The 117,502-nt window shown below is 39.7% G+C and overlaps 2 protein-coding genes and 1 pseudogene across 5 annotated transcripts; 1 reads left to right on the top strand and 2 right to left on the bottom strand.

The window, feature by feature from the left end:
* Window positions 1-4,975: 4,975 nt before the first annotated feature.
* Window positions 4,976-5,990, top strand: LOC124084267 (adrenodoxin-like; annotated as a pseudogene).
* A 4,007-nt stretch (window positions 5,991-9,997) lies between these two features.
* Window positions 9,998-82,915, bottom strand: Prkar2a (protein kinase cAMP-dependent type II regulatory subunit alpha). The gene is made up of 11 exons (XM_046431315.2): window positions 82,380-82,915; window positions 60,593-60,628; window positions 48,377-48,429; window positions 45,401-45,484; window positions 39,372-39,478; window positions 34,702-34,855; window positions 30,876-30,977; window positions 30,655-30,729; window positions 17,298-17,363; window positions 14,104-14,245; window positions 9,998-13,546 (listed from the first exon to the last, which is right to left on the bottom strand). Exons 1-11 carry the CDS (start codon window positions 82,624-82,626, stop codon window positions 13,413-13,415), a joined length of 1,200 nt encoding a protein of 399 aa, XP_046287271.1. The 5' UTR covers window positions 82,627-82,915; the 3' UTR covers window positions 9,998-13,412.
* Window positions 82,916-89,787: 6,872 nt separating this feature from the next.
* Slc25a20 (solute carrier family 25 member 20) lies at window positions 89,788-116,388 on the bottom strand. 4 transcript variants are annotated; one of them, XM_058574879.1, is made up of 10 exons: window positions 116,172-116,322; window positions 110,510-110,728; window positions 107,959-108,051; window positions 103,655-103,782; window positions 99,964-100,054; window positions 93,267-93,384; window positions 92,364-92,436; window positions 91,880-91,989; window positions 91,043-91,167; window positions 89,788-90,622 (listed from the first exon to the last, which is right to left on the bottom strand). In XM_058574879.1, the coding sequence occupies exons 3-10, from the start codon at window positions 108,004-108,006 to the stop codon at window positions 90,560-90,562; spliced, it is 756 nt and encodes a 251-aa protein (XP_058430862.1). In that variant the 5' UTR covers window positions 108,007-108,051; window positions 110,510-110,728; window positions 116,172-116,322; the 3' UTR covers window positions 89,788-90,559. The 4 variants fall into 4 exon arrangements, with proteins under 4 accessions (XP_058430862.1, XP_046287875.1, XP_046287874.1 ...); XM_046431919.2 differs by having other exon boundaries at window positions 110,607-110,728; XM_046431918.2 differs by lacking the exon at window positions 110,510-110,728 and having other exon boundaries at window positions 116,172-116,388.
* Between the last annotated feature and the right edge of the window lie 1,114 nt (window positions 116,389-117,502).

Below are 117,502 nucleotides of genomic sequence, written 5' to 3'. Positions count from 1 at the left end.
TTGGCTCATCCACCAAACCTGCTCTATCCTATTATCCCACCCCCACAGATCAGGTGATGGCAGCTTAGATCTTTTTTTTTTTTTTTTTTTTGGTGCTTGGGATTGAACCCAGGAGTGCTGTATCCACTGAGCCACATCCCCTTTTTATTTGTTATTTTTGTTCCTGAGACAGGGCCTCACTGAGGCTTTGAACATCAAATCCTTCTGCTTCAACCTCCTGAGTCACTGGAATTACAGGTGTGTACCACTTTCACTGAGCAAGATTAGTCCTAATTGCTCAGGACAAACACTTCTCAGTAACCTTGACTAATTTCTTTCATACCTATATGCATTGGGCCAGGAAATTCTGCCGCCTCCATTAGCATCATACCCAGAATAAGATCACTTCTTGCTATTACCATGGCTTCCACCAAGTCCAGATTTCCACAATCTCTCTCCAGAGTTATATCACAGCTCTCTCCCAATCTCCTGCTACTGCCCCTATTATCTTCAATCCATTCTCCACACGTCAGCCTGTGAGTAAGTCATAACCTTTTACACCTGCAGTAGCCCCTCCTTAAGGAAAAGAGAGAATTGGCAAGATCCTCATAATTCCTGTTACCTACCCAACTGCAGACTGCTGGTCTCTATTCCCACTGCTCAAAGTTCCTCACAAATTACATCCTGTGCACCCTCCAGCTCTGCATTTCAGACTTTAATTACTCCTCTCTGCCTCCAGCATGTGGGATCACTTTTATCTCCTTGTCCTGCTCTATTGTTTCCTATAGCAATTACCACCTTCTCACTATTTTTTGGGGCCGGGGGTGGGGTACTGGGGATTGAACTCAGGGGCACTCAACCACTGAGCCACATCCCCAGCCCTATTTTTAAAATTTTATTTTTAGTTGTCAATGGACCTTTATTATTTATTTGTATGTGGTACTGAGAATTAAACCCAGTGCCTCACACATGTAAGGCAAGCGTTCTACCACTGAGCCACAACCCCAGCCCCCTCAAGCCCTATTTCGTGTTTTATTTAGAATCAGGGACTCACTGAGTTGTTTAGTATCTCGTCCTTGCTGAGGCTGGCTTTGAACTCGTGATGCTCCTGCCTCCAGAGCTGGGATTATAGGCATGCACTACAGCGCCCAGCTTCTCACATACTTTTAAAAATATTTTTTAGTTGTAGATGGACACAATACCTTTATTTCATTTATTTATTTTTATGTAGTGGTGAGGATAAAACCCAGTGCCTCACAAGTGCTAGGCAAGTACTCTACCACTGAGCTACAACCCCAAGCCTTCTTGCATACTTTTAAAAGTAAATGTTTATTAGGCTGGGGATACAGCTCAGCTGGTAGAGTGTTTGCCTCACATGCACAAGACCTGGGTTCAATCCTAGGCACACACACACACACAAAAAAAGTAGATATTTATTATCCTTATATGGCATTGTGCAGCTTCCCCCACTAGAACCAAAGCTCTGGGATGTGGAATCTCTGTTTTGTTCAAAGGATGTATCATGAATATCTCATACACCAGAAATAGTTGTAGACTGATTGCATAAAAAGAAGTCATGTGGTATTAAGTGGTAAATATTGTAGAGGGAAAGAAAATAGGTCAGTGAGAGGTTGAGGCAGGGTGGGAACACCCCTAGTCAAGGCTAGTAGCTTCTCTACACCAGGCAGGATTGCTGGAAAGCCTAGCCCAGTTCCTGCTCTTATGACTTCAAGACCTGTGACTACTGAAAAAAAAGCCTCAAAAGGCACCAGATGTTCAGACCCTCACAGGTCACTCTTTCACCTTCTTCTGCCCACCCAATCTTCCATTCCAGAGGCCCTTCTATACATGGGGTGGGAGGCTGGACAGTGCAGCCCTATGTAGAACTTTTCTGTTCTTTCCATAGTGTTTACCAAGGGCTGACCTGGATTAGACACTGTGGATATGTCAAGAATGGACATGGTGGGGCTGGGGTTGTAGCTCAGTGGTAGAGTGCTAGGCTAGCATGTGTGAGGCATTGGGTTCGATTCTCAGCACCATATATAAATACGTAAAATAAAGGTCCATCAACAACTAAAAAACATTTTTAAAAAATTGACATGGCAAGAATTAGGGGTGAGGAGGGACAAGGGCAAAAGAAAGACAGTGGAATGAATCCGACATAACTTTCCTATGTACATATATGAATATATCACAGTTAATCTCAAAAAAAGGAAAAAACAGAGGCAATAGAACAATGGGGAAGGAGACAGAGGAGATGGTGGAATGCTAAAGAAGCACCCAGAGTTCCTGCCTGATCTCTTGTGCTTTCCCCCTATAACAAGATGAGGGCCAGGCACAGTGGCACAAGCCTAGCAACTCAGAGGCTAAGACAGGATTTGGAATTCAAACCCAGCCTCAGCAACAGTGGCAAGGCTGCTAAGCAACCCAGTGAGACCCTGTCTCTAAATAAAACATGAATTAGGGCTGTGGATGTGGCTCAGTGGTCGAGTGCTCCTGAGTAAAATCCCTGGTACCCCCCCCAAAACCAAAAACAGAGGATGAGTTCATTGCTAGGGTCATGGCAGGGCTGCAGGGGATCAAACAAGTCTTAGGGCAAGACAGCAAGCACTGCAAGGGCCCTGGAGATGAAGGATGTTGGGAGGTGATGAATAGACCTGGCCTGAGTCTAGTGAGCAGGACGAGGGGCCCTTTTGGTGCCAGGGTGTGTATGTGTGTGTTTGGTTGCTGCTCCCTTGCCAGGGAGTGAGGAAGCACTCTCTTTATCAGGATCTGGGTATGGGAGGCAAAGAGAGTTGTTTTGGGATCAAACCTTTTACCCAGCTCCCTTTCCTTCATGCTTCTTAAACTGGTCACTGTTCTCTAATCACCGTTACCCCATCTGGCCTAAATCTTCCCAAGGGCCTCAGGGTAAGCCATGCAGCTCCAAGCTGGGAACATGATGTTCCCATCTGGGTAAGGGGATGGAACTCAGATCTCCTATGATCCCATCAGCATCCACAGCCCTAAGACATGGGCCATGCAGGGAGGGGGGCTGGCTGCAAATCATTCCAAAAATATTCTCTCAGAACAAAAGGCAGGAAAATTACCAAGAAAAAGATCCAGGGTGGAGGGGTTCTCAGCTTGTCCTGGACATGTACACCCTGTCTCTAGTACATCCAGATAGCACAGAACCTGGAGAGGGTCAGCTGAGAAATTCCCATTGTGCTGGAAGGCTATCCAATCTCAGTGGGCCCCACCCCCGCCCCTACTCTTAAATGTACCTTTGAGAACTAGTTCTCTCATGCAAGGTTAGCCACCGTCCCCTCACCCGCAGTTTTCAGTTATGAGTCCAGCTCTGCGTCGGAGAATGGAGACTGTTTTTGCTAGGAGCAAGAAATTTGAGGTTTTTTCTTTTTTCTTTATTTTGGTACTGGGGATTGAACTCAGGGGAGGTTAGCCACTGAGCTACATCTCCCACCCTTTTTAATATTTTGTATAGAGACAGGGTCTCACTGAGTTTCTTAGTAGTACCTCACTAAGTTGCTGAGGCTGGCTTTGAATTCATGATACTCCTGCCCCAGCCTCCTGAGCACCTGGGATTACAGGCCAGCACCACTATGCTCAGTTAGAAATTTGAGTTTCTAAGTGAGTACAAGGGTAAAGATCATGTAGCATCAGACCCTACCCCCTTACTATAGTTGGGCCTTGGCCCAGACCAGGTAGGTGAGAGCCTGCAGGCAAAGCCAGGGGATCCGGGGTGGATGACCTGCCATAGGCTATTGCCTTTTTATAGAGGAGACATTTGAGGCTCAGGACAAGTGCCAATCCTCCTCTGGCCAGCCTCAGCTAGGAATTTCCAGCCAGATGGAACCCCCTAAGCTCTAGGGTCTGAGGGGAATGTGTTCTCCCACTCAGCTATCTATGCCCTTGTCAGAAAAGAGCTCTGTACCCCAGTGCTGCCAAGACTACTTCTTGTTGGGATTTGCTCTAAGACTTGGGGGTTGATGGGGAGTTTGAGCTTGGATGAAGCCTCATTTCTCACACCAGACTTGGGGTGCTATACAACCTGGGACTGGAGGCCACGAACCTAAAGAAGCATAGGGACAGCCTGGCCCCTGCTGGTCAAAGTGGTAAAATGCAGCATGGTTCAGCTGTACACCTGAACTGATGTACATCTGTCCTAAAAACTCATTCCTGCTTGTCCACAGGCTGAGAATTAACTTCAGGTACCCTGCCTCTCCAGTTGCCCATGTGGTGGACTTTTGGAAGGAATGGTAGACTGTACTGGAGGTGTCCCCTTAAAGCCCGTGCCCGGAGGGGGGGTGGTTCAGAATGAAAATGTCCAGTATGACTATGATTGGATGTTATGCTGTGATACCTAGTTTGCTTTATCTACTGGGTCTTGATTTCAGTTATTCTTCCTTTTTATATTTTTAATAGGCAAAAAAACAACTGAACATTTCTGTCCCATCATCATGGGGTCTGGAGGATCCTGTATGACAGGACATTGCTAGATTCTGACTTCAAGCAGAATACACAAAGTGACTTTTGCCCCTTGGCCATGTGCAGTTCTGCAGGAGGAAGGAGTAGGCCTATGGCCAAGAATTTGGGCATTTGACTGGTATCTTCCATTTCAACTGCTATCCCTAGGAGCTGACTAGTCAATGTCCATTCTTTTGCCTATCAGGAGTGACTGGTGCAGAGTCAGGCTCCAGTATCTAAGAGAGCTCTCTCTCTGCTCTCACACTGCAGCCAGGCCATTATGCCCTGTGGCATACCAATGATCTGGGCACTGTCTATATTTTTATACAAAGACAAATTAGATAACTGGTTTTATAGAATAAAAAAAGTACCCTTAGGATCAAGGATTCTGGCTGGGGGAAAATAAAAGATGAAGGGATAATATTTCACAGAGGCCGCGGCCCTCGGGCATCCTTCCGCCCAGCTCGCCGAGCCTTCACCTCCGCGCGGCTGGGGAGGCCTGCGTCCACCCAGCAGCTAGCGACCGTGGGCCATGGCCGCGGCGGGGAATTCCAGGCTCCTGCGTATCGCCTCCGCGGCCCTGGTGGCTCGGCCCGCCGCCCACTGCTCCTCGCCGGACCCCATGCGGGGGGACCCGGGGACGGGCCTGGGCGGCGGCGCGCGCGGGCAGCTCAGAAGATAACAGTCCACTTTATAAACAATGATGGTGTAACATTAACAACCAAAGGAAAAGTTGGTGACTCTCTTCTAGATGTTGTGGTTGAAAATAATCTAGATATTGATGGTTTTGGTGCTTGTGAGGGAACCTTGGCTTGCTCTACTTGTCACCTCATCTTTGAAGATCACATATATGAGAAGTTAGAAACAATCACTGATGAGGAGAATGACATGCTCGGTCTGGCTTATGGGCTCACAGACAGATCACGGTTGGGCTGCCAAATCTGTTTGACCAAATCTATGGACAATATGACTGTTCGAGTACCTGAGGCCATAGCTGATGCCAGACAATCTATTGATGTGGGCAAGAATTCCTAAACTACCATAAGAAGAAATATTTTTGTGAAACTTTACCTATTTTTATAATTTTTAACATAATTAAATGAGAACATGGCTGAATGGGTTTATTCTTATGACTAGCTTTACCATTTTACTTCACCTTGTATAACTACTGAATTTTGTAGTATTAAACATGCGATTTTTACATTGGTTATAAAAATATTAGTGAAATATTAGAAAATAGCTGAGGATGATGAAAATCTTATATAGTTTACCTTATTTGTGATTAGTGACTTAAGCAAAATGTTACCACATAATCTTATGTCTGCTTATTTAGAAGGCAGGTTAAGAAAAGCTATGATTACCCTTGCTTGATGTGGGTGAAGGCAGAGATCTAAAATGGCTTGTCCAGGATGATATGACTAACTAGGAAATTTGTACTGGAACCTGCATCTTATTATTTTAAGTTAGTTTTATGTTCAGATTGATACTGGAGAAATTATGAACATCTTACTTTTAGCACTAATTAAATGTAAATGTGTGTGAAAGAATATTCAGTGAATTGCTTCATTTCCAAGATAGCTATTAAACTTTATAAATATTTCAAAATTTTATTCATTATGACATTATGACGCTGTCAAGTTGATGTCTGTTCTGACTAAACCATCTTTTCTATTTCAAGCAAAACAAACTGTCTTAGCAATCTTTCGAAAATAATGTTAATTTATAGGTTGATTCTTAGAATGGAAATCTTGTGAATTAGCCCCTGAGCCAGAGGACATGAGCAGGCTGCTGCATCCCACTGCCCAGGAGGCACCATTCTTCTCACTTCAATGTCTGCAGCCTGGGTAGCATAGCATATGCTACAGCCCCAGAAATGAAGGAATATCTTACCAATTATATATGGAAGATATTTGTATCCTTATCTTTGCTATAAATAAATTCATTAAAGGTAATAAATGGGTAAAGTGTGCTCTTTGGATATATAATAAAAACATCAACTAATGTGGACTAATGAGGAAGAGCAGAACAAATTACTAAGAAAAACAGTGAGTTTTAAGACTGCCAAGTGAGTTTCAAGTACTTAAATGCAGTTTGTTAATTTGTGTAAATATTGGTCAACTATAATACTTGACATACAACATTATTATGTTTGTTAGGGATGCAGAGATGAACAAGACAAGAATGCCTTCAGGGAACTCTATTAGCAAAGATAAAATGTGTATATATACAAATAATTTGCTTGAACCAAACTGATCAATTTGCCAAATGGTATTTTTTTTTTTTTTGAGAGAGAATTTTTAATATTTATTTTTTAGTTTTCAGCGGACACAACATCTTTGTTTGTATGTGGTGCTGAGGATCGAACCCGGGCCGCACACATGCCAGGCAAGCGTGCTACCACTTGAGCCACATCCCCCGCCCCCAAATGGTATTTTAAACTAATTAATATAGAAAAGTGATTGGGAAGAACTTGAGGCATCTTATGTTCATTTAGTGTTTAATGACTGTTGAGTACTTTCTGTATAGAATGCTATACTTTTAAGTACTTCAAAGCAAATTTTTTTAATCTTAATTAGCTTCATTTTTTTTTTTAAAGAGAGAGTGGAGAGACAGAATTTTTTTAATATTTATTTTTTAGTTTTTCGGCGGACACAACATCTTTGTTTGTATGTGGTGCTGAGGATCGAACACGTGCCGCACGCATGCCAGGCGAGCGCGCTACCGCTTGAGCCACATCCTCAGCCCCTTAATTAGCTTCATTATTCTTGTATTCTTATATAGATCACCTGAACTCTCCAGGTAATCTATTTTAAAGATATAGTTTAATGATGATATTCAGCCAAAATGTTCTAAAAATTCTAAATTTGAATTATCAGATTTCAAAATAGAAAAGTTCAAATTTAGTTTAATTGTATTACATAAATAAGACTAAATTTATTAAATGGAGAATATACTCTATGAAAAAAAATATTTCACAGAAAAATTCAATTCTTGGCAGCTGTTATCACAGAAAGTAAACCTATCCCAGAAAGCCACCTATAACTAATGTTTCTCATGATGTTTCAAATGACTAACATGAAGATGACAATTTATTTTTTTAAAAATTTTTTTAGATGTTGATGGACCTTTATTTTAATCATTTATTTATATGTGGTGCTGAGAATCGAACCCAGGGCCTCCACACATGCTAGGCAAGTGCTCTACCACTGAGCCACAACTCCAGCACGAAGATGACAATTTCTGAGTTCTTACTTGGGAAGGGGAAGTCCTTCAGATAATAAATCTAGTCTTTCTCCTTTCACAGCTACTCCAGATACTTTTTAAAATAATTTTTTAATATCTTTATTTATTTATGTGATGTTGAGGATTGAACTTAGCACCTTGCGTGTGCTAGGCGAGTGCTCTACAACTGAGCCACAACCCCAACCCTCCTCCAGATACTTTTATAACTAGAATCAAATGATGCAAGGTAGAACTGCATGCTTTTGTGTCTATACCACTCATTTTATGAACAGGCAAAGGCAGCCTACAGAAAGAAGAGCTGCATGACAAAAAGCAACAGTCACTGGGAGCTTAATCATCCTTAAAATGGGAGACCACAGCTGCTATCTGCAGCAGTCTAGAAACTTAAGAGGATAAACTCAATCAGCGAAGGGAAGGTCCAAGAATTCCCTAGTAGACATCAGTACCATTAACTAGTTAATTCCTTGAGTGTGAAGTGTCAGGAATGTCCATAGCTGGTCATCAGGGTTTGGTCAATGAACAAATTAGCCAGGTCAGATCTAATTTCTGATATTCCAATTTAGAACTTGTTAATACTCATCTTAATTCACAACTGTTATTATGTTCCTGGTTAACACTCTGCATGTCCCCAGTCAAGTAACAGTATGTATCACTGGCCATCATCTGTGATGGGGCATTTTTCTTCAGAGAATGTGGGTACAGGATGACGCCTTGTGAAATTACCCGTTTCTTTCCACATTACAAGTGATACTATTTTAATTTTTTTATTATAAAATTAAGTGACTAAGATCATTGAGAACATGTTTGTGTAACTCTGAAGGGACAAATTTCTAGCTTCCTGTTATACTAACACAGAAAGTAAAGTCCTCATGTAATGTTCCTTCTTTAAGACAGAGACTGTAGATATGATTGTGACATTGCTGTGGAACTTTTTTTTGTGTGTGTGAACCAGGGGTGCTTAGCCATTGAGGTACATCCCCAGGCTTTTATTTACTTTTTAAATACATATTTTTTATTTTTTTGGTACTGGGGATTGAACTCAGGGGCATTTAACCACTGAGTCACATCCCCAACCTTTTTTTTTTTTGTATTTTATTTAGAGAAAGGGACTCCCTGAGTTGCTTAGGGCCTCAATAAGTTGCTGAGGCTGGCTTTGAACTCTCAATCCTTCTGCCTCAGCCTCCTGAGCTTCTGGGATTACAGGCATGTGCCAACCCCATCTTTACTGGTGCATTATTGAGACAGCCCTTTTATTGAGGCAGGATCTTACTAAAGTTGCTCAGGCTGATCTTTAATTTGCAATCCATCTGCCTTAGCCTCTGGAATAGCTGGAGTGACAAGCTGATACAGTACCCAGCAAAGATCAACATTTAACTTGGTGGACCTCCCTAATGTAGGTGGGTGGGTCTCATAAAATCATTTGAATGCCTAAACAGAACAAAAAAGCTGACTTTTGCTGGGTGAGATGGTGCATACCTGTAATCCCAGCAGTTTGGGATGCTGAAGCAGGAGGATTTCAAGTTCAAAGTCAGCCTCAGCAATTCAGGAGACTTTGAGCAACTCAGCAAGACCCTGTCTCTAAATAAAATACAAAAAAAGGGCTACAGATGTGGCTAAGTAGTTGAGTGCCCCAGGGTTCCATCCCTAGTACCAAAAAAAAAAAAAAATTTTTTTTTTCTCTCTGCCTTTGAACTGGCACATTGATTTCTGTCCTGCCCTCAGACTCAAACTAAAACATTAGCAGTTCCCGGGGCTTGAGCCTGCTGACCTTCAGACAAGAGATACATCATTGCCTGGTTCTTGGGCCTCTGGATTCAGATTAGAACTAAACCATATGCTGTCCTGGGTCTCCACACTGCTGACTCATCCTGCAGATCTTGGGATTTTCCTGCCTCTACAATTATGTGAGCCAATTCCTTATAATAAATCTCTCTACAAACACCACACACACACCCTATTGATTGTTTCTCTGGAGAACTCTGAATAGTACATATACCCAGGTTTCCTCCCTAATTTTCAAGGGCTCATACACCAGTTTCAACAGTGTATCTTCCTGATGAACTCTGTGATCCATGGAGCCCAAAAAAAGAGAGTACAGGGGCTGGGGATGTGGCTCAAGCGGTAGCGCGCTCACCTGGCATGCGTGCAGCCTGGGTTCGATCCTCAGCACCACATACAAACAAAGATGTTGTGTCTGCTGAAAACTAAGAAATAAATATTAAAAAATTCTAAAAAAAAAAAAAAAAAAAAAAAAAAGAGAGAGAGAGAGAGTACAAACACATGACACAAGACTGCACCAGAAAACCAGACATGATTTGTCAGCCTTTATTAACCAAGAGTGAAATTCTGAGCACTAGTTTTTTCTTTTAAAAAACCCAACCTTGTTTATGGCAAACAATGATTAAATTCTGAATGAATTTTTAGTTATATGTTCAATATCACAGAGCAAGGATTGACTGCTTTCTAATCACTTATCCTTCAGAGATTAAAATACAAGTGTAAAACAGGCTAAAATGAGATTCACCCCAATGATTTAAAAAGTAATTCTAATTTAAAGACACTTCAAACACCATGTATAGAACTCAGGACCAATGACCTTAAAACATTTTTACCTTTGAGGTAGCACTATAATGCTGAATTAGATTTCTTTTATTACAGTGAGTTAAAAAACAATGAGGAATTTAACCTTTGTTCAAGGTGGGCTGAGTGGTTTTCTGCAAATCCCCCATGAGGTTAGTGACAGTTTCACCATTTTTTTTTTTTTAAGTATAAAGATAGCCCTACAGTGTGTAAAAGGAAACCCATAGGAAGGAAGGCCACTTCCCATAAAATAGACAATAAAATCACTGAGGAACGTCAGCAGTCAAGACAGGAGCAACAAGAGGTAATTGTAGTGAAAAATCAAAACAACTCATACCTTGGCAAGACTGGTTTACAAGTGCTTGTCAATAACAAATTTTCCATCATCAGCCAAATGAAAACAAAGGATAAAAGATGACATTCATGGGTCCTTTTCCTTTTTCTCTGTGCCAAATTCTTTTACTTTTTCTAAACGAGAGAAGACTATACACTGTGACACGACATGAAATGCTGTGTGCCCAGGGTGCTGCTGGGTGCCAGTGGCATTTCTTAACTGACCACTTTACCATTGTGAGCAGGGAATTTGGGCAAAAAGAGGATGAAAATAATCTCTTGTGACTGGAGAACTATTTTTTTGCCACTTTGCTGCTGAATTTACTCATTAAACTGCTCAAAAAAAATTCTACCCTGATTTCTGAGAATCTATAGCAATTATATGTAACACAATTATATATGAAGACTATGGACTAAGAGGAAAAAAGCACATGAACCCTTCCTTCAGAGAATTAAACCAAGAGAAGACAGTGAGTGAGATAAGCTGGTGGTAAAAAGGAAGGACAATTCTGCCAGCTGGACCTCAAGGCTCTCAGGAACCTTCTTACCATTCAAAAGCAACAGAGCAAAGCCAGAAAAGAGGATGTGAAGCTCTCTAATCCTTGGAAGCTCTAACAAGATTCTCCCCATGAGAATGTAGGTCTTGCTTAGCACAATGGAGATACCTCAGTCCTGAGTCAAACTTGGTCTGCTACATTTGATTCTCCAAGCTGCAGAGATTTGGAATACTGTCCCTGGCACTGTGGTAATGGCTATGTCCTTTTTCGCTCATGTTAGCCTCTGTCTCTTCCTCAGCAACACCCTCATCCCTTGCCACAGGGGCCTTATATGCAGTGAGGGTCTGGACTGATGATCCATACGTCAGACAGTAGATGGAGCAGAAGGAGTTAGACCTGATGAATTCTGTAACTCTGTAAAACAGCAACCATCAGTGAATCAGGGGTGTCAAAGAGGGCTTGTGAAAGGAAAGACTAGACTGGAATGTGTGAGAACCTTCAGGAGTTAACTCTGGCACAGGAACCACAGCCAGCCCTATTTAAGGCTGGCACAGAGGGTGGGGAGGGAGCATTAGCTCAGTGTTCAAATAGTCTTCACAAGTTCTGGGGCTGGACTAGTAAGTCACTACTGAAGCCAAAGTACCTATTACTTTCGCAAGAAACAGGTGTAGTTCTTGTCTATTAAGAGCATAAGACCTACTTCCTGAATTGTTTGATAAAGCAATACTACAGAAAACAACCTTAGGAAAATGCGGGATCACCGCACAGGCAATCCCAGTGCTAGCTACCTGGAGTATAAATTACAGCCTTTCACAAATCTGAGAGTTGCAATGTACGTTGTCTAAGGCAATCTGAAGAGTTTTTCTGCTTTCACTTCATGAAACATAAGAAAAAAGGAGGGATTACGAAGGTTTTGGTAGGTTACTCATTCTGGAAATCTCTTGGCCACAGTGTCTATGGAAAAAGCAGTCTAGTTTATGTGGACAATGAAAGGTGACTGGGTGATTCCATCATTACCCACAACATGAACGATTCAAATGCCAACAAATAATCTCTTAGGGATTTACTGAGTTATACACATTTAAAAAAGGCCTTATACATATATTGGAAATGGCCTCTTGATTAAAAAGTTTTAAATACAAGCTAAACATCTCTAAGGGGAATTTCATAAATAGAGAAACAATCTTCTTTAATTAAAAAATTAGCTGCTGCTTCTATAAAGTTTAAAAATTGATGTTTCAATAGTCAAGCTATGCAACAACTCTGGAGTAGAACAAAAGAGCTCTCTGGGTAACAAACTCTTGCCAGGATATTGTCATGAGCCAGTAGTAGTCATGGAAACAAGAAATGGCAGGAGTTGCTCAGGAAAGTTTTTAGGTCATAAAAAGCAATGGCACCTCCAGATCCTGGCTTCTTATATCAGCACCATGCTCTAACCATTTGAGCTAACTTGGCTACCCCTGGGCTCCTTTTAAATGGATAGCAATTCACTCATGCAAACTGCACAGAGATTAAACAAAACAAAAACAAAAACCAACTATAAAATAAAAAACCAGAACCCTTAACCTAAAAAAAAACCTTTCCTGGCTCTCTACTACTGGTAAAAAGTGATGAATCCAAAGTTTCTGTTCTAACATGGGTCTCACTGATTTCAGTCTGTTCTAGAGTACTCACCTTCTGGGCCCTAGACAGGGTCTTTCCCTAAGCATCACTGTGGGCTTGGAGACAGCTGTAATGTGTGCAGCTGTCAGAAGACAATACAATGCCACTGGACCACAGACTTCTATTACATCCGCTGCCATTTTCTACCGTAAAACTAAAGGCAGCAACTGTGAACACACTATGGACTTTCTCAAAAGACAAACAAGGAAATTGAGGCTGTAATCTTCCTTGAGAAAGATTGAAGGAGGATGTCTACAGTTATACAACAGGTTTCTGCAGACCTTATGGGTAATTCCAAAAGCAACAGTAGCAGCAAGAAAGGAAAGGAGGATGTTTACACTTTGGACTTTGTATCAGGCACTTAAATTGTTGGAGAGACATGCCATTCTGAACCAAAGATGTGAAAACTGGGTTGAAGTAATCATTACAAGTCGTCTAATAATGGGCTTTCAGAAGCAAAGTGGAGGTGTGGGTCAAACCTCTCCCCATCCTTTAGTGCTGACTTTCAAGTTTTCTATATGCCCATAACCACAGCAATGGCAGCAGCAGTGGCAACAGCAGGAACAGTTTTGTCGTGTCTGTCTTCTGTGTATGTTCTGTGGCTGACCGAAAGTTTTTGGTGTCACACTGAGAAGGCTCTGGGATGTGGCACATCTACTGCCCAGGGTCAATCAGATCCATGCTAGAGCCAAACATCTTCACCAGCTGTTCCTCGTAGTGTGAGATGTTTCTCTTCATGATATCCATGCAGGGCCCCAGAAGCCTCTCAAATGCTTGAACATCCATAACTGCATTGTTAAAAAGAGGTGAAGGAGAGAATGAATTCTCTTCACTAATAATTTAAGTCATTTTCTTTAAGAAGAACATTAGACTTTGGGATACTGGGTATGTGGATAAAGTGATGTTTCTATATGAATACAGCAGGACTGTCATTTAAGTTTAAAACTTGCAGAGTCCAGTGGCATCTGCCTATTCTATTCCCCAACAGCCCTGGACATGTGCCTCTTTTCACATGTTTGGAGGGCCTGAATGCCTTTCTTACTCACAGTGCCCAGTGCTCAGAAATATTTTCTAAGGTGCTGGGGTGTAGCTCAGTGATGAAGCATGTGCTCAGTATGTGCATGTGCAAGGCATTGGGTTTAATGCCCAGCACTCCCCCTCCCCCACAAAAAAAGCATGCTGAAAGAATACATTTGTCCATCTCTGGTTGGTCATACAAACTACAAATTGTCCAGGCCTAGATGTGAGTGAGAGCTGGCAGAATAAGTCAAGGATTGCTGATGGGAAAATAGTAATATACTGACATTAGAAAAAAAAGTATTAATGCATAAAGAATTTTTCTTACCTAAGCATTTGACATCTCCAACTGCATAAGCCGAAGCAGCTCTGGGTTTGTTGGTAACCAGTGCAAGCTCTCCAAAGTACTGTCCCTTATGGCAGCGGGCAATCTCAACCTCTTGGTTCCCACCATCCTTGTTTGTTTTAGTCTACAGACAGGTAGAGAACATCACCTGGTCTGACTCTAGGATCACAGCTGGAGAGGTCCAATTGCACATGCTCACATTCTCTTCTCAGCACACTCAACACTAAGGAAATTACTTTGCAGAAATTCTAACTGTACCATATAAACTCCATAGATTATTTTCAGTGCTCTGGCTTAATCAAGAGTTGGCATTTTGAGCCAGGCGCGGTGGCATACACCTGTAATCCCAGTGGCTGGGGAGGCTGAAACAGGAGGATCACAAGTTCAAAGCCAGCCTCAGCAATGGAGAAGCACTAAGCAACTCAGTGGGACCCTGTCTCTAAATAAAATACAAAAAAGGGCTGGGGATGTGGCTCAGTGGTTGAGTACCCTTGAGTTCAATCCCTGGTACCCTGCCCTCAAAAAAAAAAGAGTTGGCTTTTTGGATTTGGCTGGGTATGGTGGCACACATGTGTAATCCCAGTGGTTCAGGAGGCTGAGGCAAGAGGATCATGAGTTCAAACCCAGCCTTAGCAACTCAGTGAGGCCCTGTCTCTAAGGATGTAGCTTAGTGGTTAAGCGCCCCTGGGTTCAACCCTTGGTACCAAAAAAAAAAAAAAAAAGTTGGCTTTTGGGCTGGGACTGTAGCTCAGTGGCACAGCACTTGCCTAGCACATTTGAGGCACTGGGTTTGATCCTTAGCACCACATAAAAAAAATAAACAAATAAAATAAAGGCATATTGTTGGGGCTGGGGTTGTGGCTATAGCAGAGTGCTTGCCTACCATGTATGAGGCACTGGGTTCTATCCTCAGCACCACATAAAAATAAATAAATAAAGGTATTGTATCCATCTACAACTAAAAAAGAAAAGGCATGTTATCCAACTACCTAAAAAAAAAAAAAAAAAAGAGTTAGCTTTTACCTGGGGGTTTTAATTTCTGGGTTTTTTTTTTCTTATAGTTTTTGGTTTTCTGATATATTTGTATACTTCTCAAATGTTCATTAGAACTTTCTGTTAAGTATATTGTGAGTGAGACCTAACAAATTTCAGGTAATAGCTAAATATCAACAGTAAGGTATACACTATTGGAAAATTATATTTTCTATGGAAGATCTCTCTCTCTCTCTCTATTTATATATAAAATGTAAAATCTTACCTTAGATAAGAAGTCCAATCCTGAAATACTTTTCTTTGATTCTGTGCCTGTATTGAACTATTCTTTTCTTTCTTTCTTTTGGAACCAGGGGTTGAACTCAGGGGTGCTTATCCACTTAGCCATATCCTCAGCCCTTCTTATATTTTATTTTGAGACAGTCTCACTAAGTTACTTGGGGCCTCTCTAAATTGCTGAAGATAGCTTTGAAACTCATGATCCTCCTGCCTCAGCCTCTGAGTCACTCAGATTATAGGAATGCACCACCTCACCCAGCTCAAGACTGCATTTTTCTTTTTTTTTGCGCAGGGGCTACTGGGGATCAAGCTCAGGGGCATTTAACCACTGAGCCACATCCCCAGCCCTATTCTGTATTTATTTAGAGACAGGGTCTCACTGAGTTGCTTAGTACTTTGCTTTTGCTGAGGCTGGCTCTGAACTCGAGATCCTCCTGCCTTAGTCTCCTGAGCCACTGGGATTACAGCTATGCGCTACCGTGCCCAGCTAAGACTAAATTTTTGACAAGCCTTCCAACTCCCCTTGCCATGCTGCTGTTGGTCTCACTCACAATATGCTTAACAGAAAGTTCTAATGAACATTTGAGAAGTACACAAATATATCAGAAGTCCAAAAACTATAAGATAAAAAACCCCAGAAGTTTCAAACTACTGTTTGATGTGAAATTACAGATCTATTTTAAATTAGGAATCACACTATCTTATAGATGTGATTATCTTATATATCTTATCTTATAATAATCATAGTTTTCTTTCTCCATACTTATTAGACTTTACTAAATGTTTTGCAACAGGTTTCATAATAGGTTGATTTAGTATTAGAGATAACTCACTACTTTAAAAAATTCTATGCTTCCCAAGAAAATAAAAAAGAGGGCTGGGGCTGTAGCTCAGTAGCAGAGCACTTACACATGTGAGGCACTGGGTTCAATCCTTAGCACTACATAAAAATAAACAAATAAAATAATAAAAGGATTCTGTCCATTTACAACTATTTAAAAGAGGAAGAAGAAGAAGGTGGCAATCTGGAAATGATAGATTGATCAGTAAGGCTCACTCCTTCCACTTACAGATCATCAGTTTTCTAGTTCTCCTATATATCCTGGAGATGTCCCCCTAACAGTAGGAAGTTTTCTTCATATTCACCCCCTATATGTACATTTGGGGTGGGTTTTGGGGACTGAACCCAGGGGTACTTAACCACTGAGCCAGACCTTTTTTTATATTTTATTTAGAGAAAGGGTCTCACTGAGTTGATTAGGGCCTTGTTAAGTTGCAGAGAATGGCTTTGAAATAGTGATTCTCCTGTCTTAAGCCTCTTGAGCCTCTGGGATTATAGGCATGTACCACTGCACACAGCTCCATATATACTTTTGTTTTTTAATTCACTTCATTTATTTTAAGCTGTGATGAACTTTTTTTTTTTGGAGGCGGGGTACTGGGGAATGAACTCAGGGGCACTCAACCACTGAGCCACATCACAGCCCTATTTTGTATTTTAAAGTACTAAGTTGCTTAGCGCCTCGCCATTGCTGAGGCTGGCTTTGAACTCGCAATCCTCCTGTCTCAACTTCCTGAGCCACTGGAATTACAGGGATGCGCCACCATGCCCAGTTCATATGTATTTTTTTTTTAATGTAATTTCCCTATTTTCTTTAAGGGTTTTTATCTTTTTCTTATTTATTTGGAGGGTAATATTCCTCATAACATTTACTACATGACAAATGTAAAGGCAGTAGAGTAAGAGGAAATATACCAAATCCATATCAATAGATGGGCTTTAACCATATGTCTCTGGCAGTAACAATGATGGCTTGATCACATTTCACATTATTTAAAGCAAACAGTTACTTCTGTGTATACACCAGGCACCTGGCTCTTTGTAGCATCTCACAGAAACTCACCTTGCTTCTAATCAAGATGCTCACTTCACCAGATTCTATGATGTAAAAGCTATCAGCCTTTTCACCCTGAAAGAGAGGAGGTCAGGTCAGAGCCATAGAGAGCACTGAAGAAAAACAGAAATAGACTGTTTTCTCATTGCCTGATCTCTTATCTATACTTATTTCCAACTCTACAAATAAATCAATGGCTAACAAATTTAGAACAAAATAAGAAGATGCTGGGGAGCAGGAACATTAACCCAACTATGACTGACACCTCTCAAATACTCACATTTATCTCCATGAATATGCCCAGTGCACACAGCATTGTTGCTGATCGCTCATGTTGGTCTGCTACTGAAACCTAAGATGGGGCCAATGACTAAGAATGCTGCAAATTAATGTCAAATTAGTGTCCTGGCTACACCTGAGTAGGGGGTCCAGGGACAATCCTGATCATCAAACAAAAAGCATGGATCTGAAAGGCACTGCCTTGGTGAAGAAGATACTTTGATGCCACTTCATAAGCCTCAGGCTTTTATCTTGCTTGCTTTGATTTTAAACCACCTGGTCGTTCAGACAACTCAACAAATAATTTAATAAATTACTATGTACCAGGCACTTTTCTCAGCATGTAAGATATCAGTGGATACAACAAATATCCCTACACTTGTGGAATGTACAATCTGGTAGGATAAACAAATTATAAACAACCAACATCACAGTCCTGTTGTGTTAGAAGGTGGTAAGTATTATAGGAAAAGAGGACAGGGACTGTGTGTGGAGGAGGGGCTGGCTACTGTACACCAGTTTTATTGAGAAGGTGAGATCTGAGCAACAGCTAGAAGGAGGTGAGACTTAAGCAAGCAGACATGGAAGAAGAGGCTTTCAGGCACAATTCAGTTTTTGACCCTTTTACTAACCAAATGGGCACCACATGTAGCTGATATTGATGTTCCAGAGTTAATCTAATCCCAGGACACATTCATATCACTGTCCCATGTAAGCAAAAAACACAGCTTCTTAAAGGGCTTTCTGTGATGCTATATTAGGTAGCCAAATCACCAGGAATTCTAACATTACACAAAGAACTACAGGATGGGAGCTGACAAAATATGGGGAGCCACAAGGAAAATCAAGGAGCCAGAGGCAGGGTCACCAAGAGGGAAGGATACGTCTAGGTTTAAGAATATTTTCATAAAGCAAGAGCTTCTAATTGTAAGAAGAGAGTTTCATCAGTACTGTTTCCCATCAGTACTGTTGGGAAATCAAGAGTAAGAAAGATTCAAATGTGTAGAAACATACTGGTAACTAAGAGGAAGGTAGTGAGTGGTAGGAAGATATGCAAAAGTGACAGATGGTGAAGGATGGTGCCCTTCTTATGTATATCATCCATAATTTAAAGTGCTCAAATTTCAAAGCTATACCTTTATGAAATTTTATATGTATGTAAACCCGTGTAACCACTCTAGATCAAAACAGAAAATACTTCCATTCTCCAAAAGGCTTCTGAAGTTCTTAGTCAAAATCACTACCAACTGCCCATGAAGTAACATCTAATTTCTGTCCTTATAATTTAGTTATAGCTGTTCCTTAACATCATAGTCAAAATTATGTAATTTTTTTTTTCTGGCTTCTTCTAATCCACATTATTAGAAAACATCCTCAAAATGCCTGGCTGTAAAAGGAATTATATAGGCTAGTAGCTGTAGGAGAAACAAAGTGAGAAGAAGAGTGTGTATGTGCTCAGGAGAGATTCAGTCATACATACAGGACAGGAGGAGGTATCGGGGACCCCATATAGAAAAGAATCTGTTAAGGTTGCTGTGTATTCCCAGCAGGCACTCTGGTGAGTATTTTACATGTATTTTAACATTCCACAGCCAAAGAAGTCTGATAAAGTGAATACAATTACCACCTCATTTTTGTTTAGTTTTTTTATGTGGTGCTGGGGATCAAACCCAGTGCCTCACATATGCTAGGCAAGCATTCTATCACAACCTCAGCCTCACCACCCCTTTTTTGTGGCCTAGTTTCTTCAGAAGTTCTTAAGCCTAGGAGGTAGGGAGAATAGCCAGTGGATTTAGGTTTGAGAGGCATGGGAAAGAATGTTACCTAGAACATGTGGGGAACAAACTGGCCTCAGTAGAAAATAGTGGACCTTTCTGTACACCACAGGAAGGGCAGACTCCGATCCCTTTAACTTTATTGATTTGCTAATACCTCATTAAAAAGGATTAGGATAGCTCACAAACAATGCAAGAAAATAAAATTTAAAATAAAACCACGTATGATCACACAATTGGACAAAAATAATCTATCTTTGTGGCATCCAGGAAATGCACTGTTTTATATTTCCAGCCTTGTGAAACTGCCTTGTTAGGATAGGAGAGAGAGAGGCCAGTACACACATTTCCTGCCTGCCTTGCTACAGTGTGATAGACATTCCACATGAGCTGGCTGTTTATAGACTTTGTAGGACTCTGCAGGGTAGACAGAGCAAAATAGGATGACTCTCTAGTAGAAAAAAACAAGAACTCATTGTAAGAATATACTGCTTTTCAAATTTTTGATTATATTAATAGGCTCTGAATACAAATCTCATAAGAAGAACATTCAATGCTACCTTTCTACATTCAGAAGTTTAAAAAATGAGGCTGAGGATGTGGCTCAAGTGGTAGAGCGCTCAGCATGCATGAGGCATTGGGTTTGATTCTCAGCACCACATAAAAACAAAATAAAGATATTGTGGCCACCAAAACTAAAAAACAAATATAAAAAAAAGAAGTTAAAAAAAAATCAAGGTACACTGTATTTTACTTCTTTGTGACCATGCTCCAGGTACTTCCAAAAACAGTTTCTGAATGTCTACTATATGCCAGGGACTGACCAGGTTATTACATACATTCTGAAATTCACTAGGATTTATTAAATAAATACCCTTTTACAAGTGATGAGACCTATATCCTACCATAAGAATGATTAAAACCTGTCGCACGAGGCACTGGTTCAATCCTCAGCACCACATAAAAATAAATAAATAAATAAAGATTTGTGTCTATTTTTTTGTTTTGTTTTGTTTTTTTAAAGAATGATTAAAACCTAATGTTCAGAATACAATCTTTTGGTTTAAGGGAAAAAAAATTTTTTTTTTTTTTTGTACTGGGGATTTAACCCAGGAACTTTTTACCACTGAGCTACATCCCCAGCCCTTTTTGATTGTTGAGACACTAAGATGCTTAGGCCCCTGCTATTTGCTGAGGCTGGCCTAGAACTTAGGATTCTCCTGTCTTAGCCACTTGAGCCACTGATATTACAGGCATGCACCACTGTGCCTGGCAGAAAATGGAACTTTTAACATTGATAACGTGAAACATGCTTTTTGTTCAATATAAATGAGATTCTATCCACATTATTCTGAGAATAAGCAAAATATTTCATCAATTAATTAAACTGTGCAAATTGGGCAACCATTATAAGGAACAGATGCTGATGAAGTTGGAAAAGACTTAACGAGACAAACTCTCAAGGGGATACCTGGCCAGGGACTTACCTGGCAGTATAAATATGGTCTGGAGAACATCCAGAGACAGGATGAATTACACATTAGGATCCCACCTTCCCTTGCAACTGGCAGTAGGTTTTGTTTTTCCTGCTATATCCAGGCCCTAGCTGGACATTTGTGCTAAGCAAGGCACCCACTATCATTACAACTCATAAATACAAAACAGTTGGGGTTCAAAAAGAAGTTATTGGCAGATTGGTACTGCAGTCACAGTAGTAAGAGCACAGATGTTCAAAGGAACTTAAGAAAAATTTCCAAATGCTGAAGATCAATGTGGTTTTTGTTTGTTTTGTTCTGTTTTTTTTTTTTTTTTTGTACCAGGGATTGAACGTAGGAGCACTTAACTACTGAGCTATATCCCTAGCCCTTTTTATTTTTAATTTTCAGACAGTCTCACTAAGTTGCTTAGGGCCTCACTAAGTTGCTGAGGCTGGCTTTGAACTTTCTATTCTCCTGCCTTAGCCTCCCAAGTCAGTGGGATTACAGGTGTGCACCACCGTGCCCAGCCTGAAGATCAACATTTATAGATAAGATTGAAAATATTACATTCCAAAACTTGAGGGATATAGCAAAAATTCTATCTTTAAAATGCCCATAAAGGAAAATAAGATGGCTGAAAAGAGCTAAGCAGTCAACTCAAGAGAACAGAAAAAATGTAACAAAAAGAAAATACAAGGAAAGAAACAATAATTTTTAGTTATAGGTGGACATAATATCTTTATTTCATTTTTTAATGTGGTGCTGAGGTTTGAACCCAGTGCCTCAAGTGTGCCAGGTGAGCATTCTACCACCGAGCCACAATCCCAGTCCCAAGAAACAACAATTTAATGAAATAAAAAAAAAACATCCAAGCCAAATAGGGTGGTGCACCCTTATAATCCCAGCTACTTAAGAGGCTGGAACAGAAGGATCACTTGAGTCCAGGAGTTTGAGACAAGCCTAGGTAGTATAGTGAGACTCTGTCTCAAAAACAAAAACAAAACAAACAGACCAAAAAACATAAGGTTGGTTCTTCAAAAAGACTGAAAGAGAGGAAGGCTGCATTTCCAGTTACTCCATGGCTCAGAATTCAAGCAGTTAAGAGTACTGCTTCTCAGCAAAGTAGGTAAAAGAGGGAACTCATTGAAATTCAATACTGGATTGTCAGAGACTCTTAGAGACTCAGAAATTTGGGTACCTTGAACAAAGGACAAGAAAGAATACACTGTAGCTAAGTTGGTGGTGGTAGTGGCAGCAGCACTAGTTCACTAGAGTGGAGGGATAACAGAGAAACACAAAATTGGCAAGGAAAAAAACCAGTAGAACAGAAAAAGTTGTCTTAGATGAACCAGAGGCTGCACACTAAGCAGGTATTTGAAAGTTCTGTTTCTCAACTGGTGAGGCAGGAGCCATCTTGAGGAGCCATGCTGCAGTTTGTTGTTGCTTGAGCCCGGGAGATCATAGCAAATATTTCCATATTTTCCTGGCAACTGCCAACAGGGTAGTCAAGGATGTACCTAGCAGAACATGTTTTAAAAAGGCACAGACATGGGCTGGGGTTGTGGCTCAGTGGTAGAGCACTCACCTAGCACATGCGAGGCCCTGGGTTCCATCCTCAGCACCACATAAAAATAAACAAACAAAATAAAGGTATGGCACAGGAAAAAAAAAAAAAAGGTACAGACATGATGAACCCAGGAGGAATCAAGTCAGAGATATAGAGTGGCATACAGCTCACCTTCCCTTTGAGACTGGTGATTTGTTCACGTGACAGCTGAAGAGAGGTGGAAAACTGAACAAGTGGGTGTGACTACACTCAAGGATTCTCATTCAGGGACTGAGTCTAGGAAAGCCTCATTTGTGGGCACAGGAATGTGCAAGACCTATAGAGAGTTAGCTCCCCCATACTACTGAAATCCAGAGGTCCAGTAGAGATTGGCATTTAACCCGCCCTAGGGATAAGTTAATCTAATATCTTCAAGACAGATACCAAGGAAGGCCTGATTAGAGCTAAACCCCAGGAGCCAGAACCTCCCATTTAGACTCAGTAGCAGCCCCAACCTGGAAGTACATCAATCTAGTCTGTCAAGGCAAAACTCAATTGACACTACTTCCCTTTCTATCCTTCCCTATAGTGGTGAGAAGGGAAGCTGAGAGATACTTCAACCAGCTACAGTTCCAGGCCAGGTCACTTGACAGCTCAGTGAGCAATACAGAAAGAGGAAGGTTCAACAACTTTCTACCCTTGCTCTAAAGGGTACACAGCCCAAGGAGAAATGGAGGGGCTGGGGATGTGGCTCAAGCGGTAGCGCGCTCGCCTGGCATGTGTGCGGCCTGGGTTCGATCCTCAGCACCACATACAAAGATGTTGTGTCCGCCGAAAACTAGAAAATAAATATTAAAATTCTCTAAAAAAAAAAAAAGAAGAAGAAGAAATAGAAAGCGGATATCTGGCATAGGGAGTAAACATCCATCTTTTTTTTTTTTAAATATTTGTTTAGTTGTCAATGGACTTTATTTTATTTATATGTGGTGCTGAGAATCAAACCCAGTGCCTCACACATGCTAAGCAAGTGTTCTATCACTGAGCCACAACCCCAGCCCTGAACATCCATCTTTATCAATAGTTTTGCCCACCCTAACAGAGATAATTCTTTTTCTTCTTCTTTTTGGTACCAGGGATTGAATCCAGGGCGCTTAACCACTGAACCACATCCCCAGCCCTGTTTTACATTTTATTTGAGATAGGGTCTTGCTGAGTTGCTTAGGGCCTTGCTAAGTTGCTGAGGCTGGGTTTGACTTGAGATCCTCCTACCTCAGCCTCAGGAGTTGTTGGGATTACAGGCATGTGATACAGTGCTAGCCAAGATAATTCTTTAAGAGTATTTTTAGGAACTGGGGCTGTAGCTCAGAGGCAGAGCACCTGCCAGGTATGTGTAAGGCATTGGGTTTGATCCTTAGCACCACATAAAATAAACAAATAAAATAAAGACATGCTGTCCCATCTACAACTACCAAAATATATATATATATATATATTTTTTTTTAATTAAAAAAAATAATTTCTTTTTTAGTTGTAGATGGGCACAAAACCTTTATTTTGTTTATTTATTTTTTTATGTGATGCTGAGGATTGAACCCAGTGCCTCACACATGCTAGGTGAGTGCTCTACCACTGAGCCACAACCTGAGCCCCATTTTTAATTTTTTATTAAGAATTTTTTCCCTCCCTCTGCCAGAGTTCTTGCTGTAATGATTGGTTTGTAGATATACATACTTTTAAAAAATTTTTTATCATTTTTTTAAATGTTTGTTATTTTTCTTTGTTTTATCTTTTGAGGGTTAGGGTTTGTTTGTTTGGTTTTTTTGTTTGTTTGTTTGTTTCTTTTCCTTCTAAGAGACAATTTCTCTTGTTCTATTTCTCTTTGTTTTATTTTTTTTCTCCTCCTCTTTTATAGCCAGCATTTGCTGCATCTCTTCTGATTTCTCTCTGCTCACAATTTGACTATTCTAAACTTTCTTTTACCCATTTTTTAAAATTCTTAATTGTTAGGCATAACTTGACATAGGCAACACCATTTTGAAATATACCCTCCAGGACTGGGGTTGTAGCTCAGCAGTAGAGCACTCACCTAGCATGTGTGAGGCCCTGGGTTCGATCCTCAGCACCACATAAAAATGAATAAGTAAAATAAAGGTATTGTGTCCAACTACAACTAACAAATAAATAAAATATTTATATATACCCTCCATCAAAGAACAACAGTCACCTCATGGTCCCTCTGACCTAGCCTCCCCTTAACCCCAAAAAATACTCCATCATTATTCAAAGAAACCACAAGCAATACTCCATCATCATGCAAAGAAAGAAAATTGTTATCTGGGACTGAAATCCTCAAAAACACCTAGAAGGTGACATCACAAGAACCCTGCCCTGACAACCCACTAGCAATAGGCTAACCACCTCATCGCAAAAATTACCCTCTCCATCACTCCCTTATATTTACCATGGCTTGTAAATGGATGGGTTTAAGTTTATTCTGAATAAACCTCTTATTATTGAACCACCTCACTTCTCTCTTTATTTCCTCATTCAGTTCCTTCCTTACATTAATGAAGTGTACTTGACATTTTTTAGAACTATTGGTCTATATATTTCCTGCCCCCACCATTCATGTTGTTGTGGTCATTAGTACTATGGATGGCACAGCTGACATTTGATATTTACTTTAATGACAAATGTAGTTCAGCCATATTGCTGTTGGCAACTGCTGAACTGCCACTCCTCTTTCTGTAGTAATTAATATTGTAGATGTCATAGTAGGCACCTGGTATTTATTTTAATTATGTATGTCATTTGGTGTTATTGCTGTTGTTGTTTGCTTCCCTCTTTTCTGTGAAGTGCTAGGAAATCTAATGGGACACTATGAGCTCACAGGATAGGGACCCTGCTACTGAGCTACAGTCAAAACAAGCCAAGACAGTGTGCCTTGATTCACAAACAAACTAACCGAGCTCAAACTTCAAGTCCCTGGGATTATAGGTAAATAGTTTAAACCCTCCAATTAAAAGACATAGGTGAGAGAATGGATTAAAAAGCAAAACCCAACTATCCTCTGTTTGCAAGATACTCACTTTATAGGCAAACATAGCCACAGACTAAAAGTAAAAGTATGAAGATTGATATACCATGAAAATGGAACCCCCAAAGAAGCAGGAGTACCTACTCTCATATCTGAAACAGGCTTTGAAACAAAATTAATCTGAAAACAAAGAAGGTCACTTCATATTGGTAAAGGGGAACAATCCAATGAGAAGATAAAATAAGAGTAAATATTTATATCCCAAATGTCAGTGCACCTGAAATTACTTGACATAAAGACTCAAAGAGACTCCGGTATAATACTGGGTGATTTCAACATACCTGTCCCACTAACAGAGACACAAACTAATTAGACTATCAGTAGAAACTATTTAGACTTTAAAAATCTTATAAATCAAATGGGCTTAAGAGATATCTATAGCCAGTCATGGTGAGAATGCCTGGAATCCCAGCGATTCAGGAAGCTGAGGAAGGAGGATCACAAGTTCAAAGCCAGCCTCAGCAACTTAGCAAGCTTAAAGCAACTCAGCAGACCCTATCTCCAAAAAAAAAAAAAAAAAAAAAAAGGAAAGAAAAGGAAAAAAGGCATCTATCTATAGAATATTTCGTCCAACAAAAGCTGAATTCACTTTCTTCTCAGCTTTCATGGAACCTTCTCTATTTAAAACAGATCATATTTTAGGACCCAAAGCAAGTCTCAGCAAATACAAGTTAATTCCTTGTATCTCTTCTGATCATAATGGAATAAGATTAGAAATCAGAACCAAAAAATAAAAAACAAAAGACTATAGAAACTATATAAACACATGGAGATTGAACAATACACTGTTAAATGATGAATGGATAACAGAAGAAATCAGAGGAGAAAACTGTAAGTTCTTAGAATCAAATGAGAATACCAATACAACACACCAGTACTTCTGGGATGCTATGAAGATAAGTTCTAAGAGGAAGGATTATAATAGCTATAAGAGCCTATGTAAGAAAATCAGAAAGATCCCAAATGTACAACTTAATGATGCATCTCAAGAGCCCTAGAAAAACAAGAACAAACCAATTCCAAAACCAGTAGAATCAGAGCTGAGAACAATGAAATAGAGAATAAAAAAAATACAAAGAATCAACTAAACAAAGAGTTGGTTCTTTGAAAAGATAAATTAGGTAAACCCTTAGCCAAACTAACCAAAAAAAAAAAAAAAAAAAAAAAGAGAGAAAACCAAATTAATAAAATTAGAAATAAAAAAGGAGAAACACAGAATCAGACATCACAGAAATTCAGAGATCAGCTGGGCATGGTAGTGCATAACTGCAATCCCAGCAACTTTGGAGGCTGAGATAGGATCCCAAGTTCACAGCCAGCCTTAGCAACTTAACAAGGCCCTAAGCATGACCAGGTTGATTTCATTCCAGGGATGCAAGAATGGTTTAACATATACAAATCAATAAATGTAATTCATCATATAATGACAGAATTAAGGAGAAATATATAGTCATTTTAATCAGTGCAGAAAAAGCCTTTGACAAATTCAGCACCCACTCATGATAAAAACACTGAAGAGATGAGAGACAGAAGGGACTTAAATACATCAGTAAGGTGATATGTGACAAACCCAAAGCTAACATCATAGTTAATGATTAATGGGGAAAAACTGAAAACATTTCCTTTAAAATCTGGAACAAGACAAAAATGTCTGCTCTCATGACTTCTATTCAATATAGCTCTAGGAATTCTAGCCAGAAGAATTAGACAAGAGAAGTAAATAAAAGGGATAAAAATATTTAAGGAGGAAGTCAAATTATTACATTCTGCAAATTATATCATCTCAAACTTAGGAAATCCAAAAAGCTCTACCAGACGACTACTGGAGCTAATAAACAAATTTAAAGTAATAGGTTTCAAAATCAACACGAAAATCAATAACTTCCTGTACACCAATAATGAACCTGCTGAGAAAGAAATCAGGAAAACAATCCATTTTACAATAGCTTTAAAAAAGAAAATACCTAGGAATAAATCTAACCAAGGAAATGAAAGACTTCTACAATGAAAACCATAAAACACTGAGTAGGGGCTGGGGATGTGGCTCAAGCGGTAGCGTGCTCGCCTGGCATGCGTGCAGCCCGGGTTCGATCCTCAGCACCACATACAAAGATGTTGTGACCACCGATAACTGAAAAATAAATATTAAAAAAATAAAAAATAAAAAAAAATAAAACACTGAGTAAAGAAACTGATGAACATACAAGAACATGCAAAGACTTCCATGTTCATGAATAGGCAGAATTAATATTTTTAGAATGGCCTTACTGAGGCTGGAATTGTGGCTCAGCGGTTGAGCACTGTCTCCCATGTGCAAGGCCTTGGGGGTGGGGGAGGGAAAGAGGGAAGGAGGGAAGGAGGGAGGGAGGGAGGGAAGAGGGAGGGAGGGAGGGAGGGAGGGAGGGAGGGAGGGAAGGAAGGAAGGAAGGAAGAGGGTGTTATGAAAAGTGAGCCCAACGTGTAAAAAAAAAAAATGGCCTTACTACCAAAACAATACACAACTTCAATACAATTCCCTTCAAAATACCAATGATATTCTTCACAGAACTAGAAAAAACTGTTCTTAAATCATTCTAGGCCAAAAACAAGCAATGCTGGAGGCTTCATTTAAGTCTCTTCAAATTATACTACAGAGCTACACTAACAAAAACTGCATGTGCTAGAATAAGACACATAGACCAAGACAACAGAGGACACAGAGAAAATCACCCAGATATAGTCATCTGATCCTTGACAAAAGAATCAGAAACATATGTTGGAGAAAAGACAGCCTTTTTAACAAATGGTGCTGGGAAAACTGGTTATCCACACGTAGAAAAGAGCCTGCACAAAATTCAACTCAAAATGGAGGCTGAGGCAGGAAGATCATAGTTCAAGGCCAGCCTCAGCAACTTAGTGAGGCCCTAAGCAACTCAGTGAGACCCTGTCTCAAAAATAAAAAGGGCTGAAAAAGAGCTGAGATGTACCTCAGTGGTAAAGCACCCCTGAGTTCAATCACTAGTACCACAAAAATAAGGGGGGGAGGGGGTTGAGAGGTTGAGAGAGAGAGAGAGAGAGAGAGAGAGAGAGAGAGAGAAGACTATTAATACACAGATACAGAGCAACTGGTATTTTCAGAAGTTGCTGGGTTGGGAGACATGCCTATCCTTGACAAGGAGGAGGGTCGATTCAGATTGGTTGGTCCATGCCTCGGTCCTGTAGGTAGAGCTGACCTCCCCATAACTGCAAGGACTAGTCAGACTTATCATAAAAGGGGAGAAGGAAGCACCCACTGGAAGGGATAAAGGACTAAAAAAAGTATTTAAGTGTCATCTCTAAATGTCTTTGTTTTCTAGGTACTCTTATTGTTGTTTTAATTCTTTTAATTAGAAATTGGTTTGATTCTATATACATTTATTAAGATAAACTTGTAGTACTAGATATGAAAAGCATATATAGGAGAGTGTGAACATAAAAATGGAATCAATTAATATTATTTCATGGAGGAATGCCATTTGAGCCAGGTTTAAAGAGTAGGTACAATTTCAGAGTCTGGGAAAGATCTTTCAGGGCAAGAGAATGATATAGGCAAAGACCAGTGGTATCGGTGGTCTGAACTGGATTTCAGTGTAGATATCCAGTTTTAAGAATAGAGAGCTTAGTAGCAGAAATGGGAGATGTTGGCTGGCCACATTTACCACTGCTGCTGGTTTTTTTTTTTTTTTTTTTTTTGTACTTAGCATTTAACTCAGGGTCACTTTACCACTGAACCACTGAGCTATATTCTCAGTCCTTGTTATTTTAAACAACTTGCTAAGTTGCTTAAGGTCTCATTAAGTTGCTGAGGTTGACCTCGAACTTGCAATCCTCCTGTCTCAGCCTCCCCAGTCACTGGGATTACAGGCATATGCCACCATGCCTCATTCCACTTTTGCTTTTGAACCTGAAATACTTGAAGTAGTTTTCAAAGGACCTTCACACTTCATCCTGAAGGTCCCAGGCCTGTGTCCTTCACATTAGGTTTTCAGAAGGTATGTCAGGAGATGTGAGAAGCCACAGTACTTTCTAGGGTATCTGCATTCTTTTTTTTTTTTTTGAAGCAGGGATTTAACTCAGGGGCACTCAACCACTGAGCCACATCCCCAGCCCTATATTTTATTTAGAGACAGGGTCTCGCTGAGTTGCTTAGTGCCTTGCTTTTGCTGAGGCTGGCTTTGAAATCCAATCCTCTTGTCTCAACCTCTGAAGCTGCTTAGATTATAGGCTAGTACTAGATTGTAGTACTAGATATGAAAAGCATTTTCAGAACCACAGAGAAGCCAATCCTATTTAAGAGAAGCTAATCCTATTTACATATAATTGAAAATGCAAACACAGTAGGCAAAGATAATTATTACAAAATACTTTTTAATTACAATGGTTCAGTCCACTGTGTGGTGAATTTTACAATATACAAGAAATAACACGAGGGAGGAAAAAAGGCATAAAGGAAAGATTAAAGACATCTTACAGATCTGGTTAACCACTGAAGACCAAGGACTCTGGTTTGTGTTTCATTAGCCAAGAGTATGCCTTGTATCAAATGTAGAGAAGGCAGAGGGAACAATCTTCCAATCTTTTCTAGGTTTGAATAGCAATGAATGAAGCTTACTCAGGGTCATAATAAAAAAGGCATTCATGAGCTGGGGTTGTGGCTCAGTGGTAGAGCATACTTGCCTCGCATGTGTAAGGCACTGGGTTGGATCCTTAGCACCATATAAAAAAATAAATAAACAAATAAAGTTTAAAAAAAAAGGCATTCAAAAGAATAAACCCCAGAAGACCAGCAAATTTGAATGGAGCTAGATGCAGTGGTATATGCCTTTAATCCCACCTACTCCAGAGGGTGAGGCAGGAGGATTGTGAATTCATGGCCAGCCTCAGTAACTTAGTGAGATCCCGTCTCAAAAAATAAAAAATAAAAAGGGCTGGGAATGTAGCTCAGTGGCAGAACACTCCTGGGCTCAATCCCTAGGTACAGCAAAACAAAAACAAAAGTGAATAGAAGCAAGAGATCTGCATTTGGTGAGATAGACATAAATGAGCTTCAGAGGACTCTGCAAAAGGCACGACCTTGCAACATGAGCTCTCAACAGTGGAGGACATGGAAATCTTACACTAGTCCTTCAGATGATGACTTCCTGGAAAGGAGCTGTGCAAGGCTGCAACTCACCTGAGTGATTATGCGCTCTCCATCCTTATAGATCTTTTCTCCTATCACATCCACAATTTTCATTCGTTCTGACACCTGAAACAATGGACACACTCACAAATTATAAGGAAAAGACCTTAACTGAAAGTCATAGTACCTATACAACATAGAACTGGGTTAGGATAGTATGATTTGAAAAACCTAATAACAATAGTTTTAACAGTTTTTCATTCAGACTTTACCTCTAGTGATTTAAGGAGCGGCACAGACTCAATAAATGATTCAAACATCTTCCTCTTTTTTGCATTGTTTTTCACTATGATTCTTCTAAAAGTCACCCGATCCTACAAAAAAGAACATAAAAATTCTAGTATATGCTTGTTTCAGACCACAGGTTGTTACCTATGGTTTAGTTAACTAGACCACAGAAAATATTAGAGGACTATAGAAGTTTATGTCAACTGAGTGTTAAATGACACTTCAAACTCAGAGTCATCACTGGAAGAAAAAGACCTGTAACCTAAGTCCCTAAGTGCTGCTTACTGTCTAGTGCACAATGGGTGCCAACCATGGGTTCATTCATAGAACATAAAACAAAAAACTTCCATCAAACATTTGTGAGTTCACAGTCATAATTCAATGTCAAAAGTCATCCTTCCAAAAAAGGAAAAAACAAAACAATGAGATGGTTCCTGACCTCAAGGAGTTTACAATCTTAGTGAAGAGACAATACAAAATATAAAGAAATTTTAGAAGTGTACAGTTTAAGACAGCATATGACATGTGCTAGGTGAAACCAGAGAAGACAAGTGCCAAAAAAATTTCCAGGTGAAAGAGATCACAGCAGCAGGAATAATCAAAGATAATTTTATACCAAAAAAAAAAATATATATATATATATATATATTTTGGAATCTGAAGGAGGGGTAAGATTTAAATTAATGAAAAGGGAGAAAATACTTGGATCTGTTGAGTTTGCTGTCTTTTCTCATTGAAGCTGAGAATTTCCTTGTTCTTGGTATGACAAGTGATTTTCAAGTATACTTTAGATATTTTGGATATGATATTATATAATTTCTTTTGTAGCCATTCACCCTGTTTAGGTATACCATACATGTACAGGTGGGGGTACATGTTTAGCTCCCAAGTGGGACCTGTTGACACTACCCTGGCAGAGAAAGCAAAGTACCAACTAGTAATAATATGCACCCCTTCATTTTGCCTCTTTGCAATTGGGTATGACTAGTAGTCCAACTTCCTCCTTGGCTCAGTGTATCATGGGGAGACATATCAGTTTTTTGGTTTTTTTTTTTTTTTTTTTTTTTTTTTTTGGTATTTGAAGGAGTAAGGGTGCTATTATCAAAAAGAGTTTTCTGTTCTGCTGGCCACCCTCTTCCTGATTCTTTGGCTAGAGAGTGCCAGGTTTTCATGGGGCTATTTCTGTTGCACCTGTTGACAGATCTGGATTGTAGGCTTTCTTAGCAGCCTACCTTAGTTATATGGAAATATACAGAAATCTAGGGAACTCACTGTTACATCCTTCCTCAAGTTCTAAGATCCCTAGTGAGAATGCCTTCTTCTTTCTACCTTTCAGGGCCTTCCTATGTCCAGAGGTTTGTTTGGGTTTTTTTTGTTGTTGTTGTTGGTTGGTTGGTTGGTTGGTTGATTGGTTTTTTTTTGTTTGTTTGTTTGTTTTCATTTTAAGAAGGAAGGAATGGAATGGAACAATTATTCCCTCTTAGTCTGAGCCAGTAGATGCATTTAAAAACTGAGTTCATTCTCCGCCCCCTACTATTTATTATTCTTCCATATTTGAGTGTTTTTAAATCACTGGGTCCCCAAGTATGTGATCTATTCTTTTTTTCCTTTTCTTCTTTTTTGTTACTGGGGATTAAATCCAGAGGCACTTTACCACTGACCTACATACACCAGTCCTTTTTATTTTTAGTTTTGAGACAGGGTCTTGTTAAGTAGCTGAGGGTCTCACTAAGTTGCTGAGGCCGGCCTCCTGCCTCGGCTTCCCAACCCACTGGGATTATAGTCATGCACCACCACCAGGCCCATCTTGGCAATATTCTTTTTTTTGGTGGTGGGGTACTGGGGATTGAATTCAGGGGCACTCGACCACTGAGCCACATCCCCAGCCCTATTTTGTATTTTATTTAGAGACAGTGTCTCACTGAGTTGTACTTAGTGCCTTGCTATTGCTGAGGCTGGCTTTGAACTAGTGATCCTCCTGTCTCAGCCTCCCAAGTTGCTGGGATTATAAAAGTGTGCCAGCATGACCCTTCAGCAACACTCTTAATTTAACATCAGAATATCACAATAAAATGCTCTTTCATTTCTTTAAAATGTGATCTCAGGGCTGGGTTTGTGGCTCAGTGGTAGAGTGCTCTCCTAGCATGCATGAGGCACCAGGTTTGATCCTTAGCACCACATAAAAAATGATGTTGTATGGGCTGGGGTTGTAGCTCAGTGGTAGCATGCTTGCCTAGAATGCATGGGGCACTGGGTTCGATCCTCAACACCACATAAATGTAAAATAAAGATATTGTGTCCACCTAAAACTAAAAAATAAATATTAAAAAAAAAAGATATTGTGTGTCCACCTACAAATAAAAAATAAGGGGCTGGGGTTGTGGCTTAGTGGTAGAGTGCTGCCGGGCATGTGTGAGGCACTGGGTTCGATTCTCAGCACCACATATAAATAAATAAAAATAAAGTTCCATTGACAATTAAAAGAAATATGTTAAAAAAAGTATTTAAGGGCTGGGGATGTGGCTCAAGCGGTAGCGCGCTCGCCTGGCATGCGTGCGGCCCGGGTTCGATCCTCAGCACCACATACAAACAAAGATGTTGTGTCCGCCGAGACCTAAAAAATAAATATTAAAAAATTCAAAAAAAAAAAAAAAAAAAAAAAAAGTATTTAAAAAGGGTCATGTACAATGGAAGACAGGTATCACAATAGTGTTAAGAGTAAAACATTCTGGAAAAGCTCTCTTTTCTAGAACATGGCCATCAGCCTTTCTAGTGATCCAAGTCTATGGATATTGTCATGGACCAAGGAACAAGTGAATGGCTAAACATAAAGAAAAGTTGGTCCTGGGACATGTGGAGATAGAAAATGCTACTGACAAAGCCTTTTATGGCATTTGTTTTTCTAAGCTACTACTGCTGCTGCTGCTTCTTTTTTTTATTTTGGTCCTGGGATAGAACTCAGGGGCACTCAACCAATGAGTCACATCCCCATTCCTGTTTTGTATTTTATTTAGAGAGAGGGTCTCACGGAGTTGCTTAGTACCTTGCTTTTGCTGAGGCTGGCTTTGAACTTGCAATCCTCCTGCCTCATTATCCCAAGCTGCTGGGATTATAGGTATGCATGCACCACCGTACCTGGCATTTTTTTTTTCCTGGGGGGAGGTGATACTGGGGCACTTAACCACTGAGCAACATCCTCAGCCCTTTCATTCATATATATATATATATATATATATATATATATATATATATATATATATATATATATGAACGAAATATATATATATATTTTTTTCTTAGTTGTTGATAAACCTTTATTTTATTTATTTATATGCGGTGCTGAGAATCAAATCCAGTACCTCACACATGCCAGGCAAGTGTGTTACCAATGAGTCCCAGCCCCAGCCCCCTTTTCTTATACTTTATTAACAAACAGGGTTCTCACTGAGTTGCTTAATGCCTAAGTTGCTGAGGCTGGCTTTGAACTCATGATCCTTCTGCCTCAGCCTCCCAAGCTGCTGGGATTACAGACGTGAGCCACCATGCTTGGCTGCTTCTTGTATGGAGAATTATCTTCTCTCTCTACTTGTCTGATTAAAAACAAACAAAATATAACAAGAGCAATATACTACTATGGGGTCATAAGATGTAGTCGTGTCTCTGTGACTTGGAGTAACTGGTTTGTTGATAAATCACCTTAGAAAAACACACTTTCATGAAACCTTTCATTATGTCTTTCAGATAGCTGGCAATAAAAGAAGCTCAAAAGAAATACTATGCCATGCAATGGGAACCATTTCACTCACGCACCAATCCCCAAAGGGAGCCTTCTGAGGTGGCAACAATGGTAGCAGCTCTCGGGGTGTTGTACATCAGAGCTAGTTCTCCAAAACTGCCACGGTTATCATACTGACCAACAGAACGTGTTTGATTATCTTTTGTCACTAAAATGTCGTAAGTTCCCCTGGAAGAATGACAAAAAACAATTTAATTAATTACTTCTGATTATGAATTTACATATAATATAAAACATCAATAGGGGATTTCCAACATAATTTTGTTGGTGTATAAATTGCAACAGATCTTTCATTTTGACTGTATCCTGTAATCCTGCTAAACACTAGTACCTATTTTAGGTGGTACTCTTAGGATTTCTCATGATAGATCATGCTACTTGCATGTTGTTATGGTTTGGATTTGAGGTGTCCTCCAAAAGCTCAAGTGTAAGACAATGCAAGAAGGTTCAGAGGAGAAATGATTGGTTTGCAATCCCCCTGGTGTGGTGACAAACAACTGTAATCCCAGTGGCTCAGGAGGCTGAGGCAGGAGGATCGAAAGTTCAAAGCTAGACTCAGCAAAAGCAAGGTGCCAAGCAATTCAGTGAGACCTAGTTTCTAAATAAAATACAAAAAAAAATAGGACTGGGGATGTGACTCAGTGGTCAAGTGCCCCTGAGTTCAATCCCTGGTAACCCCACCCCCACCCCAAAGAGTCTTAGCCCTAACCCAATCAGTGAATTAATCCCCTGATTGGGATTAACTGATTGATAACTAAAATGGTAGGGTATGGCTGGAGGAGGCATGGCTTTGGGGTATATTTTTGTACCTGGCAAGTGGAGAATTCTCTCTGCTTCCTGATCACCATGTGAGCTGCTTCCCTCTGCCACACTCTTCTGCCATAATGTCCTACCTCACCTTGAGCCCAGAGGAATGGAGCCAGCCACTTATGGACTGAGACCTCTGAAACCACAAGCCTCAAAATAAACCCTTCCTCCTCTACAGTTGTTCTGTTGGGTCTTTCAGTTGCAGCAGTGGAAAAAGCTGAGTGAAACACATTTTACTTCATTCTTTCCATCTATATGTCTTTCCTTTCTTCCTTTATTGTGGGAGGCTTTCACGTCATGTGACCAGCGTTTTCCCCTCCTGATCGGTTGAGGCACTGTTGGTCATCCTCCCATGATCTGGCTACTCTTAAGTTGCTGAAGACGGTAGCCCCGATCTTGAGGTAGAAATAATGCAACCAAATGTGTCTTCGTGCGTAAGCGTGCCTTCCTGCAGCCCCATGGTATTACCCCTTGCCCTGTTTGGGATAGAATGCTCCAAGGAAACGCCCTTTATATATCCCCTTCTCTTACTCTGCCCTTGGGTGTGGCCTTCAACCTGTTGACAGCAGATATCATGAAACTAGACTCAGCCCCTTGAAACTTAACCCCTTGCCTCTTTTGAATGGCTTCTCCTCAATAAAAGGGGTCAGCACATGCTCTCTCTCTTTCTGAGGACCCTTAAGGTCAGAGGAGCTGTCACAGTACCCACAAAGATAAAGGTATTTCTGTCTCTTGTGTGGTTATTTCGTGCAGCCCAGTTCCCCTGGAGTGACCCTGAGTGTTTTCGTCATAAGCAACGCGACACTTTACTTTGCTTTTTGCACCGGTTAGGACCTCTGGTGCAACACTGACTGGAAGCGGTGAGTGTAGACATCCTTCTTATCCTTATTCTTCAGGATAGGATAATAATACATTCCATAAAATGCTTAAAATAGACTTTAAAGATTAGATTACATAATGTATGACCTAATGTAAAAATGTGTTAATGTAATAGAGACTCCATTTTTTGTTTGTTTGTTTTTGGGTACTGGGGATTGAATTCAAGGACACTCAACCACTGAATCACATCTCCAGCCCTATTTTGTATTTATTTAGAGACAGGGTCTCACTGAGTTGCTTAGTACCTTGCCATTGCTGAGGCTGGCTTTGAACTCACAATCCTCCCTGTTTCAGCATCCTGAGTTACTGGGATTACAGGCGTGTACCACTGCACCCGGCTAAAGACTCCAATTTTGATACTTAGTTTTTGATAGTTTCAAACTCTATCATTCACCCTTTTCTCTTCCGTCCCACATCTGGGCAAGGTGATAAAAGTACCTGTGTGCTCCCTCCACTGGTACTGATGGGGAGCTCAAACAATATGCCATCTTATGTGAAAAAGTACCCTAACCCTATCCCTACTTTGTAACAACCATAAAATCCCAAGGAAGTCACCTCTCCCTATAGAACCTGACCTATAGTAGGCCTGGTATACAAGGCATTTTGGGTCCTGCTTAGGAACCTACCCTGCTCTCCTCAAAAAGCCTTGTTATATGAATAATAAGACTTTTATACTCTTTTAGTGGATATGTAGCATCAACAGTCTTTACTGTCTGAACCCAGTTTTGGTTCAGGCATCTGATCTCTACAGTAAAGCATGGAATAAACAATGGAAGGATACATTCTAACAATGAGATTATTGCTAAATTACTTCTAGACTATTTTCATTTCATTTATTTTAAAAAACTGTAATGGTGTACACCTATAATTCCAGAAGCTCAGGAGGCTGAGGCAGAAGGATCACAAGTTTGAGGACAGCTTCTGCAATTCAGTGGGGCTCTAAGAAACTTAGTGAGACCCTGCCTTAAAATAAAAAATAAAAAGGACTGGGGATATAGGTGAGTGATAAAGTACTTCTGGGTTCAACCTGCCTTAAAATAAAAAATGAAAAGGACTGGGGATATAGGTGAGTGATAAAGTACTTCTGGGTTCAACACCTAGTACCATAAAACAAAACAAAAAATTGTCTATAAAAAGATATCACTTTTTAAAAATAAATATCACTTATTAAATGCAAAGCAGAGAATAAAACCAAGCCACTCAATCAATTATATGGTACCAAATGTACTCAACAGAGAACCTGACATATAGTAGGCTTGGTATACAAGGCAAGTTATAAGGTCATAAATGAGAAACATGAAATTAAGAATAACTTCAATGAAGTGTTTTTAGTCTCTCTTCTAAAAGACACTAGAAACTTAACTTCAGGGAAGACAAACCAATTCAGACAGAAGCACTGTAGAGGGCATCTCCTGATATCTCCAAATACTTCTCTAAATAATGGGACACATTTTATCACCATTTTACCACCATATTACATAATAATCATCTATTTAAGGGTCTGTCTCCCTAACTAGAATAAGCTTTTTGAGATCAGAACTGTATCTTTTTACTTGAATGATAATCTTCCACTTTCACTACATATAAAGGATTCCTACAGGTGTTGACATTAACAGAATCATCAAATCCCATTTAAATGTATAATGAATCATTTCCTTTGTCAATAGGCATTTCAGACTTTAAGCTGTGGATGCCTGCAGATGGGTACTTATTTTTCAGATTGTAAAAGCCTGCTGGGAAATCTATTTTGGTGGGAAATACACAGAAGGTGTAAGGTGACTTCTGGACACGGAGATAACTAAAAATTATTCTTTCATTACTATCAGCATTTCTATATAGGAAGGATTAAGCATAACAGGTAAAAGGTCTTTTCTTTGAAAAGATATATTATCTTTACTGTTTAAGTAAAAACATTTCCTTTTAACTATAATAATCACAGGAATCAAGAGCCAATAGGAAGTGAGAGCATTTTCTGTTCAAAAACCTGAACAAGCAAAGGTTTGAGAAGAATGTACCACAGGTACTTGATGGAAATCAAAAAAGCCAAAAAAAAAAAAAATGAACAAACAAGAAAATGGACTCAATAATCAGGGAAATAATTGGAAATTTAGAATAAAATCTGTACATTAAACAATTCGATGCAGTAGTATACAATTATGAGTGTTTTAACTATTCTGTGCATAAGAAAATGTCATTTTAAGGAAATGCAAATTGAAGTACTTGGAGATAAAGAGCATTCGTGATATCTGCACCTTACTCTCAACAATCTGATAAAGCAAATATGGTAGAACATTAACTTGGGGGACCCGTATTTATAAGAATTTTCTATACTATTTGTACAAGCTTTCTGTAACTCTGAAATTACTTCAAACATTTTTTTTCCAAAAGATTAACAGATGATATTGGGTGAAAGAGCATCTTATTAACTTAGACTCTGGTGAAGGTGCTCCTTTCAGGACTGAGAGGAAGTCAGAAGGAACCCTACCGCACTACAAGAGAATACTGTCAACTCAAGAGGCTAATAAGACACAATAAGGTGGGTGGATCAAATTCAGATATTTAATTTTTCACAGTATAGCTTACCTCTATTCCTTTAGAACAAAGCCAAAATGGGCTAGAGGAATGGAGGTCAAGGTAGTGTATTCATGTGTAAAATCAGGTTGAAATTCAGAGATCCAAATGATAATATAGCATCCTGGCTATTCTTTAAGGAAATCAATTTATCTTAACACTGACTAATGATATATACATAATAAAGCACATCAGGCATTCTTTGTCAAACTCCGTACTATAAATGGTTGTTCCCCACATATAGGTTGCTCTGAGGACTCAAGACAGCAATGGAGAGGGGCAGGCTGTGACCCTTCATAAGGCTTTGGGAAGCTTGCTCACCCGCTGCTAAGCCTCTCTGCATGGACACAGCACAGAGTAAAGTATGTTCCCCGAGTCATAAACCCACCTAAGTCTGGCAATACAATTGCAAAGCTCTATCTCCTACCTTTCTATGACATAAAAGTTGTCTCCATCATCTCCTTGGTCAATGACATGTTCATCAACTTTGACTATCCTTTCAAACATGGCATCGAGTACTTCAGAAAGCTGTTCCTACAGGGTACATACAAAGAGAAAAAGTGGCTTTTACATTTGCTAAAAAATATAATGGCCACAGCTATCTCAATTTATCTTCTATATAACAGAAGTTCCCAAAGAGTCTATTCCCCAAAGTTATGCAGAACTCTAAGAACTTTTGCAAACAACTATTATTCTAGGATTATTCAGCTTTGTAACTCCAGGTACCTCAGTAGGTAGCACAATTACCAACTTTTCTGAGGAGTACTGTTTTGAAAAAGCTTTCTACAACTTATACAAAAATAGATTATGTAGATCATGGTCCCCGTTATCCCAGTTGTAGCTACATGACTCACCTGCCTTCATGGCTCCAGTATATCATGTATAAAGCCACGTACTGCCACCTTCTTACAGGTATTGACATTAACAGAATCATCAAATCTAAAGAGCTGTGATAGCCTTGGAGGTTATTTTGTGGAGTAGTACACTGCCTCTGAGTAGTCCAGCACACCATTAGTCTCTCTGAACTTCAGGTTCTTCATTCATAAAATTTCAAAATAATAAAGTTGCTAGATCATCAATTTTTACAATTAAAGGAGAAAAATCTGGGGGAAGTATTTACCATACAACAAGTACTTAATAAATGGGATTATTGCTTCATTTATCCATAATATGTAATTACTTACCAATATTACCTGCCACAAGAAGATAACTATACTAATAAGTGTAATAAAAAATACTATTACATCATAGCAAGAGAGCTTTTGCTATGATTTAATTCAGTGGTAGCATGCCTGAGGTCCTGGATTTGACCCCCAGCCCTACAAAAAAAAGGAAAGAAAGAAAGAAAGAAAGGGAGGGAGGGAGCGAGGGAGGGAAGAAAGGAAGAAAGAAAGGAAAGGAAGGAAGGAAGGAAGGAAGAAAGGAAAGGAAGGAAGGAAGAGGGTCTGGGGTTGTGGCTCAGCAGTAGAACACTCGCCTAACACGTGCGAGATGCTGGGTTCAATCCTCAGCACCACATAGAAATAAATAAATTAAATAAAGGTATTGTGTCCAACTACAACTAAAAAAATGTTAAAAAAAAAAAAAAAAAAGAGTGCTGGGGTCATGGCTCAGTGGTAGAACACTTGCCTAGCATGTGTGAGGCACTGGGTTCAATTCTCAGCACCACATATAAATAAATAAAAGTCCATCAACAACTAAAAAAAAAAATATTAAAAGAAGAATGGAAGGAAGGAGGGAGGGAGAGAAGGAGGGAGGGAAGGAAGAAAGACCGACCTAACAAAATAGTAGTCTCAATTTTGGGCCAGCATTCCTCTGTCAGACAGGGAGACCAGTGATTGTTAGGGGACACTAAATACTAGCTTCAACTCAAAGAGACTTTATTTATGGGGCAATGTAGATTGAGGACCTGGCAAAGAAATAATTTTTATTGCTGAATAATTCCATGTTATTTAATCTTCTGTCAGAGTGACTGTGCTACCTAAAATAATATGACCAAAAGGCATCTTTAGGAAGAAAGGAAGGAAGGAAGGAAGGAAGGAAGGAAGGAAGGGGAAAGGAAAGGAAAGGAAAGGAAAGGAAAGGAAAGGAAGGAAGGAAGAGGGGGCTGGGGTTGTGGCTCAGCAGTAGAACACTCGCCTAGCACGTTTCATGTGCTGAATACCATAAAAAGCTGAAAATACTAAAAAGATGGCTTAATACTCATACATTCATGTGGAATGTGGGTCTAGTGTTGCTTGAAATCTCCTATTTAAATACTGGCAAGTTTAAAAAAAAAGCAGAAAAAATACTGTCATAAATATAAATTTTCATGTATAATACAGATTAAACATACATCTATACCTGGCTTATGGGTTATCTCTTAGAAGCTGCTTCTAACTTTTCTTCTTCTAGTCTAGACTCTTCAAAAAAATCAGTGTCATAAGATATGGGAATACAGGGGGGCAGGGGAGCATTCTAGGTTAGAGGGAGTAAAATGATACTACAACAACCAATTGCAATATGTGATTCAAGACTGAAAAACAAAACAAGCCAGGCATGGTGGTGTACCTACAACCCCAGTTACTTGGAAGGCCAAGACAAAAGGATTGCAAGTTCAATGGTAGCCTGCCTGGACAACTCAGTGAGACATTGTCTCAAAATAAAAAGTTTTTATTTTATTTAAAAAAACTTTTTATTTGTCCTTTTTAGTTATTCATGATAGTAGACTATATTTCAACATATTACCCATATATGAAACATAACTTCCCATTCTTGTAAATGATGCGGAGTTACAAAATAAAAAATTTTTAAAAAGGGCTAGGGATAGGGGCTATGGTTGTGGCTCAGTGGTAGAGCGCTTGCCTAGCATGTGCAAGGCACTGGGTTCGAGCCTTAGTACCACATAAAAATGAATAAATAAAATAAAGGTATAAAAAAGTGTTGTATCTGTTTTATGTTTTTTTTAAAGGCTGGGGATAGTTGGTATGATGGCGCATGTCTGTAATTCTAGTGACTTAAAAGGCTGAAGCAGGAGGATCACAAGTTTGACGAAGGCTAACTTGGCAACTTAGTGAGGGCCTAAGCAGCAACACAGCAAGGCCCTGTCTCAAAATAAAAAAAGATTAACAAAAAAAAAATGGCTGTGGATGTTGCTCAGTGGTAGAGCACCCTGATACAAAAAAAAAAAGGAAGGAATGAAAACTGTCCCAGATTGGAGGAAACTAAGAAGAAATAACAACCAAATGCAATGTGGTATTCTGGATTAGACCTTTAGAAGAAATGCATTAGTCAGGCTGAGCATAGTGGTGCACAACTGTAATTCCAGCTACATAGGAGGCTACGGAGGATCACAAGTTTGAGGCCAGCCCGACAACTTAGTAATACTCTGTCTTAAAATAAAAAGGGCTGAGATATGGCTCAGCAGAGCACTTACCTAGCATGGGTGAGGCCCTGGTTCAATCTCCAGAACCACACACACACACACACACAAAAGAGAAGGAGCACAATTAGTGAGAAAACCAATTTGAACAAGGTGATTTTTTAACTTATACTACTGTAATGATGTCAATTCCTTGGTTTTTTTGCACATGCTAGGCAAGTGCTCTATTACTATGCCACAACCCCAGCTCCAATTTCTTGATTTTGATAACTATACTATGACTATGTAAGACGGTAATGTTGTTGAGATACTGGATAAGCGATGACTTATTCCCTTATAGAGATATATACTATTTTTCAAACTTTTTTTGTAAGTCTAAAACTTGTTCAAAATAAAAAGTAAAAATTAAAAAAGGAGGAGGAGCTGGTTACAGTGGTGCCCACCTGGAGATTGAGGTAGTAGAATACCGAGTTTAAAGCCAGCCCCAGTAATTGAGCGAGGTCCTAAGCAACTCAGCAAGACTGTCTCTAAATTAAATATACATAAAATATATATAAATACACACACACACACACATACATACACACAGAGCTGGGGATGTTGCTCAGTGGTTAGGCACCCCTGAGTTCAATTAAAAAAAAAAAAACAAGAGGAAGAATGAGAGAGCGACCAAAAGGGAGAGAGAGAAGGAGAACAAGAGAGAGGAGGAAGAGAACTAGAGGAAGAGGAGGAAGAGGCCGAAGAAATGAATTACTGATATATACAAGAATATGAATAAACCACAGAAATATTATGCAACTTCATACAGAGTTGGGGATGTAGCTTAGTGTTAAGAGCATTTGCTTAGCATACAAAAAGATCTGGGTTTTATCCCCAGTACTGAATGAAAAAGAAATTTCATGAAAAAGAGTACATACTGCACCCCCCTACCCCAGGCTTTTAAAATTCAATACTGGGGTTAAACCCAGAGTGTTCTACCATCAAGTTACATCCCCTTCCTTTTTTACTTTTTATTTTGAAACAGGGGCTCACCTTGAACTTGTGGTTCTCCCAGCTTAAATTGCTGGGATTATAGGCATGCACCACCATGCCCAAATATATAATCCCATTTATATAAAATTCTAGAACAGGCAATCTAGTTTATTAGGCAATAAATCAAAACAGTAGTTGCCTCTGGAGGAGGGAGATAAGAAATAATCATTAAGAGGCATGGGATGGGGTCAATGGCTAAAGCGGTAACGTGCTTGCCTGGCATGCGCAGGGCGCTGGGTTCAATCCTCAGCACCACATACAAATAAAATAAAGATGTTGTATCCACCGAAAACTAAAAAATAAATATGAAAAAATTCCCTCTCTCTCTCTTAAAAAAAAAAAAGAAGAGGCATGGGATGGGGGCTGGGATTGTAGCTCAGTGGTAGAGCACTTGCCTGATATGTATGAGGCACTGGGTTCGATTCTCAGCACCATGAATAAGTAAATGAGTAAAATAAAGGTCTATCAACAACTAAAAAAATATTTTTTAAAAAAGGCATGGGATGGTGGTAATGTTCTATATCTTAATACCTGCATATGCATTTGTCAAATTTCAAAGCACACTTAAGACAAGTGTATTCAATACTGAAGAAAATGGGGGGGGGTAAGGAGCACTTTTACATTGTTGGAGGGATTATAAATTAGTTTAACCACTATGGAAATCAGTTTGTACATTCTCAAAAGACTAGAAATGGAACTACCACATGACCTAACTATACCACTTCTCATATTTATCACAAATAATTAAAGTCATCATACTATAGCAATGCATTCATACCCATGTTTACAGCAGCACAATTCACAGTAGCTGAATAATGGAACCAGCCTAGTTGCCAGTCAATGGATGAATGAAATATGGGATATATACATAATGGGGTTTCACTTAAGCATAAGAAGAATGAAAGAAAATCTGGCACATACACATAAAGGAGTTTCATTCAAGCAAGAAGAAGAATATAGCTTTAGCATATGGCTTTCAGAGTAGGGAAATAGAAACTCTGAAGATTCCCTATAGCTATAGGCAAAAGATATATGTTCTTCTCAAATTCATGTTAAAACCTAATTCCCGGGCCGGGGATGTGGCTCAAGCGGTAGCGCGCTCGCCTGGCATGCGTGCGGCCCGGGTTCGATCCTCAGCACCACATACAAACAAAGATGTTGTGTCCACCAGAAACTAAAAAAAAAAATATTAAAATTCTCTCTCTCTCTCTCTCTCTTTAAAAACAAACAAACAAACAAACAAACCTAATTCCCAACAAAATAGTATTAAGGAGGTAGGGTCTCCTAGTGAATGAGATTAATTCTCTTATAAAAAAGACCCTTGCAAGTTCCCTCCTTTTTTCTACCATGTGAGGATACAGAGAGAAGGTGACCATCCACAAACCTTGAAGTAGGTCTTTCAGAGACAGAATCTGCTGATATTTTTATTTTACACATCCCAGTCTCCAGAACTGTAAGAAATAAATTTCTGTTGTTTACAGGCCACCTGCACTCGGATGCCTATCCTTAGGAGGCAGTCCTTGTTCTCTATCTCTACCACCAAGAGAAGAACAGGCTACACCACAGATTCTAAGACATACATGATTTGCAAGAAGTGCTCTTTGTCTAAGATCTTCACCAAGAAGCAGGAGCCCAATATCTGAGGTATGAAAAATAATCACATAATTCTAGTGGGTTAACATGTTACCTTGTGAAGAAAATTACAAAAGAGCATCTTTGGACAAATGAATCCATTTGCAGCATAAATTCAGACCCTCCAAACCAAGCCAGGCCAGAATCATGCAGACTAGAGCATTTTCTGGCAACACTAAATCACATGGTCCTCATATTACCAGCATTATCTTTGAGGAAGTGTTGAAGCAGATCAGAAAAAATATTAAAAGTCATGTAAAAAATCATGTTCACATTATAGTGGTCAACACAATAAAATATTTGTAAAGTAAAATGAATCCAAGATTTCATGTTTCATACAACTATGACTAAAATGCTACAAACTTTAAATGATTAATAGGAAAAAAACTAAAAAGTAATTATAATAAAAATATTTTTAAAATCATTATTACCTGATCAAGATTTTTGAAAAGAAGAATATCTTTACAAGCTTCCTGAAGTCTGGATCTCTGTTCATCAGTTTTAGGATGAATCACCTGTCAAACCAAATAAAGCCAGGGAAAATGGTTTATTCCATTTAAAACTTACCTGCTTAAAAAGTGATATATCTCTTTCTCTTAAAAAGTAGGAAAAATTTGGGATTGGAGTTGTAGCTCAGTGGTAGAGTGCTTGCCTAGCATATGTGATACACTGGGTTCAATCCTCAGCACAACATAAAAATAAAGGCATTGTGTCCATAAACATATATATGTATGTATGTATTTTTTAAAGTAGGAAAAACTAAAAGCATGCTTTCTATAATTTTAATTCTACACAAATACCAAGCAATATCCTGAATGTGAAGGAGCAATGTTATACAAGGGTGACGAGCATGACTCTGGAGCTATCTGATGGCTGTGTGACTGGCAGCAAGTCAACTATCCCTAAGAAGCCTCAAGGTATTCATGTATAAAGCAAAGGGTTATAAATCTGTTCATTCAAAAAATACTGAGTACAGGGCTGGGGATGTGGCTCAAGCGGTAGCACGCTCGCCTGGCATGCGTGCAGCCCGGGTTCGATCCTCAGCACCACATACAAAGAAAGATGTTGTGTCTGCCGAAAACTAAAAAATAAATATTAAAATTAAAAAAAAATACTGAGTCCAGACTCAGTGCCAAGTACCATCCTAACTCTTGTCACACAGCAGTGAACTCATAGACAAAAATATCTACCTTTACTTTCAATGAGTATATAAATATGTTAGAGAGTATTAAGGCAAGGGAGATAAGAAGTGTGAAGGGGATGGGGATGGGGGAAGCCACAGGTTAGACCTCATTCAGGTGACAATGTGTACATATCTCAAGGAAATGAGTACAACCTGAGGGAGTAAGTCATGCTCTGTAGGAAGAGCAAGTAAAACCAAGGTTTTACAATAGGAGACTGAATATCAAATTCGAAAAATAACTAGGAGATAGATGTGATTGATACAGAGTAAGAGGGAAAAATCAAGAGACTGGGCTGGGGGGTTGGGGAGAGAAAGATGCTCAAATCAGAGGTCATGGTAAATCATAGAGAAACTGGAATTTTCTCTAGCACCATGGGAGTGATTTGAGGATAATGACTGAGGAGGAAATCTGACTGTTTTTAAAGATACATACTAGCTGCTAAATGAAGAAAAGTCTGAAAAAAGATTAGAATGGAAGCCAGGAAGCCAGAGTGTCTATCTTAGTGCCAGATGGTGGTGGTTTGAACCAAGGTGGTAGCCATGGAGGTGCTGAGAAGTACACAATATGCTTTGAAGACATGGGATTTACTGAAAAATTGGATGTGGGGGAAAAAATGAAGTAAACTGAAGGGGACTCTCAAGTTTTCAGCCAAAGCAAATGAACACTGGAGCTGGTATAAATGAAAACAGGGAAAGGCTGGGGGAGGAAAAGAATATTTAAAGGGAAATCAGGAGTTCTTGTTAAATTGTCTATTGACATCTAAGTAAAGATGGTAAGTAAACAATGGCTGTATAAGCTAAAGTATTAACAATTTATTATTAGCAGGAGTAGTGGTATCTGCAAATTAAAGTTGTCATAAGGATTAAATAACAATTAAGGATTTAACTGTCATAAGGATTAAACAAACGATAATTTGCATTCATAATAGGTGGTCAAAACACTATTATTTTCATTATTATTATAGATAATGAATGCTTCCTGAACTAAAAAAAAATAATTACTACCTTACACTGGTATTATAATTGAGATACCTATCAAGTTCCCTCAAAGCAATATCTTCACTCTAAAAAAGTATATCATTTAATCTGACAGAAATGCCATTATTTTAAATATGTAATATTAAAGTTGAAAAAATGTGTCTTAATTTTTAAAAACATTAAGAATTTTATAGTATCCAGGATATTAAAATTTATCAATTTATTCTAAATTTGTAATTACATGATGGTAGCATTTTATCATTAGAATACTTCAAAAATCTTTCACAGGTTACCCATTTTAAAGTATATATGATAAAACTTTAAAGTGTCTTTAATTATCTGTATATACATAAAAACAAATACATAAACAGATAAATATATTTAAATTTTTATGTTATAAAATATTCTAAAATGTACCTCATACAAACATATATTCTATGCCATTATCCTACCCTATATAATCATTTTCAATGGCTGCAGATTCTGTTGACTTGAATTTAACATAGTTTAATCCCTGGTATTCCTTTATTTAAGGTCATATAGCTTGTTTCCATTTTTCATTATTACAACACTGTAATGGTCTCCATTTGTATATTCTTAGGAAAGATCTAACTGTTTATTAGGGCTAAATTCCCCTTTGGGTTAACAGTTGAATCAGTTGGTTTCATCATGTTTAAGATTTCTGATTTAGCTACAGCTAGGTACTCCTCATCACACCCTTAAACAGTGCTGCTTTCAATCTGCTAGATAAAAAATGGTGCCAGGCATGTGGCACCATTACCTGTAATCCCACAAACTCAGGAGGCTGAGGTAGAAGGATCAAAAGTTCAGGGCCAGCCTTGGCAAGTAGTGAGGCCCCATTTCAAAATAAAAAGAAGTGAGAATGTAGCTGAGTGTTTAAAGTATCCCTGGGTTCAATCCCCAGCACCAAAAAAGATAAAACTTAAATTAAAAAAATAAAAAATGACATCTTATTATAGAGCTTTTTAATTTATATTTATTTTAATCATCAGTATGATTAATTTTTTTTAAAAAAATATCTTTTTAGTTGTAGGTGGACACCATACCTTTATTTTATTTATTTTATGTGGTGCTGAGGATCAAACCCAGTGCCTCACATATACTAGGGCAAGAGCTCCACCACTGAGCCAACCCCAGCCCCAGTATGATTAAATTTTGGTATGTAAAAGAAAGGAGATAGTTGAGAAATACAATAATTCTACATAACTTTTGCTTTAGTCCTTACCCTTGGATCATTATCTTCCTCTTCCTCATCAGGGTTATAGGTCTCTGCACAGACTAAAATTGGAGAGAAGAAACAGAGATGCATGACTTTAGGAAAAATAGGAAATGTACACAATTTCTTTTTATTCACTGTTTTCTAAAGTTCTAATGATTCTTTTAAATTCCCTCTTTCAATTAATATATATATTAAGTACCTTCTACTGTTAGGTATTCCCTTGGGTATTAAAAACCCAACTCTCTAGAGAATGATGATAGAAAATAGGAGAGAGACTGTCAGGAGCTGCCACATAGGAACCGAGCGCCCCTTAGCCTTGAGTGATGAGAATGTGGAGATGTGGCAAAAGCCAGCCATGGGCTGTGTGTGAACTATGGGCACTGAGCCCACGTTGCCCCTCTGTTTGGGCAGGCTTCGCTCTGGTCTTTTCGCTTGTTCTGCCATGATCCCCACACAGCTCATGAGATGGGCAAGGCTTCCCTAGATATCAGTCTGCTGACAGCAGACATCAACAAGCTAAATTCAACCCCCTGAAACTTGACCCCTTGCCTCATTTGAACGGTTTCTCCCCAATAAAAGGGCTCAGCACGTGTGCCGAGCACTCGCTCGCTCGCTCGCTCTCTCTCTCTCTCTCTCTCTACCCCTAAGGTCAGAGGAGCCTTCACAGGACCCAAAGAAAAAAGGATTTCTGTGTCTCTGTGTGATTATTTCGTGTAGCCCAGATCACCTGGAGTGACCCTGAGTGTTTTGTCCTGGGACACAACAAGAGATGATAAATATATCACCTGCTAAATCTTATGGTAGTGCAAGTACAAATAAGAAGGTGCTACCTATGCTAAGTTATGAAACAGAAACTTAAAAAAAACATAAAGTATAATATATATGTACTATAAACACAAGAGAAACAAAGGTAATTACTCAAAAAATGAATTAAAATACTTCAGAGTAATTATGTGCAGGTATAACTTTTAAAACTCCTGAATTCAAGCAATCCTCCAGCTTTGGCCTTCTGAGTAAGCTGGGAGTACAGATCTATGACATCATGTCTCACAAAAAATTTTTTTTGTCAGTACTGGGGATTGAACCATCCACCTTCAGAAGAATATATTCCAACCTTAAAAAAGAACTGTGATTAGTAATGGAATAATAATTCTAAAACTCTACTAACACACTGATGTTTTATATTGGAGAGGAGTACAAATATGGAATAAAAAGAAAGATTAAGACTAGAGATGCCTATATAAATCATTATTTTAGAATCTTACCTGTGGTATTACTGCTGGCAAATATACAATGAATTATTAGTGAATTTTTTTAAAAGGGGCTGGGCATGATGGCACATGCCTATAATCCCGGGAGGCTGAGACAGGAGGATCAAGACTTCAAAGCCAGCTTCAGCAAAAGCAAGGTGCTGAGCAACTCAATGAAACCCTGTCTCTAAATAAAATACATAATAGGGCTGGGGATGTGGCTGAATGTCGAGTACCCCTGAGTTCAATCCCTGGTACACCCCCAAAATAAAGGGGGGCACAGGGCGTGGTGATACAAGGCTCTAATTCCAACAGCTTGGGAGACTGAAGCAGGAGGATCTCGAGTTCAAAGCCAGCCTCAGCAATTTATCGAGGCCCCTAGGCAACTCAGCAAGACCTTATTTCTATATAAAATATAAAAAAGGAGCTAGGGATATGGCTCAGTGGTTAAGCGCCCCTGGGTTCAGTCTCAGTACAAAAAAAAAAAAAAAAAGCGTTTGTACTAACAAAACTGTCTTGTCAAAATGATCTAGATGTGATTGTCGAGAGCTGCCACATAGGAATCAGCATGAACCCTTAGCTCTGAGCGACAGAGGTGTGAGACTGGGCACCTCCGCTTTGGGAGTGGGTGTCACACCAATGAAACTGGCTACACCCCCCTGAAACCCAATCCCTTGCCTCATTTGGATGGAACTTTCTCAAGTGTCTTCCCCTCAATAAATAGGTTCTCAGGGATGCTCTTGCTCTCTCTTTCCAATGGATCCCTAAGGTCACAAAATGTTCCTGATTCCTGCAAGCAAAAGGTATTTTTGTGTATTACAAGCTGCTTTCACTATTTTCTTAAGCTATTGGTACAGCCAACTCTTGTGAACCTAGCTAGCAGGTGATATGTGATCAATGTGATCACTGATGTCACTCAGAATTCAACAAACCAAACCTTTTCCCTCTTTACAGTATAGATCATTACATGCTGGGTAAAGTTTTCTTCTTCTTCTTCTTTTTTTTTTTTTTTTTGGTACCAGGGACTGAACCCAGGGTTGCTTAACCACTGAACCACATCCCCAGTCCTTTTTAATAATTATTAATAATTTTTAATAGAATTTTTAATAATTCTAAAATCTCTAATATTTAGAGATGGGTCTCACTGAGTTGCTTAGGGCCTTGCTAAGATGCTGAGCCTTGCTTTGAACTCCTGATCCTCCTGCCTTGGCCTCCTGGGCTGGTGCAGCGGTTACAGGCTTGTGCTATCATACCTGGCTGGGAAAGTTTTCTTCTAATAAAGCTTCATTAACTATAATAGCTGTGTGACCAGAGGTGATTTACTGCAAATCTCCACCCTTTCTTCTGCATAAAGGAGTTCAAATAAGCAATTTTCCTCTGAATACTGTCCTAATGATTTAAGTATTCAAGTGCCTGGCATACAGTCAGGATGCAGTAAACCCTAATTCTTTAAGCTATTACTGTTATTACTTTTATTTCATTTGTTCTGGTTTTCAGGAATACTAGTTATTGTTAGCTTAGTCCTGTTCTTTATCTTAGCTCTTTTGACAACTGTTCTTCCTTCAATGCTGCCTTCCATCACAGATTTTTGCCCTTAACAACTTTGCTCTTTTTGACATCTTTAAGTATTGAATTGAGTTTCCTATTTATTCAGAATTCATAAAGGTAATGTTTTCTTGAACTGTACTGAGTCTTTTGTAGTGAATCTTTCTGGCCTTCATTCCTCTCATATCCTTAATTTGTTCACTTCATTCACAGGCCCTTATTGGTTTGTTGGGATTTCTCATCTGTTACCAGGCAAGGAAAAAAAAAAAAAAAGTTCTTGACCCTAATCTCAATTCATTTGTATGATAGCTAAAAGACTCCATATATCAGGGTTGTGGCTCAGTGGTACAGTGCTTGCCTAGCATGCATGAGGCACTGGGTTCAATCTCCAGCACCACATTAAAAAAAAAAAAAAAAAAAAAAAAACCTAAATAAACAAAGAGCTCTGAGAAGTCCTGTGTTATTAAAAAAAATCCATATATCTATAACTAGAGGATAAGCTAATATACACTCCCAATTTAAATCCCAGTTTCTTAAAGACACTTACTAATTGCATTCCTGGTCCAAATATATCCTAGTTTTCCATTCCTCAATGGTTCTCTGAACACATTAAACATTTCAGAGATGGTAGCTTCCAGCATGTCCTGTACACAGGACTCTCCCTTTTCTGCCTTAATACTTTACTTGTGTGGGTCATGACCTCTGTTCTATAATGCTATCAATACCCTGCCTTCTCAATGTGGACCTGGTTTCCTAAAACAGATACAGAAAGTTAGAGGAAATAGTGTAAGAAAAGACACCATTCCTGTCCCAGAAACAGCATCAAATAATGTCCTGCAGGGCAGATGCCCAGGTCCTGGCTGGTGTGGGTCTTGGTCACTGAGCCAAAGAAATAATAATGGAATAGAGTTAATGACTCACCACCTTTCTCCAAGCATTTCTTCATCCTGGAGATGAAGTCAGGGTGCTTATCTCAGTTCTGCCCCAAAGATTAAGGTAGACACTTATCTTAGTTCCTGGACTATTTTTGCTACTACTTTTTGCATCTTCATAGGTTATTCTGGTAGAATATTGGGAAAGCTGCATCAAGGACATCTGAACAGACACAATGTTCTTTTTGTGTGTGTGTGTGGTTCTAGGGATTGAACCCAGGGCCTTGTGTGTGCAAGGCAAACACTCTACCAACTGAGCTATATCCCCAGCCCCAGACATCATGTTATTCAGCTACTCCATGTTTAAGACTTAAAAATGTCTACTTATAATAATCCACTTTTTAAAATATTTATTACTTAATTGTAACTAGACATAATACCTTTATTTTATTTATTTATTTTTATGTGGTGCTGAGTATTGAACCCAGGGCCTCACACATGCTAGGCAAGTGCTCTACCACTGAGTCACAACCCCAGCTCAATAATCTACTTTTTAAAAAAACCTTCACTACGGGAAAAAGATGGATGCATGAGTATTACATTTTCTCAATTTTTATTTATGTATGAAAGTTTTTATTTAAATGTTTTAAAAAATTAAACCTTCAATGATAAAACTGACACAATTTTATTGATAGTGACACTTCATCTTGGGCAAGTTTATTTCTAGGCTTGTTTTTCGTTGGAGGACAGTATTTTGTCAACTAGCTCATTTTTATATTTTTATATATTAATATAACTGAGGCAACAAATGTTAATTATAGTCTTCAATCCTTTAGATATACTACTATAATTTAAACAAAAGTAGCTGGGGCTGAAAACATAGCTCAATAAATAGTACTTCCTCAGCATGCACAAGGCTCTGGGTTCAACATCTAGACCACAAAACAAACAAAAAACCCAAAAGTAAAAAAGGGAATGCTTTTGTTAAAATTATTTATGTTCTATTTGTGGAAAGACATTAATGCATCGATTTTCCAAAACTAATTTTGAATTTACTTCCCTCTCCATTTCTTTATTTATTATGATACAAACACTTAATATGAGCTATCCCCTCATAAGAAATTTGCAAGTCCACAACACAGTATTGTTTATCCTGCATAACTAAAACCTTATACCCACTGAATAGCTATTCCACACTTCCCCCTACTATCAGTCTCTAGCAACCAACATTCTATTCTGTTTCTGTGAGTTCAATTTTTGAGGGGTACTTGGGATTGAACCCAGGGGTACTTTATCACATAGCTATATCTTTTTATTGTGAGACAGGGTACTGCTAAGTTGCTTAGGGCCTCACTAAATTGTTGAGGCGAGTCTCAAACCTGTGATCCTCCTTTCTCAGTCTCCCAAATCACTGGGATTACTGAGCCCAGTGAATTTTTTTTGGAGGGTGGCGGGCCACTGGACATCAAATCCAGGATCTTGTACATGTACATGCTACGCATGCATTCAACCACTGAGCTACACCCCTGGCTCCTTGATGCTTTTAGATACCTTATTTAAAATAAGCGTATGTCCTTTGTATTTGTTCTTCTAACACTATTTAATATAATGTTCTCCCCCCACACCCTGCTTTGAACTCTGTTCTCATCTCCCTCTCCCCTCTTTCTCTGTTGCTACCCAACCTCTCTACTTCCTCTTGTTCCCTAATTATTTCCCTTGTTTTCTTTGTAAAAATTCTTTTTTTTTCTTTTGATTGGAACCTCAAACATGTTTTACCACTGAGCAACACTGCCAGCCCCAAATCCATTTTTAAGTGTCAATATGATTTGTTGCCCTGCTAGTTCTGCATATCAAGGAGCTTGTGCTAGTGCATGAGTTACTTGGAAAAGGTCCAGAGTCTGTGCCATCCTATACATAGCCTTGGGAACCACACTATGTATGATAAGATGCTCAAGATCTATTGAAAATGAAGATGAAAACAGCACAGACCCTTGCTTAAGGAAATTTTACTGTGGTTCTCCAGCAGATGTCACTAGTTAGTAATGTGATACTGTACAAACTGAAAACACATTATCCAGCACAATTTCTTCCAAATTTTAATTGGAAGAAATATGAATCATTAAAATTTATTTGTGAGGGAAAAAAAACCCTCTAATTTCTACAAAGAAATGAGTACAGATCCTGATCACAAACTCAAGGCCCTGTGCTGCCTATCTGCCCCCACAAACACTTGAAATAGCCTGGGTATATTAGTCAGCTAAGGCTGCCAAAACAAAATACCACAGATTGGGTGGCTTAAATAACAGAAATTTATTTTTTCATGGTTCTGGAGACTGGAAGTTCAAGGTCAAGGTATTGACAGGTTTTGTTTCTCCTGAGGGCCCCTTCCTTGACTAGCAGACAGCTGACTTCTCATTATGTCCTCACATAGTCCTTTCTCTGTGTGTCCACTCTTGGTGTTTGTTCCTGTTCTTATAAGGACACCTGTCCTTCTAGATTAAGGTCCCATCCTGATGACCTTGCTTAGTGTTAATTACCTCTTTAAAGGCCCTATCTCCAAAAACAATCACACTGGTATTTATTTATTTATGACAATGCTAAGGACTGAAACTAGGGTTAAATATTGTTAAATATTTGGATCATTGTAAGATTGTTTTGCCCTTTTCGTTGTTGAGCATTTGATCAGTTGAATTGTGGTATTTTTAAAATTCTTAAGCCGTTCAGGATCTAATATAGACTACATTGTGGTGATATTTATCTTTAGTGATACTGTGTATGTGATGATGATGAAAGCAAGAAACAAAAAGGTATAAAGTTAATATTCAGTCAATATAGATAACATGTAACTTATAAGATTAAAAATTTCAGTTTGTGATATAGTCAATGAATTTCTTATATGACTTTAGACTTTTCAATAATATATCCTGAATTTTGCAGAAATTCAAATTCAATATATGAATTTGATAAAAAAAAAGACACAATTCAGTCTACAATACCAGGTTTCTAAATTATCTTAAGCAATACTTAGTAATATTTCAGTTTAAGATAAATATGGGTGGAAAAATATTGTATACTCAGTGTTTTAGTATATTGTATACAATGTAAACCTTACAAGACAGGTCTATCTAGTAAAGAGTATCCACCGTTCCGAAATCAGTGACTGATGTGACACCAGATTCTCAGTGAACTATCCTGTTGACTTTCATAGTCATCAATAGATTCAGCATACTTACTGTCTAAATGTGGCATAATGCCAACAGATTTCTAATTAATGTGCTTTGAAGTTCAATACATATTTAACAAATAAACATTTTCCTTTTCTGATGGAGTTTGAAATTAATAAATTCAGACTAACATTTCAAACTCAAAGACAGTTAAAACTAATTTAGGACTATACCAAGGAAGCAGCACTTAAAAGAATTCATGAACTCTCCTCATTCAATATATTTATCAGTTGATATAAAGGACTGTTGTTCAGCTACAATGCAGAACTTGGAAGGCACAGCTTTTCAACTGCAGTGCTTTGCAAGAGAGAGCAGCAGAGACAGCCTACCTTTGAAGAGACTTAGATTGAGGTCTGAGCTTGGTCCCATCCACCCGTTTACCTGCTGTTTCTTGATATCCCTGATCCTTGGTCTGTTCAATATTAAGAGGAGATAACAAAACTAGAACCATATAAAGGGTAAATAATAGAAGATAATATTTAAAACTTAGGGCTGGACTCACAGGAGACACTAACTACTACTCTTCTATGCTGCTTTATGTTCCAGATTGTTCTTCATTTAGTCACCCTGAATTGTTAGAAAAGTCTCTTCTACAGTTTTGACACAGAATATGTGGTCACACAACTAGTTCTTGGGCATGTTAGGATTTCCATTCCCTACCTGTTTCCAACTTTATTTTACTTGCTCTCCTACATCCAAAGCAGCCAGGGACAGTTCATCCCCCTTCAAGTCTTTACAACATTCTTTCATCTAGATGGCATTCTTCCTGGTACAAATAAAACAATAACCATGTGTTTCAATCCTCAGTGTAATTTTTGTCTCCTTCTAAGAAGTATTCTTGATCTCTTCTTCCTACAGTAAGCTCTCCTGATTTCTATTCCTTCCTTCTTTGCCTTTTTATCTATCTACTCATCCATATTTACTCATACTACTCAAAGAGCTAGCTACATACCAATGAACAAACAGAATTTTTACTTACACTCTAGTACAGAGAACCAGGTAACAAAATAATAAGTAAGTTCAGACAGACTTTAAATAAAGGAGTAAAGAAAATAAAATAAGGAAGGGAGACAGAAACAGAGTCAGAGAGAGATGGAGAGAGAGAGAATGTGTGTGTGTGTATATGTGTATGCGTTTGGGAGAAAGTGACGTGAATTTTAGACAGGCTAAGCTTACTGAGAATGTATCCTTCAAATGAAGGTCTGAAGAACATGAGTGAGCAACTTCAAAGATAGTCTGGGTTAGATATGGAAGCAAAAGGCTGATTAGAATGGGTCCAAGATACCCCAGTCTGGCTGGGCACAAATCACGAGCCACTCAAGCGAACAAACTTTATTTCTGAACTCCACCAGCACACTCCACACAGGCTCCCCGGGAACTCTCCCCAACGCCACCCACGTGGCTCCTCCAGGAACCACCAACCGGAAATCCCTCCTCCCGCACTTCCCCAACTAATGCGAACTCTCCAGGAATCCCCGTGAGAACTCCAAAGTAGCAGGCCTAAGCGGACAGTAAAGGTCTAATATACAATTGAATCAATCCAGCATCATCTTAATGGCTCGCCTCTCAACCATTACTTCTGGCAAAATGCTCTCAACACTAAGAGAGAACAGAAGCACAGAAACTAGAAACAGCAAATGTAGGCAACTCTTTAAAGCATTTTGCTATAAAGGTATGGAGAGAGGAAAAAGAGTGATGGTTGGGGAGAGAAGAGTGGTCAGAAAAAAGTTTTCTTCTATATTTTAAGAAGGGAGAGCAGGGATGGGGTTGTGACTCAGTAGTAGAGTGCTTGCCTAGCATGTGTGAGGGAGGGCCTGGGTTCAATCCTCAGCACCACATATAAATAAATAAAAATAAAGGTATTGTGTCCATCTATAACTTTAAAAAGTCTCCTTTTGAAAACAAAGAAAGGAGAGAAAACAATACATTTCTTTGCTGCAAAGTTTTATTTTATTTTTATTTTTTTGGTGCTGGGGATCAAACCCAGGCCCTCATGCATGCTCACTCTACCAGTGAGTCACAAACCCACCCCCAGCTAAAAGGTTTCAAATCCTTAATAAAACAGTAAAATCTAAAAAAGAGGGATAATACTTTGTACTTGTGTGAGGTCTCTGTAAAGTTCAAGGAATAAACAATACTTACAGAAGACCAAGCAGCAATTTATGAATTAATGCCATCAGTGACCTCTGAAGGGGGTATCATTGTACTCTTCATCCATCAGATCTGTTCTACAGATACCAATGGATATCACTAATCTTTTTGTTTTAAATATGTTTATTTATTTATTTATTTTTACGTGGTTCCGAGGATCAAACCAAGGACTCACACGTGCTAGGCGAAAGCTCTACCACTAAGTCACAACCCCAGCCCCGATATCACTAATCTTTTGGAGTCAAAAAAGAGAGATGAACAGAACTGGAAGATCCATACTCTATTTCTTCTCAGGAGATTGATCACATATGAGAATACATTCTTCAATCTCCTTTCAACAGATTTTGGTATAGAATGTTAGCAAAGGTTTCCAAAAGCAAATAAGTTGATATGCTCAAAGAAAAAGATTGAGGAATAGAAAAGGGATTTCTAGCCAGGCACAGGGGCATACTCCTATAATCCCAGCAACTTGGGAAGCTGGGGCAGGAAAGATCACAAAGTCAAAGCCAGCCTCAGCAATTTAATGAGGCCCTAAGCAGCTAAGCAAGACCCTGTCTCAAAATAAAAATTAAATAGTGCTAGGGATATGGCTCAGTATTTAAGGGCCCCTGGTTTCAATCTAGTACCAAAATAATAATAATAATAATAATAATAATAATAATAATAATAATAATAATAATAGAATTCCTAGCCTTACAAGATAATAAATAAATTATATGACAATTTAATATCAAGAAACTTTCCCAAAAGAATATAAAACAATGATATAAATGCTTACTCAGCAATTTTGAAACACATTAACAACCAAATAAATCCTACCTGTAACAAAGTCATTTTTCAGAAAATATATTTCTCAGCTCTATGAAAAATGGGTGAGATTCTTAGCTTAGAAGCAATAATTTTTAAAAAATATATATATTTTTTTAAGTTGCAGTTGGACAGAATATCTTTAGTTATTTATTTATTTTTAAATATTTCATTTGTTTTTATTTTATTTTTTTTATGTGGTGCCAGGAATTAAACCCTGTGCCTCACTCATGAGAGGCAAGTGCTTTACCACTGTGCCACAACCCCGACCCTCTTTATTTATTTTTATGTGGTGCTGAGGATTGAACCCAGTGTCTCACATGTGTGAGACAGGAGCTCTACCAATGAGCTACAAAAAATGTAAATTTTTAATAGATATTAACTGAATGCCTTCTATATACCAGGCAGTATTTGATATACTCTTTTTTTTTTTTTTTTTTGAGAGGAAAGAGAGAGAGAGAGAGAAGAGAGAGAGAATTTTTTAATGTTTATTTTTCAGTTTTCGGCGGACACAACATCTTTATTTCATTCTATGTGGTGCTGAACCCAGCGCCCCGCGCATGCCAGGCGAGCGCGCTACCACTTGAGCCACATCCCCAGTCCCTTGATATACTCTTTTTGTTTTGTTTGGTTGCAGTACTAGGGACTGAACTCAGGGATACTCCACCATTGAACTATATTCCTAGCCCTTTCTAATTTTTATTTTGAGACTGGGTCTGTAAGTTGCCCAGGCTGGTCTAAATTTATAATCTGCTTCAACCTCTCAAGTAGAGTATGTGCTTAAAACACACAAGGCTCTGAATTCAACTTCTAGCACCAAAAACAAATAGTAGGGGCTGGGGATGTGGCTCAAGCGGTAGCGCGCCCGCCTGGCATGCATGCGGCCTGGGTTCGATCCTCAGCAACACATACAAACAAAGATGTTGTGTCCGCGGTGAACTAAAAAATAAATATTAAAAAAAAATTCTCTCTCTCAAAAAAAATAGTAATAATAAAATTAATATTAAAATTAGTAGCATGACTAACCAGGAAAATTTTTGATTAAAAATTTTCAAAAGGGAGCTGGGTGCAGTGGCAAAAGAATATTTATAATAGTATTTTATTAACTTAAAAAAAGTTTCTAGGCATAGTGGTGCATGCCTGTAATCCCAGCAGCTAAGAAGGCTGAGGCAGGAGGACTTTGAGTTCAAAGTCAGTCTCAGCAAAAGCAAGGTGGTAGGCAACTCAGTGAAACCCTGTCTCTAAATAAATAGGCTGGGGATGTGGCTCAGTGGCTGAGTACCCAAGTTCAATCCCTGGTACCCACCCCCCAAAAGATTTTTTTCAAAAGGGGTCTGGGGATGTAGGTCATTGGTACAGTGCTTGCCTAACATGCATGAGGACCTGAGTTCAATCCCCAGCACTGCAAAGAAAGAAAGAAAAAAATTATCAGAAGAGCCAGGCATGGTGGCACATACCAGTAATCCTACTGACTTTGGAGGCTGAGACAGGAGGATTGCAAGTTCAAGATAGCCTTGGCCACTTAGAGAAACCTTGTCTCAAACTAAAAACTAAAAAAGGGTTGGAGATGTAACTCAGTTTTACAGCACCCCTCAGTTCAATCTCCAGTATTGAAAAACAATTTTTTCCAAACGGTTAAAAATCTGGAAAATTTATTCCAAATCTAATTAAAATATAATCTGGTATAATCTGGACCATAATAGACAAAAGGGAAAATAATACCAAACTAGTCCCATACAAGAAAATACAAAAAGATTTCTCATATTTGGAACGCATTCATTTTTGCTAAAAACCAAAGAAATGATCTTAGGTACTATTTTATATACGAATTCCATATTATTGAGATGGGTGGTTGAAAAGAGACATAAGCAGGTTACCTTTATCCTGCAACCTAATTTGTAGATGATCTCTAAAGCAAGATACAGAAAAAACTAAAGCAATGTTTAGTCTCAGACCAGAGAATGCCACTTAAAAGCATTATAACTGAAGAAATAATTCAAATGATTCTAAAAGTGTAACAGAAGCTATAGTAAGATAATCCAGAATACCAGAAATAGTGACATGTGAAATAGTTTTTAGAGATTCTAATTATAAACATGGATTACAAAATAAATAAACATAATTATAAAATTATAAACTGTTAACAAAATAAATTCTAGGAGACAACCACAGCAATTATAACAATATAAAAATTTTACATATACATTCAGAACTTAAAATGAAAATGAAATGAAGGAATCATAGATAATTTTAATTTTAGTCTAACATTTTATAATGCTTATCTTTTTATTTAAAAGGTGAGTTTATTTTCACTTAAAATATTACTATATGAAAACAGCATTTTAGTAGTATATAATAAAAGAGAACACATACCTGATACTCGTCTACTAAATCTGCTAGGAACTGGAACTGCAAAACAAAAAAGCAACATTTAGTTGTCATTATGTCATGTGCCCATTCTTATACCCCCACCCCGCTTTTATTTTAAATATTTTTTACTTGTAGATGGATACGATATTTTTATTTTTACTTGTTTATTTTTATGTGGTGCTGAGGATCGAACCCAGGGTCTCATGCATGAAGAGGAAGTACTTTACCACTGAGCTACAACCCCAGACCTTATCCTCCCCTTTTTGCAAAAATCTCTGACAACAAAACTATGTATCTTAAAAATCAAGTTGTGGGTCAGTTCATACTCTTTCATATTTAACCACAAACAACTGTTCAATATGATCATATAAAGACAATACAGAAAATAAAATATCTCCTTAAAAAAAGTTCTTTATAACTTCAACATACTTTTTTTTTTAAAGAGAGAGTGAGAGACAGAGACAGAGAGAGAGAGAGAGAGAGAGAGAGAATTTTTTAATATTTATTTATTTATTTTTTTTAGTTTTCGGCAGGCACAAAATCTTTGTTTGTATGTGGTGCTGAGGATCGAACCCGGGCCGCACGCATGCCAGGCGAGCGTGCTACCGCTTGAGCCACATCCCCAGCCCAACTTCAACATACTTAAAGCGGTAATTTTACTTCTGTTCACATTCATATTTCATCCAATTTTTATCATTCCATATAAGAAGTTTTCCAAATTTCCTGAAAGGTTATGGTACCAAGTAGTGAAAATTTCCTCTTTAATATTTTTTAAAGATAATCCTAGACTTGCTAAATCATAGAACACAAATTCCGTTTTTAAAGCAATTTAATCAGTATTACACTACAATTGAAAATAAACTGAGCATTAAGTTATACTTCTAGATATAGGTAGGTTTTTCTTCTGCTCATAGTCAGTATATTAATCAGAAAAATGTATCACATATCTTTATTTTTGGGGGAGAAAACCTTTCTCAGTTATTTTTTTCTACTTTTAACCCATCACATTATCTCTGGTGGTTATCTAAATTCCTATTGCTAAACTATATCATTTGCATAAGCCTTTTAATTTTTAATTTTTTTACTTTTGTGTTACTAGGGATCAAACTCAGGGCCTTGTACATGCTAGACAAATGCTCTACCACTCAGGTACATCCTGAGCCCTTTTATTATTTATTTTGAGATAGAATGTCACTAAGGCTAAGTTACCCAGGCTAGCCTCAAATTTGTGATTCTTCTGCCTCCACCTCCTGGTGCCCGACTGATTATTTTTATTTTTAAAAAATTATATATAGGGCTGGGGATGTGGCTTAAGCGGTAGCGTGCTCGCCTGGCATGCGTGCGGCCCGGGTTCAATTCTCAGCACCACATACCAACAAAGATGTTGTGTCCGCCGAAAACTAAAAAATAAATATTAAAAAAAATTCTCTCTCTCTCTTTTAAAAAAAAATTATATATATACACATACACACACACACACACACACACAGCTGGGCATGATGGTACACACCTGTAATCCCAGTAACTCAGGAGGCTGAGGCAGGAGGACTGCAAGTTAAAAGGGCAGCGTTGGCAACTTAGAGAGACCCTGTCTCAAAAAAGGGCTGAGGATGTAGCACAGTGGTACAAAGACCCCGGGTTCAATTCCCAGTAGAAATAGACAAATATAAATGAATGAATGACCAAATGAATGAATGAAGGGAATGAATAAAATAAACTGGGAATATAAAGGAATGTCCTCAACATAATAATGGCCATTTATTAAAAACCCACTTGATAAAGTTGCCAAGACCATTCAATGGGGAAGACAGTCTCTAAAAATACAGTGCTAGGAAAACTCAATCTCCTCATGCAAAAAACTGAGGTTGGACCCTTACTTCAGACAGTATTTTAAAAAAATTAACTCAAGCCAGGCACACTGGTGTATGCCTGTAATCCCAGAGGCTCAGAAGACTGAGGCAGGAGCCTCAGCAACTTAGCAAGGCCCTATCTCAAAATATTTTAAAAGGGCTGGGGATGTGGCTCAGTGATTAAGTGCCCTCTGGGTAGCAAAAAAAAAAAAAAAAAAAAATCATAAACTTGAAAACTAAAATTATAAAACTCTTAGAAAAAAAGATGAGAAAAATCCTGACGTCATATATAGGGAAAAAAAGAGATTCAATGAACTGCATCAAAATTAAAAACCTCTGTTCATCTAAGAACATAATCAACAGAACAAAAAGGCAAGCCATGGAATGGAAGAAAATTATTTGCAAATCAAATCAAATCTGAAATATGTAGACTAGAGGGGAGAAAAACCCTCACAGCTCAACAATAAAAAATCAAATAGGGCTGGGGCTATAGCTCAGTGGAAGAGTGCTTGCCTTGTACATGTGAGGCACTGGGTTCGATCCTGAGCACCTCATAAAAATAAATAAAGATATTGTATCCATCTACAAAAAAAAAAAAAGGCTAAGTGAATTAAAAAAAAAATCAAATAGTAGGGGAGGTAAAAATTATGTACTAAGGATTGAAACAGAAAATTATGCTAATATGCATTTATGAATATATCAAAATGAACTCCACTATTATGTATCATATTACAATATACTAAAAATAATTTTTAAAAATTTAAAAAGAACACAAACCAATTAAAACAGTGGGCAAAGGACCTGAACCAATATTTCTCCAAAGAAAATAAACAGATGGCCAACAAACACAGAAGATGCTCAACTTCACTAGGGAAATACTCAAATTCTAACTACAATGAAATGCCATTTTACACCCATTATTGGGATAACTACTATCATAAAAGAAAAGCAGGGGTATGTGGGGGTGCTAACAAGTATTGGCAAGAATGTGTTGCTGAGACAGGAGGATTGCAAATTCAAAGCTAGCCTCAGCAACACAGCAAGGCGCTAAGCAACTCGGTAATACAAAATAGGGCTAGGGATGTGGCTCAGTTGTCGAGTGCCCATGTTCAATCCTTGGTAACTGCCCCAACTCCATGTGGAAAAACTGAAACAAGTGCTGTTGGTGGGAATGTAAAAGTGGTACAGGCACTATGGAAAACAGTAACTCAGGCCCTAAGCAACTTAGTGAGACCTTTGATAATACAACGTGTATATGTTAAGGAGTATCCATTAAAAAAGGACTGGGGATGTGGCTCAGTGGTTAAGTGCCCCTGAGTTCAATCCCCAGTACCAAAAAAAAAAAAAAATGGGGGGGGGTGGTGAGGGGTTGGGGGATGTAGCTAGGTGGTACAGCACTTGCCTAAGCATGCACAAGGTCCTGGATTCAACCCCCAGCAACAAAAACAAACAAAACAACAATAAAACCCTGTTAATTAGAAAAAAGATAGAATGTGCAACTTTAACCTTAGCCAGGCATGGTGGTGAGCACTTGGGAGGCTGAAACATGAGGACCTCTTGAGTCTAGGACTTCGAGACCAGCCTGCACAACATAGAAAGACCACAACTCAAAAAAAAAAAAAAAAAAAAAGTGAAAGCAAGATCTCCAAGAGATATCTGTATACCTATGTTAATAGCAACATCATTCACAATAGGCAAAAGGTAAAAACAACAAAAGTTTCCATCAATGGATGAATAGATAAGTAAAATGTAGCATATATACACAATGGAACATCAGTCAACTTTTAAAAAGCAAGGAAATTCTGATATATGCTACAATGGATGAACCTTGAGGACATTAAGTGAAATAAGCCAGCCACAAAAAGAAATACTGTTGTGATTCCACTTATATGAGGTACCTACAAAAGTCAAATTCATAAAGAAAGAAAATAGAATAGTTCTTACCTAAGCAACTTAGTGAGACCCTTGATAATACAACGTGTATATGTTAAGGAGTATCCAATTAAAAAAGGACTGGGGATGTGGCTCAGTGGTTAAGTGCCCCTGAGTTCAATCCCCAGGGGATTACCAGGGGATAGGGGAAGAGGGGAATGGCGAATTGTTTATGGGCATAGTGCTTCAGTTTTACAACATGAAAAGAATTCTAGAGATAGATGGTGATGATGGTTGCACAACATTAATGCCAATCAATTGCATACTTAAAAATGATAAAGATGAGCTGGGCATAGTGATGCATGCCTGTGATCACAGCAACTCAGGAGAGCAGGAGGATCACAAGTTCAAAGCCACATCAACAACTTAGCAAAGCCGTAAGCAATTTAGTGAGACCTTATCTCAAGATAAAAAAAAAAAATTAAAAAGGACTGGGGGAGCTAGGGATATAGCTCAGTTGGTAGAGTGTCTGTCTTGCATGTACAAGGTCCTAGGTTCAATCCCCAGCAACACACACACACACACACACACATACACACACACAACTGAGGACCTGGCTCAGTGTAAGTGCCTCTGGGTTCAAACCCTGGTACAAAAAAAAAAAAAGGTAATATTTTAAATTTTATATTATATTTCACAATTAATTTTTTAAAATATATAAATTAAAACTTGATAATACAACGTGTACATGTTAAGGAGTATCCATAAAGAGAATGAAAGAGAAAGCAAATGTGGCAAAATATTAATGAGTGTAATTTAGGAGTTCACTGTTCTTAATGGGGTTGAAGTTTTTCCAAAAAATATTTTAAAAATCTTTGTAAATATACATCCTCAAATCAAATATGATAAAATTTCATTTTTATTCTATTGTCAAATCATGTTTATAACAAATTCAAAGTTGAGTGCATGAATTATTTAAGTATTTATAGTTGTAGATGGATACAATACTTTTATTTTATTCATTTATTTTTACCTAGGCTGCTGAGGATTGAACCCATTGCCTCACATGTGCTAGGCAAGCACTCTACCACTGGGCTACAACCCCAGCCTACATGCATTCTTCTTTAAAGTAAATTAATTTGTTGAAATTTGCTTAATTTTATAATACACTGACTTAAAATTTTTAAATGGCAAACCTATTCATCACTATTAAGTTAAAAGGTTATAATCACTATTTAAATTTATCATGCATAAGACAACAAAAAATTGTTTTGAAAATTCCTAAAGCATTATCTGTTTCTGTGAAATTAGTTCAAAAGCATTGAAAGAAAAATGTTGACATTGTAATGGAAAATATAATTAAATATGAAAGACCTCAGGCATTAACTTGAATGAATGAGAGGATGAAAAGATAAACAAAAGGGGTAAAAAGAAAAATGCTGCTTGAAAAATTTAAAAGGAAAGTGTGACAACCAAGGCTTAATGGGAGAATTGGAGAAAAGGGAAAGTAAGAACCCTCTACCAAGTACCAGGGAAGGCAGTAAACTCCTCCAGTATAGAATACCTGTCTCATTCCTTTGATTCCCCATCTGTAGCCTCCCTGTTTTCCCACTATAATGGTCAGCCATTAGACCACTGAAAAGAGGCTGGGAAATTTGAACACCCATAACAAGGCAGAATTGAGCAGAACCAGCTGGGAAAGTTCCCTATGAATGAATCAGCAGTGGATACAGCACTTCTGTTACAATATGAAGAAACTGGAATCTCTGTACACTAGATTTTATAAAGATCACCATGGAGTCAGGCATGATGGCACACACTGAAATCCCAGCTACTTAGGAGATTGAGGCTGGAGGATCACAAATTCAAGGCTAGCCTGGCAACTCAGCAAGACCCTATATCAAAAATAAAAAGGGCAGGCAAAATAAAAATAAAAAGGGATATGGCAAGTAGGCTTCACCTTACTTGGGAACTAACTGATGTCACTGGTCCATCTTTGACACTACTCATCTACTTCATTAACAATTTCACCTCCTCTTCTTCCCACTTCCTCTCCTGAATCAGTCTATCCTTTTTCCATTCTCTACTATCCTAGTCTGAAGTATATAATTTCTTGCTTAATTGACTTTAAGTAGCCTCTAAACCTTTTTCCACTGCCAATTTCTTTTTTTTTTTAATTTTTTTTAAGAGAGAGAGAGAGAGAGAGAGAATTTTTTAATATTTATTTTTTAGTTTTCGGCAGACACAACATCTTTGTTTGTATGTGGTGCTGAGGATCGAACCTGGGCCGCATGCATGCCAGGTGAGCGTGCTACCACTTGAGCCACATCCCCAGCCCTCCACTGCCAATTTCCTCAACAACTATCTTCCCCACACGGTAATCAGTAATCTTAAAATTGAGGAGACAATTAGGGAACATCTGTCAAAATTTTCAAGTATGAACTGCATTTAACAATAATTTAACAATATATTCCACACATATATAGATATATGTGCACACTACAAAGGTTGTTGTTATGGTTTGGATGTGAGATGTCCCCCAAAAGCTCAGGTGTGAGACAATACAAGAAGATATAGAGGATGGATGATTGGGTTATAAGAGCCTTAACCCAATTAGTGGATTAATCCCCTTACGGGAATTAACTGAGTGGTAACTGAAGGCACGTAAGGTGTGGCTGGAGGAGGTAGGCTTTGGGAGCATGCCTTTGGGGGAACATATTTTGTATCTGGCAAGTGAAGTCTCTCTTTCTGCTTCCTGTGAGCTTCTTCCCTTCGCCCACACTCTTCTACCATGATGTTCTGCCTCACCTTGAGCCTCAAGAAATGGAGCCAGCCTTCTATGGATTAAGACCTCTAAAACTATAAGCCTCTAAATAAACTTCTCTTCTAAAATTGTTTTTGTCAGATCTTTTAGTCACAGCAGCAAAAAAGCTGACTAAAACATATGTATATGTGTGTTTATACATACCATAATCACTAAAATGTATAATAGCAAAAAGAAGGGAAATGAAAATTGCCTAGAAAAATAAACTAAGGAAATACTGGCACTGATAGAGTATAAACCTCTACACATCCATTAAAATGGATGCAATAAAAGTATACAAACTGATATGGAAAAACCTTCAAGAAGTATTGTTATATAATTCTGGGCATGGTGGTGCACATCTAAAATCCCAGTGGCCTGGAAGGTTGAGACAGGATTGCAAGTTCAAAGCCAGCCTCAGCAACTTGGCGAGGCCCTATGCAACTTTGTGAGACCCTGTCTCAAAATAAAAAATAAAAAGGGCTGGGGATGTGGGTCAGTGGTTAAGCACTCCTGGGTTCAATCCCTGGTACAAAAAAAAAAAAAGTATTATTATGTGAAAAAAGTTGCATATCAGTTAAAAAAACAAATGAAAAAGAATTTAAATTAAAAAGTTGTACAAGTACAGCATGATATAATACTAATTTTCTAAAGTTTGTTTTTAATAAACAAATTTAATATCCTCACAAATCCAAGTAGTGCTATACATATATAAAATAATTAAGGAATGATATAAATTATTTAAATAATAGATAACATTGATGTTTTCAGAAAAGCAAGTCACAGAAGAAAAGTGATTGTGTGTATGCATGCATGCATATGCAATTGGAACTGAACACAGTACCTTATGCATGCCAAACACAAGAGTATTGATTTTAGGGCTGGGGATGTGGCTCAAGTGGTAATGCACTCGCCTGGCATGCACGGGGAGCTGGGTTCGATCCTCAGCACCACATAAAAATTTTAAAAAAATAAAGATGTTGTGTCCACCGAAAACTGAAAAATAAATATTAAAAATTCTCTCTCTCTTCTCTTTCTCTTTTAAAAAAAAAAAGAGTATTGATTTTAAATAAGCAAGGAATACGAGGTTGCATGCACAAAAGATTGGAAAAGATCACAAAATTTAGATCACTCTCAGAAACAAATACAAGCATATAAATGACTGCCAGGGAAAACAAAACATGAATGCTTTTTTTCATGCTTTCATTGATTTACAGCACGTGCCTGGCAAGGTTCATTCCTCTACCATCCTATACAGAGGAGCCCTCAAGATGCTGTGTCTATTAGTCAGAGGCCTCTGCTCTTCTCCCTCCCTCCTTCCCTCCTTCTCCCCCCCCCCAAGATCTAATTCACACTCACAATTTCTAACACTGACATATCTTTTTTTAAATTTATTTTTTAGTTGTAGATGGACACGATACCTTTATTTTATTCATTTTTATGTGGTGCTGAAGATAGAACCCAGTGTCTCACACATGCTGGGCAAGCACTTTACCACTGAGTCACACACAACCTCAGCCCCCTGACCTATCCTTAAACACCTGTTATCCACAGACAAGAATTTCCAACTGCAAGCTTGTCATCTTCTGTATATCTCAAATGCCTCAAACCAACATATCCACCATCAAACTCATCAAACTCATGAGCTTCCTCATCTTTCCCCAGGTGAAAGCTTTCTTATGTTCTTTTCTTTTGGTACTGGGGATTAAACCCAGGGTTGCCAGGACTCACATATGTTTTTTTTCTTCCCTACAGTGTTGGGGATCCACCAACTCAGAGCTTCATCCATGCTAAACAACCACTTTCCCACTGAGTTATAGCCCGAGGCCCCATTTCAATTTCAAGTACAAGGAAAATGAGTAGGACAAGAAAAACAGTACAGTTAATTGTGCCTCAATATCTGCAGGGGATTGATTCTAGGATCTCCCATGGAGGGGGAAATTATGGGAACATTTTTGGAAATCCAAATGGATAAAATGTTTAAAATCAATTAAAATTGTCAAACTTAATTCAAGGTTTAAATACTGTAGGGGGAGGGGCTTGCTGTGGGAATTGAAACCAGGGGCTCAATCTACTATACAGCTACGTTCCCAAAGCTTTTAATTTTTTTTGACACAACATCTCACTAAATTGCCAAAGCTGGTCTTGAACTTGTGATCCTCCTGACTCAGCCCCTCCCCAAATTGCTGGGATTACAGATGTGCACCACTGTGCCTAGCAAAATACATCTTTCTTTCTTTTATTTTTTAGTTTTAGATATATACACTACCTTTATTTTATTTATTTTATGTGGTGCTGAGGATCAAACTCAGTGCAAGTAAGAAAACTGAGCCTCACTATACTCACAAATTCAGTAAGAGTAGTCCTACTCACCACAAAAGAAGAGAAAAAATTCTCTCTTCTCTTTCTCTCTCTTTTAAAGAGAGAGTCTGAAAGGTGGACTCAATGATCTTATGAATGAAGTGCTGAGACTGTAAAAATGTTAGAGATTTCAATTTGGAGGGGGAGGGGTGTTTATTTTTCAAAATCATATGTGGGAACAAGTGTATGGAGTACTGCATACATGGCATATGTTAAGGCCGTCTGAGTGGCACACCACGCCCCTGGTGCTAAGCAGCCCTGGGCGTGAGGCCATGTGTTGCAGTCCTGGCACTTGCTCCACTGCCAGATCCTGGATTTGCTGCAAGGATAGTTAGCAAGAAATCGTTATTGGTGGCTGCCTATAATCTTCCTAGCTACTGCCCTACATGGTAACTGCGCAATAAAATCAGACCAAGGTTTCAGCTTGGTCTCTAGAGGTCTTGATTAGCAACTCCACAGCCACACTCTCCTCTACCCTGTTCCATGGACCTCCCTCCTCACTGGATGAGAAAGAGCCACGCAACACATAATCATATATCTTTAAAAGATTGGAATCATCTTTTTTTTTTTTTTTTTGGTACCCAGGGCCTTAATCCGCAGCCCTTACTAATTTTATTTTCAGACATGGTCTCCCTAAACTGTCCAGGATGGCCTGAAACATGACCCTTCTACCAGTTTCCCAATTTGCTGGGATTACAGGTATGTACCACAAGCCTAACAGCTACATATTTTCATTTTCTTTTATAAATTAAAAAAAAAATTTTATTTATCTAGCCTTTTCAAATATCTTTTCTTGGTTATATTTTTTTCCCCTTTTTGCAGTACTGGGCAAGTACTGCACTTGCTAGGCAATTGTTCTACCAGAGCTACCTCCCCAAGTCCTTTTTATTTTTTTAATTTTGGGACCAGGTCTTATTATTGCCCAGGCTATTGCTTTAGCCTCCAAAGTAGCTGGGATCAGAAGCATGTGCCACTGTGCTTGGCTAGTTACAATTTTTTGAGTCTCATCATGTGCAAATATCATGCCAACCATTTTAAAGATATTATCACAAGTAATCCTCACAACAATCCTATTCCCATCTCATTTTCTTGCTGAGAAAACTGAGACTCAGAGAACTGTCCCCTAGGTCATATAGCTAGGAAGTGATCAAACTAGATTTGATTGATCTAAATTTGACAACTGAGGAAAAGTAATGATGTGATTAAACAGAAAATTCATTTTATACTTTAAAAAATAAATTCCATCATTCCATTATTTAATTATGGATCCAAAGCAATATATTAGAATTCCCTCCAATTTTCTCCAATGGAGGGATCATTATATCATGTTGCCTACTTGCATGCTGTTGCCCCACTAGATGATAAGCACCTGCAGGCAGAAACACTGTTATCTTCCCCTGTCTCAGTGCTGAGCAGAGTGAGCATCTGCTAAACTACAACAGAAAGGCAGAAGAGAGGGTGAAGGCCACTGCAGGGTTTTAGCATCTCCAGTGAGTCCACTACTCCACCCCTCTTCTTCCTTCTAGTTAGATACTTTAGGAGTGGTCTCTCACAGACTTGAAGTCCTTGTGGAGCTTCACTTCCAACCCTGTTTTCCACTTTTAACTTGGTCACAGGTCAGGATGCATGATCCAAACTCGGCAGATTACAGTGTTCTCACTGCCCCAGCACGGTAATTTGTTCCAAAATGGGAACCTGACCCAATGCAAGCCACTTAGGGTTGTTCCCTAGAACATACCAAATGAACATAGAAGAATAACTCATTATCTAGTTTGGATCAAGAACTACCAAATGCACTAGGGAGTCAATGGAGGATCTTCTACAAGGCAGTATCATAGAAAGATAATTCCAATAAGAATATCACAATGAAAGACCAGTATTGGGCCTATTGTAATAGCCCTACAAAAATAGTGAAAAGAGAGCATATTAGGGCTGGGGTTGTGGCTCAGTGATAGAGTGCCTGCCTAGCATGTGTGAAACACTGGGTTCGATCCCCTATACCACATAAAAATAAACAAATAAAATACAGGTATTGTGTCCATCTACAACTTAAAAAAAAAAAAATAAAGCATATTAGGAAATACTTTGGGATTGCTTTGTTCCTCACTGAAAATACTGCCCTGAAAGGGAAAACCTATGCCCTTAAATCCCTTGTATAGAGATGACCACCGTGAATTGTTTATTCACACAATAAGTATTTGTGGAATATCTAGAAAGCATTAAGAGAAAAATGGTTAAAAGCATGGAGTATGAGCCATGATGTTTGAGTTTAAATCTCTACCTCACCTCACTTACTAGCAGACCTTTAACAAGTTAGTTAACTTCTGAGTCTCAATTTTTCTCATCTGTAAAAGCAGAATGATAATAATACCTATTTGATAGGGTTGCTGCTGGGCAGAAAAGGAACGATTGAACTAGTTAGTAAAAGACAAGCAGCAGTTCAGCAGGCAAAAAAGAGGGGGAGGATTAGTACAACCACTATGGAAATCAATATGGAGATTCCTCAAAAGACCAAGAACAGAACCTGCCATATGACACAGTTATCTCATCCTTGGTATTTATCCAAAAGAACTAAAATCAGCATACTATACTGATATAGGAACATCAGTGTTTTGGTAGCGCAATTCACAACAGCCAAGTTAAGGAACCTGCCTAGATGCCCCTCGAGAAATGAATGGATAAAGTAAACATGATATATATATACACACAATAGTTTTATTTAGTAATAAAGAAGAATCCAATTATGGCATTTGCTGGCAAATGGATGGAACTGGTGAACATCAGGGAAAGTGAAATTAGCCAGACTCATAAAGTCAAGGGTCAAATGTTTTCTTTTATATGCGGAAGCAGAGTAAAATAATAAACAAAATTAAAAAGTGGGTGTGTGGTGTGTGGATCTCACAAAAATAGAGTGAAGATCAGTAGAGTAGAGAAAGGGAATTAAGGGGGGGGGGAGGAATAGGAAAAGGGAGGAACTGCAGAATAAAACTGACCAAATTATGCTACGTACATATGTGAATATACCACACTGAATTCCACCTTTATATATATATATATATATATATATATATATATATATATATATATATATATAAAGCATCAATTTTAATAAATAAATAGGAGGACAACCAGTAGAGAAGAAGAAGGGGAACAGGGGAAGAGATGAAGGCAGGGAACGAAGAAGCACTAGAGACTAAAAAGGAGAAATTATATTCCATGCTTATATATATTCCATGGTTATATCAAAATGAACCTCAGTGTTATAATTATAATGCATTAATAAAAACATTTTACAAAGAAGACGACAGGGAGGACAGCATTCCAAGCAAAAAGGAAGGTATATGCAAAGGAAAAAAAAAACTTGAAAAACATAGCTCAGTGATAGAGGCACCCCTGGGTTCAAGCCCAAGACCATTAAAAGTAAAAAGAATGAAAATACTGACTGGGGTATTGTTCAGTGGTAGAGCACTTGTTTAGCATGCCTGAGGCCATGGGTTCAATTCCCAGCACACATAAAACAAAACAAAAACTGTTAGCTGCTAGGCAGGCTGAATAAATGTTAGCTGCAGGGTGGGCTAAACACTCAACCCCCACCTGTCTAGTTCCTTAAGGCTTGTTTGCCTCAAGGCTTTACACTCAGCCTTTGCCTCAAGGCTTTACACTCAGCCCCACTCAAGGCTGAACACTGGACCCCCACTCATCTGGTGCAAGGGAAACCTACTTCTGGCCCCTGCCCAGTCTGCCTGAAGGCAGAAGATGACACCCTTAGCAACTACAGTATGATCCAATCACCATATGCCAACAAAGCGGCTTACAGACCCAGAGACCCCATTAGATTTTGGCCCCTCTCCCCCCTCGCTTTGCTCTCTCCCTCTTTCTCTCCCTTTGCTCTTTCCCACTCTCTTTCCCTGCTCTCTCTCCCTCCTCTCTTTCCTTCCGTCTATCAGACACTGCCCCAATAAAGATCTCTTGGTGGCTACAAGTGTGTGGTCACTTTCCTTTCAAAAACAACAATGGAACAACTAAAGCTGGGTGGCTATCATAGAGCTAGGATATAAACCCAGGTCTCCCTAATTCCTGTTTAAGTCAATCTCTAGTTAAATTAATTAATATAAATCAGTCCTCTATTTAAAGCATTTTACTTGATCGCAAGTTCAAAAGCCAGCCTCAGCAATTTAACAAGGTGCTAAGCAACTCAGTGAGGCCCTATGTGTCTCTAAATAAATTAAAAAAAAAAAAAGAACTGGGGATGTGGCTCAGTAGTCAAGCACAACTTTCCATTTCTCTGGTTGTAGAAGATGTAGAGTCACACCATATATGCAGTCATACCTGTACTTAGGGGAATGATGTCCATCTCATTCCACCATCATTTCTGCCCCTCTTTCCTCTCCCCTGCCTCCCCTTTGCTCAAAGTTCCTCCATTCTTCCCATTCCCAGTCCTCCCCATTATGGATCAGCATCCACTTATCAGAGAGAACATTTGGCCTTTCATTTTGGGGGATTGGCTTATTTTTCTTGGCATGATATTCTCCAACTCCATTCATTTACCTGCAAATTCCATAATTTTATTCTCTTTAAATGATGATTAATATTCCATTGTGTATATATAGCACAGTTTCTTTATCCATTCATCTACTGGAGAGCATCTAGGTTGGCTCCACAGTTTAGCTTCTGTGAACTGAGCTGCTATGAACATTGATGTGATTGCATCACTATAGTGTGTTGATTTTTTAATATTTATTTTTTAGTTGTAGTTGGACACAATACCTTTATTTTATTTGTTTATTTTTATGGGGTGCTGAGGATTGAACCCGGGGCATCACACGCACTTAAGCAAGCTCTCTACTGCTGAGCCACAACCCCAGCCCCCCCAATCAATTTTTTTAATCAAATGCTTGTTTTTGTTTTTTGTCATTTGGTAGAATTTTACAGAAGGCTTTCATCATCAGAATATCCTGGATTCAGTTGAAAAACCTTACAATCTTCCTGCCTCATCACCCCCAGTTGGTAGGATTACAGGAGTGCACTACTGTGCCCAGGCTCAGTAGAAAAACCTTTAAAAAAAAAAAAATTACTCTAGGTAACTGTAGGTTGAAACAATATCTTTATTTTATTTTTTTGTGCCTCACGCATTCTAGGCAAGTGCTCTACCTCTGAGCCACAACCCCAGCCCTAGAGAAACCTTTTCTTTCTTTTTTTTAATATTTATTTTTTAGTTGGACACAATATATTTATTTATTTTTATGTGGTGCTGAGGGTCGAACCCAGGGCCTCGCATGTGCTAGGCAAGTGCCCTACAGCTGAGCTACAACCCCAGCCCCTAGAGAAACCTTTTCTAAAAACATTTAACTTTGAACAAAGTACCAGACTACACAAATGAAAACAGCATTTTAACTCAACCAAAAGTAGTCATCATAAAAGGAGTAAGTCACCTAACTTCACTAGGCACTGTTTCCTTTTTAAACTGGATACAATAAAAAAATATTGTCCACAAATAATATTGCAGCTGTACATAAGGTTTCAGAAAATCTTCAACTTCATGCTTTAACAGTAATGAAGAGAATGGCATCAAGTTTTGGAACATAAGGGGAAGGTGATCACTTTCTATAAATCTTTACCCCAGTCTTGAGCAGCTAGATCTCCATCCACCTCCTCCTCTGTATGATTTGCTATAGTAGTCCCAATCATCATAGCCTCAATCATATATCCTCTGTCATAGTAAACCTAACAGCGTGAGCTGCCATAAATAAATCTTGCCATGTAAATAAATGGCTAGTGTTGGGATATGTGGTCTTTTTGTTACAGAGAAATCAACTCTGATTCTATGTCCAACAAACTCTATTGAGTAAGCATGTTGTTTAGCTTCCCTGGCATCACCTACATTTTCAAAATAGACAAAGGCAAATCCTCTTGCCAGGTGTAGTGACACATGCCCATAATCCCAGAAACTTGGGAGGCTGAGGAAGGAGGATTGCAAGTTTGAGGCCAGCCTCAGCAACTTAGCAAGGCCATAAGCAACTAAGTCTCAAAATAAAAAATAAAAAGGGCTGGGGATATGACTTAGTGGTACAGCACTTTGGGTTAAATCCCCAATACCAAAAAAAAAAAAAAAAAAAAAAAAGGCAAGTCCTTCTGAATGCCTAGACTGCTGGTCATATACAATAGGCACATCAACAAAGGGGCCATATTTAGAGAACACTTCTAGGTCTCTTTCTGTGCTATACAAGCTAAACTCAAACATTCCAAGATAACAGTTGGGGTCAGGATTTGTCCAACTGCCAACGTGACCCCTCTGAGTAGATTGTAAGTTCAAGGCCTACCTCAGCAATTTAGTGAGACCCTATCTTGGAAAAAAAAAAAGTGGGGGCTGGGGTTGTGGCTTAGTTATAAAATGTCTCTACAAACAAACAAACAAAGGTTTGCTGAGCTTCAATCAAAAGCTGCCAACCTGTTCCTCCTTCATTATATAGGGTTCACAGCAGACACACAGGACATACACACTGTTTTCTGAGCTTTTCAGAACCAAAACACCCCGCACCAGCTCCAAATAGGCTCTAAGTCTTCCTAATATTTTTTAGGGCGGGGGATGTACCAGGAATGGAACCCAGGGGGCACTTAACCACTGAGTCACATCCCCAGACCCTTTATTTTGAGACAACATCTCAGTTGCTTAACGCCTAAATAAGTTGCTGAGACTGGTTTTGAAACTGCTATTCTTCTGCCTCAACCTCCCCAGTCACTGGAACTAAAGGTACATGCCACCCTCTCTCCCGGCTTAAATCTCCCCAATTTTTGACAATAGTACCAAGACAATTAAATGAGAAAAGAATAGTCTTTTCAAGCTGGGGTGTAGCTTAGTGGTAGAGTGCTTGCTTAGCACATGTGAGGCACTGGGTTCAATACTCAGCACCACATATAAATAAAATAAAGGTATTGTGTCCATCTACAACTAAAAAAATAAAAACAGGACACTGGATATCCCTATGCAAAATATGTTGTAACTCATATGTTACCAAAATAACTCAAAGCCAGGCGCAGTGGTACACACCTCTAATTTCAGCAGCTCAGGAGGCTGAGGCAGAAGGATCCCAAGTTCAAACCCAACCTCAGCAACTTGGCAAGGCCTTAAGCAACTCAGTGAGACTCTGTCTCAAAATAAAAAATAAAAAGAGCTAGAGATTTGGTTCAGTAGTTAAGTGCCCCTGAGTTCAATCCCTAGTACCAAAAAAACAAAACAAAACAAAAAAAACCCTCAAAACATGTCAAAGGACTAAATGTAAGATCCAAAAGCTACAGAATTCGTAGAAGAAAATACAGGGGACAATCTTCTTGACCTTGGATTTGGCAATGATTTCTTATATATGACCCTTAAAGCATAAACAACAAAAGAAAATACATTGGACTTCATCAAAATTTAAACTTCTATGCTTCAAAAAACACCAGGCAGAGGCTGGGAGTTAAGTTTAGTGGTACCATGCATACAGCATGCATAGAGCCCTGGGTTCAATCCCAAGCACACACACACAAACACATACAAACATAAAATAAAAAACTTCAAAAAAGTGAAAAAGAATTGAGGGCACAGGTCAGTGGTAAAGTGCTTTGTCTAACATGCATGAGGTGCTGAGTTCAATTCCCAGCGTTTAAATAAAAAGTAAAAAGACAATCCACTTAATATTTATAAACCATGTATCTGATAGAAGATTGATATCTAAAATATACAAAAACCTTCTACAACTCCAAATAAAAATATTTTTAGTAGCCAAAGGACCTGAAGACAATTCTTCAAAGTGATATATAAAGGACCAACAAAAAGTTGGGGCTGTAGCTCAGTGGTAGAGCACCTGCCTTGCACATGTGAGGCACTGGGTTCAATCCTCAACACCACATAAAAATAAATAAATAAAGATATTGTGTCCATCTACAACTAAAAAAAAAAAAATTTAAAAAAAAGGACCAACAAATACCTAGAAAGATGCCCAACAACATTCAGTCATTAATTAGGATAATGCAAATTGAAACCATAATTAGGTTCTAAGTTGGCTATAATAAAAAATGCACATAGGTGCTAATAAGGATGTGGAGGAATTAGAACCCTCAATAATAATAGTTAGAATATAAAAAGGCGTAGCCACTTAAGAAAGGAGTCTACTGGGGGCTCAGGTTGTAGCTCAGTAGTAGAATGCTTGTCTAGCATCTGTGAAGACCTGGGTTCGATTCTCAGCACTGCATATAGATAAAGAAAGTAAAAAAGAAAAGAAAGGTCCACTGACAACTAAAAAATGTTAAAAAAAAAAAAAAGTCTTACCAATTCCTTAAAAGTTTAAATACAGGATTATAATATAACCCTGTAAATTTTTTTTTTTGTGTGTGTGTGTGTGTGTTGCTGGGGATTTAACTCAGGGCCTTATACATGCAAGGCAAGCACTCTACCAACTGAGCTATACCCCCATCCTATGGCCCTATAATTCTACTTCTAGGTGTATACTTAAAAAAATTAAAAATTTACATCCACTACAACAGGCATTGTGTAATCCTAGGAACTCTGGAGGTTGAGGCAGGAGGCAGAATAGTCAAGTTTGAGGCCAGCCTCAACAACTTAGCAAGACCCTGTCTCAAAATGAAAAATAATTGGGCTGGGATTGTGGCTCAATGGTAGAGCACTCGCCTAGCACATGCGAGGCCCTAGGTTCAATTCTCAAAACCACATTTTAAAAACAAATAATAATAAAAAGGGCAAATGATATAGGTCAGTGGTAAAGTGCCCCTGAGTTCAATCTCTATACATTCGCCACAAACTTGTACACATGAATGTTCACAGTAGTATGATTTAATAGTTACAAAGTGAAAACCATATAGTTCAACATTAGGGATGATCACTTGAGTCTACAACCAGCCTGGGCAACACAGTAAGAACTTGTCTCAAAAAAATTTTTAAAATGAGGAAGTGAGGGGCTGGGGTTGTGGCTCAGTGGTAGAACCCCTTCCTAGCATGTATGAGGCACTGGGTTTGAACCCCAGCACCGATATAAATAAATGAATAAAATAAGTCTATCAACAACAACAAATTTTTTTTTTTAATGAGGAAGTGATACATGCTACAACATGGATGAATTCTGAAAACATGAAGCTAAGAGCCGGACATGTAGCTCAGTGATAGAGATTTGTCTAGCACACATGAGGCCCTAAGCCCATTACCCAACACTTCCAGAGGAAGAAAAAAAAAAAATTATGCTAAGTGACAGGTGTGAATCATACGATTAATTTATATGAAATGGGCCGGGGTTGTGGCTCAGAGGTAGAGCGCTCACCTTGCATTCGTGAGGCACTGGGTTCGATCCTCAGCACCACATATTGTGTCACACCTACAGCACAACGTATTGTGTCCACCTACAACTAAAATATAATTTTAAAAAATTTATATAAAATGTTCAGGATAGGCAAATCTATAGAAAGATTACAAGTTGCCTAGAGATGAGAGCAATGAATAAGTGTTGGTGGGTAATAGCAAAAGTTTATAGGGCTTCTTGGGCTGGGGATGTGGCTCAAGCTGTAGTGCGCTCGCCTGGCATGTGTGCGGCACGGATTCGATCCTCAGCACCACATACAAACAAAGATGTTGTGTCCGCCGAAAACTAAAAAGTAAATATTAAAATTCCCTCCCCCTCTCTCTCTCTTAAAAAAAAAAAAAAGTTTATGGGGCTTCTTTTTTGTGAGTTGTCATAGGAATCAAACCCAGGACCTCATGCATGCTAGGCAAGCACTTTACCACTGCCACACACTTCTTTTGGGGTGATGAAAATGTTCTAAAACTGTGGCTGAACACAGTGGTTTATGCCTCAGGAGGCTAAGGCAGGAGGATCCCAAGTTCAAGTGTCAAAATAAAAAATAAAAAGGCTTTGGTGTGTGGGGCTGGGGATGTGGCTCAAGCGGTAGCGAGCTCGCCTGGCATGCGTGTGGCGCGGGTTCGATCCTCAGCACCACATACTAAGAAAGATGTTGTGTCCGAAAACTAAAAAATAAATATTAAAATTAAAAAAAAAGGCTTTGGTGTAGCTCAGTGGTAGAGCACCTCTGGGTTCAATCTCCAGTACTGAAAAAAGAAAAAAAAATTGATTGTAAATTATATCTTGGCTTGGCTGTTACCAAGCCAGTTGTAGTAGCACACACCTATAATCTCAACAACTCAGGAGGCTGATACAGGAGAATAGAAAGTTCAAAGATAGCCTCAGCAACTTAGCAAGGCCTTAAACAACTTAGTGAGACCCTGCCTCAAAAAAAAGAAAGAAAGAAAAAAGCGGTTCCAAAAGAAAAGTTGGGAAACTCACAAATAATAAATGTTTTATGGTGATTACAAAAGTGAATCAAGGGGGCTAGGGCTGTAGCTCAGTGGTGGAGCACTTGCCTAGCACTTGTGAGGCACTGGGTTTTATCTTCAGCATCACACAAAAATAAATAAAATAAAGGTATCCCTCTGCAACTAAAAAAAAAAAGAATCAAGTCTGAATGCCAGTTTATTGTTCTTCTGCAGATTAATTTGTAAGTCTGTATTCTTCCAGCTCTCCACAAATAAATATTATTTCATACTTTGATATTCTGATATACTTTGATATTAACGTTTTGAGTAAATAAAAATTTGATATTAACGTTTTGTGTAAATAAAAATTGATGTGAGACAGGTTATAGCTCTTTTTTTTTTTTTTTTTAAATATTTATTTATTTATTTATTTTAGTTTTCGGCGGACACAACATCTTTGTATGTGGTGCTGAGGATCGAACCCGGGCTGCACGCATGCCAGGCGAGCGCGCCACCGCTTGAGCCACATCCCCAGCCCCATAGCTCTTATAATTTATAAATAACAGAGAAACAAACCTAGGAGTCACTCAGAAATAATGCTTTTAAAAACACATTTATCTCTGGGAGATTGTTGTCACTGCCCTCATTTCAAAGATAAGAAAATCTGAAATCAAACAGGTTTGGCAACTTGTTCATGACCTCGAAGCAAACCTGTGGCAGAGATTTGGAAATTTTCTTTTCCTTTTTTTTTTTTGGTTGAGGGGGTAACTTGGGGATTGATTGGTCAGGGGCACTCAACCACTGAGCCACATCCCCAGCCCTATTTTTTGTATTTTATTTAGAGAGAGGGTCTCATTGAGTTGCTTAGCACCTCACGATTGCTGAGGCTGGGTTTGAACTCAAGAGCCTCCTGCCTCAGCCTCCTGAGCCGCTGGGATTACAGGTGTGTGCCATAGCCCTGGACTGGAAAATTCCTGATTTCCCCCAAATTCATAATGTAACATGCAAGGGAAACACAAAATAGCAGTATCTACTCTTTAAACATGAACAAATTTAGGGACACTTTTCCACTGAAGCTTATAATCTCCCACAGAAACTCTTTGCCAGCTGTGACTTGAAAAAGTCCCCCCCAGTGTGATCTAATAACACTAAGATTCTTCATCTCTCAAATGTTTTTACTATTTTGTTAAATTCTATCACATAAAAAGTAGGATACTGGGGCTGGGGATGTGGCTCAAGCGGTAGCCCGCTCGCCTGGCATGTACGAGGCGCCGCTGGGTTCGATCCTCAGCACCACATAAAAAAAAAAATAAAGATGTTGTGTCCACCGAAAAACAATAAATATTAAATAATTCTCTCTCTCTAAAAAAAAAAAAAAAAGTAGGATACTTATATTGTTAAATTGGCAAATCATATGCGAAAGAAATCAAGAAAATGAAACTGCTTCTAGACATTCCTTTGCTTAAACAAGTTGTAAAAAGTGTTGTTTTCTTTCATGCAACAAATAAACAAGATACTGTCTGCTTATCAAATATTATTCAATTGTTTTAAACAAATTAAAAATATATGGAGCTGGGGTTGTGGCTCAATAGTAGAGTGCTCGCCTAGCATGCATGAAGCACTGGGTTCAATCCTCAGCGCCACAAAAAATTAAATAAAGATATTGAGTCCACCTAAAACTAAAAAATAAACAAATAAATATATGTGTGTGTGTGTTTGTGTGTATCTCCCCCCCCAGGGACCATATGTAAAGAAATGCATACTTAAGGCAGGCGCAGTCAGTGGGGGGCATGCCTCCAATCTCAGAGTCTAGTTAGGCTGAAGCAGGAGGATCTAGAGTTGAAATCCAGCCTCAGCAATTTAGCCGAGACCCTGTCTCGAAAAATAAAAAGGGTTGGGGATGCAGCTCAGTGGTTAAGTGTTCCTAGGTTCAACCTCTGGGAAAGGAAGGGAAGGGGGAAGGAGGAAAGGAAAGAAAGAAATGCATACTCGAGCAAGCTGGGATGAAACGATCTGACACTTGCTTTAAAATTCTTCAGCGAAGGGGGGAAAAGATATATCTGAAACATTTGTGATATATATTGACATGTTGAATGTGATAGTATAAAAGGTTCATTCATCTTTTTCTACTGTCTATGCTCAAAAAAAGTTTCACAATAACCTCCAAAATGAATTATTTTCAAATTTACTGTCCAGGTTATTAAACAGGCTGGATGTGAATGCTCTGATCTTCGGAACTAAAATAGGTTAAGGGTCTCAAGCAAAGGCGAAAAATTTTTTGGCGGGGGCCGAAGTGGGCTCCACACCTCTCCGGCCCTCTCCGCCACCAAGACTGAAAATCCTCACGCTTCCTTCAAGGCTGAATCTGACTAATCTGTCGGACTCAAGAACCATGCAACTCAATTTGGAAATGACACACGCTGGGCGCAAGCCGGCGGCTCAGGAACCCAACAAACTCCATTAGAGAGCTCCCAGGTCCAGGCCCTGGACAGTCGGATTGGCCCGGGCGCAACGCCCGACCCACCGCACCGCTCTGGAGACCTCTGAAGACTGCTTGCACCGCTCCCTCGGTCCCCACCACGAATCCTGGCCGGGTCCGCCGCATACCTTCCAGTTCCACGTCCTCCTCTGAGTCGCCGTCCGCTTCAGCTACAGCGTCCGGGCAGGGCTCTGGAGCGTGTAAGTCTAAAGGAGGGGCGGCGGACGGCAATGAGGCTCGGGCGCGGGCCTCGCGCAGGCGGGTGAAGTAGTCCACCGCGAAGTCGACGAGGTCAGGAGGTTGCTGCCGCAGCACCTCCACTGTGTACCCCTGCAGCAGCTCTGTGAGCCCCGGCGGGATCTGAATGTGGCTCATGCCGGCGGCGGCCTCGGGGACTGGCGAGTACGGGCCGCCGGTGGCCACAGCCTCCGCGCTCCTTCACACCGGCTTCTCTATAGGCGCCCGCGGTCTCCTAACCAGCGGCCCTGGTTTGCCTTCCTCGCGTCGCGCCCCTTTGGCTGGGTCTGTTTCTGAGCCACGCAACCCTACGCTACCGCGGCCAGTCTGGCGCTGCTGCTGCTGTCTCTGGGCCGCCGCCGCCACCGCCGCCGGGGGCACCCACCGCGAGGAGAGTTGGACAGGAGGGGCAGGCGCCCGAGTTGTGACGCACGCGGCCGCAGGCGTGCGCGTCCTCGCCAAGCTCTGGTCCTCAGTGCGCGTGTGCCGCACTGGGCGGCACACCCTCTGGCGATCTGTTCTAACGTTCTCAACGTGCTTGACCTGCTGCTCCCAGCGGGGAACAGGGGAAATTAAGTAATAAGTGGTCTACCTACGAAGCAGGCTGGTTAGTGCCTCTCATTTGGTCAGAAAGACTCTTCATTTATTCTTTTAAAATATGCTAAGAGCCTCTTAAAGGACAAAAGGGATACAGGTACAAAAACACATGCCCACCCAACTGTTGCCTCTGGTAGAGCGCAAGAGGGCCCGCTTTAGGGGGTAAAGTCACGCTGACCCCAAGAAATGAGCAGGACCCGCCTAAAGGAAGATATGGAGAAAAACCATTTTAGCAAAGAGCACAGCAAGAGCAAAGAAAGATTTAGTCAAATCAAGGCCACTCTGGCTGACAGGTGGAATGACTAGAGGCCCCTTGGGAGTCTGGCATGAGGTCTGTGACTTGTCAAAATGGAAAGGCCTTGTAGGAAGTAGAAGTTTCAGTGAGAAAATAATTTGAGAGCCACCAGCAGAGAAATAACATTGAAAGAGGTCACTCAGCCAGCTATATACAGTGAGAAAAGAATAATGCCCAGAGCAGAAACAACTTTTTCTCCCTGTTCTTCCTTTTGAGCACTCCCCCTAAGGTCACAGGTCTAGAACCCCTGTGAACCCCTTCTCTCTCCACATTCCACCCTGGACCCTGGGCCAGCACTGCTTGATAAAATTGAGTAGACCATAAAGTATTGTTATCCTTTGCACAGGTGAACAAAAGAAGCCAGGCTACTACCCAACTTACTTCCCTCCTCCCACCAGATTGGAATGGAATAAAAGGTAGAAACCTTCCTGGGATGTCCATGCTAGAGGCTAGCTATTGATCAAAGACCAATAAGCATAGAACAGTCCTTCCTCTCCCTTTTCCTGCCAGGCCCAGCCAGTGATTAGCTGTAGGCTTGGGAAATGAAGGGCATTTGGGATGGTTAAGCACCACCTAGTAATTACACAGTATTAATTAAAATCCTCACTAGCACCTCCCATATAGCTTGGCACACATCCAGGAACTCAGTGCTGCTGGGAACTGTGCTGCTGGTAGCAGGAACATCTCATCTGCTCTGGTGGAGAAACCAGTCCAGGGTTTAGGCTACATAAGCCTGTGATGACAAACAGGAGTATCTCCTAGAACAAGCTTCTTGATTGCAGGGAGGAATATTTGACCATCAACTTTGTGAAAGGAAGAGCAATGTCCAATTTTTTGCCTGCTGGGTCCTTATTGCACACTCCTAGCGAGGGTTTACTAACTGAATGAATGAAAATTTCAACATAGCAAGCAGAGCCAAGGAAACTGCTTTCCTTACCTCAGTCTCAGAACTAGAATCCTTTTCTTCAAATTCTGCTGATCTTATGATATGAAGACATCAGTATGGACAGGCACTGAGGGTGTTAAGGGTATCTTGACCCTTCTAAGTTTCCTAGAGATTAGCCCTTGACAGGGATACCCAGAAATCCTGGTGTGACTCTCACTACACCACCACACCAGAGGATCTGTCCCTCTTTATGCAATCCTACAGCCATTTTTTGAAAAGGCAAATTCATAATTCCACTCCAAAGTTTGGCCATACTGTCAGGTTTTATATATTTTAAAAGGGGGCAGGGAACTGTACAATTAGGACTCTTACCTCAATAATAAAATAGAGGAGAGAAAAGCTATTCCAAAGACTGGGGTTGTAGCTCAGTGGTAGAGCACTTGCCTAGCATATGTGAGGCACTGGATTCAATCCTAACACATAAAAAAAAAAATAAATAAAGGTATTTTGTCCATCTTCAGCTAAAAATATTTTTTTTAAAAAAAGGAGGTCTGTTAACAGCTAGATATGAGCAAGTTCTCCCAGTCCAAGTAACCTCCACTGGCCTCTGCCAGAAGCAGTTCTGCCCGACTTGTTCTTATATGTCCCACAGCTCCACCAGTCAGCCAAGCCAGCAAACAGCATTCAAAAGACATCCTAGCTGGTCACAGTGACACACACCTGTACACCGCTATTTGGGAAACTGAGGTAGGAAGATCACAACTTTGGCATCAATCTGGACAACATAGTAAGACCCCCATGTAAATAAAAAGAAAAAAAAGTGGACTGGGATATAGCACACTAGTAGAGTGTGAGCTTTAGCACAAACCCCTGCATTCAATCCCCAAACACACACATTAAAAAAGCATCTTAAAAGGAATGAGGACCACAGAAATTGGAACTCCTATACCTGCTGCTCACCTGTCTCCACAGACCAGACTCGAGTCAAGATGAACAGCCAGTCTCCATGTCCAACTTGACTCCTTCCCTCAGCCCTTGACCCCAGAGCAGGAGTCTATCCCTACCCCTTCTGGCCAATCCTTCATTAACAAGTGGAGCCCCAAAGACATTCATGACTACCCATTTGAGCTTGCCAAAGATGGCCCTATAACAGGAAAGAATATCAGGAGCCTGATCCCTGCATCTTCCACCTTTATCCTGAATCCATCCTGCTTGCATTCAAGTTTATCCAGCTGCACCACTGGAGGTTACCATGGTAACCAAAACCATAGGCTGCCAGTAACTAGAAAACAGCAAGTGACAGTGGGTAGAAAAGGCCAAGAGCAGAGACCCTCAGAAGCAAAAGAAATAGGAGGAGACTCCAGAACCCTGAGTGATATATTCTATTCACAACCCAGCAGGCAGTCGACATCTTGCATAGACTGCCATACCACCAACCCCAGGTACAGACTTGGACACTATGGGGCAAATTATCAGAGATGTTTACAATTTTACAATTAAGGATGCATAATAGCACAGGTGGGACATACAGTGGGCCTTGATAAAAATGGCAACTTCTATTTCCAGTGGAACAGTGAATTTCATGATTGTTGTGGGTTTTTTCCTCCTTTGCAGTGTTGGGGATTTGAACCCAGGGCCCCATGCATGCTCGACAAGACTCTACCACTGAGCCACATCCCCAGACTCTTCATGAACTTTTAAAAAAAATTTTTTTAGTTGTACGTGGACACACATTCTTTATTTCATTTGTATGTGGTGCTGAGGATCAAACCCAGTGCCTCATGTGTGCTAGGTGAGCACACTACCACTGAGCCACAACCCCAGCCCCCCTTCATGAACTTTTTTAAAATAGTTTTTTAGTTGTAGATGGACACACAATATTTTTATTTGTTTTATGTGGTGCTGAGGATCGAATCCAGTGCTAAAGCTCACACTCTACTAGTGAGCTACATCCCAGTCCACTTTTTTTTTTCTTTTTCTTTATGTGGGGGAGGGTCTTACTATGTTGTCCAGATTGATGTCAAAGTTGCAATCTTCCTACTTCAGTTTCCCAAATAGCGGTGTAGAGGGGTGTGTGTCACTGTGACCAGCTAGAATGTCTTTTGTTTTTTTTTTGTTTTTATAATTTTTATTGTTGGTTGTTCAAACATTACATAGTTCTTGATATATCATATTTCACATTTTTATTCAAGTGGGTTATGAACTCCTATTTTTACCCCGTATACAGATTGCAGAATCACATCGGTTACACATCCACTGATTTACATATTGCCATACTAGTGTCTGTTGTATTCTGCTGCCTTTCCTATCCTCTACTATCCCCCCTCCCCTCCCCTCCCCTCTTCTCTTTCTACCCCATCTACTGTAATTCATTTCTCCCCCTTGTTTTTTTTTCCCTTTCCCCTCACTTCCTCTTGTATGTAATTTTGTATAACCCTGAGGGTCTCCTTCCATTTCCATGTAATTTCCCCTCTCTCTCCCTTTCCCTCCTACCTCTCATCCCTGTTTAATGTTAATCTTCTTCTCATGCTCTTCTTCCCTACTCTGTTCTTAGTTACTCTCCTTATATCAAAGAAGACATTTGGCATTTGTTTTTTAGGGATTGGCTAGCTTCACTTAGCATAATCTGCTCTAATGCCATCCATTTCCCTGCAAATTCTGATTTTGTCATTTTTTAATGCAGAGTAATACTCCATTGTGTATAAATGCCACATTTTTTTTTTATCCATTCGTCTATTGAAGGGCATATAGGTTGGTTCCACAGTCTTGCTATTGTGAATTGTGCTGCTATGAACAACGATGTAGCAGTGTCCCTGTAGCATGCTCTTTTTAGGTCTTTAGGGGAATAGCTGGGTCAAATGGTGGTTCCATTCCCAGCTTTCCAAGAAATCTCCTTACTGCTTTCCAAATTGGCCGCACCAATTTGCAGTCCCACCAGCAATGTACAAGTGTACCCTTTTCCCCACATCCTCGCAATGGCTTCATAATGGCTGCCAATCTTGCTGGAGTGAGATGGTATCTTAGGGTGGTTTTGATTTGCATTTCTCTGACTGCTAGAGATGGTGAGCATTTTTTCATGTACTTGTTGATTGATTGTATGTCCTCCTCTGAGAATGTCTTTTGAATGCTGTTTGCTGGCTTGGCTGACTGGCGGAGCTGTGGGACATATAAGAACAAGCCCAGTAAAGCGAGGCAAGCACTTTACCACTGAACTACAGCCCGAGTCCTCTTCATGAACTCTTAAAAGGTTTATTACTAAAAAGCTGTCTCCCTCCCCCATATCTACTGTACTTCTCTCCAAGAAGAAGAGAAGCCCAAACTCCTCCAAAGCTCTACTCTTGGCCCAGACCCCAGGCTTGCATACCTTATGCCCTCTGCCTACTGGGGGAACTCAGCTGCAGCAGGAACAACTCCCAAGTACCTGACCAAGGGTCCACTTCTCTAAGCCACTCCAGTCTCCCACCTGTTTCCTCAAACCTGCTGGTTATCTGACCACCTCTGCAAGGCAGCCCCTTGCTGATCCAGTCCTCACAGTTTACTAGTACCTATCGATACCAGTATCTGTTCCACCTTAGAAATGTTAATGAGCTGGGCATGGTGGCACAAGACTCAGCTGAGGTAGGAAGACTGCAAGTTCAAGGCCAGACTCAGCAACTTAGCAAGCCCCTAAGTGACTTAGTGAGAACCTGTCTCAAAAAATAAAAAGGGCCGGGATTGGGGAAGTGGGCTGTTTTTTCTATCCTCACTCAAGATGCCCTTTACTCTCCATAATGCCTCCCCCTTGAGGCCACTGCCTTTGGTCTGATCTATTTTAACAAACATCCATGTTATAGGGAGAAGTTAATTCCCAGGCCACCTGTTTCTGTACCTGTGAGTCAACCCCTTCCCCAGGACACTGTGTCCCATGAAAGTGTCAGTCTCTATGGTAAAACCGCAGTCTTTTTCTGAGACACCTCAGGGCAAGGAAAGAAGCTGGAAAGCAAGGGGAAATCTAGACAGAGAATCATACCTGTATACTTACCACAACAGATAAAGCAGAAAACAGAGCCCTCAGGGAACACTTAGCCTTAGGGCCTTCTCAGTGCCTATTAGGACTCTGTGTGCCACCCTTGACCTGATTCACAGGATAGGTACCTGGGCTTTGACCCAGCAATACAGACAGGCCTCCTGGAGCCTGGGTCAAATAGCTCCAAGACAGCTTCCGATAGCATCACAAGTCTTTCTTCAGCATACCCAGACACCCTGTCTCCATTCTATTATCAACTTGTCAATAACTTTTACAAATCACTTTTTCCAGTCTGAGCTTTGGCTTCCACATCTGAAAGTGAGGGTGAAGGTAAAAATCTCTACTCATTAAACTTTTAGTTACATGGTGAAAAAAAAATAATATGGGAGCTAAGCATGGTGGTGCACACCTGTAATTCCAGCAACTTGGGAGGCTGAGGCAGGAGGATTGCAAGATTAAGGCCAGCTTTGGCAATTTAGCAAGACCTTAAGCAACTTTGGGAGACCCTGTATCAAAATTTTTAAAAAAGGGCTGGGGATGTGGCTCAGTGTTAAGCACCCCGAGTTCAAGCCCTGGAATCCCAAAAAAATTTTTTAAAGGACTGGGGATGATGTAACTCAATGGTAAAGCACTCTTGGGTTCAATTCCCAGCACTATGATACAGAAATCACGGGAGAGGACCCCAACTCCCTAACCTGCCTCCACCCTTCATACTCCTGCCAGGAGAGAAGAGATATATCAGGAACAGGTGGCATTTCAAAGTGCATCATAAAAGGAAGCCCCAATCAGGAGAAAGTCACTCACCATCTGCTCTGCTCCCTTCACAAATATGTCACCAAGGACTTCCCTGTTTGATTTAACAACTATTGAACACTAAAAGGAGTACAAAAATCTGCCACCACTAAGAAACCAGCTGGGCAGGGTGGCACATGCCTGTAATCCAAGCTGCTCAGGAGACTGAGGCAGGACTATTGTGAGTTCAAAGCCAGCCTCAGCAATTCAGTGAGGCCCTAAACAACTCAGCAAGACCCTGTCTCTAAATAAAATACAAAAAAGGGCTGGAGATGTGAATCAGTAGTAAAGTGCCCCTGGATTCAAAGGACTAAAAAATAAAATAAGGAGAGCTTCAGGAGACAGTATGAGATATTAAAGATACAATATATGAGGGGGCAGGCTTAACACTGAATTAACCTTCCCAGGCAGAGGACTTGCAATTTTCATCTTTAAAAAACTATATTTTCTATTTGATCTTAATTCCTATCTGGTTATATAGAAAATATCTTCCCAGGAATAAAGCCTCCTTCCTTGAAGTTACTGATCAAGTCACCCTGTTCTCTCCACCCTTCCTTGAATACCTAGGGCAATCAGAGAATCTGGGCAACTTCCTCCTTCACCTGCTAGAGGCCTTGCCTAAGGCTCCCAGGGAATGATACTGGATTCCTAATGACTTCCATCATGGACACAGATTGCCAGCTGAAATATCACAGAATTGCAAGAAAAAATATCACACAGTGCAAAAATTAGAAACAATATTTATTGTTTCCTATAAAATTGGGTACTTTCATGAGAAAGAAGTTGAAAAAAGAGCCTTCATATATCTTGGGCTTTCACACTTATCCCAGTATGTTGGTACTGTCCTCACTGTGTAGGAGGGAAAATTCTTCACCTCCTCTGGGAAATTAGGCTACTCTAGCTTTATTTTTGTGTATTTTTCTTGCGTTAAACAAAAAGTCCAATGGTTAACAGGTTATCTGTTCCTAGGTATATCCACCCAGTCCACTTTTATAGACTGATATGGTCTTTAAATAAGTCCACATCTTTATGCGCATCCCAGGATTAGATGGCACCCTGGACATCAGTTGGGTTTTCCTGGCTAGGGATTGAAGATCAATCAACTGATTAGCTAGCTGAAAATCCACATATTTTGTGCTGCCAATGAGAGGCTGAGATTACCTCTTTATCAAGGAACATTTTGGGTATAGTAGGGCTAGCAGTCAACACAATGTAGCACTCTGGCCACAGTGGTATCTGTTCTAGAAGCTACTTATTTCATCTCCATATTCTCTTGAGATCCCCTAAATTGACAAGAGTGAATTCAAGTTTCAAAATGGCACTCAAGTTATACAGGGTAGAGGACGTCATTAAGGCAATAGTTTCACCAACTCCATGCACAGAGGTCTGATCCCACTATTCCCCTCCCATCACCCTTCAGGACTGCCTAGTCCTGCCCTCTGCTTCTCCTCAACAACACTTTGCAGCATCGAGAAGTCTTGAACAGTCTTCAGCCTCACAAGTTGGGGGCCACCCAATTAAGGAACTTCATGGCAACTTCAAAGCCAAGGAAACAAGCCTAAGAAGGGGGTTGAGAGAAAGAAAAAAGCCAACAAGAGTATGACTATTCAGAGATACCACCCATAGCACCATGCTTGGCTGGCCCTGTTAAGACCAGAACCCCTCCCTAACCCCACTTCCATCCCAAATCAAGGAAGCAAGCTATACTTTCATTCCTAAAAGGAGAAGAAAACAGGTCCTACAATTGCCCACTTCTGATGGCCAGGTCAGGATATAAAATCCCCTTACCCCAGAGAACCTTAAAGGCAGATCCTTCTGACAGCTTTAGGAAAATGGGCAAATAAAGGAGACTGTGGCTAAAGATGGACTAGGGGGAAAACTGAGTCTCTAATGCAATCCCAGGAGCAAGCAAAAGCCAACCCATGTGTACCCTGCTCTGATTCCAGAAGGAAAATTACAACCCCTGACAGCTACTCACTGCATTGGCTGGGAAGGCTCGGATCATCACTGCATTGAACCCTTTATACAAGGATGTGATTCCTTCATCCCGGATCAGCTCTCTCAGTACATCTCTGAAACCATTAGGATATTTTCCTGGAGGTGCTGTGGGGTAGAACCCAATTATTAAGGCTTCAGGAAGCTTCCTGACCTTACTCTGGCAACCCTCATGGGAACAATCTAAGAGTTAAGTCTTCCTGTAAAGTCAGGGCCAGAATCAAGAGGGGTGAAGAATGAAAAAGGAATAGGGGTAAACTCAGTGGGTTCTAGTCATGCTAGGGACTAGCCTAGCATAAATAGAGGGAGAGAGATGGGGGAGGGGCAAGGGGAGGAAAGGAGAGGAGGAGAAGGGGAGAAGAGGAATGGAGGAAGCAAGAGGAAAATTTTAAAAAGTAAAGAGAAAAGCAAGCTTTCTGGTTATGCAGGGGAGGAAGAGTGGATTTGACTTCTTTACTTTTTCCAGTACTGGGCACCCAAGGGGACTCTACCACTGAGCCACATCCCCAGCACCACCCCCACCTTTTAAATTTTGAGACAGTGTCTCACTAAATTACCCAAGCTGTCCTAGATCTTGCAGTCTTGCCTTAACCTCCCAAGTGTAGCTGCCACACCAGGCTTGGATTTGACTTATATCATTTATTTGTTTAGGCTGACAAGAAAATGAATCTAAGGTTCTTGGGACATGAATGACTGTGAGGTAGAAAGTTAGTCAGACAGATGCTGGGTGCTTACATGGAAAGAAAAAGTATCCCAGGGTCTTAAGAGTTTTGCACACCAGGGATAGCCAGTGCTAACTATCCACAACCACCACACTCACCAGTCTGGAAGCGGGACTTGAGCACATCTGGGGGGATTGCTACAGCCCAGTTGAAGATCCCTGCAATGCCCCCAGCCACCAGGATCCGAGGTGCACTGAGTTCACTGACACTGCAGAACAACCACCACAACCCCAGTCAGACAAAGACTGTGAAAGTGTGGTGTTCAGACCATCCCCCCTGTTGCAGACAAGGAAGTTACTGAGAGAGAAAAACTGGCTGAAGAGGAGGTCCAAGAGCAAGACTCTCCATCCACTTCTTAGAGGCAGCCTATTTCAAATACTTGTTCCACTTGGTGAGTCACAAAGTAAGAGGATTAGCTGGACCTCAGCAGACATGACAGGAAAGGGTACATATAGGAAGAACAAAATGTCACTTTTGCTCTTTCAGACTACCCACAGGAGAGGACAACCCATCCATGAATGGAAAAAGTAGACAACCCATCCATGAATGGAGAAAGTGGCTTCTAATATTTAATGTTCTCACCTCTTTCCCTCTGGAGTCAAAATGTTTTTCAGCCATTCATATGTCATGAAATACATTCCACTGGCTGGAACATCTGTTAATAGCAAAAAAGAGGTGAATTAGTCTATAAAACCTCCATAAACTACTTGTACTTAGAAGAGGCAAGCTTGATGTTGGAACATTCAAGATTTCCTGAGAAGTTCCTCAGCAGCCACATCATATTTGTTAATCACTTTGCAGTTATCAGATGTTGCTCTGGCCCAAGCACTGCTACAAGTGAGTATAAATACACATTTCATCTTTAAAATCCCCTCCAGGGCTGCAGTTGTGGCTCAGTGGTAGTGTGCTTGCCTAGCATATGTGAGCTGTAAACACCACTGATATGTTAAGAAGTTGTATTAAGAAGTTGTAATTGTAACCACAGGTAATAAATCTGGCTTTCCTTTAAGCTGCCATCTCAGGATAAGAGTAGGATTATCTCTGTTTTTTCTAATTCCACCCCAGCAGAACCTGTCTCTCAAAACCAGTCTGGTAATTTGGAGACAGCTGGTGGGTATAGCCATGCACGAGGCCCTGGGTTCTATCGCCAGCACTGAAAACAAACACACATCCCAGGAAATCACCAAGTCACTCTCATCACTCATCCCTTCAGCCAGGATTTTCATCTACCAGCCCATCCTTTTCAACCACCACTGTCATGATTTACACTCCTGAAGACACACAAGAAGAATAGAAGGTCCTTCCAACCTTCTATGTCCATATAAGCTAGGGTGAGACTGCCTAAAACCAAGTCAAACACTGATGGTCTTGGCAGAGCTGTGGCATATGCCAACACTAATATGGAAATCCTCTCAGGACCTTTTGTGGTATACCTTCCTCTGGTGACCTCCCCAGGTGACTTCAGATGAGGGCCTCAAAGGTTACCTCGCATGAGGGTAAGCACAGTCCCTTTGTAGATGCCTCGAATCCCAAACTCCTGGTATATCTTCTTTGCACAGTCCAAGGTACCAGTATATTTGGTTTCCCCTGAAGAAGCCTGAATCTGAGAGGGAGAGAAGGTCATCAGGTCAGAAACAGCAACATCAAAGTCAAACAGATCTAGCTGAGCATGATGGTGCATGCCTATAATCCCAGCTACTCAGGAGGCTGAGGCAGTAGGATAGTAGGTTAGCAAGACCATGTCTCAAAAAAAAAAATAAATATAAAGGGCTGAGCTCAGCATGGTAGCACAAACATGGAATCCCAACAAATCAGGAGGCACGAGGATCGCAAGTTCAGGCCAGACTCAGCAATTTAGCAAGGGCCTCAGCAACTTCATGACATCCTAAGACAGAGTTGGGTAGACCATTTGCTTAGCATGAATGAAGCCCTAAGTTTGATTCCCAGCACCACAAAAAGATAAAAAAAACATAAGCATGGCCCAGCATGGTGGTGCATGCCTGTAATCCCAGCAGCTCATGAGGCTGAGGCAGGAGGATTGTGAGTTCAAAGCCAGCCTCAGCAATTTAGTGAAGCTCTAAGCAACTTAGCGAGACCCTGTCTCTAAATAAAATATAAAAAGGGCTGGGGATGTGGCCCAGTGAGCATCTCTGGGTTCAATCCCTGGTACAAAAAACAAAAACATAAGCATGTTTATGTTTTTATTACTAATGAGAATGACACAGTGGGGAGTGAAAAACTGATATTGAAGGAGAAAGAAAGAGGAAATATTAAAGCAATGCCTGTGGCTGGACAAGAAGGGATAAGATCCAATACACAGAGAGCCAGGGGTCTAATAAAAGCACAGGTCATCCTTGGTAAAAACGATCAGGACATGTATGGATGTACCATCACACAGACAGGTGGTGGTGATTGATAGAAGGCATCTGATGAAGTCCTCTCCTGATGGTTTCAGATTTCTCAGTTAAGCAGGAGCCAGGTGTTATGGTTTAGATATGAGGTGTCCCCAAAAGCTCATGTGTTAAACAATGCAAGAATTTTTCAGAGGTGAAATGATTGGTTCTGAGAACCTTAACCTAATCATTGGATTAACCCACTGACAGGGATTAATTGGGTAGTAACTACAGGCAGGGAAGGTGTGACTGAAGGAGGTAGAGGTAGGTCACTGGAAGTGTGCCTTCAAGGTTTATATTTTGTCCCTGGTGAATGCAGCTCTCTTTACTTCCTGGTGCCTTTACCTGAACTGCTTTCCTCTGCCACACCCTTCTACCATGTTGTGCCTCACCTTGGGCCCAGAGCAACAGATTCAGCCATCTATGGACTGAGACCACTGAAACCATGAGTCCCCAATAAACTTTTCCTCCTCTATATTATTCTTATCAGGTCTTTTGATCACAGAAGCAAAAAAATCCCAATTAAAATACCAGGTCATACACTAGAGGGTAGGGGTTTAAGAAGAGGGAAGAGACAAAGTAGTAGCTCAGCAGAGTAGGGAAGTGTACAGATAGGTCAATGTCTGATCTAGAAGTAGAAAAGGACTTTAGGCATAAATGAAATGAAAAAAGTCATAAGAGAGGGCTGGGGTTATGGCTCAGTGGTAGAGTGTTCACCTTGCACCTGCGAGGCCCTGGGTTTGATCCTCAGCACCACATAAAAATAAACAAATAAAATAAAGGTATTGTGTCAAATTACAATAAAAAAAGTCATAAGAGAAAAGATTGATGTTCAAAGCTACTGAACAAAAATATTCCTTAGAACAAAATCAATATCCAGATTTTCGCTTCTGAAAAGATGCTAAATCTAACAAGAAAACTATGGATGCTGATTTTTAAACAAACATAAAAGACTCTGAAAGTTTGGAGAAAAGATATCAGACCAGCTACAAGGGACATTGAGACTTCAGGAATAAAGTGGTGAATTTCCAGAGTTTTCTTTTTGTCTCTTCTAACTCAAGACTTGAAGCTGAAAGGACTGGGAACCCAGAAACTGGCACGAACCACAAAGAAGATACAACAAAGCTGAAAAGACCTTCTCCATGAAGGGCTAAAAAAGGAACAGTCTAGAGAGAAAATTTTTAGACTTTAAGCTCTCTACTCCAGCCAAACACCATAGAAAAACCTTGGCCTCCCCTGCATACATCAGCAAAAAAAACAAGTGGGAAGCCTAGACTTCCACTCTTATGAGGTTGTAAGGAAGCATGCAAGCATGCAACATGCTACTGGGTAGAGTCAGCAAAGACCAAGTAGGGAACTAGGACTTTCATCCCTGATAGCCGGTAACCATCACTCTCCCACCCCATAGTATCAGTAGAGACTTTGGAACTCCCACACCCAGTAGTAAAAAATGCCCTAGATGTCAACAGAACCCAAGGCAAATGGGAAGCCTAGGCTTCTGCCTCCACCTAACAATAACGAGGCTTCATCCTTCCCATCTCTGCTAGGGTATTGACAGAGAAAGTCAGCTAAAACAGAAAGTTCCTAGAATTTCTACATAATACATAAATATCCAGCTATCAATAGAAAAATTACTTGGAAGACTGAGGCAGGAGGATCACTAGTCTGAGGCCAGCCTGGGCAACTTAGTAGCACTATTTCAAAATAAAAAATAAAAAGGACTGGGTATGTAGCTCTGTGCTAGAACACCCCTGGGTTCAATCACCAGTACTACAAACAAAAATAAAGAAAAGAAAAATCACTTGTCACACTCAAAACCAGAAAATCTTACACTGAACCAAAAAAGAAAAGCAATAGATGCCAACTAAGATATCAAAGCTATTAGAATTGTCTGACAACAATTTTAAGGCAGTCATGATCAAAAGAACCTTTAAAAAGCAATTATGAACATGTTTGAAATGATGAAAAATAGAAAGCCACAACAAAGAAATAGATATGTTTCAGAAGAGGAATAGAAGATTTAATAAAGAACCAAATGGAACTTTTAAAGCTGAAAAATACAGTGAAATAAAAATTTTGTGAATAGCTCACTCAATGGCAGAGTAGAAAAAAGAGAGCAGAGGAAATTGGTGAATGAGAAGAGAGAACAATGGAAATTAGTCATTCTAAACAACAGAAAAGAAAACAGAATGAAATAAACTGAACAGAACTTCAAGGAACTCTGAAGTTATAATATAAAACCTAACATTTCTATCTTCAGAGTTTCAGAAGAAGAGAAAACAGGATGGGACTAAAAAAAGGGTAGTGTCATGTTCCTCACGACTAAAACACTCAAGTCACTCCAGAGGAACTGGGCTGTACAAAATAACCACATAAGAGACAGAGATACGTTTTTCTTTGGGGTCCTGTGACAGCTCCTCTGACCTTAAGGGTCTGCAAAAAGAGAGAGTGCAGGCGAAAGCTGAACCCTTTTATTGAGGAGAAGCTATTCAAATGAGGCAAGGGGTCAGGTTTCAGGGGGTTGAGTCTAGCTTCCTGATGTCTGCTGTCAGCAGGTTGACTGACATCTAGGAAGGCCACACCCAAAGGCAGAGCAATAAAAGGGGACACACAAAGTGATTCCATGGAACCTTCTATCCCAAACAGGGCAAAGGAGTAGTATCACAAAGGAAGAGGTGAGCATAGCTAAATCCATGGGGCGACATGCCAATGTCTGAAGACGTGTTCTCAAACTTCCAGGATGAGGGCAGTATCCAGGTCACTATGAGATGTAGTGACGGAGAATGTGAATCATTCAAACTGGCCTCTCACAGGGTAGAACTGAAATAACTGCTGAAAACTTCCCAAATTTGTCAAAACATAAACTTATAAGTTTAAGAAGTTCAATGAATATCAAACAAATAAAACTAAAGAAATCTATGTTAAAAAAAAGAAAAAGAAATCTATGTCAAGAAACATCACAACTTAACTTCTGAAAACTGAAGACAAAGAAAAAACTCTTAAAAGTAGCTGGGGTGCCGTGGATAAAAATCACCTTTCCTATAGGAAAATAGCAATTTGAATGACAGAAGAAAGGGAGATAAGAAGGAAGTGGCCAAGTGATAGCAGAGGCTTAGAATCTCCACCACTTGGGAGGCTGAGGCAAGAGGATGCAAGAGGATTGTAAAGTGAAGGCCACCTTCAGCAACTTAGTGATACCCTTTCTAAAAATAAAAAAAGAAAGGAATGGGATATAGCTCAGTTGTAAAGCATCCCTGAGTTCACTCCCCAATATTGGATTAAAAAAAATAGCCAGTACACACAGCAATCCAAAATGCATATAAACAACAACAACAACAAAAAAAAGCAATTTAGCGGGACTCTGTCTCAAGAAAATGGCACAGTATTTTTCAACTGTTAAAAAAAAAAAGGGGGGCTGGGGATGTGGCTCAAGTGGTAGCGCGCTCGCCTGGCATGCGTGCGGCCCGGGTTCGATCCTCAGCACCACATACAAACAAAGATGTTGTGTCCACCGAAAAATAAATAAATATTTAAAAAAAAAAAAAAAAGGATTGTCGGACTGGGGATGTGGCTCAAGCGGTAGCGTGCTCGCCTGGCATGCACAGGGTGCTGGGTTCGATCCTCAGCACCACATAAAAAACTAAAATAAAGATGGTGTGTCCACCGAAAACTAAATATTAAAAAATTCTTTCTCTCTCTCTCTTTAAAAAAAAAAAGAATTGTTGGGGCCGGGGTTGTGGCTCAGAAGTAGAGCGCTTACCTAGCATGCATTAGGCACTGGGTTCGATCCTCAGCACCCCATAAAAATAAAAAATAAAATAAATAAATAAAGGTATTATATCCACTCATAACTAAAAAATAAAATTTTTTAAAAAGAATTGTCAACCCAGAATCCTATATCCAGTGAAATATCCTTCACAAATAAATAGAAAAATCAATCATTCTCAGATGAAAGAAAACTAAGAACATTTGAAATAATGGCAAAAGAAGGGCTAGGGTTGTGGCTCAGCCGTAGATCACTCGCCTAGCACATGCAAGGCCCTGGGTTTGATCCTCACCACCATATAAAAAATAAAATAAAATAAAGATATTGTGTCCATCCACAACTAAAAAATAAAATATTTTTTTAAAAAGAAAGAAGGAATGGCAAAAGGAAATTCTCTGAACAAAAGTAAACAATTAATGAAGTAAACTTGAAATACCAGGAAGTAAATAATGTGGTAATCAAAATATGAGGCATTATATAATGATAATAAGAGGGACATTATATAATGGTGAAAAGATTAGTCCACTAAGAAGACATAGCAATCCAAAATGCAAGTAAACAACAACAACAAAAGCAATTTAGCAAGACCCTGTCTCAAGACATTTTATTTTTTAATAAAAAGGGCTGGGAAGGGGCTAAGGTTGTGGCTCAGTGGTATAGAGCGCTCACCTAGCACATATGAGGCACTGGGTTCGATCCTTAGCACCACATAAAAATAAATAAATAAAATAAAGGTATTATGTCTATCTACAACTAAAAAAAAAGAAAGAAAAAGAACCTAAAGATAAAACTACTATGCAACCAAGCGATTGTACTCCAAAGCATTTATCTCAAAGAAATAGTTATTTTTTCACAAAAATATCTATATATAAATGTTATACCAATTTTTTTCAAAATGGCCCCAGACTAGAAATAACATAGATGTCCTTCTATGGAAAAATGGCTAAAGTGTGATCCACCTATCCTATAACTACGACTAAGCAATAAAAATGAATGAACTATTCATATACACAGCAATCTGAACAAATATCCAGAAAATTATACTGAGTTGAAAATGTGGTTCTGAAAAGTACATACTTATCATTCCATTTAAACATTCTTGAAATTACAAAATTATAGAATGGAATACACACTAAAGGTACTGGGCTTCTGGGAAGTTTACAGAGACACACAACATCTCAAGCAGGAGCAGCTTCCCTTCTACTTCTGATGAAGCATTACTCACCTTTTAGAGTTCCTAAAATGGCTGCTAATAAAAGTGGGTAGGTCTGGGGTGATGTGTCATGAATATGACATTTTTTTTTTAGTTGTAGATGGACACAATACTTTTATTTATTTATTTTTATGTGGTGCTGAGGATCGAACCCAGTGCCTCACACATGTGAGGCAAGCTCTCTGCTACTGAGCCACAATCCCAGCCCCAGTATGACATTTTTTTAGTTTCATGTAGTGCCCTGGTTCTCAATTCTATTAAAATTGCTTTCATTTTCCTGTAAACACTGAAATTTGTTTTGTTTTTTGGTTTTTTGTTTGTTTGTTTTTTGGTACCAGGAATTGAATTCAGGGGCACTCAACCACAGAACCACATCCCCAGCCCTATTTTGTATTTTATTTAGAGACAGGGTCTCACTAAGTTGCTTAGTGTCTTGCTGTTTCTGGGGCTGGCTTTGAACTCACAATCCTCCTGCCTTGACCTCCCTGGGGCTGGGATGACAGACATGCACCACTGTACCCGGCTCTAAAATTGTCTTACACACCCACCTAAAGCCTTTTCTTTTTTTTTTTAATATTTATTTTTAAATTGTAGTTGGACACAACATATTTATTTTATTTATTTATTTTTATGTGGTGCTAAGGATTGAATCCAGGGCCTCACACATGCGAGGCAAGTGCTCTACCGCTGAACCACAACCTCAGCCCACTACCTAAAGCCTTTTCAAAGGGTAAAAGGATATAAACACGCACACAAAATTGTACACTAAATGGAGAAAGCTAGCTGCCTCCCCACATATCACACCCTTACCTGTAATAAGCACTTGATCCGTTCTCCAGGGGTCATAATTCCTGTAGTGAACACACCAGATAACATCCCAGCTGCAAATAATTGAGGGTAGCTGCATTGAAAATAAAAACCAGAAATGAGCACCTGTGATTAACCACCAAAGACAAAGCAATCCCAGCAAAGAGGATGTTTTGTAAGAAAAAGATAAGAACTTGTACTAGAAAGAAGCACAGCCACAAATAAATCATATTTCACATAAAATCTAAGTTCTACTAGGCCCAGAGGCATATGCCTGTAATCCCAGTGACTCAGGAGGCTGAGACAGGAAGGCCCCAAGTTCAAAGTCAGCTTCCACAACTTAGCAAGACCCTGTTTCAAAATAAAAAATAAAAAGGACTGGAGATGTGACTCAGTGGTTAAGTGCCCCTGGGTTCAATCCCCAGGACCAAAAACAGAGCCAATTTCCAAAGAATATTCTGTTATCAAAAAGATCAGATCAAGGATCTCAGCAGCAAGAACAATGGGAGCCCGGTCACGAGGCCCACTCACACAAAGTGTATAGTCAGAATCCCTCATTTATGGAAAAAACTTTATACTATGACATGGTTTCCACCTCTGGAACTACCATAGTGACTATGGAACAAGTTCCCAGGCCTCTCAGAGCCTGGATTCCCCATTTATAAAATGCTGGGCTATTGGCAGGAAAAGGCTTTAACCCAAAATCTGGACCTCAGGAGACCCCTGTTCCCCTCCAATCTTATTTCTCCTAGACCACCAAGGGCCTGAGAATGCTCTAAGCCAAGACTCAAGCAGGACCACTTCAAAGCCAAGAAGAATGAATGTCTGTGGCCACCTCTACAGGCTGAGCGGTGGGCAGGCCAGTTACAACGAATGTATGGTAAGAGGCCAATTAAGACTAAGTTAGGGGGGCTGGGGATGTGGCTCAAGCGGTAGCGCGCTCGCCTGTCATGCGTGCGGCCCGGGTTCGATCCTCAGCACCACATACAAACAAAGATGTTGTGTCCACCGAGAACTAAAAAAATAAATAAATATTTAAAAAAAAAAAAAAAAAAAGACTAAGTTAGGGATGGTACTAAATTAGGATAATGGCTCCTGTAGCACCTGTGTGAGGAATGGTTCCCTGGGGGCCAGAGGTATGGGTTCTCACTGTGGCTCCCACAAAATCACCACATTGAGTATGAGGAGGACCTGAAGCTCCAACTGTCTATCACTATAGCTGTCTATGCCACTTCTAGCACCTTCTTTTCTCTTTGGGAATAGCAATACCACCGTGGTCTAGAGACAAAGGGGCACAAAACCACATTTCAATAGTCTCCACAACTTAACAAATGTTGCTGAAAAACTTCACATAGGCCTGAGCCCCAAGATCCTGCTGACCCCAAGAGTCTCATAACTGAGCCTTCAGGCCAGTCCCACCCAAAGAAACCCAAGGCCTAGGGAACAAATGCCAAATGGCAGTTGGGAGAGATCTACTATAGATTCTTCCCTTTATGTACAGGTCCAGCTTAGCTTCCACAGCCCTGTTTTTCCAAGTACTCATTCCAGGCAGGACTCACATGACTACCTCAGACATACTAGGCAAGCATATAGGCTGACTATTGAACAGACAAGAGACTTGCTTTCATTCATAGCCAGTTCCAAAGTTGTACTTTAGCCAGGCACAGTGGCATTTTCCTGAAATCCCAATGACTTGGCAGGCTGAGGCAGGAGAATAATAAGCTCAAAGCCAGCCTTCGCAACTTAGGGAGCCCCTAAACAACTTAGCGAAACCCTATCTCAAAATAAAAAAATAAAATGGACTGGAGGCATTGCTCAGTGGTTAAATGCCCCTGGGTTCAATCCATGAAACTAAACAAAACAAAAAATTCCGGTTTACACTGTTGTCCTTAGAGGAGTCCTCTCAGCAACTAAATTTCCTCTTTAAGACCAACGTGCTCCATTCTTTTCAGAATGTCCAACCCTAGGCTGGACACACCTTATATCCTGGGACAGAGGACTTGACTTTGCCCTGGATGGGATCTCTTTATGTGCACAGGGCACCTTGTGGACACTATGATCACCTGGCCTATTCGGTCATTCACTCCCTACTCCCATCCCAGGGAGGGAACTATGAGTACTGGGCCTTTCTGAGCTTCTACCCCAAGGCTCTGGTAACACTCCTTTCTGCATCATCCCCAAATACCACTGGAAAAAAGGTGAATACAGCAGGGCTGACAGGATTATGCAGGTGATGTCTTGAGTGTCTTCAGGTTTGTTCAGGCACAGGTTATTTCTCTGACAGCTGATGTACAGGAATACAGCCCATAGGCATGGTCCTGGTACAGCTTGTGAATAGGTACATATGCTAGAAGACCAGGTGTTCAGATTGAACATGTGTCCATGAAACACTTGGACTACCAATAGTCAAACAGCTTCAAAATAACCCCTCACATTTGGTAGCCATTGTGGTTATTTATAGAAGCATGGCACATTCCGAGGATCACATGAACACCAGAAATAGTTTCCTGTTACAAGAACCACTATCTATATACTAGACAGTCACTCAGCCCACCATGACCTGAAATGGTGACAGAATCAACCACATGGCACATAGGGATTCCTCCCTTGAGCTCATAGATGCCAAGCCTATCCAGCCTCAGTGGTTCCTGTACTGGCTGCAGTCCTCCCAGAGGTTGTCACCCGCATGCCTCAGATTATGTGGACATTATCAACCCAAGTTTCCACTCAGAATTCCCTTGCATCTTGAGACACCCATCTGTTTTCATTAGAAGATTTTAAATTTTTGAGCTATTATTCTGATTCTGCTGCCTCTTTATGACTCAATTCAACTTCATAAAGTTTGTTTTTGTTTTTTTGTAGTACTGGGTATTAAACCTAGGGCCTCATACATGCTGGACAAGCACTCTATCGCTGAATAACATCCCCAGCCCTTTTCAATTTTATTTAACAAGTCAAGGCCTTACTAAGTTGCTCCAGTAAACCTTGAGCTTGTGATGCTATTGCCTCAGTCTCTGATTCATTGGGATTACAGGCATGCAGTACCACTCTGGTTTAGTGGATTTTCTTTGAATATACTTTACACTAGGCCTGCTGGGCATACCTATAAACCCAGCAATTCAGGAGGCTGAAGGACGAAGATTATAATTTTGAGGCCAGCCTAAGCAACTTAGCAAGATACTATTTCAAAATAATAAAATAAAAATGGCTAAGGATATAGCTCAGTGGAAGAGAATCCTCGGGTTCAATTCCTAGTACTATTAAAAAATACACTTAACTTATTTCACTTTCATAAGAAATTATTTGTAATCACAATCATATTATAATTGCATTATAAAAATGAAATAAAACAAAAGTTCTTCAACCAAGTGACAGAAAGCAAGGCTTGCTGCTGTAGTTACAACCATACCAGGTTCTTCTCACAGCATTTTACACATATTTTAGCATTCAGACCTCCCAATTGCATGTATAGTTGTTTTCACTAAGATCCCCAGTAATCCATATTACCTCATATAAGACATGACAATCTGGTAGGGAAGGGATTTTTTCTTCCTTTTCCCTTTAGGAACTCTTAGGAGTCAGTCCTGAGAGACCATTAGACAGCCACTGCCCATTCGTCAAGAAACTTTCCTTTACCTCATGTCAAACCACCAAGCAGAATAGCATCAAGTGTACTAGGCCTGTGAGTACTCACCTGAGTACATCCTCTGGTGACTTCTGTTGTAGTTTCTTCCCCAAACCAAACCCAAAGAAGCATACAGCAAACATAGGGGTGACCCCGATGATAGGGGCAGCCATGCCCCGGTATAGCCCCGTGATGCCCTGTAAGGAATCACAGAAGCAGAAATTGTTTACAGATACCTCTACTTTTTATATCACTAAAACAGGAAAGCTGTGACCTCTAACCTGTGGCTTCCTTATCTTCTATAAAGAAGAACTTTTAAAAGGAAGAAAACACACACATGTATCAGAAATAATTCTTCTTTACACTGCAGAAGCCAGAAATAGTTTCCATTCTAGAAGGCAATCTGGCAATTAGTAACATAGCATACCCTTTTACCCAGAAATTCTCCCTCTAGAATTTGCTTTAAAGAAGTACTACAGACACATGCCTGTAATCCCAGCGGCTCAGGAGGCAGAGGCAGGAGGATCCTGAGTTCAAAGCCAGCTTCAGCAACAGTGAGGCACTAAGCAACTCAGTGAGACCCTGTCTCTAAATAAAACACAAAAAAGGGCTTGGAATATGGCTCAGTGGTTGATGGCCTCTGAGTTCAATCCCTAGTACCAAAAAAAAAAAGGAAAGAAAGAAAGAAATTTTTGGAAAAAACTTAACAGCTGCCAAATAAGAATACCATAAATGAACTATCACGCAGCCATAAAATCACATTGTGATATGAAAGGCTTTTATTAAGCGGGCGGGGGGGGGGGTGAGCTACAAAATAGGAAGTACAATGTTATCTGATTTCCTTGGGGATGATATTACAAGTGATTAAGAAATTTTTGTGCCAGAGGTAGTTGTACACACCTGTAATCTCAGCACCTCAGAAGGCTGAGGCAGGAAGATAGAAAGTTTGAGGCCAGCTTCAACAATTTAGCAAGACCCTCAATTACTTACCAAAACTGACTCAAAATTAAAAATGAATGAAAAGGCCTGATGATATAGCTTAGTGGCAAAGTACCCCTGGGTTCATTCCCTGGTGGCAAAAGAAAAATAAAAAAGAAAGAAATTTTTGTATTTTCCAAGGTAGTTTTGATGTTTGGTGGTACTAGGGATTAAACCTACTACCTCATACATACAAAACACACATTCCAATAATGAGCTACACTTCAGTTCTCTGTATTTTCTGAGTATTAAGATGTGATTTTTTGGGGGGCGCTGGGGATGTGGCTCAAGCGGTAGCGTGCTCGCCTGGCATGCGTGCGTGCGGCCCGGTTCGATCCTCAGCACCACATGCAAACAGAGATGTTGTGTCCACTGAAAACTAAAAAATGGATATTAAAAATTCTCTCTCTCTCTTTAAAAAAATAAAAAATAAATAAAAAATAAAAGATGTGATTTTTGTCCAGACTGCACATCAATTTTAATGAGTACAGTGTGGTAATGAAAGTAACTATGTAGTAGGCAATAAATAATTAGACAGGGGCTGGGGTTGTGGCTCAGCAATAGAGTGCTCATCTAGCACAAGCAAGGCGCTGGATTCGATCCTCAGCACCACATAAAAATAAATAAAATAAAGGCATTGTGTCCAACTACACTAAAAAAATATTTAAAAATAAATAAATACACAAATAAATGATTAGACAGCCGGGCATGGTGACATACACCTATAATCCCAGCCTCTCAGGAGGCTGAAACAGGAGGATCAAGAGTTCAAAGCCAGGGCTGGGAACGTGGCTCAGTGGTAGAACACTTGCCTGGCATGTGTGAGGCACAGGGTTCGATTCTCAGCACCACATATAAATAAATAAAGATTCATTGACAACTAAAAATATATATATATAAAAAAAAAAGAATTCAAAGCCAGCCTCAGCAAAAGCAAGGCACTAAGCAACTTAGTGAGATCCTAAATAAAATACAAAATAGGGCTGGGGATGTGGTTCAGTGGTTGAGTACCCTTGAGTTCAATCCCCAGTACAAAAAAAAAAAAAAAAAGGGAAAAAAAATCATCATTAATTAATTAGGCAGAACTATCACAACCTAACAAGATAATAAACCCAGGAAGAAGAACACCTGGGATTTGGGAGACTAAGGATCCAGTCCAAGGGAGTTGAAGTAGATTTATAGAATGTCACTAGGTATGGTAGACCTGAGAAGCAGCCAGTTCACACAGGAGTAGAAGAATGGAAGACTCCAGGATGGAGCATTTAGGATACAGAATGACAAAAGACAAGCAATTCAAAAAATGATTAATATTTGAGGGGAAATAGATACTCACTGTGATTTGAACATTATGCAATGTATACATGTATCAAAACTTCACATGGGGACTGGGATGTAGATCAGCGGCAAAGCACTTACCATGCATATGTGAAGCCCTGGGTTTGATTCCCAGTTCCAAAAAAGAAATGACAAAAAAGAACCCCACCAAAAAAAAAAAAAAAGAAGAAGAAGAAGAAGAAAAAAAAATTTCATATGGTACCCCATAAATAGATACAATTTTGCTGTGTCAATTAAAAAATTAAAAAGAACAAGAAGCAAAGGAAATTGACACAGAATTACTAATCCAATCCCATGGGAAACAAAAAGTTGTACAAGGGATGTCTTCATCCATACCATAGAACATTACTTGATTAAAAGAAAAAAATGTATAAAACTAAATCATGAAGGGCTGGGGCTGTAGCTCAGTGGCAAAGTGCTTGCCTAGCACATGTGAGGCACTGGGTTCGATCCTTAGCACCACATAAAAATAAATAAAATAAACACATGCTCTCCAGCTATAACTACAAAAAAATTTTAAAAAATAAAACTATAATAATGAAAATAGTGATTTGTGAATCATGAATCAGTGATAGAAAATACTAATCATCTTAGTATTCCTGAAGCACTGGGTTCAATCCCCAGCAACAAGAACAAAAAAGCAGATTGAAATAAAAGACAAAATGTGATAAAATTATATGGATGGGCAAGGGGGCAGAAAGAAGGGATAGAAAGTATAAGAATTAAAATAATCTAACTCTAGGCTGGGATTGTGGCTCAGTGGTAGAGTGCTAGCCTAGCATGCATGGGGCCCTGGGTTTGAACCTCAGCACCACATAAATGTAAAATAAAGATATTATGTCCACCTAAAACTGAAAAATAAATTAAAAAAATAATAATATAATCTAACACTAATAGGTAGCTAAAATACATTCAAAATGTATAAAAAAGCAGGACATGGTGGCACACACCTATAAGCTCAGCAACTCAGGAGGCTAAAGCAGGAGACTTCAAAGTTCAAGGCCAGCCAAGCATGATGGCACATGGCTATAATCCCAGCAACTGGGAGACTGAGGTAGGAGGATTGTATATTTGAAGCCAGGCTCAGCAATTTAACAAGGCCCTCAACAACTTAGTGAGACCCTGTCTTAAAATACAAAATAAAAAGGGCCAGGGGTATGGCTGAATGGTTAAGCACATTTGTGTTCAATCTCCCCCAAAACAAACAAACAAACATAAACCCAGAAAGAAAAAAAGAAGAAGAAAATTTCAGGCCAGTTTAACAAGGCTTGCTTAGCAAGGTCCTAAGCAACTTAGCAAGACCCTGTCTTAAAATAAAAAATAAAAGGGCTGGCAATGTGGCTCTGTGGTTAAGCACCCCTGGGTTCAATCCCCAGTTTAAAAAATTTATATATAGATAAATATAGATATAGATAGATATATAAAGGTAAATAAAATACAGTAGTGAATGTGTATTATAAATAGGTAAAAACAACATAAATAACTGAAAGAACTAAAAGTAGCTACCTCTGGAGAATGAGAAGAGATAAAGACCACTCTGTTACTTGGTTATAAGCCTTTCAATAAAGAATTAAGGGCCTTTATCACTTCAACAAAAAATAAGAATTCTCGGCTGGGGTTGTGGCTCTGTGGTATATAATCAAATAATTCCAAACCAATCAAATGTCTCTGTCTAGGGTTATGGAAACTCTGTTTATCTCTATGTTTCAAAGATGGGCTGACTTTTCCTCTGTACTTCACATGCACTTCTGATATGGAGCCCTGTCAAACTGATTGACTCAAATGTGATTTCCATCCATTTCATATCTTCAATTATTCCTAGTTCTCAATGGTGCCTTACAAAACAGAAACATTTTATTGACTTCACTCATCTGTATAGAACAGTAGCTGAAATCACCAATGACTACAGAACAGATAATAATAGAATACCTATATCCTAGCATGTGGAACGGATCTCCAGCACAATCAAAGCTGTCCTATCACCTGGGGAGGGGTTAACAAAACAATTCCTTGAATGTGTTCCTATGAGTAAGAGGAATGGCCAGCACCAGATATCATACCTCTCTAATAAGAGTCTTCCGGAAGCAGTCAATGGTCCCAGAGTACATAGGTGGCTGCCCAGGCAAACTTGGTGGCTGTGTCTGCAGTCGGACCTGAAACCAGAAGTTAAAATAAATTACCCTCCAGAATCATATCTATCTGTCTGTGGCAATGGCCCCACTGTCTATCAAACTGAACAGGGAAATTTGCACCTCTGTACATGTCTTTAGCATTCCCTTAACCTATAAATTGGGACATCTCTTTTATTTCATTAGTATTTCATTTCTTTTTTTTACAGTAAATTGTAACATTATGTAACATCATGATGTAAATTACTTATTCTCATGTTATTATACAAATACTATGTGATGCAGAAAGCACAAGTCCTGCCTGGCATTTGAGTATGATGTTTATGTATTGTAGTGAAATACCACTAAGTACAATTTCAAGAGCAAAGAAGTGTCAAAGAAAACTAGAGGGCTGGGGTAGTGGTTCAGTGGTAGAACGCTCACCTACTGTGTGAGAGGCCCTGGGTTCGATCTTCCCCACCACATAAAAATAAATAAATAAAACAAAGGTATTGTGTCCAACTACAACTAAAAAATAAATGTTAAAAAAAACCCTAGAGAAAATCTGTAATCTTCTAATCAATGATACTCTGACAAGAACACTAAATATATTCATGGATAGATAAGCTTTATTCAAATGTCTGCATAAATATACTTGATGTCAAATGAGAAGAAGTTTTTACAAAGGGCTAAAATTTATTGAAAGTAAAATTCGGTGCTTCCCTTTGGTCTGTCTCTGAATTTAGCTGACCAACACCTCATTATTAGTAATCTGCACTCACTACTCATTTTCATCACTCACAGTTTCTCAGATCTTTGGGTGGCATTTCCCATTTCTCTGGAAAGCTCTTAAATTGCATTAGTAACAGAAGGACAGGGTTTTTTTTATCCATTCCTTTCTACTCCAGAGGCAAAACCACATCCCTTGATTATCTTGTTTTCATTGTGGCTATTTGCAAATGGTGTGCAACTGAGGAACTTAATATACAAAAATATGGTATAATCTTTGTGTGCTAAAACAATAACTTCATTTTAACTTTTTCATTAAAGAATTATTTTTATTATTTCTCCACAAAGAAGAAACATTGTAAAAATTGTAAAAACATTGAAATAACTCTTTAAAATCTTTGATTGATGGGGCTGGGGTTGTGGCTCAGTGGTAGAGTGCTTGCCTAGCACGTGTGAGGTCCTGGGTTCGATCCTCACACCACATAAAAATAAATAAAATAAAGGTATTGTGTCCAACTACAACTAAAAAATATTTATTAAAAAAAATCCAGGCTTAGGGCTGGGGATGTGGCTCAAGCGGTAGCGCGCTCGCCTGGCATGCGTGTGGCCCGGGTTCGATCCTCAGCACCACATACAAACAAAGATGTTGTGTCCGCCGAAACTAAAAAAATAAAAAATAAATAATAAATATTAAAAAAAAAGAATCCAGGCTTGATGATGGGTACCTTGTCAGCACACGCCTATAATTACAGACACTTGGAAGGCTGAGGCAGGAGGATCACAAGTTCAAGGCCAACCTCAGCAATTTAGTGAGAGCCTATCTCAAAATAAAAAATAAAAAAGGCTGGGGATGTAACTCAGTGGTCAAGTGCCCCTGGGTTCAAACCCGAGTACTAAAAAAAATTTTTAATTAGAATAAAATAAAATCTTGAGGGTTGGGACTGTGGCTCAGAGGTAGAGTACTCACCTACCATGCACAAGGCACTGGGTTCTATCCCCAGCACTACATACAAATAAAATTAAGATACTGTGTCCACCTATAACTAAAAAATAAATATTTTAAAAAATAAAATAAAATCTTGAATGGATATATCTATAATTTATAACTAAGAATAAAATGCTAAATTCTATAAGATAGAATTTCTGAATTATTTTGATTGGAATTTGCTGGAGGAATCAGAGAAATTTCAGGCTGGGAGTAGAGTGTATGCTTAGCATGTACAAGGTTCTAGATTTGATCCCTAACACCAAAACCAAACCAAACAAAAAAATTATTTCTATTTCAACTCCCAATTTAATTTTTAAAAGCAACACATTGTTGAAGGCACTAATGATATTAATCTGGAAGGCAGATATTTGTACGTGAGGAGAGTTGGAACCTTTCATGCAACAAATGGAAGTGCTCTTTTCCATTACATTTTCAATAAAAGTACAAATATACATATGGTAAAAAAAAAAATGCAGGGGCTGGGGATGTGGCTCAAGCGGTAGCGCGCTTGCCTGGCATGCGTGCAGCCCAGGCTCGATCCTTAGCACCACATACAAACAACGATGTTGTGTCCGCCAAAAACTGAAAAATAAATATTAAAATTCTCTCTCCTCTCTCTCTCTTTAAAAAAAATGCATATAGTACAGAAAGATCTAAAATAATAAATATCCTTTTTCTATAACATAGCAGATTGATGTCTTCAAAACCCTTTAAGAATCATATGAGTAACATACCAACTAAGTCTTTTCAGGTCTTTGAAACTGTGTTAAATGTCTCCTATAATACCTCTGCTACAGAGAAAACAGGCAGTCTTCTCCTTCATAAAGAAAATTTAAGGGCAACAGGCACACACTGCTCAGAGAGAGCAAAATCCAGGCAGGACCTCAGACACCACTGGTGTAGCTGTAGCTCCAGAGAGTCCTAGGTAACATCCAGAGCCAAAGCTGCAGGAGTTCAGCAAAGTCCTTCTTCAATGCTGCAGATCCTCCTGGCCAGCTGCACATCCTTGGGGAAGAGGAGAGGAGGATGAACTCAAAGAGGTGAACTAAAACTGCTTCTGCCGCCTCTTTAAGGGCTAACAGGACTTGGACTTGCCATCTGGAGTACTCACCACGTGTGAATTTCATACATATTTCTATTGCCAGGCGGCTGTAGGGGTAGTTTCTTATTAAGAGGTCTGTGTTCTTCTGCAGCTTTTTGCTCATTAATCCAGCCAATTCTCACCGACTATATTGACCCGAGGAAGAACCCAAGGAGGCTCGCTGCAGCGGGGGCTGGTGAGGGGGCGGGGCGCCTCATCGGCCCGGGGCGTCCCAAGGTTTGGGAGTTAAAGGCTGGCTGTCTACTGAGCGACAGAGGAGGCGACAGCGCATGGGCAGCGTGCCAAGGAGGAGCTAGTGTCGCCTTCCATTCAAATCTCCCGCCTGATTCTTTTTTATTGGCAAATAATATCCTATTGTATATCACATTTTGTATATCCATTGATCAGTTGATAAACAATTGTGTTTTTACCTTTTTTTTTTTTTTTTTTTTTTGGAGAATGCGTGTCTCCTATGGTTGAACTCCTGGGCTCAAGGGATCACCCTGCCTCAGCTTTCTAATATTGGAATTATAAATGTGTGTGCCAGTAATGCTGTTATAGATATTCATGTATCTATATGGATGTTTTTATATGGATATGTTTTCAGTTCTCTTGGGTACTATATTGGTCAGTGTTATCTAGAGAAACTGAACAAATAGGAGATATATAACTCAAGAGATTTATTATAAGGAATTGGATCATGCCAGTATGGAGGCTGGGAAGTTCCAAGATCTGCCATCATCAAGCTAGAGACCCAAGAAGATCCAATATTTCAGTATGAGTCTGCAGGCAGGAAAAGTCTGATGTCTCAGTTCAAGCAGGCATACAGGAGCAGCTTCCTTTAACAGACTTTTCTATTCAGGCCTTCACCTGATTGGACAAGGTCCACCTACATTAGGGAGTGCAGATCTGCTTTATTCACTCTACTATTCAAATGTTAATGTCCAAAAACACCCTCACACCCAGAATAATGTCTGATCAAATATCTAGGTACAATAAGATTCAGTAAATTTTTTTTTAAAGAGAGAGAGAGAGAGAGAATTTTTTTAATATTTATTTTTTAGTTTTCTGTGGACACATCTTTGTTTGTATGTGGTGCTGAGGATCGAACCCGGCCGCACGCATGCCAGGCGAGCGCGCTACCGCTTGAGCCACATCCCTAGCCCCAGATTCAGTAAATTTGACACACAAAATTAACCATCACAGGTATTCAGATATTCATCTATGATTAGAATTTGGGATCATATGTTAATGCTATTTAACTTTTGTGTGTGTGTGTGTGTGTGCATGCATGATGAGGATTGAATCCAGGACCTGGGGGTATGTGGAGTTCATGTTCTACCACTGAGCTACATACCCAGTTCCTCTTTATAAGCATTTGAGGGTCCATCAGATTTTTTTCTCTAATAGCCTCATCATTTTATATCCCCACCAGCAGCTTACAAGGGTTCCAATTTCTCTACAACTTCATCAACACTTTATTATTTTTAAAATTATAGCTATAGCCATCGTAGTTGGTGAGGTATATAGTGGGTGGGGTATCTCATTGTGATTATTGCTGGGTATTTTGTTGTTTTTTCAGTTTTAAGGCTTGAATCCCCAGGTTTCACACATGTTAGGCAAATGCTCTATGACTAAATTATATCTGCAGTCCTTTTTATTTTTTTATTTTGAGACAGGATCTTACTAAGTTGCCCAGGCTAGCCTCAACTTGCTATCCTCTTGTGTCAGCCTCTTAAGTAGCTGGGATTACAGGCTTGGACCACCACATCTGGCTTCTCACTGCATTTCCATGATGTATAATGATGTTGAACATCTTTTCATGTGTTCATGGGTCATTGGTTCATCTTCTTAGGAGAAATGTCTAGATCTTTCACCCATTTTTAATTTGATTATTTATCTTTTCATTATTGAGTCGTAAGTGTTCTTTATATGCTATGGATGCCAGCCAACTTCTTGATTACAGCCTCAAAAAAGACCCTAAACCAGGGCTGGGGCTGTAGCTCAGTGGTAGAGCACCTGCCTTGCACCTGTGAGGCACTGGATTTGATCCTCAGAGCCACATAAAAATAAATAAAAGATATTGTGTCCATCTACAACTAAAAAAAAAACACAAAACCCTAAGCCAGACCAATCTACCCAAGGTGCTCCCTAAAAATCTGACTCACAAAGATTGTGAGAGTTGATGAGTAATTATTGTTTTAACCCACTAAGTTTTGGGTTAAATTGTTATAGTTCAATAAATAACTGATGCACCCAGTTACTTCTGTAGTTTTTTTCCTGCTCACTATTCCGCTTAAATCCTTCTTAAGCATACCACCATACTAACCTTTCTAAAACATCCTTTTTAACATGTTGGTCTCAAACTTGCCATCCTCTAGTCTCAGCCTACCAAATCTCTGGGATTATATGTGTGTGCTACCAAACCTGGCTATTCCTTTTTTCTTTCTTTCTTTCTTTTAAATATTTTTTTTAGTTTTAATAGACCTTACTTTATTTATTTATATGTGGTGCTGAGAATCAAATCTAGTGCCTCACACATGCTAGGCAAGTGCTTTTCCACTGACCTACAACTCCAGCCCCCTTTATTTCTTTAGAATCTTTCACTGATACATTTGTTAGGGCCTTCCAGGCCACAGTATACAGAAGTCATTCTCTAGGTAATAAAGGTAACATGCAAGTCTGGGTTTATGTATAGAACCGTAGAAATGTACAGAGGCTACCATTATTTTTTATCCAGAATCTCTTATATTGGCTTTCAGATTCTTCATGGTCAGCTATAACTTCCAAGGTGAGCCAAGTGGATCAAAAACTGACTTGAGCCAGTGCTTGCTTAGCATGCAAAAAGTTTTGAGTTCAATTTTTTTAAAAAACAGGATTTCTGATTGATAGTCTTTTGTGATTTTTTTTTTGGGGAGTACTGGGGATTGAACTCAATGGTACTCGATCACTGAGCCACATCCTTAGCCCTATTTTATTTAGAGACAGGGTCTCAGTGAGTAGCTTGGCACCTCACTTTTGCTGAGGCTAGCTTTGAACTTGAGATACTCCTGTCTCAGCCTTCTGAGCTGTCGGGATTACAAGTATGCATCACAGCGCCTGATTTTTTTTTTTTTTTTTAATAAACCTTATACCTGTCATTATGACACCAGCCATCCCAACCAGTGAGAATTTTAAAGTCCTCAGTTGGTGTTATTTTACATTCTGACACCCTACTTCAAGCCCACATTTGCCTTCACTCTTGCCAAAAACATATCTTAGAAACTTAATCCAAAGGCATATAAACCATATAGGAGGTGTTTAGATCATGAAGGCTTCACCCTCATAAATGGATTAATGCCAACTACAGAAAGGCTCAAGGCTTGAGTTCAATCTCTTGTGCTCTTGCCCTTCCACCTTCTGCCATGGGAAGACACAATACAAAGACCCTGGCTAGATGTGGGCCCCTGGATCTCGAACCTCCTAGCTCTGAAACTATAAGAAATAAATCTCTATTCTTTATAAATTACCTAGTCTCAGAGATTCTGCTACAGTAGCATAAAATGGAGTAAGATACCTTCCCATGCCAAATTGTCTGGGTCTCTCTACTGTTTCAGTCAGAATTCAGCCAGCTCTTCAATATCTGCCTTAAGAATTTTCCCAGGTCCCATCTCTGTGGTATTGCAGTTCTTGGCTTATTAGGATATATGGGCCACAGGTCAGTTGCCTTGAACCCCTGAAAGTACTTCAAGGTTAGGTTTTAGTTGGGCCAATTTAACTTTCTGAAGCCAAAAGGAGAACAGTCAGCAATTTGTGGATTTGATTTAATGAAAAAGAGACTTTCTGAATGTCAAAATGCCAAGGAGTATTTTCAGTCATTTACAATTCAGTACAGAGGTCACTGGGCCCTTCCTGGGAGTAATATCAAGAACACGAGGATAGGGAGATAGAAGCAATATATACATAAGGCAGTAAATAAGGGTCTTTTATTTTTTTTTTAATTTTTTTTAGTTGTCAATGGACCTTTATTTTACTTTATTTATAAGTGGTGCTGAGAATTGAACCCAGGGCCTCACACATGGTAGGCAAGTGCTCCACCCACCACTGAGCTACAGCCCCAGCCCAAGGGCCTTTTATTTTTTAAGGCCCTATATACCATTGTCTGAGAAGCACCAACACACACTGTATTTACCATGTGCTGAATAAACATATGATTTCATGTTGCACAATGCCCTAACCAGCCCAGCTGCTTTAAACCTGGTCATAGAATGACCTCAGTACAAGCTCTACCTCAGGGCAGTTTCCCTCTTGAAAGACATCATACAACCTATTGCCAAGACTACTGAAAGGAAGGAAGGAGAAAGAAACTGGATCCAACATCCTAACAAACCCCACACATGTAGGTTTCTATAAGACACCTGTCTGCTGCCCACAGGTCCACCCTGGCCATGACCTGTCATTTTCCTTCAAGTCTGTGTCTAAGAAATAAAGTTAGAAAACTAGGATAAAGTTTCAAATGCAAAGTCACAGGACGTGGACTTTGGTCTCCAGCAAGGACTTGCTTAAAGTGTTGCAAGGGGAAGAGTTGAGAAGTGATGTAAAAAAGACAGAGGAAAGGATAAGTCTCCTCTCTCATGGAGACTTCGACCATGGTTTCCTCACTGGAGAACTTTTGTTTGTTTTTTCACAGTTCTAGGAATTGAACCCAGGGCCTTATTCATGAAGGCTCTACTACTGAGGTACCCCCAGTCTTTTCACGAGGGAGTTTTGAGCATTAGCCTATGGATCAGCTTGGCCCTTGGTAAAGCTGGACATCTGTTTTCCTTGGAAAGGGCTTAGCCATTGAGGATCTCATTATTTCCCACAGGGGAATCTCTACACAGTATAGTATGGAGGCTACTGTGGGTCACAGAGTGAAAATGCCTTGTTGAGCAGGGAAAGATGCAAAAGAAATAGAGATGAAGCACTCTGGTCCCAGGGTAGTGTGTCAAATGACATCTCCAGAATGACCATACCACTGTCTTTAGTTGTCCTCCTGGGACGGGCTTTACAAGGGACCTGTTTCAACCTTGATGATAAAACCAGGGCTTTAGAAAGCCGCTTTCTCTTTTCCATCCAAGAAGCAGTGGCCCGGGGTCAGAAGACTGCGGGACAGAGACCTTTAAATAAGAGCTCCTGAAAAAGCACTTCAAGGCTGCTCATTTTGCGCAGTCTGGCTCTTTGGGGCGCTAGGTACAGCTTCCGCCCACTCCTGAAAGGGAGTCTCTAGACCTTTCTCGGAAGCTCATATGGGCCCCCACTTCTATCCAGGGGCAGAGCTTCGCCAAGAACACTTTCTGAGCCCTCTTCAGGCCTCCTCCCCAAGCCCGCGCCCCAAACTCCCCTCACCTTGACGGTGTCCAGAGGATGCCCCACGAACACCAGACACACGCCGCCAAAGCCGCCAGCCACAAAGTTCTTGAGCGGGCTGATAGTCTTTGGCTCGTCTGCCATGGTCAGTCCGTCCGTCAGTCTGCCTGTCAGTTCCTGGCAGTCTTGCTCTGGCGCCCTAGCTGGGGCACCAGTGCCGCAGACCTTTCACCTACTTTAGATTAGGCGGGGCATGAGCCGGGGCAGGTCAGGAGGAGGGCCCAGTTGGACTAGCGGAGCTTCCGTCAAGATGCTGCTTCCGGCTGCGGCCCCGCCTTAACGGGCGTGGCTTGGGTGTGACTGACCTTCGCGCGGTAGGAGTAATATTTGTTGTGGTTATTCCTCCTAGGGGTTAAGTGTTTATTTCGCAGGGCTTTTGGACTCACATTCGTTTACTCACTACACAAAGGTCGTGCCCGGCACTCTTCCAGGTCCTGGAAGCGCAGTAAACGTATTTCTGCCCTGTAGAGTTTACACATCCTAACAAAGATAAATGAAAAATGCGTAGTGTATCAGACGGTAAAAGCCGCTCTAGAGAAAAAAACCGGGAAGAGTTGTGTGAAACAAGTAATTTGCAATTTTAATTAGTTGAGTAAGGGAGGATCTCTTTAAGGTGACTGTATCCAAGATCTGAGAAAGTAGGGGAAGTGAGTCCTATGCATAGATACAGGGTAGAGGAACAGAGACTTTACAGGCAGGGGAAAAAGAAAATGCAAAAGCCAGAGGTGGTTTGTGCTTGGCCTGTATGAGGAATCACAGAGGAGGAGAGGAGGAACTATTGAGGATAGAAGTAAAAAGAAGCACATCAAGACTTGATGCTTCACTGTGAGGGCATCAGCCTCTTTTCCTAAGGAAATGGGAGTTGTTGCAAGGTTCTGAGCAGATCTGACTCTGAGCTAACAGATTCACTCTAACTATTGGTGAATATGGATTGTAAGGAACAAGGAAGAAACAAGAGAGATTTGAGAAGGCTTAAAGCCATGGCCAGAAATATTGACTTGGACAGGACATGGCAGAGGAGATGCCATGGATATATTGTAAAGGAAAACCTAAAGGAATTGTAAATGAATAGAAGATGACATATGTGACAGGGAGGTTAGGGAGTGATACTCCTGTTTTGGGCCTTAGCAACTATAGAAGAGGCATCACCTTTAATTGAGGTACATGCGGGAGGAGTTCAGTGGTTAAGTGCCCCTGAGTTCAGTCCGCAATACCAAAAAAAAAATTGCAGTGGCAAAGCAGCAATGGTTATATTCAAAGCATAAAGTGAACCAGTGTTATATTTCCCCACTGTCAATTTCTACATTTCA

This window comes from Marmota monax, unplaced genomic scaffold (genome assembly GCF_021218885.2).
Source record: "Marmota monax isolate L192 unplaced genomic scaffold, Marmota_monax_Labrador192_F-V1.1 WCK01_AAM20220418_F8-fsc00022, whole genome shotgun sequence".
NCBI classification, from domain to species: domain Eukaryota; kingdom Metazoa; phylum Chordata; class Mammalia; order Rodentia; family Sciuridae; genus Marmota; species Marmota monax.
The sequence above is the reverse complement of the archived record's forward strand: the minus strand, read 5'-3'. Positions and strand labels throughout refer to the sequence as shown.

What these genes read in the sequence shown, in the direction of transcription:
- Prkar2a (XM_046431315.2), bottom strand. Translation starts at nt 82,626, where the DNA reads ATGAGCCACATTCAGATCCCGCCGGGGCTCACAGAGCTGCTGCAGGGG. An exon ending in GAGAGCGCATAATCACTCAG is followed by an intron (nt 17,364 to 30,654) that starts GTGAGTTGCAGC and finishes CCTCTCTTTCAG; the next exon opens with GGTGAAAAGGCTGATAGCTT. An exon ending in TGGAGATGTCAAATGCTTAG is followed by an intron (nt 13,547 to 14,103) that starts GTAAGAAAAATT and finishes TTAACAATGCAG; the next exon opens with TTATGGATGTTCAAGCATTT.
- Slc25a20 (XM_046431918.2), bottom strand. Translation starts at nt 116,276, where the DNA reads ATGGCAGACGAGCCAAAGACTATCAGCCCGCTCAAGAACTTTGTGGCT. An exon ending in GGAAGACTCTTATTAGAGAG is followed by an intron (nt 103,783 to 107,958) that starts GTATGATATCTG and finishes GATTCCTTACAG; the next exon opens with GGCATCACGGGGCTATACCG. An exon ending in CAAGTCCCGCTTCCAGACTG is followed by an intron (nt 91,168 to 91,879) that starts GTGAGTGTGGTG and finishes TCTACCCCACAG; the next exon opens with CACCTCCAGGAAAATATCCT.